Below are 144179 nucleotides of genomic sequence, written 5' to 3' on the forward strand. Positions count from 1 at the left end.
TGACCTATAACCCAGCGCAACATTTTTGAGTGATAACTCTACAAGATAATGCTCAGTGGTTCACATGCATTAATTATTCAAGGCTTACAAGGATTGAACACCAACCCAATTGTAAGTTATTAGTTACTAGCAGAGCCAGTTATCCTGTAAAGGCAGGCCTCTGGTCAGGGCCTACAAGCCCTTCTACTCTGTGACAAGTCTGGGCCATCCCTGTAGAAGACAAGAAGAAATGACTCCCTCAAGGAATGTGAAATCCATTAGCACAGATGTTTTGAAAGTTTCATGAATGTAATAATAAAAGGCAGAATGCAATCTAATATGGCCCTCTCTGTCCAGCAGATAAGGAATAATGATTATTTCTTTAAAAAAGAAAACCTTCAATTTGTGTGTGATACTCTTTAAAAGAACTTAGAAAGAGGAAACTGCAGAGCATATTATAAGACAGGCAGACTCCCAAACATCACAATTACCTGGTGGAAAAGCAGAGCCAAGACTGAGGGGGAAAGTCCAGAAAGTCAGTGGCTGGGATGAACTTAAAAGTTGTATGTGCATCTGGAGATAAAGAGGTCAGAAGGGCTGAGGGAAGATTAGAGCTAATGACCCACAGGACTAGAAATCCTCTAGCAGTAACCCCTAATACAAGACGGGTGGCTGCTACTATCAGGATAGCACAGACATGGAGAATCCAAGAATTAACAACCAGCACTGGAAGACCCTTGAAGGTCAAAACCTTTTCGTGGTTTATTTTGTTTTGCTATAAATCATTTACTTACTACACTGTAGTTTTTATGACAGTATACACTGTATTAATTTATGATCATCACTGGACTGAGAAAGAAAACACAAAGTTTATGTACAAAAAAAAATAAAAATAAAAATAAAAACAAAAAACACCCAAACTGTTTTCTTTTGATAGGTGACTGTGTGGGAAAAATCAATGCCAAGAGTCATTTCTGAAGGGTGGGAATCACTAAATCACTGTATAAACACCACCAGTTTTTAAATGACTTCCAACTCTTATTTGGCAGTTGAAGTGGTCTCCACCAAAAAACTACATTTCATAAATACCTATTTGTTTTTACTTTTAAATTGTTAGTTTTTAAAATTTTTTTAGTTGTAGACAGACACAATACCTTTATTTTATTTATTTTTATGTGGTGCTGAGGATAAAACCCAGTGCCTCCCACATACTAGGGCAACACTCTACCCCTGAGCCACAACCATAGGCCTTTACTTTTAAATTATTTTTAAAAATGGAAAAAAATTAAAAATTGGAAGAATGCAGAACTAGGGAGTTCAGGACCTTGGTGGAAGAGTTTTAAGAATTTGACCCCCTTCAATATTTATTCATCAAAGATTATTTCTTCAAACTAAAAAAACATAATTTGATAATTCAATTGCTACTTTTAATCTCATCTCTGTCATATGCTGCATGGAATTGTACACTAAAATGTGAAGAGTTTTCAAACAAACAAACAAAAAAAGTTCATTTGTACTACATTTGTCCTTTAATGGTTATCTGATTGCAATTATCTTTTTCCAAAAAATATTGCTAGAACTTGCAAAGTTCTAACAGAAATTGGTATGGAGCAGTCAAGCAATGGCAAGTTCAAGAGGGGGGAAAAAAACAGTAAGTCCTGACTTTGAAAAGTATTTACATACATTCCAGAGTATTCCAAACACACAAAGAATAAACTTAGCGAGAAAAGGCATTCCATGCCCAAAATTGTATTTTAAACTGGGATCTGAGTGAAAGAAATACATTATGCTATTGATATATGGAGAGAAACAAAACAAATTGTAGGCCCAAATGGAGTGTTCTTGGAAGATTTGTGAGAGGGGCAAGTATACACCAAGTTGATACTTCGCATAAGGACTTGCTTTGCAATTTGAGCATTTTTGAGCTTGCAATGGAATTTTAAAGCCATCCAGAAACAACAGATGTTTGAACCTAAATGATCTAACTTCTTGATGCCAAAATTAGGGCTCTGAAGAGGAACGTAACTTATGAAGAATAACTTCAGTAACTCTTCTCCAGGCAAACAGTTCAAAGAGATTTATTCTACTGCTTGCTGACCTACCCTTTTATCTGTGCCCATTTATTTACAAAGTGATAAAAATTTCTGTCAAATGGGAATATTAATAAATAAAACCCAAGTCTTTTTTCTAGGTCTGACTTCGATCTCTTCTCCTCTTTGAGCACTCTGTCTCTAAATGAATTATGAATCAGGAGAAGGACCCTTCTGAACATTATTTCCTCAAACTATTACAATACAAATATATATATGTAACAATAACTACTACATACAATATATCACATATGTATATACCTACACAACACAGAATTTTCTAGCTAATTTTATAGTTGAAAATAGCCAAGCCAGACATTGCAAGTAAGCAAACAAAAGCCAACAAATACTAACTCCCACCATCAATAAATAAGCAAATTCTTCTTTGCAAGCTATTTTACTTAAGATTAAATAGGTAACAAATATCTGTCAAATCTCTGCTTTACTTGATTAAAACATGTAAATATAGAATTAAATATTACACCATTTCATTCTAAAACAAGGTTGTTTTTATTAGCTTTCAGATTAACTCCCTCTCATTTATTAAACAAATGAATGTAATTTATACCATCCAATTGCTTTGATCAACTTCCAAAAAAACTACTTATACACCTCATTTACCAAATAAATTTCTCAGCAAAGTAGCAAGATTTATTTGTTTCCAGAATGATGTTAACGTAAAGATGTCTCTTATTTTAGCCATACAAATACAGTAAGATAGCACCTTTGAGGATAAAGTGGCAGTATGGTCACAGTTCTAAAAGGCAGCCAGGAACTCGAGAACTGTAACTGCATTTTAAAAATAGCTTAGCAGCTATGATTATAATTTAGCTCCCCAGCACGTAAGCGTGGTATGAACAGGAAATGGGAGTACATCTTCTGAGCCTGATAAGGGTCTCTAATGTAAGACATATGCTCTGTTGCTTAGCTGCCAAGCTAGGCCTAGCCAGAAAGAAGAAAAGCATATATATTTATCTTTAACCTAAAGATCAAATTTATAAATCTTGGAAGATTTTTTGAATTGCTATCGAGTTAAGTGATGAAGCCGAGAATGTGTGGCACAGATTCAATTGTGAAAAATGTCTTTATTTGAAAAATAAAGATCTGAAGTAACTTCCAAAGGAAAATTCATTAAGTTAGCTATGCATCACAAGCTTTGTTATCTCAGGCAGCTTCGGTAGGGCTGATCTTGTCCTTAGAGATATCACTCCTAATCAAGAGGACTTTCATAACAAAAGAAACTTCATTGTCTATAAAGGTCTAAAGTTGGTCTCACTAAGGATTGTATGTTTAAAAAACATTTTACAATATCAATAATTTTTCATAGTTCTACTTACAACAAGTAGGAATATAACAGAATACCCTTGGATTATGCCTATATTCTAGAAAAGAAATGATAGTTGATATTTTTCTAGATTGGTGTTTTGAGAAAGTAGAAGGAAAAAACAACACAATTCACAATGGTCATGTGACAATATATTAAAGCACGGACAGATCAAATCATACATAATTTTACAGTCCACATTAAAGACAACGAAAAGGAACTGATCTCCTTAGCCTACCATCAAAATACAAATTGGATTTATTATCTTATGATACAGATCATGGTAAGGAAAATTTGAGACATCTGGAAAACAACAAAAAATTAGTTTTGATTACTAGGTTATATTACTTTACAAATAGAAATCTAGGAACATTTTTCTGGTTATTCAGAATAAGAATAAATTTGCTCATTCAACAAATATTTATTGAGTGCTTCTTATGCATGAGGCACTGTAGTAACTACTAGAGATTTAGCAGTGGGAAAGAAAGGGTGCTTACATTCAAGAAGTAGAAATCAGTCAATAAATAAATGAACAAGAATTCTTCCAGGGAAATTAATGCTATGAAGGGGACAAAAGAGTAATGTGTAGAAAAAGACAGAATTGATGGGGACTACTTTAAATAATGTAATCAAGGAAAGCTTTACTTGAGCAGAGACCTGAATAATGAGAAGAAACCTGTCATGGTTTGGATCTTAAATGTCCCATGAAAGATCATGTGTTGAAGTGCAGCATGTTCAGAAGTGGGGCCTTTAGAAGGTGATTGGATCAAGAGGGCTCTGATCTCACCGAAGGATTAACCCATTGATGGATTCATAACTAAATTTAGCATGATATCCTGGAACAGGAAAAGATAATGCATATGAATAATGTGTACACTTTAGTTAATAATAATATATCAATATTGGTTTAATAATTACAGTAAGCACAGCATACTAAGATGCTCATAATAGGGAAATGACACAAGAAGCATGGGAATTCTCTGCACTACCTTCGCTTTCTTTGCAAATATAAAACTGTTCTTAAAAATAAAGGTGATTAATTAAATAAATAAATATAGTATAGCCATATAATGGAATAATTCTATGAAATGCTCAAGAAGGAATAAGGAAGCTCTTTCAGAACTGATAAGGAAAGATATTCAAGATGGTTAAGTAAAAAAAGCAGTTGCATAAGAACTTGTATTTGCCTAAATAAACCCTGCATGTACATACAAGTACCTAATAGCAGTGTAGCAGTGGCCATCTGTCAAGGGAAAAGTGGAGAAAACAGAGTGGATGGAAAAGAGGGTGAGCAGAAACACACACACACACACACACACACACACACACACACACACACATACAAATAGCATGTGAATGAAATATCTATTTACCTGCCTATAGAACTCTATAAATAAGTACTGAGATGGACCCCTGGGTAAACCAAGGACACAGCTGAGAAGGAATTCCCTTCCTCAAATGATCAATTTCTAGCCCTGAATCTCTACAAGTGAATTTTTAAAAAAATATGTAGAAAGTTAAAAGCCAGCAATTTTGAGCCTGCCAACCTGTATGAACTCATCTTTCACAACCAAAACTCTAAATGACTGCCTAAAAGATAATGCTACCCTTCCACAGTATACTCAGGTAGACCTAAATAAAATTTTCTATTCTGAAAAACTCTTGTTGTTCCACTAAAAGAGAAAGACTTTATAGATAGAAGAAAAAAAAGAGAAGTGAATACAGAATGTCAGATCCTTAAAACAGTTTTTGAAATGAAGAACAAGCTATAAGAATTTGTTATTTAAAAAAAAAAAAAGATTAGCAAAGTCAAACTCTGGTCTACCTCCAGTATAATATTCCCTCACTGAATATTTCAATAGTATATATATAAGAGGACAGAATAATTTGAAATCAGAAATTATTATTTTTAAAAGTAGTATATAGTGATTTAAATAATGAGATTTATTTGCCTTTGTTTCAAAGATCAATTAGAAATACAATTTAAATAGAAAGGCTTTCAATTATATGAGATTTACAATGATATTATCTTCAAATCAAGTTCACCTTCCCCAATATTTGGGAGATCCTGATCAACAGTACATATTAGAGTCAATAGTCTGTGTATCTAAATATTTTAAAATTATGAATCAAGCAAAACAAATTGTTAAATATTCACATCCTCCTACCTTGACACCTTCATAGGGACCTGAAAGATCAGGTTTGAATATAAATTTCTCAGCCTCTGTAGTGCTCCATACTAGGGAAAGAGGAAAGAGCTGGCCCCTAGTCCCCAGCCTATGGCCTACCCATCATTGGGAGGAAAGAGGTAGGAAAGAAGCCATGGAGTTGGGAATTCCTCTGTCCTGGTTACTCTGAATGTAGCCTGGTGAGGCTACACAGGCTCTGAGAGGGTACCTCCCCTCAGCAACACAGACCAGACCCCCATTGGGAGAAGCAGACCCAAGAAGGCCAAAGTAAAGGCTTCAGGGCTTCAGGTCAGGGACTTTTCTTCTTCTGCCCTAGGGGTGATACTGCTTCAGATACTTCATGGTGATCAATCACCAAATTCTCTTTTCCAAAAAAAGGAATAGAGAATAAAGCTTTCCCTTGTCTAGGTCTTTTGGAATATTGCTTTGGAACAGAGATTTTTTTATTGAAATGCTGACAAACAGAGACAAATAAAAAATTTTTAGTGATTTGTCTTTTAGCATCATGCAATATTGGGATTTTCTGAAATTCCAGGTCATGTGTAAAATATAGTAAGGTGGTTTTGGTTGATTTTTATTATTGTTTTGTGTAGTGTTTACACAGTATATAATTTAAAAGATAATCTCTAGAGAGAAGAAGTAAAGGAAGAGGAAGAATGGAAAAGGAGATTTATTCATCAGTTAACACTATTCTGAACTGTTTTTTTTTCTTTTATAATGTAGATATATTGTATTTACCATAACACACACACACACACACACACACACACACACACACACACATCAAGATCTCATAATAGTCCCTTAAGCAAATATAAAGGTTAGAACTTGAATTTATTTATTGGGTATAGTCTTTTCATCCCCAGATGAAACACTGCCAACACAACATATTAGGTAATGTGATAAATACAGAAACTCTATTTTTTCTTAATGGCAACATTCACATTTGAAGCAATCTGTCAGTAGCAAACAGCTTTGACTGAGTTGCCTGGTTTAGCAGATGTCTTTGTTAGGAATGTGACAATTATCGCCATTATTTATTTCACTGAATATCAAGTGGTACAGAGGGAAGCCAAGCCTCATCAATAGTGCACATGGTTAATTACATCATGTATCTCCTCAAATGCCTTATTCTTTGTTACTTGCTCTTGAAAGTGTCATAAAAAGACATCTGACTCTGACTTAAAAAGTGAATGCCGTTCAAGGTTAATATCAGTTGTCACAAAAATTATGTAGACTACATAGGAAAAAGAAAATTATTTTTTCCAGACACTTTATTTACTATATAATAATACTAAGAAACATTCACTAAGTGCCTATTCTGTACCAGATAATGAGTAAGTACTCTATGTACATTTTCTCTTCAGTTATTATCAGAAACTTCCCTAATAAGTGCATATTCTTTCACCTGCACTGAGTCTTCTTTTTAACATGCTACTATTTGTTATATTAGCCAATGACCCATTTTTTTTGTTGTTGTTGTTTTGTTTTTTTGGTTACGGGAGATTGAACTCAGGGGCACTCAATCACTGGGCCACATCCCCAGCCTTATTTTGTATTTTATTTAGAGACAGGATCTCACTGAGTTGCTTAGTGCCTCACTTTTGCTGAGGCTGGCTTTGAACTCAAGATCCTCCTGCCTCAGCCTCCAAGTGGCTGGGATTACATGTGTGCACCACCACCTCGGGCCAGTGATTAGTTTTGATATGATGAATATAATAAATTTTTGTCCACTGAATAATTCCTAGTATTAGAAATTTGGGTGGAAACTTACATTACAATGAAGGCCATATTATTGATGAAAAAAATCTTTCTCCCCCCAAATAAATAAAAATCATTCTTAATTTTATGAATTAAATCAAGGCAATCCTTGATATAGAATTCAACATTTCAATAAGGAATAAACACCTATTATGGAAATGTTTCACTTTCATTAGCTAGGGTACAAAAATGAATTACTCTGTCCCTCTCTTCCAAGAATATGTGCTTTAATGGAGAAACATTTGGGTGTCAAGACAGATTGTGGTAAGATTTTTGTTCCATATATCAGCCAAGTTTTTGATAATGTGGGGAGGCTCCTGTTCTGAATTTGTTGATAGGAACAGAGAATTTTGGAGAATGATTTGAATCTGGCTTGAAACATCCCTGACCTGGGGCCCAAATGTTTGAGGACCCTACTTTGGTCTTCCTTGGGTCTTACAAAAACTCATCTGGGAAGAAGACAACTAGACAGAGGCAGTAGTTTAAGAAAAGACAACTAAGTGCAAGGTCTGTTTGGGGGACTTGTCACAGATTAGACTGTAAGAATGGGAAAGGAAGTAAGACTGAAGAGTGAATTCAGATCAAATCATGGAGGACTTTGATTAAATAGAGCTGGATGAAAATCTTTGAGCTGGAAAGCATGACGTGGTCATATCTGATCCTTAGGAAGATGAATCCAGCAGCAGTGTTTAAAAAAGCAACATGTAAGATATTGGTGGAGAAAGATAATTAAGTAAGCCAAAGGATAGCAAAGTGCTTTTTAATATGCAAAATCACTTAACATGTAATTTCACTAACTAAAGGAAAGACAAATGGAAGCAAGGGGAGGAAGGCTATTGCAATAGTCCACACCAAGAGTTAATAGACTTTTGGAGGGAACAGAGCAGATTGCTTTGGAAGATAATGGTGGAAGGATATTTCATTGGATTGATTAGCCAAGATAAAAACCACAGGCGTAAAAAGAGATGCATTGAATTTAGATCAGAGTTTAAGGTGTCTGCAACACATCAGTGTGGGATGTTCAGCATTTAACTAGAAATAAAGGTTTGATTAGGGGAAGACAGATGAGGGCATAAGGTACAGGGCTGGGAGTCATTCCTACAAATGTGATAGGTAGATAAACAGAGCCAGAAGATAGGATGAGATTCCCAAGGGACTGTTGAGAGTTAAAACAAAGAGGACTGAGCAACTAAATCTTCAGAAAGTCCATATTTAAAAGGTTTTTTGTTTGTTGTTTGTTTGTTTGTTTTTCCTTTCAGAGGGGAAGCAGAATCCTGGAAGGAAATCAAACAGAAGCAGTTCACAATGCAGGAGAGCCAGAAGAATGTAATATGAACATCAGTGGAGATAAGAGTTCTAGTAAGGAAAGGATGACCACTGTTGTCAAAATCTAGTGAAAACAGAATTGAAGCCAAAGGTCTAGAAAGTTTTTGGCTTTAGGACTTTCCACCGGCTGATGGTGCTGAGAATCAAGTGGAAGAAGAAACCAAAAAGGATGAAGCTTGTAGAAAAAGGAGACCAGGGATGGAAATTAGAGTTGTGGAATACTCTCCTTAGGGCAGAAGAGCAAAGGGTTGCATATATCAAGGGAGGGACCAAAAGGAAGGATAGCCCAGAAAATATACACGGAGTAGATTAATAGAGCAAAGTCATGAAGGACATGAGAAAGGAAGAGAGAAAAGGATAGATGAAAAACTTTACAAGGAAATAGGAAAATATTTCAAACACTAAGAGTGAAGATAAAGAGAATGGACAAAAAGAAAATTATAAATATTCATATTAAATGACTTCTATCTTCTTATAAAATAGGTGGCAAAAGAGGGTGGAGGTAAGTGTAGAAATTTAATGAGAAGCCAGAGGATTGAAACAATACGCATGATTATTATGAAGATAAATCAATGAAATAGCCAGGTATGTTGGCACACACCTGTAATCCCGGTAACCTGGGAGGCTTAGGCAGGAGGATCACAAGTCCAAGGTCAGCCTCAACAACTTAGTGAGACCCTGTCTCAAAGTAAAATAAAAGGGCTGGAGATGTAGCTCAGTGGTAGAGCGTAATACCACACACACACACACACACACACACAAAGAGTGGATCAGTACGAGGTGAGTCCAGGCAAATTTGATGGAATATGTTCTAGGGCATCCAGTCGGCCTGATTTTGCTACATATTCCAGAAACATTCATCTGCCTAGAAAAGTGAAAAGGAGATACAAATGGATGCTTTAACCAGGGCAGAACAGGGGTGAGAGAACAGGGGTGATAGGAGTTAAGTTGAGTCATTAAGATGCAGATGAGTGCACAGTTGACTAGATCGAATGGTGGTTCCATTTCAAGTTTTCTAAGGAATCTCCATACTGCTTTCCAGAGTGGTTGTGCCAATTTGCAGTCCCATCAGCAATGTATGAGTGTACCTTTTTCCCCACATCCTTGCCAACATTTATTGTTACTTATATTCTTGATAATCATCATTCTGACTAGAATGAGATGGAATCTCAGTGTAGTTTTAATTTGCATTATTCTATTTGCTAGAGATGTTGAACATTTTTCATATATTTTTTGGCCATTTGTGCTTCTTCTGTGTAGTGCCTATTCAGTTCCTTTGCCCATTTATTGATTGGGTTATTTGGGTTTTTTGGTGTTAAGTTTTTTGAGTTCTTTGTATACTAGAGTGATGCAGTCACATCAGTGTTTATAGCAGCTCAATTCACAATAGCCAAGATATGGAACCAAGAGAGGGTGCCCTTCAAAAGATGAATGGACAAAGAAAATGTGGTCTATATACCCAATGGAATATTACTTGGCCATAAAGAAGAATGGAGTTATGGCATTTGCAGGCAAATGAATGGAACTGGAGATATCATGCTAAGTGAAATAAGCCAGCCAGTCCCAAAAAATCAAAGGTCAAATGTTCTCTCTGACATGTGAATGCTAACCCGTAACAAGAGAGGGTAGGGAGGGAAAATACAGAAGTTCATCAGACTAGACAAAGGAGAATGAAGGGGGGGATGGGAATAGGAAAGACAGTAGAATGAATCGGACATAACTTTCCTATGCTCACATATGAATACACAACCAGTGTAACTCCACATCATGTTCAGCCACAAGAATGGTATCAAAATTGTAATGGATTGCACTCCATGTGTATATAATATGTTAAAATACATACTGTAATGTATATCTAAAAACAACAAATAAAAAATAAAAATAAAAAATTAAATGCACTACAAAAAAATAATTATAATATGGTGGATTCTTCTTTAAGTGATGGCTTAGTTAACTTTTAAGATTTTAGTTCCCATTGACAGAGCACAATTTAGCACCTGATGGCCGACCTTGCACTAGGAGTAGAAAATACAAACTGATCACTTTGAAGAAGAAGAGGGGGAAGGAGACAGGGAAGCTAAAACCACTAATTATGAAATATCACTCTATATGGAAATAAATAGTTGAATCAAGTAAATAATACTGATTCCCAAGAATTACTCATATTCATTATAAAATTGCTAATCATTCCCTAATGTTTTGCCGTGGAGTATAAACATTCACACTTACAGACTCTACAGTCAATGAACTCAGAAATGCAGCCTGTCTCATCAACACTCCTTCTGGGTTGTCATAAGACTAGCTTGGTGGTGGCACATTTGGAGCCATTGAATGCAGGAACCACAACAAACTGGGCTTACTGGTCCTTTGTACCCCCGATGGGGACACAGCCACAATTTTCTGAAGTTTGCAAAATAAATAAGTTGTTATTTTTAGAGACAAGTACAGTGACTCTATTATATGCACTCATCAGGAGATTGTGCAGAGTTTGGGATGTTGTAATCATCCAACTCAAAGAGGAATTGTTAGCCAGATGTTGAAAATATATGTAAATAGGCTCTGGGAGTACATGTTATCTCTAAATCTTCCCAAAGAATGTTGACCTAGTCCCAGAGCATCTATTTACACATTCTTTTCAATCTTTAAAGTAAACCGCCCTAGTTTGCATTACTTAGGTTAGTCCAATATAGACAAAATGTTGATAATTGCTAAGCTGGGTGGTGAAGATGAGGGTTTCTTTTTTTGTGTATGTTTGAAATTGTCCACAATAAAAAAATGTAAAAGGTTGGGGGAGGTAAGTCCCTTTATTCTGCTTATATAGCTGGAAGTAGTGAGGCTCCTGTCTTAGTTTTCTCCTTCCTGTTGACACATGCTGTAACCTTTGAGAAGTTGCTTACTCCAGTTCCATTTTCTCTAGAATAAACTTGTGTGAACTGAAACTCAGATATGGATAGGATAATATCATTATTATTCCTCACAGTCCTTCATGCTTCATAAAACTCTTCTATGTACCATCAAATCCTTTACTTCTCTGGAACCTCTGTACTCAGAGGTATTCTCCCAGTCATTCATCGTAAATGAAACCGGTTTCAATCATTCAGGAACCAATATTTATCAGGCCCTAGCATGTGTCATTATTTTAAAATGATTTTATAAATGCCATGGCTACATGTCTTTGTAAGGAAAAATAGCATCCAATAGAAAGCTTATAATCACTCAATAAATTTCTATTAAGCATGTACTATCTGCAAAGCAGATTCCAAGGCTTTGGCATGCTACGAACTTCTGCAGAGAAGCAAGAGTAAGTGAAGAATAGTGAGGTGGCCCTTCTAAGTCAGGGCTTTTAAAATGCTGATTCCCAGGTCCTACCCACAGGAGGGTTTAAGTCTGGGGTGGTGCCAGGAAAGGTTGCAAACCACTGGTCTAAGTCATCAAGTCTGAGGGGCCCAGCAGACTCTAATTTGACTGAAGCTGGCATTGCCTTCAACTTAGAGTGTAGTTGGCAGGTGTAGGCAGGATATGTGAAAGTGCATCCTGGTGCTGGAAAGAATATGAAAATAGGGTTAAGGCTAGAGGAAGGAATCAGCAGGATGTAGGCAATGGGTCAGAACTCAGAGTTTATGGGGTGTAGCTTCAAGGCTGGGCTTTGGTACTAGTGGAATACTAAGCAGGGACCCTGAAAAGATCAATTGTATATTTTGCCCCTTTTGTGTAGAACTGTGCACATTTCTTTACTCGTATAATCTCATTTAATCTTCAAGACAATCTGTGTGACTTGCTGATTTGCCCAATGTCAGTCAGTGTCAGAGCTGTGATTTGAGCTTAAATCCATTCTAACTACGAAGGCCCTGCTCCCTCTGCCTTTCCATAGTGCTTACAAAAATGGGCAAAGCCTTGTTGGACTTATCTAGGTGATAGCTAGCGAGACCATTTAAGTATGAGGAGGCATTTAGCAACTGGCTGTATCCACACTCTATTTACTTGCGGGTAAAATAAGCTCTCAGTGACTCCCGTCAGGGTTCTCATTATTTCCAGCATCATACCCCGGCAACACAGAGAAATTAGAGAGGTTGTCTTTGTGTCCACCACCTCCCAGATTTTACCTGTTTCTTCCCCAATCCCTTAGGATTGTCCTCATGATACTTACTTCCATTCACCTCAAGGAGTAAAAGTTTGATGTTGTGTAAATGAAAGTGTTGTACTTTGGGGAGCCTCTGCCTTTAAACAGAGACCATACGCATAGAGGAATCAAAGTGACATGAAGAGCAGGGGATAGAAAGAATTTGGAAGATACGCTGAATTCCCTGAAATCACACTTGTAGATAGGCTGGAACCCATTCAAAAATCAATTCTATTGCTACCTGAAGAGAAATGATAAGATTTCAGAAGATGGGATGATCAAGAGTTCTGCTGCTTCAAAGATTCTCTTGAAGTACTTTTCCTACCACTGTACAAGCGGATTTGTACAAAGTCCTCATTTATCACAGGGAACAATAAGTGTGTGTACACTTCTCACAAAGGTGGGTCATCAGTGGTCATAATCCATCAAAGCCTCTTTCTTTTGATAACTGAAGTTATAGACCAGACAACGCTTTATTAGTATTCCAAATACCAGGGCAGCCCTACCCTACAATAAACAGAGTATGCATTCGTGGCTCTGGTGGTGCTCCCCAAACCTCACCACCAACATAGTCCAATGACCAATTCTGTGTTCAAGACCACAAAATTTTCAATTTATCAATATCACTTCTGAATTCTACCTTGCCCAGCAAATACTTCTGACTAGTAGCTAGCAAACGTATTTACATATTGTTCAGATTTAGAGGTGGTAGTTTATTTGCTGAGGGAATGTAGTAATGATCTATAAATGATATTCTAAGATAATATCAAGCTAGGTGATAACTTTTTTTTATTATAACGCAAGTTTTTTTTTCTTTTTCTTAAATTTATTATATATAACAATAGAATACATTTTGACACATTGTACACAGTCGGAGTACAACTTCTCCTTCTTCTGACTGAACATGGTGCAGAGTCACACTGTTAGTGTAATATACATGTATATAGGGTAATAATATCCGTCTCTTTTCACCATCCTTTCCATCCCCACACTCCTCCCCTCCCCTCACTCCTCTCTGCACAATGCAAAGTGGATGATAACTTTTTGAATCCTATATACCTAATAGAAGAAAGTAACCTTACAAGGCAGCATGATAAAGCTGATCAAAGACTTGACTTTGTTGCTTATTAATTGTGCAACTTCTGCAAATGGTTTTTCTGAATCTTGCTTTCTGCCATGATCAAACAAGCAAACAAGCAAAAAAAAATATTAATTCTTGCTTTGAGAAGATTTTGTGAGGACTGCTTATAATACATGTGAAGGGGCTCTACAATATTTGTTGAGTGAATTCAGGTAGTCAATGCTTAATGAGGGTGCCTTTGATTATTTAGTCTAGTATACATCACACTTTAGACACCTTTTACTTGTCTACCCTTGCTCTTAAAGGAATAATGTAAAAATTATTGTTTTCATTTTTAATTAACAAAAACAAACACAGCTGTTACAAAAATTCAATTACACTAAGTGGACAAATCAAAAGTGAAAGATTGGACTGGAGTTGTGACTCAGTGGTAGAGCACTTGCCTGGTATGTGTGAGCCCTGGGTTGGATACTTAGCACTTCATATGAATAAATAAAATAAAAGATCCATTGACAACTAAAAAAGTATTAAAAAAAATTTAAAAGTGAAAGATCCCATTACTCAGCCCATACTTTAGGGGTAACCATTCTTAACAGTTTGATATCTATCCTTTCAAATCTTTCTCTAGTATGTACCAATAAATAATTTTAAAACACAAGTTTGGGTTCTACTCAGTATTCTGCAACTCGAGGTTTTCACTTAACATTGTGAACATTTTTTTCAGGTCCAGTATTCCCTTCACATAGTTGAACTCTGTAATTTATGACACAACTCTCCTATTAAGGGACAATTAGGTTATTTCCTAATTTTTGCAGTTTCAACCATTGCTGCTGTGAGCATCCTTGTGTAAACATTCTTTGACATATGTACTAGTTCTTTTTTTCTAGGATGAATATCTAGAAAAGAAATTGCCCAAAGAGTACACATATTAATTAGACTTCACTAACCTGCAGAAAGAATATTATATAATGAATTGTGTCCCTCAAGAATTTATACTTGAATCCCTTAACAACAGTCCCCCAATATTGCATGACTCCAGACTTAAAGATGGGGCCCTCAGAAGCGTGATTAAGCCAAAACATGATCATTATTGTAGGTCTTAATCCAGTCTGACTGGTGTCAGAAAAGCAAATTTGGATGCACAAAGAGAACCAAAGATGCTCAAGCACAGAGAAAAGACTATGAGAGGACACAGTGAGAAGATGCCACCCACAAACAAAGGAGAAAGGCCTAGGGAGAACCTAATACCTTGATCTTGGACTTTTAGCCTCTAGAACTGCAAGAAAATAGATTTTGGTTGTTGAAGTCACTCACTCTGTGCTATTTTGTTATAGCTGCCCTAGCAAACTAAGTTATTCTCAAAGCCTTGGGGGCCCTCTTGTTTTGAGTTAAGGCCCTTGTGGTATGAAGGGAGATGATCTAGTCACTTGCTTCCCCACCTAATCCCTCCCTTCATCGTCCTTACCTTCCTTCCTTGTTACAGTTTATTTAATAAAGTATTTATTAGGAAACTTGGAGACTCTCAAACATCTTTGGGGTTTTGTGAACAATTTATTTTTTTAAAAGAATATTTTTAGTTGTAGATGGACACAATACCTTTATTTTATTCTTTTATTTTTCATGTGGTACTGAGGATTGAACTTAGTACCTCACACATGCTAGGCAAGTGCTCTACCACTGAGCCACAAACCCAGCCCACAGTTTATTTTTTTTGATGTACCTCCCACTGGCATTAGATTACAGGAAGATGTTATTAAGATATTTTCCCATTCAAATATCCTTACCTTTCATTATATGAACTACAAAATTGCAAGAAGAAAATTAAGAAAATCTTTATCACAAAAAGTCTCCCACATTTCTTTCTTTGCTTGATGGGAGTAAATAACTCACTTTTGGTTGATCATTTTAAGTTCATTAAATAAGTCTTTTGATTCACATAATTAACCTAGTGGTTAAGTAAAGTTAATACACCCTTTAAAACTGAACTTTAACACATTTCTTTTCCCTGACCACCTCTCTTCTCTCATTCCTTGAAATCTGATGTTTGTGCTCCTTTGAGAAAGAGGTAGGAAGGAAACTTAAAATTACTTGAGGATCTGCAAGAATCTGTAGCCATCCTCAGTAACCTTCACATATTTGACATTCTTTTGATTTCCTGAAGAAGTGACTCACCCAGAATTATAGCCAGAGTAGCTGGAATAATTGGTCTCAAGGTCTTCTGATATTTTTTTTTTCCTTCAGCAATTCATCTTACTCGTAAAGTGAAAGATTGCTTTGCTGAAAATTATTGCATATTGGTGAAAAAAGGAGAGGGAGAGGAAAAGTAGTACTTGCCAGAGATTGAAAAGAGTTTTACTTTTGTGATTCCTACAGCCGCCTCCGCGCCCCCCCACTTCTCTTTTTAGAGTTACTTAAGTACCATAGGTTTGTGAAGGGTTGTGTTTACTTTTCACTAACAGGTTACTGTATGTTTTAGAAACTGAGTCAGGTCTGCCTCTTATCCAGAACTGGGCAGGAGGAAAAAGGACTACAAGCAGCTGGGTTAAAACAAGAAAAGGCAAGGCAGACTTGTTCCCTTGGCCCACCTCACCAATGGCAGAGGCAGCTAAACTTTTCATTTGACTGCATGGAAATGAGGGAGGAAAAAAAGCAGAGAACAACTACCATTTGAACTCTGGGGGAAATTATTTAGGGAAGATTTTATTGTTTCCTGACTTTCTTCCTTTTTTTTTTCTTTTCCCCTCAATGTTTCTTTTCTTTTTCTTTTTCTTTCTTTTTTTGGAGGTGGGGCGTGGTACTAGGGATTGAACTCAGGAATGTTCAACCACTGAGTCACATTCCCAGCCCTTTTTTATTTTTTGAGACAGTGTCTTGCTAAGTTGCTGAGGCTGGCTTCGAACTTGTGATCCTCTTCCTCAACCTCCAGAGTTGCTGGGATTACAAATGTGTGCTACCACATCATACTTCTCAATGTGTTTCTATGGGTGTGCAATGGAAATTGGGGATAAATTAAGGAGCAAACGTGAAGATATCAAGATAATCTCTCCCTGTTTTGTAATATTCAAGTTCTATTTTTTTGACTTTTTTGATTTTTTATTCAATTTTCTAAGCCACATATGAGTCTAAAATAAATGGAATTATTTCTAATAAATAGGAGTGCCTACAAGGAATTATGCTAGGTTCTACATGAGATGTACAAGTCATTATATAAGGTTCTGCATTAGACAGCTAAGATTTAGTCTGCCTCAGGGTCTGCAGTGTCAGTGAGAGTAACTCATTGTCATGTGTGCTCACAGATTTGGAAAAACAGCTATTTCGTAAGAGAAAACGTTTTAATTGTCTAGTGCTCATTGACAGCAACTAAATGTCACTGACATTTAGCTCAAACCAAAAACTTATTTTGAAATAATGAACAATTAAATAAACACTTTCATTAGAAACAAGGATTTCAGAAGAGTTTATTCACTTGTGTGTCATAAATCATGAAAGGGGAAGTTACACCCATGCCACATGTGAATTACAGAGCTACACAGTAATATCATATCATCTGCAATACAGCTGCTTCATTTAAATTCAGATTCTAACATTTATAGCTTCAATGGTGGGCTGTATACATGATATGAAAAAATCATATTTGAGGACGTTTGAGATTTGGTAGGTAGTTGATTTAGATTTATAAGGTATTTTCTAATTCTGCAACATATTCTAGGAGAACACAAAAATATACCCTTTTGTAATAAGAACTCAAATGAAAAATATCTACAGTTGAACACTAGTGTGTAATGCTATACTGCTGCCATTTTGGATGATAAAGATAATCATTATTTTGATTTTGTAAAATGTTTATCTGTTTATAGTGTTCTACTGGCAGGATGTTATTATTTATTGCCAAATTTCTGGAAGCAAATAAAGGCCACGAGAGTATCAATCAAATACCATAAATAAGACACAGTCATGATTCCTTCCATGGAATGGATCATGTCAGAGGTAACAATCACAAATACCATCATGTGCTCTTTTTATCAGACGCCTAAGTGCCTCCTTAACACTAGATCCAATCAATATCAAATGATTAGAGGTATAGTACAAGAATTTCTGTGTTGCTGGGAGCCTAATAAAGGAGGGAAATAAGAACATACTATTTTTTTCTTAAATTTTTTTAGTCATAGACACAATACCTTTATTATATTTATTTAATTTTTGTGGTGTTGCGGATTGAACCCAGTGCTTCACATGTGCTAGGTGGGTGCTCTACCACTGAGTCACAACCCTAGCTTAAGGACCTACTATTTTAACTATTAGTAAGCATTTGTCCTCCACCAGTCTCCATGGTAAGCCAATGCATTAGCTTCACTTATGGCAAGAATATTAATCTGGTACAGGGATTTTGCTTCCTTTCTGCATTTCCAGTTTTCCTGGGGATGAGTTCTCTGAGGTACACCTTCAGAAAATAGTCACTCACGTAGACCTCGAAAAGGACAATTTGGAGAGGGCTGTTTTCCTACTGCTTGCTTAAATGATAGCCAAGTTCTAAACTACTACATCTACATAAACTTACTTAAGTTCAATTCAATTCACTTTCAGGAAACTCTTATATAGCAGGAGATATTCAATCACTGCCAAAGTCAATATATTAAGTCTGGTTGTTGAAGGCAGCTGGTTTCCCATAGAACCATGTGTCCATACTTCCTATTTCAGTCAGTTCCTGATGCAGTAGTAGGAAACACCAAAGAGAGTTGGCAGCAATGGCCTTTTTCACTTATAATAGACTTTCTTTTATGTACTTTGAATTTTTCTCCAGTATTGTGTTCAGTGGTGTTTCTACTATGTAATCAGATTGGACAGCTCTATAGCAAGGTGCTGATTAGCAAGAAAACTCTGAGGTTTCCCTCTCTTCCTTTAGTCCCAGAGGCAACTGTGCTGCCAGTCTCTTACCAAGGATAGGAGTCCTCAGAGAGAAGTGGGACTGTCATATGCATGAGAATTATTTCCAGGACAGCCTTGGAACTTCAAAACTTCTTGAGACTCCAGTGATAAACTGAGATAAATCTGGCCTTTTGGGGCAGTCTGGATTCAAAAACCCTATTTCTGTGCTGCTTCCTCCCCTACTCCCTATTGGCTGATGGGAAAAAGAAAAACCCCTCCTGAGGTAAAGAATTTAAGAATGGGAGCTATTTGTTCTAATTTCTTTTGTTGTTCGGTTTAAATTTCTGGTCTTCAAGTTGCATGTTTCTCTCATTTTATTTTATTATTATTGCTGTGTCTTTTGTTTTTTCTACTGTGAAGTTTGATCTTTACAAAGATGAAGTATTAAATTTTACTTTTTTCTAATGTTTGTTCATTAATTCTATAAACTTTCAAGTGTCACTTTCCAGTAATCTAAAGATTTTTAATCTATAAAAGGGCATGCCAATATTCATTCCTTTTCATTTGCAGAGCATCATCAATTATTTTAGTTAGATTCTTTGATCTCAACAGAACTTTCCTCTAATATACTATTTAACCATGAATATAACATTAGAATACAGTTTCCAAATACTTTAAAGTTGAACATAAAAATATTTAAACCACACTTTTCCTGATTCTATATTTTGTGTTTCATGAATTTAAGAGATTTTGTGGATGATAGAATAATTCTCTTGCAAAATACCTTTACAACTTTTAATATTTTGGGGCTGAGGTTGGAATTCAGAGTCTAATAACTGCCAAACACATGCTGTATCACTGAGCTTGCATAGTCAAGATATTCTTGTGTAATATCTTGAATTATGAGTTTTCATATGTAAAATTTGACTTGAAAAAAATGCCCCTACATTCCTATAAACTAAGTTATAGTTTTAGCTTTTGTGAATAATTTTTATGTCTTTAATATTCACAAGAAAAAAGTTCTATTTAGTGACTTTTTCTTTTCCATATCATTTTTCAATCCTCTTCCATGGTCCTTCAAATGCAGAATAAAAAGCAGTCAAGGGCTTTTTAGTTACTTGGCTATTATTGTTAACAGAACATATTGCAAATTACTTAACTTACTTCATAAAATACACATTTGAAATCTCAAGCTCCATACCCCACCACCCAACCTATGTCTGCTAATTTTGGGCAAAGTAGAAGAGAGGACAGATTCATTCAATGGAAGGTGCCATCTCATTTCTACTGTCCCGTTTTGAGTCAGTCTTTATGGAGAACCTTCATATAGACGTAATATCATTCACGGGTCCCTCTTCTTGCACTAAAGGTAAAATGTACCTGAAAACAACTTACCCTCTCATTAGACAAACCTCTAACAAATGATAAATAGGATTCAAGACAAAAGAGGAACAAATCTCTTCCACTGAATTCTTAGGTATTAGAAAAATGTGAGTTCGCTAAACCTTGTCTTAGGCCCTTATAATCTTTTAAAACCTTAAATAAAATCAGTTCACTTCTCTGGTGGTTTCTTCAACCTAAAATTGAGAGTAACACCCATTTCACAAAATTATATGGATTTAATTAGATTGTTGTGAAATGACTGGCTATAAAAATTCTCATTTTCATGTTAACTATGATGTTATTACAGGTAGTCTTGGTTCTACCACTCAAGATAGCATGATGGTCCATTCTTATCATAATCATCAAAACAAGAATATTTGTGTAACACTCCATAGCTTACAAAGTACATTTACCTAAAAAATATTTTACTTATGTTTACTAACTCATTAACCCTGAGTTTTGATCTTTGTTTTTAATTGAGTATGATATAAATTTTGGGATTTTGGAGGAAATATTTGAATTAAGAAACATTGAGCTGGCAGGGAATACAACCTGGTTGTGGAATTCATGCTTAGCATATGTGAGGTCCCAGGTTCAATCACCAGAATTCTCTCTCCCATCCAATAATAGAAAATTAAGCAGCTGTGTGCTAGAATTTTGGCAAACTGACATTCACTATTTAACACATCTACATTGAGCACATATGTGCTATTGCAGCAATTATCACTCTTTTGGTCTCAGGATTCCTTTTCATTCTTAAAAATTATAGAGAACTGCAAAGAGCTTTAGGTTTATGTGTAACTATTGATATTTACTGTATTAGAAATTAAAATTTTAAAAATATTATTTACTAACTTATTTTAAAAAGAATTCATTACAATCCACTAAATACATGCCCACATAAATAACATTTTTATGAGAAATAATTGTATCTTCCAAAATTAAAAATTAGCTTGAAAGATGCTGTTGGTCTACCTTTTTTTTTATATTTGCAAATCCTTTTACTCTATGGCTTAATAGAAGACAGCTTTATTGTTTTGTGCTTTTGCATTAAATCTGTTAAATTATATACTTTTTGTAGTTCCTAGAAAATGCTAGTATATGTTCATGAGAGAATGAAAGTTTTTTTTTTTTTTTAAAGTCTGGAATTCCAATTAAATTCACCTTAAAGATCAACAATAAAATATTGACTGTGCGGATCACTGCACATCTCAGAGATCCCCTTCTGCCAGGGTTCCCCCTTCCATACTTTAGCTTCTTTGCTAGTACATAGTATCCTGCTATCACTCAAGAAATAGCTGCTGAATGAAGTAATGAATACCATACCTTGTGCTGGGATTACACAGGTGAACAAGACAAGGGTCCCTGCCCTTAAGGAGTTTAGGCTCCATTGGAAGAGAGGTATTTACAAAACTGTGCTTTTAGTACCACTACAGGAGTAATACAAAGATGCTTTTGGAAATTAGAGGATACCCACCCAATCTTGGGAGATCAAGGAAGACTTCTAGAGAAAATAATGACTAAGCTGACATTTAAAAGCCAGGTGAGGAATGTAAGGATAAAAAGGAGAATGGAGATCCAGATGGAGGTAGCAGCAAAGACCGCTGTAGTTTAGAGACATGAGTCATAGTAGGTTGGCCAGAAATAAGTTACTGTATCATATAAGTTTCCTGAAAAAAGTCTGAAGACATTAAATGGGAGATTAAAATAGATAAAAATTTAGAAAAGACATTCTAGGTATAATGTGAATGAGTTTTACGGAATGGTTAGGACCTGAGGCAGGTAACACTTTGGCCTAACTAGAGTAGTAAAGAAGATGGAGAGAAGTGGAGATTGTAGATAGAGATAGGAAGGCAAATATGATAGATTTTCTGATGGCTGAAGGAAGAGGTTAGAAAGAGGAAGGGACTGAGTATAATAATCTAATTTTTGACTTACATAAGTGTTTTGATGATGATATCAGTTAGAGATTGGAAGCATAAAAGTAGGTGTAAAGAAAATGAGAATTTTAGTTTGGGATATATTATTTTAAGATATTGTGGAACATCCAGGATAGACATTTTGAAGATAATCAAGTATGTATATTTGTAATCAGAAGAGACAAATGAACTAGAAATTAGATTCAGGAGACACTAGCACATATGCTGGCATATTGAACTGAAGGAGAGCACAAAGGGAGAGTACAAAGAGATAAAAACAATTTGACTATGCCATAACTCTGAGGCACATTGACATTGAAGTGACAGGCCAGACAGAGGTACTGGAAGGTAAAATAGAAGCCAGATATCTAGGAGGAAAAGTAGGAAAGCGTAGTTTCACACTTTCAAGGGATGTGAATTCGGGAGGCCAAGGTTATTAGTATCAAGTGCTGCAGAGAGGTCAAGAAAAATAAGAAAAATGGTCCACCTGACAGAATCAGAGGTTTCTGGTGACCTTATTGAGGATTTCAGTTGAGTGGCATGGGTAGAATCCAGAAACTTATTGAATAAATAACCCTTTGAGCAAAGTTCCAGGGAGCACAGGAGAACACAGACTTAATATCATTCACAAAGAGACAGAAATCTATACCTCAGAAGATGGCAGGGGACGTGGGGGATGTACTTTATAGAGCCAAGTGTGGATGCAGGTAGGTTTATGAGTGTGAAGGCAGGAAATTGTTGGAGTTCCTCTTTGATGGTTTATATTTTTTTGTTGAGAATAATGAGGACAAAGGTTTGAATCTAATGGAGAAAATCTGAAGAAGCTGTTGTAGAAAATGGGAAAAGAGCTGAGGAAAGAAGGATTGCTTGGCAAAGTTGAAGGCTTACTTGATGTTGGACACTATACAAATGTAGTGGAAGCAATTTACATGGACTGTCTAGAAGTTCAGTTTTCTTTCTTTCTCTTTTAGACCTATATCTAAATCAAAAGGTTAAGGTCTAGGCTATATTTTTTAAACAAATGTAATCCTGTAGACAGTACAATAAAGAGATTATAAGATCAAATTTTTTTCTCATTCTTTGTACACCCCCACATATAATTTGCATAACACACAAGTACACACATACACATATACATGCACGCATACACTACAAAACCCTGGCTATTTTTTTTTTATTATTAAAAATTTACATATTTTTAATAAAGATCATCAATTTTTGTAACTACCAGATATTATTACGTTTTATTTATTTTAATGTTTAATTTTTCTTAATTGCTGGGGACCAAATCCAAGGCCTCAAGTATGATAGATAAGCACTCTACCACTGACCTACAAGTCCAGGCCCACTTTTATTTTATTTTATTTATTTATTTTTATTGTAAATAAATGGGATACATGTTGTTTCTCTGTACATGGCGTAAAGGCATACCATTTGTATAATCATAAATTTACATAGGGTAATGTTGTTTGATTCATTCTGTTATTTTTTCCCTCCCCCCCAAGCCTCCCACCCCTCTTTTCCCTCTATACAGTCCTTCCTTCCTCCATTCTTGCCCCCCTCCCTAACCCTAACTCTAACCCTAACACTAACCCCTCCCACCCACCATTATGTGTCATCATCCACTTATTAGCGATATCATTCGTCCTTTGGATTTTTGAGATTGGCTTATCTCATTTAGCATGATATTCTCCAATTTCATCCATTTGCCTGCAAATGCCATAATTTTATCATTCTTTATGGCTGAGTAATATTCCATTGTATATCAAAACCCTGGCTATTAAGCCTCCTTATAAAGTTCCATAGGATATCATCATCTTATTATCTGTAATCCTCCATGTAATTTTCATGGAAAACCGTGAAGTTATTGCGTGGGGTGGAGTTTGTATTATCATACATGAGCAAATTTCAGGTGAGCTAGTTATTAATATTTACATTAAAAATGTATCCTTTTCAGAGCACAAAAGACAATTCATTCTCTCATATCCATTATGAGATCTCTCTCAAACAAATCAAGAGAGATGGGGAGCAGGAATAAATATTTTCTTCTTTACCGACTATTATATCAGTAATAGTAGTTGATTTACTTTTATATTTCAAGTCAACTACATGTCAGTAATATTATTATGCATTTATTATGCACTAGGTACATGTCATCAGTCTATTGAACTCTCACAAAAAACTTATTAGATAAATATTATCTCTATTTATAGATAAGGAAACTGGATCACAAAAGGTTAAAGTCAATTGTCTGTGGTCAAATGCCTAATATATGGTGAGCTGGGATTTGAAATCAGGCATTCTGACTTCAGAGATCCATACATTTACCCTTTCCACTACACTATTTTTTCAAAATAGAAAGTTATGAAATTTCCCAAAGTAAAAACGCTCACTTGAAGTTTCAGAAATTTAACACAATGACAGGTTGGCCAGATAAGTTCTAACAGACCAGATGAGCAATTCAGTAAAAATCTAGACTTATGAAACAGCATATATCAAGACACAAGTTGTTTTCTTAGATAAAAATTCCTTCCTTAAAAAAATTTACTTGGAAATATTTCAAGCACACAGAAAAGTATAGAAAATACAATTGAACAACCCAGTACCCTTCACCCAGCTTTAACCACATTTCCTGCAGATTACTTTTAGTAGAAAATAAAACATTAGAGATACAATTGAACCCTTCCTGTTACATTCCCTTCTCTTCCTCTCTGGAAGTAACCATTATTCTGAATTGATATGTATCCTTTCTTCATGTAACTTTTACAGTTTGATTTCAAGTTCTTTATTTTTGAACTTTTGTGGTATACCACATACAACTTTCTGCAACTTGCTCCCCCACCCCAATGTCAAGTTAATGCACTTTATGTTAATACTAGTAGCTTTAGTTTATTGATTTTCATTGTTTAATATTCTGGGTACGTCAGTTTTTCCAACAATGTAACTTATTCATCCATTCTGTTAGTGGACGTTTGTTGTTTCACTAATGTAAACTATGTGGCTATGAAAATTCTTGAGCGTGCTCATGGTAACTTTATATATATCTGTACATAAAATTCCTTAACATGCAGTTGAATAGGAAAGATCACACACGTGCATACTCTTTATAACCAAGAGAGCCAGCAGTTTCAAGAATGGTTCAAAAGACTATGGGTTGTTCTGAGCAAAGTGAGGCTACTTTCAGTAGGAAGCAACTGGGGAAGGTTCCCATATAACAGTGATATTTATCGCTACAGTACAAGATCACAGTTAGCCTTTCATTACTCGTTACCAAATAGTTTCACGTGTGCCCATTCATTTCCTTGACTAGAGCGTGAGCTGTAGTAGAACCGAACCCAGGCACTAACAAGACAAGCCAACATGAGTGTGACCGTGGAGTCTAGAAAGGAGGCTGCTGCAGCCAACCTCTAGGCTGTGCCAGGCCACTAGAAGTGACAGAGGGAAAAGTCGGGGCAATCAGGGCCTAATTTCACTGTGCATCCGGAGAGTCAGGGAAATGAGGATAGACGGAGGCATGGGCACCTGCTTCTAAGTTGTCTCTTAACTTTCACTTACAAAGGCGCTAGGTCTGTACCCAGGAGCCGAGAGGCCCACACCACCCCCGCCCTGAGAGCAGCTTCTCAGTCTGGCTCTTTCAGCGGCGCCTCTGCTTTACGCCAATTCCGTAAGGAGGAACTGAGGCCAACCGGGCGGCTCCCGCAGTTACAAAGTTGACGTGAAATTTCGCGGGGCGGCACTGAAGGCGGCCATCTTTAATCCGGGCAAGACCCCACCCTCCTACCCCACCGACCACTCCCTCAATGTCTCCAGGATTTTCACCGACAAACGTAATGCAGTAAGCCTTAGAGGCACTGTTGAAGAAACATACAAAGAGGCTCGACTATCCACAACCATGGAAGTACCAAATGCGGCCAATTTAAACATGGCGGCTAACCCCGAGTAGCTAAACAGCACGGACGCCAATGAAGTCATACTCGAAATGCAGTGCGGCGACGGGGCTGAGGAGGGAGTAATCTCGCGAGATTGTAGGCAGCCTGGCTCGGCCCGGAAGCCTCCTCTGAGGGGGCGGGGGACGGAGGAGGGAGCGGAGTCAGGCTACAGCCAGTGGAGGAGTCCGCCCGCTGTCGCTTGCGTAAACCGGGTAGAGACGACGGGAAGCTACGCCGCGGAATTGGCGTAGGCGGCTTGGAGAATCGGCGGGCTGCGCTGCGCCGGGGCTGGTCGCGGAGGGGGGAGGGGATGTCGGTCAGTGCGAGATCCGTTGCTGCTGAGGAGAGGAGCGTCAACAGCAGCACCATGGGTGAGTCTCAGCTTCGGGCAGCCGCGGCTCGGGGTTGGTGGCTCCGGATGCTGGGGGCTCTGCTGCCGCTGTGCCGACCTGGGGGAACGCCCTGAGGCGAGGCGGGGGGCAATGGGGAGGGGAGGGAGGTGGGAGCGACGGCGGGCCCGGGGCGCGGCGGCGGCGGGCCCGGGGGGAGGGGAGGTGGCGGCGGTGACAGTTTGAATTGAACGTGTGGAGAGCCCAGGCGGCGGCATTTCCTGTGCAGCGGCGGGCGGGCCCGGGGCGCGGGGAGACGTGAGCCTTGGCCTCCGCGGCCGGAGCAGCCTGAGCGGGGTCGTCCAACCTTGCCTTCCCTCCCTCTGTTCCCTCGCCTTTCCTCAGCCTCCTCCCGGGCCCACCGCTCCCGCGGCCCTGCTTTCTCTAAGTCGCCGGCCGTAGCACCCTGGGCAGAGGTCCTCTCGTGGGGAGTGGGCCTGGCTAGGAGGATGGGGATGTGTGTGCGCACTCGGGCGACGGTGCTGTGTGGGCCGGCCCCGGAGGGCGGCGGCGGGGAGGGAGGAAGAAGGATGCACCAGGCTGAGGCTGCGGTGGAGGCAGCGGCAGCGGCAGCGGCCGCGGCGGCCGCTGCAGCTCCCACAACCGCGTTGTGTACTCCCTTCCCCTTCCCCTTCCCCGTCTCTCGGCGTTGCCTTTGCCGGGGCGCAATCCAGAAGGCCGGTGGATGGCTGGCGAGTATTGAGGACAGAGGATCCGGGACTTGGCTCGAGGTTTGGGCTTAATTTTTAGGAAAAGGGGAAAGAGAATGTCTGGAAGGGCGCCCCCCGGAGGAAGTGGGAAGGGTGGGAAGGGTCCCTGGAAAGGGAGGGAATGTAGATACGGATTGGGGAAGGTTAAGGAAATTAATTTTTGAAAGTAATTTCAGTATTCTTAGTTATTCTCTTAAGAAGCCCTTTCATTTCCTTTCCTCCCCCACATATTGGAAAAAGAACAGGCCATTTCATTCACATTTTCCACTCTTGAGTTCCATTTCATACTGTGTGTAGTATGAAATAAGCAACTGAGATTTTTTTTTTTTTTTAAACTAACACATTTCCATTTGCTAAGTTACATTTTTAGAGTACACTGTTTCAGATCTGGCTTTTTATAGCTGCAGGGAAAGAATCTGATATCTGTCCAGGTGTTTGCTTAGTTACTGAAATGATAACTTATTGCTTAAAATTTTGCAAGGGCATTGCTAAATAGTTCAGCATTAAGAATTATTATTATTTTTTTACTTTGTTTTTGATGAAATGAAGAATAACTTCCTGAGTGCCCTTGAGTATCCAAATGAACAGGTAATCTGGATTCACAAGATTTTGCTTGTTTTACGTGTTTTTGTGTGTACAGGGGATAGGTATAGTCAGGTTTTTCTCCCCATGAAGATTATACACAGCTTGAGAAGAAACTGTTAGGCTTTAAATCTCATGTCTTTAGTGGTGAGATTTATAGAATCCTGATAGATCGAAGGGTGGAAATAAACAATTTCTAAACCAGTTACTGCCTTCTGGATTCCTTATTTCCCTAAACAGCAAGGAGCAAGGGGTACTGCATTGGGTGGGGGTGGGTAACAGGAAGCAGTCTTTCATTCAGCCCAGCTGTTCAGTGGGTGGGACTGAAGGAGATAGGGTTGAATGAAGCGATGAAATAAACGTGGAAGCTGCATAGATGGTTTGCATGATAGCATTGTGTCATTCTAGGATAGGACAAGGTGATGCAGGCAGGTCCTCTTAATGGTTATTAAAAATGTATGTCTTACGCTTACAGAATTGAAGTTAATTTATAACAGCAATTTATTCTGTATTTAAGTTGATGCTAATTTACAGAAAATGTTTTCTTAATATAATTGAACAGTTTTGGTTATTGATTTTGGTTTAGAGATATTTGATATGTAGCTACATGAAAGGTAGTATTGTCAATGGATTTTGTAAATTTGTTATAAAATTGGTTGTTTGGATTTTTACATTTTTCCATAGGAATGATTTGGGGGAACCTCTGAGCTAGTCTGAGATAAGATAGAACTTCTTGTAGAACTTAGGGCAGCTTAAAGGGTTCTGCTGTAACAGCAACAAAGCTTGGGGAGGAAGGAAGGAGGAAGAGTTAGATCTGTGGTTTTTAAGTTCTCAGTAATAGGGAATGATCAGATGAGGGGACCAGTCAGAATGAAGGTAGTGGGAAAGAAGTTTGATTTCAGACATTTGTGATGGTATACGTATTCACATAAACTATATTCTGGTGGTACAGTATTGTTAATTCACTTGATTACCAGCAGGGACCCATATTTCACATTTGACATAATAAGCTAGCTATCTTCAATTTTTTATTAGAAGTCGAACACTTATTTTAACTTTAATCATGTGTTTATGTATTTTACTAAGTTTTGAAATGAAAGTATATTTGCATGTTTTTCTGTGCTAATTTTGAACTGCAGGTTGTTACAGATTTATTGTTGCAGATTTATTGTATGATGGAATCTGGTGTAGAAAAATTGTTTTATGAGTTTCGTTTACTGGATGAGAGCATACTGTTAAATGTAGACAGTTGGATTCTACAGCGTTTCAAAGACTGCAGGTTTTGACCCACTAGTGGATCTTGAAATCAAATTTGTGTATTTCTACTGACACTTTTTTCTTAAGAAAGAAAACAGAAAATATCAGGACATTGTACTTATTATGGGTTTTTTGGAAGGGAGTTGAATTTTTTGTGACTATTATGTATTGTATTAAAATGTAACTTTTTTGTTTCATTTTAAACTAGGTATTGTCAAAAAGTGCAGTATGGACAGGTTAAATCTAAGGACTTTAATCCTTATGGTAGGGATTGGTGGTCTTGGTATGAGGAAGGAAGCCTTTAGTAGATGACTGTTCAGTCCATGTGGTTTTTTCTTATTTTGGATTAATTTACCATGTGTCTAATGTGGTTAGAGAGATGTAGGACCTATTCCTGCTTGAGAGGAGGTCATCCTTCAAAACCAGGCAGAAACAAATGTGGGTTCCAAAAGAAAATAGTAGGATTCAGTGACTATTTACTAGGCTTTGAGGAGAAATGGTCTTTTGTTTTTGTCTTGTCTTGTTCTTTTTCATCATCGTATATCTGGAGACTAAGTTTTGAGCTTGAGCCTGAAGAAAAAGAACCAAAGGAGTATGCTTGGCTCCTTTACAGTGTTGGAGGCCTTAGACCAGACACACAAAAAGTCTTTGTGACTCATATTGGTTTTGTCTAGCTCTTCAGAAGTAGAGATTACATATAGGGGCTTTGAGTTCAAAATCTTAATGATAATGGAACTATACACTATAGTGATTAAGAACATGGACTTTTATGACAGACATGGAGTCATCTTGACCTTGTCAGTTTACTAGATGCATAGTCAGGATAGGTTAGCGTTCATCCTGATTCTTTCCTTTCTCTCATTTCCAATCCATTGTGGACTGATATTGTAAAATGTATTTTTTTAAAAAGGCAAAAAATTTTAAATGATGATGGAATAAGAAAGACAAAATAAAAGCCCCATCTTTTTATTAGGTCCATTAGACATAAAATTATTCTGTTATCAATGCCCACTTTGGGGCCTGAGAATGTAGGGGATGTAGGTCAGTGGTAGAGCACTTGCCTAGCATGACTGATGTCCTCAATTTGTGGTCCTCAGTACCACAAGAAAAAATTTTTTTTTCCATTTCTGTGGTCACAATTTCTCTACTTCTGATATAAACTGGTATGCATTTCCCACACATGTAGTCTACAGACTACACTTTTAATAGCACTGGGTTTGACTATTCTGCAGTAACCAGTATCCTTAGAAATCTCAGTGGGGGGCAACTAAGATGGGGTGTTATCTGCCATGCTGAAGTTTATGTACTGTGTTTTAAGCCAGTGTTTCTTAACTTCAAAAGTACTTTAAAGGATGAGGAGAATAAGGAAGTATACCCTGTAATTGAGAGTATAGCATGAGGCTGCTCCCAATTAGGGCATTTTGAAGTTCTAAAAATCTTTAGTATTTATATGACCTTTGAGTTTTATTCTATATTTATTTGCTTTAGACAGAATGTTAAGATGATACCCCTCCTTCTTCACTAATCCAGAAGTAAAATGGACTCACTCAAAGATAGAATAGTTCATTCTGTTGTTTTGTTTAACTCTGTGGTCATTATCTAGTATTTTGGTAGGTTCATTTGAGGTGAGGCTCCAAGATCAGTTTCTCATTCTTGGTGAGATTGACATTAGGTTTTAATTCTTTATTGGTTGTTGGGTGCTGTCCTATGCATCGTTTACCAGTATCCTTAGCCCCTACCCACTAAGATGCCCCTCTCTTGTGACAATGAAAAAGTGTATGCAGACATTGTGAATGCCCTGTTGGTGGGCAATGAGGTTGCAGAATTATCTTAAGTGAGAACCGCTGTATTAGGTGATGGAGAGCCATTGAAGGATTGTAGGAGATGGGGAAGAAGTCTTTCTTAAAACCAACTTAGTGCATAACTCTTTCTCCTGGAATTCCAATCATTTAATATTCTTAATGTTTTCCAAAACTGAAAATCAGAATCATCTAAATAACTGTTTTTTTTTGTTTTCATTTTTTGTAATTGAATCATCAAGGCAGACTTTTTTGGTAAAATATTATCAGTAATTACTGGACATTCAGCATTATTATGCTAGGTCAGTGTTTTCCAAAGTATAACTAAAGACCCTCACACATAAAGGATCTGTCAGTCATAGCTTTGTGCTAAAAATGCAGATTAACTGGTTTCTACTGCAGACTCACTGATTCCTTCTCTGGGGAGAGGGCCCAGGAATCTGTATATCTAAATGCTTCCCATGTTAAGAAACAATTGAGGTATAGCTTTCATAAAATAAAATATGCATATTATAAATATCTGATTTAATGCACTTTGACATATAGATGCACATCTTGTTACCTATATTCAATCAAGATATAAAACATTTCCACCATCCTGAAGTTTCTTTATGTCCCTTTGTAGTTATTCCCCTATTGTTCCAGGAAACCACCCCCGCCCCTCTTTTTTGTACTGGGGATTGAATCCAGGATGCTTTACCTCAGAGCTACAATACCCAGACCTTTTTATCTTTTGATTTTGAGACAGGGTCTCACTGAGTTGCTGGACCTGGCCTCAAATTTGCAATCCTCCTGCATTGGCCTCCTGAGTTGCTGGGATTACAGCATGAGCCACCACACCCAGCCAGATCTCATTTTTAAATAGCCACAGATTGTAATTATTATTTTTTAAGCAGCTTTATTGAGATATATACATTTATCGAATATATACCTTTGACTCATTTGAAGTGTTTTTTTCCCCTTCTCTAACTTCATTATTACATAAGATTTCACATGTGCCTAAAATGTGAGTAGTTAAAATGATTACTTTGGTACTTTAAAAGGCATAGATTTTATTAGTGTTCCAGAGTTTGATAAACAGTAAACTTGGAATGGGCTCCTAAAGATCTTTGATTCTGATTGACTTTTTCAACAAAATTGAAACCACTTTTCCCTAGTTTTATTTTTCTTTGTAAAATATATTTGAAATATTCCTGGAGGGACAGTTGGAGGTTTTCGTAAACCTTGTTTTTGGGTTTAGGTCAGACACTATGAAATTAAGACAAGTCCATGCCCTCATGGATGTTGGGGTGTTGGTGTTTTCATTTCTGAAATTGCTTCTTATTTATTTAGGTTTTTTTTTTTTTTTTTGAATAGGTAATATAATCACTTGGTTCACAATACAAAAGATTAAAAAGGGATAAAATCAAATCACTTTTCTACTCATATCTTCAAATCACCCAGTTTCATACTCTTCAGGCAATCTATGGTAATAGTTTTTTATATGTTCTTCTAAAGGTTTTGTTTTTGTTTTCTTTTTTTGATGGGGGGTGGGGCATATGAAAATAAAAAATGTATGTTCTTGCCCCTGCCCTTGGTACCATATGACATACATTCTTTCTTACCTAATTTTTTCTCGTTACTGCATCTTGAATTACCTCATATCAGTATTTAAAGCACATTCTTATTTTATACAACTACATAAATCCATTTTATGGTGTTTCAGTTCGATTGTGCTGCTATAACGAAATTCCTCAGACTAGGTAATTTATAAAGGACAGAAATGCATTTCTTATAGTTCTGCAGAGTGGAAAGTTCAAGAATGAGTGCTGGCAGGTTCAGTTATCTGCTGATGGCCAACTCTTTTTCCCTTTGAAGAGACAAATGCCGAGTACTCACATGGCAGAAGGGGTAGGAAGATTGAACAACTTTTTTGTTTCTCTTCTGTAAGGTTATTAATCCATGAATTCTATCACATTGGTGACTAATTTTCAACTTGATTTTTGGGGGACAAACTCACGCCGTAGCAAATGGATAGAATATGATTTATTTGACATGTCCCCTTTTGATAGACTTTCATTTACAGTATTGTGCTATTACAAACCATAACATAAATGGTAATTTAGGACAGTAGAAATAGAGGTATGGTGATAGAAGGCTTAGATTATGGAGTCAAATCTGGATTCACATGTCATCTCCAAAGCTCTACTGAACCTAGGGCAAATAACAGAGATTACTGTTCCTTAGCTTAAAGTGGGAATCATAAGGTTTTTAGAGAATTAAATGAGATTATTCATGGAAAAATCCCTAGAGTGATGACTGGCATATAACAAACACTTAGAAATATTAGTTTGAAAAAATGTGTCATTATATATTTGCAGTTGACTTTTTACTTTTCTGACTCTATGGTAAGTTAAGAACTGTTTTATATCCTTTTGTATCCTCAGGGCTGGCATATACTTATTAATAAAGTTAATCATTTAAAGGTATATAGTATGTACCTTTAAAGAAAAGAAACATTTTAAGATTGAAATGTATTCATTTGTGCTTTGGATTTCTATGTCATAGCAAGTGAATTGTGAGCAGAATTGAAGGGAATTGAAATAAAGTTATTTGTATAACTTTTACATATTCTTTAAAGTTAGACCAAAGTCACTAGTTTCTTATGTAGTACTAAAAAAAGTTTACTTATTTAAAATTTCAGTTGGTACATCTTATAGCAGCAGTTGTTTGTGCTCAAGTTTCTTTGCATGAGTGACATTTCATATCATATATAAATTGTTTTCATATTATAGTGTAGTTCTTTTCTTTTTGAGGATGATTTTGGCATGTACCACCAATTTTAAAGAATACTAAATATTTTGAGTGAGATTATTTGTTTAAGAGGAGGCAAAGGCGGGTGCTGTGGGGCATGCCTGTAATCCCAGTGGCTTTGAGGCAGGAGGATCGCAAGTTGAAAGCCAGCCTCAACAACTTAGTGAGGCCCTAAGCAACTCAGGGAGACACCGTCTCTATATAAAATTTAAAAAGGGCTGGGGTGAGGCTTAGTGATTAAGCAAGCCTAAATTCAATCCCCAGTATTAAAAAAAAAAAAAAAAAGATACACAAATCTTTGTAGCAATCTTATTTTAGTGCTGTTTATCATATTTAAAAAATAACCAGGGTACCACCTCATTTGTTACATGTAGCATTCTGGGATGTAAGTTGATCTGTACAAGAAAAAAAAATCCTTTAGTAACTAATATACTCTCAAACATCAGCATTTTAAAACATTTTTAATGGTAATGTAGAAAGCTTAATAAATACTTTATAATGATTAATTACAAAACATTTTACCAGGAACACGAAAACTCCCTTAAATTATTTCAATCTTACAAGGTTAATTTGTGTTTTTCCTTAATTACATATATTTTTCCATGGTTGTTATTAGTGGTATATTAGTGGTTAGTGGTCCTAAACCCTGGTTGGGCATTTGAAACATTTCCAGTGTGTAACATACTTGGAGGCTCATTAATTTACTAGGTAGGAGGTAAAGCCTAGTAATTTGCATTTTAGGTTTCATAGGTAATTCTGACGAACAGTTAGGATTAAGAACCTTTGTGTATATTATATTACAAGATGATACATGTAAATATAGTCTATAAGCTCTTAATTTTTATATAAAAGCAAGGTATTCAGTTGATATTTAATATAGTTTTGATATATTTATGCAATTTATTTTAAATATGTATATGATATTCCAGTGTTATAATTTTAGTCATTTTTTTCTGTGCATTCATAGTTTCAGTATTTCAGAATAATAAATAGCATTTTTAAGAGTGTATTTAACAAACCTCTTCATCCTTCTCTAGTTATTTTTTAAAGCTTGTTTATTTTTTTGTGGGGGGAGAGGACACTGGTGATTGAACTCAGGAGCACTCAACCACTGAACCACTTCCCCAGCCTATTTTGTATTTTATTTAGAAACGGGGTCTCACTGAGTTGCTTAGTGCCTCACTTTTGCTGAGTTTGGCTTTGAACTCAAGACCCTCCTGGCTCAGCCTCCTGAGCTGCTGGGATTACAGGCGTGTGCCACTGTGCCCAGTTTAAGCTTGTTTTCATTTACATACTGCGTACGTATGAATTGATAGGTATAAACTGATTATCTTCTCTGCTTTCAGTAGAATACACTGACCTTGTTTTTTTATTCATTGTACACAAATGGGGTACAGCTTTCATTTCTCTGGTTGTACACGGAGTCACACCGTTTGTGTAATCATACATGTACGTAGGGTAATGATGTTTGTCTCATTCTATTATCTCTTCTTCCCCTGCCCCCTCCCCACCTCTCATTTTTCTCCTTACAATCCATCCTTCTTCCATTCTTGCCTCTGCCCCCCGTTATGTATCGTCATTCGCTTATCAGAGAAATCACTTTGGCCTTTGGTTTTGGGGATTGGCTTATTTCACTTAGCATGATATTCTCCAGCTCCGTCCATTTACCTGCAAATGCCATAGTATTACTCTTCTTTATGGTTTAATAATACTCCATTGTGTGTATATACCACAGTTTCTTTATCCATTCATCTATTGAAGGTACACTGAACTTTAAATCATTATTAGGAATATTTGGTTTTCTGCGGTGATTTATGATATGGGGTTATTAAAAATACAATTATGAGTTTTGTTTTAAACTATATGTAGTTTTTTTACATTTTTCTACTCTTATAAATGTTCCTGCCTTCCTCTGTTCTTCAAGTTTGCTGTTACAGTCTATTGCTTTCGTTGTTCTCCCCCCCATTTTTTTTTCTTTAATGAGATTCAGCTGTCTGTTAATTGTTGAGCTATATTTGCCTGTCTGGTTCCCAGCTTTATTCTGTATAATCAGTTTGCTTGGTGAAAGGGAAATAAATCTAAGTAGGAATAGTTACTGTTCTATGGATGTATAAAATGATGTAAATCAAAGGACTACCAAAAGAATGTAGGTCATTTTTTGTAGTTTGCAAAGACTGCAGGTAAAGGATAAGGTGTATGGTAGCTTTCTCATTGTTGGGAATGACATTCCCAATGAATGAAATTGAGTACTATAGTTATACTGCACAGAATTAGTCTTGTATTGGATGGAGTGTTTGTAATGGAATGTAAAAGTTGGTCTAATGCAGAACAATTATATGTTACTTTGAGGAGATGATTCAGCTGGAGCCAACAAGATAACTAGAATGATTTAGCTGGCATGTAGAACCCCTCTGCCCCTAATACTTATATTTGTGTTCGAGTTTGGTGGTGTTAGATAATTACATAGTTATAGTCCCTTCTTTTTTGAAGTTTTGGAATAATTTGTAGACTTGCTGAAAAGTTGTAGACCTATCTTATGAAAGTTAAATATTTGGTTAACATAAAGGAAATGCAGAAATAATTCCACAAACATGCAGATATACTACCATGGCATATGGTAGTAGTATATCTCATATACCATTGTCTATATCTCACATATCATTGTATATAAGATAAATGCACCATCTGCATTAGTACTGACCAGGATTAAGGGAAATATCAGGGGAATAGGTATTTTATGCTTGATAAGAGCATCTTTTCCCCTTATTTTTATTGGTTCATTATAATGATACATACTGGTGGGATTTGGTGTCACATATTCATACATGCACACCATGTAACAATATAATTTGGTCAATATCATTTCCTAGTATTTCACCTTTCCCTTCCTTTTCCTCCCTCCTGCTGGTCCCTTTCCTTTCCTTTACCCATCTTCAGTTTTCAAGTGATCTACCCTTCCCCCCAACCCGTCTTTTCCCTTTTCCTCTCTAGCTTCCACATAAAAGAGAAGACATATGAACCTTGACTTTCTGTGTTTGACTTGTTTCCTTTTTCATAATGTTCTTAAGTTCCATCCATTTTCCTGCAAATGACATAATTTCATTCTTTTTTATGGCACGGTAAAATCCATTGTGCGTATATACCACATTTTCTTTATCCATTCATTCATTGGTGGACACCTAGGCTGGTCCATTGTTTGGCTATTGTGAATTATCCTGCTATAAACAAGGATATGTATGCATCCTGTACTATGCTGACTTTAATGATAAGAGCTTCTTTTATTTGAATGTGTGTTGGAAATTTTTTAGTAGGGTTGGGAGGTTACACTGCTTTTTAATTGAAGAAGTGGGTATTCTAAGCATAGTTGGTCACTTGGATTTCATTTAACAAATTAGAATCCAACCAAGATAAACAGGACTTGCATGTAATTTCTTCATTGATCTTATTGCTTCCAGTCTCTTCCTACTTTAATTAATAAATCTTTAAGATTATTATTTCTAAAACTATACTTTATAAAATAATTTACCTCTGGCAGAACTTGAAATATCTTATTTATAGTATGGGCTTCTAGGGTTATGAATATGTATGTGTGTGTGTGTGTGTGTGTGTGTGTGTTTGTATTCTATATATATATGTAGTGTGTGTGTATATATATATATATACTACATGCATATACATGTATATATATATATGTGGTGTGCGTATATATACTACATATACTACATATATATATACACAATACACCCACATACACACTATTTCTTGGGCTATAACACCAAGATTTTAATTCCCTACTTCTAGGCTGGGACCCAGGTATATGTATCAAAAGCTTTTCATATACTTCTGATTACAGCCAAGATTAGGAATTATTTGCAAGATAAAAGTCCAGAGGCTATCATCTATAGCACAACCACTGTAACAACTGTCATTTATTTGTACTTACTGCATGTGAAATGTCAAACCCTTTATGTTATTTCATATATGCCCTACAGTAACCTGGTAGGAATATTGTTCTGCTGTAAGACTCAGAAAGTTTGTATAATTTATCTACCAGAACATATCTCTCAGTTTCAGCAGATACTGAAATCCAGATTTCTTAGTATGCTTAAACTGCCTTATAAATGTCTTATATTTTCTTTAAAGTATTTAGGGAATCATTTTAGGACTTTGTTAATTTGGCCTTCTCTTACTCAAATTGAATAGTATTTAGTATTCTTGCCTCTGCTTATGATGTTCTTGAGGTTCCATCACCTATTAAGGAAGGCCCAGCTAATAATTACCTATTCTGGAAGATTTTCTCCAACTATATGAATCCTTAATGAGTCTTCATTTACTCTGAATTCCCATAAGACTGCTCTTTTAGCAGGTAACAGCATAGGTGTACTATTAATTTTTATGTATTGTCAGTTATTGTTTATATTTAATGTTGCAGTTATTGTCATTGGGGTTGTATTGCAGAATTGTGACAAATGGCATGCCCTTTGTAGCTCCCATAGTCTCTAACTTCAGTATATATAGCGATGATCTTGGATAGAATGTTCTTCTTATAAGGAAATATGTGTTGAAGACCTAGATTATTAGTAAAATTAGAATTCGCTGTTGTGGGATAATCAGATTATTTTGTACTTCAGTACCTTAACAAAGCACATTTCAAATCTTTGGTAAATTTGTAAATACAGAAACTTTTATCATAGTTTATTAAGAATTTAAATAGTAATATAATTTGGTTTGCCACACAATTTTTTAAAAAGCATTTTCCTAGTAATTGTTTTAGTCTGCTAGGGCTGAAATAACAATACCACAGATTGTGTGGCGGAACTTCTCCGGTGGACTGGCAGTTGGTGTCACCTCGTTCTTTCATTAAACAACATTTATTTTCTGACAGTTCTGGACACCGGAAGTCCAAGGTCAGTGTGCCAGTAGGGTTGGTTTTTTTTTTTTTTGCGGTGCTGGGGATTGAACCCAGGGCCTTGTGCTTGCGAGGCAGGCACTCTACCAACTGAGCTATATCCCCAGCCCTAGGGTTGGTTTTTAATCTCTAATGTCTTTTCTCTTCTTATATGAGTCCTATGGGATTAGGACCCCACCCTATGACCTCATTTGACTTTAATTACTTCCTAACAGGCCCTGTCCCTAAATACTGTAGTCACATTAGGGTTAGGGCTTTAACATGAATTTAAGGGGACAATATTCTAGTCCATACCAGTGATTGACTTTCTATTTTTCTGAATGGCATTGTAATAATACAGAAAAGTTGTAGAAAATTTTGAAAGAACAAATAACAATATTTCTGTTTATATTTATTAGGCAGGTAAGGATAAGATGATTAGAAACTATTTTATGAACCATAAGATTTGAAAGTTTGACAAAAAATGATTTTGATGTCTTTAAGAAGTTAGTTAGTGAAATATATATCAGTTACTAGAAATAACTTGAATTTTCTTATGAAATTGGTAGATTGTGGTCAGAATTCTAAAATAAAATGCAGTGCATATATATCATATGTGGGCATAGAGTACAATAGTGACTGATTAGAATGGAATAAAGTCAGTCTTTAAAATTTTTGAGTATTTGGTTAATAAATTTGAGTATGTCTTCTGATATTTTCATGAGATCACAGGATTGGAAGATGCATTTAGTCCTTTAGTCTAGTCATGCACACAGTACTTTAATTCCTCTGCAGTATAACTGCCAAATAGTTGTCTAACCCCAAACTGTCCAATAAGGTGTTTATGAGCATATATGGCTGTTGAGCACTTTAGATTAGGCTAGTCTGAACTGAGATGTGGATCATGGTTGGGATCCACGTATTCCCATTATAATATCTCATTTCATAGAAATTACATTTTGAAATACTTTGGATTTACTGAGATAAAGAAAATGTATTATTACAATTAATTTTACCCACTTTTGCTTTTTTAATGTAACTAAAATATTAAATATTAAAATATTTTAAATTACCTATGTGACTTGCATTATATTTCTAATGGACAGAACTGGTCTAACCTGTATTAGAAATTCACTACCTTCTGAGGAAGCAGATTTCATCTTCGAATAACTGTTAACTTTATTGCTTCTATTTTTAGATGGAGGTGAATGTTTGTACTCAAAGATTCTCATTTGCCTCTTGAGTCCAAAAGTCTAACTTCCCTTTATAATATTAATCATTTTAAGACAACTTGTAAGTCTTTGAGTCTTCCATTCCCTTTAATAATATTTATACGGCAGAGGATTATCTCTCTTCAATGGTTGGTTTACACCCTCCAAACTTTATTTTGCATGAAATCTGCTGGCATCAGTAACTGAATATCTGTGATCTTAAAATTTACAAATCTGAATAGATCTATCTTCTGTCTGGTTCTGCATGCATTATAAGTCTGCTAATCAGGCTTAAAGTTAAATTACCTTTTAAAAAGGGCAACTTAATTTTCTTATTGACTTATGGAGCATACTTTCAACTAAGCTGTCTCTGCCTTTTCCCTCTTCTGCTGCTGTTTTTTTTTTTTTCCTTTTAATTTAGAGGAATTTGTTGATTGAATAGATGAAATATATCCCAATGCCCCTCTTATTTCTGCTGTTCCATCTTTAAGAGTTCTGACTTCCCTCAAACTTCGTCTTTGGGATTCCAGTTTGGAATAAGGTGGGGCCAAAGCATGTGATTTGGATGCCTAAATTTTATTTGGATTCTGAGTGTCTTATGAAGTGTTTGTTAGCTTTCTCAGCTTTTATCATTTGCATGTTTGACACACTTATACCTTCTATGTTTTCATCAAATTATTCAATAATATCTTGGCTTAATCGAGGACATAAAGATCATTGCTTTCTTGTTATTATATATTTCTCCTGAAGTTGGCCTGCAATTAAGCAGCTATTAATTCATCTTACTTTATTAATATTTTAGCCTTTATTTCTCTACTTTGTCTTTGTTCACATCATGATTGAGATCTTGTCGGAATTATTACCTATAATTTCTTACTTGGCAGTCAAATGAACTTGTCAGAAATAAAAATAGAAAACATCAGACTTACCTGTTGAAAAGTAAACCTGTAGTGATTTTTGGTGTACATTACTTCATTTTTTTCTATGTAATTTCTTCAAAAGGGAAATATTTCAGATTTTTTAATAATAACTTGAAAATGTAAAATTAAAGAAAACTGAATGATCTCTAAACAGTAAAATACAACCAGTGTTAAAATTTGGGGGGTTTTTCTTTCAGTCCTTTTATTTTATAGACTTTTAAAAAAGCTGTAATAATATGGCTCGTGATTTCATTTTTCTTGGGGAAATACTTGGGCTAAATCATATGGTAGATATATGTTTATCTTTTTAAGAAATTGCAAAACTTGTTTCCAGTGTACTGGTAACATTTTACATGTCTATCAGCACTGTATGAGAATTGTACTTGCTCTACATACTCACCAACCCTTAGAGTGACCCTTAATTTTATTCATTATAGTAGGTCTGTACAGGTAACTCATTGTGGATTTTCTTAGTGACTAATAATATTGAGCATCTTCTTTGCTTATTTGCCATCCATAGATCATCTTTGGTGGTCTGTGGAAATCTTTGGTCCATTTTTAAATTGGGTTGTTTATCTTACTGAGTTGTAAGAGTTCTTTATATTTTAGATGCTAGTTTGTTGAAATATGCAAATACCTTATTTCTCATTATATTTTTACCTTCTAATTTTAGCATTTGTCAATAATTCTTGCCTGTGGCAATTGTTACTATGTCATTTGTCTTAATAGTTTCTGTTTACATCATGTTACATTTTAAGGGGGTTATGTTGTAAGGAAGAGCTTTTAATTTATTCATTAATTCATCTGTTATTAGTATGGACACATGAATGTTAATTGGTTGCTCTTTCATATTGACTTTTGTTCATCTTTTTAATGTGCCCCCGTCATTTTTTCTGAGTTCTTCCTTATTTTCTGGTTTATCTTGTATTTTTCCTGCTTAAGGCTTGGAATCAGCCATTATCTAAGGTCACTTTTATTTGAGAATAGTATTTACATACTAAATCTGGGCATTAGAAGCATTGCTATGGGAGTATCATGCTTCTACTGTTTTGAGCAGAGTTAGGGAATACATGTATTTATGTACATATGTACATTTTTATGTGTATACAGTTGTGAACCTTGAATTCATAACTGGTATATGAATTCCCATGTGTTATTTTAGGGTTCACTCGAGTGTTTCTGTTTTTCTTATTTGTAACTCCTTTCTCTTCCTTTTAGAAATCTCTTATCACAGTTTACTTACATATTTATAAAATTGTTATACAGCGGGTGCAGTGACCTACGCTAATCCCAGCAATTTGGGAGGCAGAGGTAGGAGGATCTCAAGTTCAAACGCAGCCGCAGCAACTTAGCGAGACCCTGTCTCAAAATTAAAAAGAAAAAAAAGTCACACATAGATAGAGCTTCAGGACTGCTCTTTTTTTTTTTTTTTTTTTTTTTTTGGCGGTACTGGGGATCGAACTCAGGGCCTTGTGCTTGCAAGGCAAGCACTCTACCAGCTGAGCTATCTCCCCAGCCCAGGACTGCTCTTATAAATATATTTACTTATTATAGTTTTTGTGTATACTTTTTTTTTCTTTAGCCTTATGCCATTATAGTCAAAATACTCTTTTTCAAAATTTTCTTTCACTCCCTTCAGTGTCTGTATGTTAATTTGAAATACAGTTAGTGTCATTTATTATTTTTTGTATTCCGTTTTGGGTTCTTCTCACATATTGGTTGATTTCGATTTTTTTGTTGTAGTCAGGATATATGAAACATAGTATGGTGTTATAGTCACCTCTATAAACAGTATATACAGTATACACTTTCTTTTCCCTGCTCTCATTTCCCTTTTCTTTCTACCTCTTTCCACTCTGCCCATAGAGGTTACTAGTTGTATAAGTTTCTGACTTTTTCCTCCTATCTTTTTGGACAAAAAGAAGATATGTGTGAGAAAGGACACATAAAAATTATACTTGTGAGGTAGTATGTTAGACAACACATGCTTGTTCTTATAACACCTGTATTCAGATATAATTTATATATCTTAAAATTCCTTTTACATACACAGTTCTGTGGTTTTAATATATAAAGCGTATGCAACCATTGCCATCATCTGCTTTTAGTACATTTTCATCACTAAAAAGAAATTACTCATTAGTAATCAGTCACTGTACTGATTCACTGTACCTCTTCTCAGCTCCTGGCAATTACTAATCAATTTTTTATTTCTATGGATTTGCCTATCCTGGACATTTAATATAAATGTGATCTTTTTCAAGTGGCTTCTTAAACTTAGCTAATGTTTTTAAGATTATCCATATGTTAGTAGTACTTTATTCTATTTTATTGCTGGATGTTATTCCACTGTATAGATAATATGAAATTTCATTTATCCATTCATCAGTTGGTTGTATGCATTGGGGATTTATTTATTTTTTTGTTTATTTATTTATTTTTGTTATTAGGAAAATTCTGCTGTGAACATTTGAATACAAGTTTTTATGTGGACATATTTCCAATTGTCTTGGATATATACCTAAGAATAGAATTTCTAGACCCTAGAGTAACTTCATTTCAACTTTCTGAGAAACTGCGAACTGTTTCTTAATTACCACCAGCAGTATATGGGAGTTTTAATTTCTCCACATTCTTGTTTACACTTGGGATTGTCTCTTAAATTTTACTTATCCTGTTGGGTATGAGGTGCTTATCATTGTGGTTTTAATTTGCATTTCCCTAATGGCTAATGATGTTAAACATTATCTTTGCAGGAATGTCCATTAAAATTCTTTGCCCAGTTTTTAATCATGTTGTCTTCTTAAGTTGTAAAAAAACTTATGCTATGTTCTGGATATAAATTTGATATCAGATGGTGGTTTGTGAATATTTAATTTCCAATTGTCTTTTCACTTACTTGATGGTGGTCTGTGAAGCATAAATGTTTTTAGTTTGGATGAAATTCAGTTTATCTGCTTTTAAAAAAACACTTGTGCTTTTAATGTTCATATTTAAGAAACTTCATCCAAGATCATGAAGATCTATTCTTGTTTTCTTTTAAGAGTTGAATAATCTTATATCTAACATTTAAATCTTTGGTCCATTTTAATTTTTAAATGTGATGTGAGCTAGGGAATCCTTTCTTTTTATGCAGATATTCATGCATTTTGATAGGCACAGTGTTGAATTTATAAATCAATTTCCCATTTAAAAGTTCATGTCATCTGCAATTAGAGATAGTTTTACTTTTTATATTTACAATCTGGATATCTTTTATTTATCTTGCCAATTGCCTTTTCTTGAACCTCCAAAAAGTGTTGATTAGAAGTGGCATGAGTGAACAACTTTGTCTTGTTCTTGATTTTAGAGTGAAAGCATTCAGTCTTTTACCATTCAGTATATAGTTGTGGGTTTTCTTAGATGCTGTGTGAGTTTGAGGAGTTCCCTTCTGTGCCTCATCTGTTAAGTGTGTTTATCATGAAAGAGTGTTGAATTTTTGTCAAATACACTTTTCTTTTCTCAGAGATGGTCATATGGTTGTTGTGTGTGGTTAGTTTAATTTAGTGTTTTACATTGGTTAATTTTTACATGTTAATCCAGCATATTTATTCTGAGATAAATTCCATTCTGGTCATGGTATAATTCCTTCCATATTGCTGGAATCTGTGGTTAGTATTTTGATGATGGTTTTTGGGTCTGTAAGAACACTGGTTTTGTTGTTTCCTCTTGGGCATTTGATTTTGGTATCAGGGTAAATTTGGTCTCATAAAAGAAATTGGAAATTGTTTCCTCTTCTGTTTCTTGGAGTAGTTTGTGAAGGATTGGGCAATCTTTAAGCATTTGGTAAAATATACCAGTGAAGACATCTGGGTTTGAGTTTGTCTTTGTGGGCAGTTTTATGCTTTTGTTTAGTTTAGTTTTGTTTTGGTTATCTTTGTGTGCATGTGTGAGAGAATTTTTGATGATTAATTTAAGCTTTTATTTGTTATAGGACAATTCCAATTTTCTGAATTGTTTTTTGTTTTTGCAGTGCTGGGGTTGGAACCCAGGGCAGACAGATGTGCTGACACAGAGCTGTATCCCCAACCCATTTGTTGATTGATTGCTTGAGTCAGTTTTGGTAGTTTGTGTCTTTCTAGGAATTTTTATATTTCTTACTAGGTTATCTAATTTGTTGGCATACAATTGTTCATAGGTTGCCTTGTAATATTTTAAAATTTTTCTCTTAAGTTTGGTAGTGATTTTTTCTTTTATTCTTGACTTCAATAGTTTGTCACTTTTTTGGTAAGTCTTGCATAAATTTGTCAAATCTGTTGATGTTTTCAGTGAACCAAATTATAGTTTTGTTGATTTTTTTTTTTCCCCCATTGCTTTTATGTATTTCCTTTATTCCTGATCAGACCTTTATCATCTTCTTATCTTTGTTTGTTTTGGGTTTGATTTGTTCTTTTTCTAGATTCTTGGGAAGAAACAACTGCACATGGTCAGTTGCTTCTCACTTGCTTCTTTCAGGGTTCTCATTTTCTTTGCTTTGTTTTTTGACGGTTTGATAATGAGGCGTGGATCTTATTTTATTTTGCTAGGAGTCTACTAATCTTTTAACAAATTTGGTGGGAAGTTTTCTGCCAATGTTCAATACTTTCTCTCGCTTCAACTCCAGCACATCATTTTTAATAAGTATAAAATATATGTGATCAATCACGAAGTTATTAAAGTGATGGCTTGAGCACAACCAAAAAAATTAGGCTAACTTATTGAAAGACTTAACGCATAGGTGCTAAAAATGTACTGGAATGATGACAGAGTTTGGAGCAGAAAGGAGAATTAACTGTCAGATATCTTTAACCATCAGGAGAAAACAGGAGTATGGTAACTGACAAATTTAAATAGGGAGAGAAAATACTGTTAAACAGATACTTTTAAAAAGCAAGGGTTCTTTCTAAGACACTAGAGTGGTCTACTAGTGTCTCAGCCACCACTGTCCAGTAGAAACATAAGGTGAACCACATATATAACAGTATATGCAGTTATATACTCTAGTAGATACATTAAGAAAGTAAAGGTAAAAAGGTGAAATTAACTAATAAAAGCTCTCATATTTTACTTTACCAAATGTATTCATAATACTATCTTTTCAGCATGTAGTCAATATAAAAAATAATGACTACTTTAACATTATTATTCTGCATTCTTTTTATTTGTAATAAACTTATGAAATCTGATGTATGTGTTAATAATGCCTCATTTGGAACTGGTCACATTTCAAGCCAGGTACAGTAATACCAGTGACTTGGGAGACTAGGCAAGAGGATTGTAAGTTTGAGGTCAACCTGTGCGATTTAGTGAGACTTTGTCTCAAAAAATAAGAAAAACTGGGAATGTAGCTTAAGTGGTGAAGTGCTCCTGGGTTCAGTTCCCAGAAACCCCCCTCCCCCCAAAAAGTATGTGTGTGTGTGTAACTGGTCACATTTCAAGTGCACAACAGGCATATAATATCAGTGGCTAACATAATCAGCACAGATATAGAACATTTTCACAGTTGCCAAAAGATCTATTTGAGAGAGTAGATTGAAATGAATAGAAGGACCCAGTACTGGATGAGGATTATGAGCATAGGCATTCTGTTACATGATTTGCAGAATTAAAAGCACTTACTTGTGGAGCAGTTTGATTTTTGTGGACCAAAAGTTTTAAGTTTTCATTCCCTTTGATTCAGCAAATTACAGTCCCACAAATTTATCATCTTGAGAATATTAAGATTTAAATAAAAGATTATTCAACAAAGCCCTGTTAATGAAAGTAAAAAAATTACAAAATAAGTTCCTTGGACAAGTGAAACAAAAAACATTATAGTACTTCACATGTTAAATGTCATGCAGATATTAAAAGCAAAGGTTTAGAAGAATAGACATGGACAGATAATGGTATACTGAATAGAAAAACTATTTTCAGACAGTTGGCAGAGTCACATCAAAGACATTAAAATAGATCCAGAAAATTCTCTCCACTATTAAAATCAATGAGAAAATGGGCAAGTATGGTCAAAATTAACTTTTTTTAGAACTCTGGAAATTAACCAAAAACTTGTAGCAATTCAGGGAATACTTAAGAAAAAAAGCTGAGTTTTTAGGAGGAAAAAAATTAAATTTTTTTCTTTCAATGTTTAAAACAATGTATCTGTAAGTGTGCATATATATATATATGAATGTAGGTATATACATATAATTATATTTTAAAATCCGAAGGAAGGTGAATTGAACTTAAAAGTTATTTTGGAAAGACCAAATGTTTATCATTGAATTTTAAAGTAATTGATGTAATTCTTGGATCTTTGTAACCTGATTTTTAAAATTGTAATTGCCAAGAGGTGAAATAGAATTCTGGCATATTAAGGCAATTTGGGTTGTATGTTATTATTTCTAACCATTTTGGTTTTTTATTGAACATCTTATTTCTCAAGGATTGGGGGAGTTGAAGGGTTGAGGTAAATTCTTTGAGGATTATTTTTAATTTTCCTGAAATGCTGATATTTATTAGGCTTCCATTATTTTACAGTTCCCTTGCTTAGTTTTTTTGTTTTCATTTTTGTTATTACCAAAAAGCATATTGAGCAGATTTCAAAATATGTTGTGGTATTTTGACTGATGGAAAGATTTGTTAAAACAAATATAATAATCACACCTTTAAATAATGATGACTCATCAGAATTTGATTTTAGATATCAAGTTTTGTTGACTTTATTCTTTGGAATAAGAACATGGCAAAAGAACAAAGAATTCTGGACAAGTTTCAGTATATAAGCATCTTGTTCTTTGAGTAGTTTTAATTTTTAGAAATAAGGTTAAATAAGTTAAATATTGAACTTATTCCTTGTTGTATTTAATTTCTATCAAGTAATGGCATTGTAGCTTTTTCTTTTTTGTTTTTGTTTTGTACCGGGTACTTGACCACTGAGTCACACGCCCAACCCTACTTTGTATTTTATTTAGAGACAGGATCTCACTGAGTTGCTTAGTGCCTCGCTTTTGCTGAGGCTGACTTTGAACTCATGATCCTCCTGCCTCAGCCTTCCAATCCTCTGGGATTACAGGTGTGCACCACTGTGCCCACCTCTAGTTTTTTCTTAAATATGAATTTTCACAGAAATAGGATCTAACTAAAAATTATAAATATATGCTCTTAGAAAAGTTGATTAAGGTTTCTTTTTTTTTGCGGTGCTGGGGATCGAACCCAGGGCCTTGTGCTTGCAAGGCAAGCACTCTACTGACTGAGCTATCTCCCCAGCCCCAAGGTTTCTTTTAACAGAACTGAGCTTTAATATCAAAGAATGCTTTCAAGATCTTAAGGTTTTAGGTAGAAACCTGGGTGAATATACATTTATTTATACTCTCATACTTATAAATACCACAGTTATATCACTCACATCTATAAATAATGTTTCCTTACCCAGAGATTATATTTCACAACTGGCATTGTGAACATTTTGTTTGTTCAGGGAAAGAATCAGTGGGTGGTTAAGTCTTCAGAATTACAGACTGTGGTTATTTTAGCATTTGGGGTAAGGAAAGGTTCTTATGAGATATGAAAAGTTTGTGCCTTAGTCAAGCAATATTGTGATTAGCATAGTCTCTAAATAGTATTTTGGACTATTTGATGGGACACTTTTATGCAAATTCTGGGATAATTTGTTTTACAGCAATAGTCAAACAAATTTGTCTTTGATCTTTGGACTCTTTCTTCAGAAGAAATGTTCTTGAAGATGTGGTCCTCAAATATTTTTGCTTATCAACTGTGTAAATGACACTTTGCTAGTATGATAGAGATGAATATGAGTTCTGTCCATCTGGGATATCAGTCATATGAGGGCACTGTAAAATGTTTTAAATAATTTAATTTTTGAGATAATATAAAATGTTTTAATAATTAGTAAGTGCAAAAAATTGTCTACTCTAAACCAACCTAGTCACTCTTCTTCCTTACTGTGTAACAGTGACTGCATTTCTTAAAAGTTATTAGCAACCTTACTTTCAAAGTTTACTGGTCACATTTTGACTTCTCTGTAGCATTTCAGACAGTTGATCAGCTATCCATCCTTGAAACGGTTTTGGTTTTCCTCATATCTTCTCATTGGCTAATCTTTCACATCCTAACGGTCAATATTTTAGGGTTCCAGGGCTCTGAATTCCCTTCTTTATCTACAATCTCTCTTTGGGAATACAGTCCCTTCCCAGTAGTAATCTGTATTTTCAGCACTAACCAGTCTTGGAATTTCTGCCTACTGGACATATCATATAGCTAATAGGCACCTCAAAAAACATGTTCAAAGTTATTTTTGATTTTGCCTTTTACCATCCAATCTTTTCTTCCACCATTGCTCCTTATTTCCCTAGAAGACGTCACTAGCCATTGAGTTATTCAAGCCAAAAACCTAGGAGTTATCCTTCATTTCTTTTTCCTTCACTAATCACATTCAGTCCATGTGTCAACTTTATCTTCAAAACATTTTGAATCCTTAATCTGCCATTGCTTCCATACCATTTTAGTTCAATATACCTTGCTTTCCTGGACTATTATAGGACCCTCTTTACTAGTTTTCTTATTTCCACTCTTTCTTCACCTTGCACAGAGAACTATCTTTAAAACACTAATCAGGTCACTTGCTTGTGAAAACCCTCCAGTGGCTTCCCAACTGCCTAAAATAATATCCAGACTTCCTACTTTGACTGAGTCCCACATAATCATACCCTGCCTGCCTCCCTGACCTCATTTTCCATCACTCATACCCTTGTCCAGACTTTGCTTTGTTCATATACCTTCTTTTACACTTCAGTTCATATGCCTTCTTTTTACTCCTAGAAATACCAAGTTTATCTCCAATTTAGGGTTCACTCTTTACCTAGAATGCCTTTCCTCCCTTTCGTAATTGAATCTTATATGCAGAAGACTATACCGAGGCTAAAAAAAGTGAATAAGACACAGAGCTATACTCCTGAGATGTTTTTTTTTTAATTGTATACAAATGGGATACATGTTGTTTTTCTATTTGTACATGGAGTCAAGGCATACCATTTGTGTAATCATACATTTACATAGGGCAATGATGTTTGATTTCCTGAGATGTTTTTGTTATGTCCTTTTGTCTGGTAGATTCCTTGAAGGTGCAGACTAAAATACCGTAATTTCTGAAGCGTTTTCAACTTTCTAAGATGGCTTCTTTTTTTCTCCTGCAATTTATGTAATTCATTTAATTTCTGCCTTGATGGAGCTTACATTCTTGTTGGAGGTGGGGTGGAGATAACTAATAAACAAGATGAATAAAATATATATTAGGTGGTGGTAAATTTAAGTGCAAAGCAAGCAGCAAAGTACTGATGAGGAGTGGATTAATTTTAAATAGACTAGACAGGCACATCTCTCTTTGAATTTGACATTTTCATAATAAAGTTAATCTCTTCCAGAGAGAAAAAGCAATGAGTTTTAAAAGTCATGAAGTTAAAGCATCCTAATGTGTTTGAAAAGTAGTTAGGAGTTCAGGGTAACTGGAATAGAAATGAGGATGGAGAATTGTGGGAGACCAGGCCAGATTAACAGTGGAGCTAGATCTTGCAGGGCCTTGTCAGCTGGTGGTTCTCAGCTTTGGCTGTTCAGGTGAACTATCTGAAGAGCTTTAAAAGTACTAATGGGTGGGTCCTGCTCTTAGAGATTGACATAATTGATCTGAATGGAGTATAATCAGGGCATTAGGATTTTATAAAAACTCCCTAGGTGATTTCTAAGATGTACCTAAAATTGAGAATCACTGTAGGTCTTTTGTTAGGAATTTCAATTTTACCTTTGAGGAAGAAGTCATTGGAGGGTTTTGTCATGGGAAAAATAATTTTGTAATTAATTAAGTTTAAAATGATGTTCATTTATTAAATTTAATCAACTATAAAATTTATAAAACAGTAATACCTTAACTGTCTCAAATTGTTGGAAGTTGGTTGTGATGTAGCTCACAGATTTGTATTTGTATAAATGCCTAGAATGCCTAGTTTGTCCAGTGATTTTCTTTTCTTCTGTTTCATAATTGCCTTTCAGTTTTGGTAACCCAAAATTTTTACCCCATCTTGCCATATGTTACTGCTTACCATCTTTAGCTTTTTTCCCTTTCCTATATCCACAGTCTGCATTTCTTCCAATTCTGAACTTGAACTTCACTTTAATGGAATTGAAAATCAGCATTTTACAAGAAGATTTTAGCTAAAACATTTAAGTTTATCTGATCTGGGCTGCCTTAATGCAGTGATTGACAAAAAAAAAAAAAATCTATGAATTTTTTTTTCTTATTGAAAATTAGAAACTGTTGCCTGGATGTCTTCCTGAAACTATACTTCTACATCTTTTCCACCATTTCATGTAAGACTAAGGTGCAGGTAATTGTGCAGGTACATAGTATTTGGCCTTATAAAAACATAAGAGTCATTTGTTTTATATTTCAGCAGGAGAGCCGTTGAAAATGAATTTTAACTCACACCACTTGATGTCCCATAAACACACAAAAAACATTATGATGTGTATAGAGAAGTCTGTCCTCAGTTTATTTGTAATTTACATCTAATTTGTTGAGTTACATGTAAGTAACTTTCATTTTTCTATCTTTTGCTGTGTTCCTATGGATTTGCCACTCCTGTTTGGACTGAATTGTCATTACAATTCTTGGAATTCCTCGTTTACTGTTCCTCTGGGAATTTGTTCTGTTGGAATCTGGAACACTGGAATGATGGAAATGTATTCTTTACAAAGTAGCTGTAAGTATACTACATAATTTATACAGAGACACTTTTTCAGTCTAAGTTAACTTAAATTTAACTTAGAGTTGGATGAAATATGTACTTAGGAAATCTTAAATTGAATACATACTTTAGCTGTACTCATAGTAGGCTTTCAAATATTGACTCTAAAATGCTGTGTTCTGAGCAGTCTCCTAATCATTAGCTTTAAAATTAGCTTTTCAATTTAATCAACTGAGTTGGCTTATCAACATTGGCTTAAAAACTATATCAATTAAAAAAGATTATGATTGGAATATTTAGCTACACACGTGATTCTAGTAAAGAATTTAGATGACTTTGTTAAACACAAATGTGTTGAATTCATCTCCTGAATTTTTTTTTCTTTTAAATACCAATGTATTTGGTTTAAATACCAAACCTTTTAAAAGAAATATGTTTGGTTTAAATACCAAACCTTTTAAAAGAAATGTGTACCTCTAAGAAGTATTTGCCATTATATTGTCATGATGAATAAGATTACCTCTAAAGTAAAATTAGCCAGTAAGATTCTACTCACTCAGGTGGTCTGAGCTATGGACAGTGTTTCTCCCCAATGGGCAAGTTAAAACTCAGACTTATTTATTGTTAACAATTTAGGATTAGATTTTTTAAAATTACTTATTAAACAGTCATAGAGGTCATCAGAGAGTCAAAAACTCATATAGCAAGGAAATTATAATGTACTTAAAAATATGGATAAGTTTGATTTCCTTGAAGATAGAGGTAACAGATCACGTAAAACCTTGAAGTGACATAATTGAACCTGGCATTGTAGCTTGAAAGCTATTGTTTGTTGATTGACCTTGATCTTGAGAGCTTTCAAAGAATTTATGAAAAAATTGCTTTAAACTAAACTTTCTTATTTCATGAATCAGAAAACAGATTTCAAGAAACTCACACCTGTAGTGATTAGTGTAAGTAAAGGTGATAATTATAAAGGGTTCTTAATACATTTTCAGAGGATTTGAATTTTTGTTGGGAAAACTGCTTTGTTATTTTGTTGTTTTAGTTGGTCAGAATCTTATTACTAATTTATTGTCAGTTGAAATCCACTGTGAGGGAGGTTCACTTTTCATTCCCTTGGGGTTTTCGTAATTAGCCATTGTGTTGTCAATCAATTTAAGCTCTGTTAATTTCATTCATTTTGCTGGTAATACTTTTTATTAGTACCAACATAAAAACAGTTGGATTTTCTATGAATAATATTTTGTATAATTAAAAAATATAGATCAGTAAATAAAATTGGAAATGTGTGGTAGAATACTGTTGTTGATACATGAATAACTTGTCTCTTTTTACCTTTCTCAGCAACCGAAGAACCTTGAAGGCTATGTGGGATTTGCCAATCTCCCAAATCAAGTTTACAGAAAATCAGTGAAGAGAGGGTTTGAATTCACACTTATGGTAGTAGGTAAGATATGATTCTGCACTAAAGTGGAGTTTTGGTCTAAGTTAAATTGTTGATTAGCTCTGAATAAAGTTAAGACAATAGCAGCCCAAATAACTATAGTGAATGTATGTTATATTTTATCTATTAATTTATATGATTAGATTTTCAAATTTAATGTAGTGGTATAATGAGATTTATATATCTTATCTGTTGGAAACCAAAAGTTGAGAAATGGTGATCAGTAGAGGTGAAGTAGAACCCAAGAGAGTTTCTCTTCAATTAATAATATAACAAAAGAAAATAGTATCTGGTGCTTACTCATTTCTCTAGGATAAGTTTGTTCTGTGCCTTATCTATTATAATGAAGTCATGTCACGTCAAGTGAGCATTTAACAAACAAATATGTGCTCTAAATTGAGAGGTGGAGTGAAGAATCATAATCCAAATGAATATGCTTAGATGTACATCCATTGAATATGAGCCCTTGAATGAATTAAATATGATGCTCCTTGTTCTGTAAGTCGGTCTCCTTTTTCTTTGGTGTTTTATGTCATGAGCACCTTATTCTGTTTTATGGTCCATTTGGAGATATTAAGGACTATTTGGCTATAGGTTGGTAACATCATTAATACATGTAAAAAAACATATTCTACCTTTTACTATGAGTAAGATTAGTAATTTAAAGTGACAGTTTTATTCTTAAATGACTACATAATATTTTTACCTCATATAGACTAACTTTAGAACCTTGTCAGGAGTATGTTGCAACTTTTTTGTACCTTTTTTTAAGAAAGTAAATAGGAGGGTTGTGGATCAATTATCTTTCACAATAAAATTGATTTGATGTTGGGCTGTTAAGATAGTGTTTATTAGGTTTTGCTAATCATATTTCACTGTATAGTATTTTTATTTTGGTGTTGAATTGAATTTCTTGAATTAGCTATGATATAGTCCTTTATTGAGGGGAAGAATTATTTTACCTGTTTGTCAGTTTGTGGCTGTTTGGAAGTTGTACACATTGTAATAGTACATAGTTAAAACTTGGTTCAAAGTTTGCAAAGCTGATGTTGATAAAGTTGATTAACTTGCCTCACTCTGGTTTGGTAGAAGCGTAGTATACCTAGCTTACAAATTCCTGCTGTGGAGCAGAGCTGGGTCTAGATGCAAGATACATGGACAAAATAAAGAACAAGAGTACCTTTTCTGTAGGTTTATAGCGTCATCATTATGTATGAAGAAACATTGGGTCTTACCTTAGTGGTTATAAATAATGAATTGTTATAGCTCTCTAACGTAGGTCCATTAGGAGAACCAGAACAATAGAATGGTAATAAGTTCTTGAACTTAGTAGAATAATGTGTGGTGATCAAAGCCAGATGATTTAAAATTTCAATGTCATTTTTTCAGATAAAATCTGATAAGTCATTTGATCTTGCTCTTTAGACTAAATGTGCAGTCTTTAAATGTATCTTATCTATAAGTTTTGTGATCATCTCTTCTGGGAAATTCAGTTTCTTTTCTTTTTTTTTTTTTTTTTTTTTTTTACTTGCTGAATCTCATCAGAGGTTAAAGGAAAAGAGGTATCCATGTCCTTACATCCTTACTCTATTCTCCTACTGCACATTGAACTTGTCTTCTTTTGCAGTGCTAGAGATCAAACCCAGCACTATGATAGGCAAGTGCCCTACTACTGAACTACATCCCCAGCTCTTGAGCATTTGTTAATTAGCTATATTTATATAGATGTGTGCAGAGATTAAATCTTTTCATCTACATAATAATAGTTGTGCCTAATATATAGTCAGTCATTTTTTAAGTGTCTTGGTATGTTGATCTGGTTTTCAGACAGACTGAATCTTACAGCATAAATCATGGAAAGCTAAAAGCCAATCTTTGTTTTAGAATTCTTGACTTAAAAACTACAAGCAATTCTTTATAAGCCCTCATTTGTGAGATCTAAATTCAGAACAATTCTGACTCTTAATTCTTAAGACTTAAAACATTGATTATACTCCATGTATGTGTGATATGTCAGAATACATTCTACTGTCATGTATAACTAAAAGGAACAAATAAATAATTAAGACTTAAACATTGTTACAAATTGAGAATCTGTATCAGTGATTTCCTTTTGTACTTTGTTGTAAAACCTTTGTTCAGTAACCTTGCCTCAAACAATATATATTGAGTACTTACTTGAGTACCTTTTATTTTATTTAAGAGGTGTGGTGTGAATTTCCATATTTTCTGTCTTAAAGGAGCATATAATTGGCATGACAAGATAAACTACAGATTAAAAAAATAGGTGACATTTCCAGGAAATGAACACAAGTCAGTAGACTCATACAAAAATTGAAGATCTGTAGAAGTTTAAGACTGTGGGAGAGTTTACCACTGGTTTCAGATTATTAATGCCTTATTGTGAGATATTAGGGCAGAGTTTTGAGAATAGATTTGAAGTCGAGATCAAGCGAGCATTCTAATTTTGAAAATAGTAACCTAGCACAAAATTTATGTGCCAGGCAGTGTTTATTATGGCAATTGATTTATACAGTTCATAAAATAATCTTATGAAGTACCCCATTTTAGAGATGAAGAAACTGAGGTATTAGATCAGGTTACTGTCTTTGGTTGCATTACTAGCAGGTGACAGAAGCAAAATCAGTCTGCTTCTTAGTCTGTTTTCTGCATTTTGAGACAGGATCTTGCTGAACTGCCAGGCTGGTCTCAAACTTGTGATCCTCCTGCCTCTGACTCCTCTCAACCTCTTGAAGTAGCTGAGATTACAGGCAGTGGTGCCTAGTATGTTATATTCTTAACCATCATGCAGAGAGGCTTATTTAGAGATACTGGTTGTAGTGCACAGTGCAGTCAGTAGAGGGCAACCATAATGCCTTGAGCTTATGTGAATTCAACTACACACTTTGTTTTCCCTAAAAAAAGTGGGAAGGGGGAGAGGAAGAAGTGTGGGTATATGTGAAAGTGGGGACAGGATTTAAAAATGAAAACTACAGAACTTAATATGAAGAGTTTTTTTCTGCCATTCACAGGAATGAGTGTCTGCCTAGAGTGTCATGAAGTGGAAGAAGAGAATTCACTATTTTACTAGTCACTGTTAGCTTCCACATACTTTCATAGTATATGAGCATTTCACCTTACTGAATATTAATCTGGTGACAGTATGCCACCACTTTGTGGTGCTTGGGATTGAACCCAGTACCTCAGGCATGCTAGGCAAATGCTCTGCCACTGAACTAATCCACAGGCTAAATCCAGTCACTGTTTATGTGCTCAAAGGAATAGTTACTTATTTTAGTACACGAGAAAACAAGTTGCTAGATTATATTTCATTGTGCTGTATGGATGATAATAGGATTAATTTTCACTTCACTTTGACTTTAGGATATGATCCCTAAGATGTCAACATGCATTTAAAATAAGGCTTTTGTTTTTGTGTGCTTCCTAATTAGATATGAGTATAATTGAGAATAAAATGTTAATTGTAAAAGTTATGATTTTACTAGAATCCTTCAAGGAGGTAGAACTCAGAAGACTACAGGTTGCTTTGTCTCTAAATATTTCAAGAACAGGTGGTATTAAAACTATTAATTTCTTTGAAGATTAAATCCAAAATTTGATTATTTCTATAATCTTGAGGTTTGCAGGATTTCTATGGTAGACACTTTGTTTTTGTTTTAGTTTAATGATATATCATGTTTGACCTATAACAATTATCTTTAGTAGCAGATTGGCATTTCTGTTTTTCAGTGTGAAAAATCTTAGAACATTAGTTTAGCCATTTTCAGAATGCAGGGTTTATCATAAAGTGTTTTTTGTATATGCTTTATTAGAGATAGTTTAGGAGGTAGTCAGTGTTAGTATATACAATGACTGTCTTGGTTTTCATTTTTCTCCATCATACTGTTGATATTTTAAGTGATTTAATAATATCCAGTTATTTGAAAAAGCTGAAGGTAGGGTAAGTCTTGAGGATGTAGGTCAGTGGTAAAACTTGGACTTTAGCATATGAAATGTCCTAGGTTCAACCTTCATCACCTCAAAAAAACCAAACAATAATAACAACAAAAACCCCCCACTCAAACCTGAAAGGCAATATTGACTCATTTTATATGTAGGCTGTTGGGTTGTTAGTGGTATTTTTAAGATATAGTTTGTTGGAATGCTTTAAGTAGTGTTTTAAAAAAATTCTTCCTTGAGATATTTTTATTTTACTTTAAATAATAGAAGTAATTAATGAATAATGACTGCACAGCATTATGAATATACTGAAATTACTCATTTGTCTAGTTGAAAAAATAGTGATTTTTTTCTCACTTAAAAAGTAATTTAACCAAAGAAAAGAAAATTCAGAGGAAAAAACAACTATGTAATTCCATGTATCCACTATTGTAATTTTATGCATTCTTTCCAGGTGTTTGATCAGTTTCATTGCAGAAATTAGGAAATGCAGAAAAGCAAAATGGGAATAAATGTTACCATTTCACCCATCATAACACTTAAGTATAGAAACATGTAATCTTGTTTGTGTGTGTCTGTAATGTTCTATGATTGCCTTTTAAATTTACCAATAAGTTGTGGTCATCTTTCAATGTCAGTTGACCTGACTGTGGGTCAAATTGTGGTTTTTAATATTCATTTTATTTTTTGAAAAATGACTTAAGTAATCTTCGTAGAACTATTTATTACAAACTTGAGTTTTTAAAACATAGATGCTTGTTTTCTCTCTCACTTTGGTTTAGTTCAGTTTTAAGATTGTATGTCTACTGTACTTGGCCATGTTGTCAGGATAGTCATACTTGATAGTTAATAGTAATACCAGAGTAAACATGGTTATAGTTGTGTTTTTGCTTGTATTTGCAGTTATTTCCTTTTGGTTAAAATTTTGGAAGTATGAATTGCTGTTTTTTAAGACCATTTTTTAAAGGAGTTTGATACAAATAAAAATTGCCCTAAAACAGCTTGTACCATTTTACACACTGTTTTTAACACCCACTTCTCTGAATACTGCCAACATTGGATATTATATTCTTCCTTTGACAATTTATTGCCAGAGATGTTGATGTCATTACCATCTATATTTTATTGTTGTTTTTTAAATGTTTATTTATCTTTGATATTACTGCTGCTTTTTTGTTTGTTTGTTTGCTTGTTTGTTTTTGTGCTGCTGCAGAATAAACCCTGGGCACTCTAGCATTGAGCTCTACTCCTAAACCCATTTGCCCTATTTGTAAATGGTATATTTCAGTTTACTTTTAAAAACTGTTTATTTTTAAATGATATGTAGGTACTCTAATGACTATTATAATTTTGTTAGGCATCAACATTTTTTCCATAATTTTTTGTATTACGGAAATTTTATGTTAACTTGATTTTATCATCATCCACTGAGTCTGTCTTAGGGATGTTGTCCTTAATCTTCTTTTGCTTGATTCAAGAGTATTAGTAATTCCACTGTATTTAAATATATAGACTAAAGGTTTAATTTTTTTGTATTTTATTTTATCTATTTTTAGGACAGGGTCTTGATAATGTTGCCTAAGCTAGCCTTGAACTTCTGTGGCTCAAGTGATCTTCCTGCATCTACCTCCCAAGTAGCTGGGACTACAAGTATATGCCTCTGAACCCTGCTTAAGTTTTATTTTGAAATCTTAAATCTGTATGGATTTATTTTGGTGTAATTTGTAATAAAATTTTCATTTTTTTTTTTTTAAATGGCTAAGTAGTCCTCCTAAAACTGTGTGTTACAAGCTTGATTTTTGAAAATGTAGATGCCTGGTTTTCATTTTCTTGTCCTTTATTTAGTTTAGTTCATTGATCTTGCTATGTAAATATTACATTATTACAGTTATAAATTACAGTAATTTTGTTGTGTTATTTGGGAGGTAAAGGTGACTGGAGTTTATGTTTAATTTATGGAGATAGGCAAACAAATAAACAGTAGTAAAATAATTCTAGAATGTTGTATTTTCTAGAAGGAAATAAACATAGTGATACCTACTTTATTGTCAAGGGAAATCTGCCTTTCTGAAAAATGAAGTTTTTTATGATAATGCCTGAATTACATGGAATTTAGGAAATTAAAAATTAAAAAGAATTGAAAGTGACTTACCAATCAGAGATTATCATTAACATTTTGCTATATTGATCCTCCGTATTATTTACTTTTGACAGCTGCATAATATTTTCAGCTGTGGCTATCATATTTTGTCATTTTTTATCATTTGACATTGGACTGATTTGGTTAGCTTGATATCATCATATAGCTGCAGTAAAGATTTTATAGAATGGAAATTTTGGACAACATTTTAATTATAATTTTTATATTTATTTATTTAGTGGTACTGAGGATCAAACTTAGCCTCATGCGTGCTTGGCAAGTTCTACCACCAAGCCATGCCCTCAGCCTTTTAACTGTGATTTTTAATGACTGTGACAAGATATATCATGTTTTTTATTTAGTTTTTTATATCATGTTTTAGATTTAGTTTTCCACCAACATGTATGAAGTTTGTTTTTACCCGTACCTTGCTGTAAATGACATGGTGGTGAAGATCTTTAAACCCACAAGTTTTGGAGCATATATGTTGGGGAACAGAGATCTGTTATTGTTATATTCTCTGAAGTATGTTCACTAAGCATTTGAACATATTGTGGCTCTTGAATATTGGCAGATTAGTTCTTTAAAGTTTTTAATTTTGACTGAATATGAAGTGATTTATTGCATATTCGAAGGTGAGGCTGTTTATCCTGTGGATGCTATAACTGTTTCAGATCATGAATGAAGAATGTAAAGATACACAAAAACATTTTAAACAACTAGAAGAAAAAGTGTACAACTATCTCCATCATAACTCTGATATGATAAGTGATATAAGGAATGTCTAAACCAAATGCTATAGGAGTTTAGAAAAGGTAAACTTAAAAAGCACATGCCACCATCTTAAGTCATTGCTCGTTTATGAGAGAAATAAAGCATGTTTTTTTTTTTTCCAGAAATAAGTATATTCATGTTTTGTTCACTTAATTCTTTATTTCATTTAGTGTCAGTGTCCTAGTCATGGAATAATGTAATTCAGAAAAATACTTGTAAAATAATCTTATAATGAAGTCTGTTTGGTTTTATAACAAGCATTTAGATTAACATATGTAAGAAATAATTTTAATAATATCCTATTTTCAGAAACTTTACAAATGTTATTATTCAGTATGATTTGCAAAATATATATTAGTAAATCTTTGAATTACAATTTTTATGTATTTTTACCTCTCATACATGTTATATCCTAATATGGTATTTGGAAAATAGACAGTTTAAGCTACTCTAATTTTGGAAAACCTGACCACCTTTTTGCAGACTTTGAGAACCCTAAGATAAACTTTATGTGTACTACATCCAAGAGGAAAGATAAGAACACTCATGTTTTTCAGCCCTAGAGAAATTGTTTCTAGAGAAATTGTTCTTTGCATATTGAATCAGTATTGATTGGGTAGGTAGACAGAAATAAAATGATGGCATGTTTGTTGGGTTTAATTAGCTAGACTTTGGGATATAAATGAGAGGTCCACATTGTCTGTCAGTACTTAGTTTAAAATGAAGAGAGGAGGGCACTGAATGGAAAGATGTTAAGACTAAGACAAGATCATGAATGGAGTCATATGATAATCCATCTTATGGAAAAAAATTATTACACAGAAGATTCATTTCATAAATATGTAGTTTTCCTGTTGGCAAGTGTGTCAGTCAGCTTTTGGTCTCCGTGACCAAAATACCTAACAAGAACAATTTAGAGGTGGGAAAGTTTATTTTGGCTCATTGTTTCAGAGGTTTAGTCTATGGTTGGTGAACGCCATTGTCCTGGGTCCAAGGTGAGGCAGGACATCATGGGTAGTGGAGGGAAGCCACTTAGCTTATTGTAGCCAGGAGCAGAGAGGGAGAAGGGTGGGGAAGAGAGAAAAAGGGGCCCCAGGAAAGATGAGCCCTTTCATGGCATGACCCCAGTGACTCACCTTCTCGAACCATATACCCTACCAGGCTACACATTTACTACACAGTTCATTCAAACTAGGATGAACTGATGAGTTTACAGTTACCATAGTCTAATCATTTCACTTCTGACTATTCCTGCATTAACACTGAGCTTTTGGGGGACACCTCATATCCAAGCCATAACAACAAGGAAGAATGATCATTCTTGATCCTTAAATAGGCAGTTTCTAAATCTACGGTACTCCAGAGCATGCAGGTCAAATACCTATTGAGAGTGAAGTGAGTTGATCATTTTACCTCTTCTAACACTTAAGGCGTCTTTCTCTCCACCGTATTTGTATTTTGAGTAGTTTTTGTGTTATGAATAAGGTTTATTCTTTGCCAAAGCAGGAAGTTCTCTATTATTACATTTTTTGGTATGCAGCATAGATTTGTTGGAAAGAGAGTTTTATGCCCTTATATCATTCTTGTTCATTATTGAACTATAGAAACTCAGAATTATTTTAAAGATGGCAAATTTATAATCTACATTCTATGAAAGACCTTTATAGTGGTAAAACTTAATATTATCTTGTTAATTTTACTCAAGCTTTGCTTTTTAAACAATAGGAACACATTTAAAATATAAGTTCCATATATTTACATCTGAGTTTTTTCATTTTATTTTACTATATGGGAGTGAATATTTAAAGCTGTGGTGAAAGTATTGAAGACCATGGACCATATTTTTAGCAAGGAAGGGGAATGCTCAATGGTTTCACTGACTTTCTAAATTTTCTGAAATATAATAGAGATTTTTGTTATGTAATCATTTTCTGAGGAGACATTGAATAAGTCTCAAAGGTATTCTTACCTACCTACCTAAAATATTGAGTGTTACAGATATGAAGTATGTAATTGGGATCATGTGGCATTAATTTTTAATGGTTATGTAATGAAATTTTTGAAGTAATTCTAAGCACAAATCACAAGTACAATACATACGTACATAACTTTTTTTCCCCTGAAATATTTGAGGTAGATGATTATTTATTGCATCTTTTATAATATATTTGCTTTCCTCAAGGATATTCTCCTGTATAATTATACATACAATTAAAATCAGAAAAAAACTAACGTGCTTATGTGTGCGTGTGCACACACGCGCACACACACAGATGTTTACATTACATCTGTATCTGTATGTATTGAAAAAAGGAAGTTCACAATGATATTTCTAATTTTAATCCATCACCAGATGGGTCATTCTAGTTTCATCCTTTCCATATTTGTATTGACTTTTTGATGGTGAGAAACCATTATCCTCTATATGTGTACCAATTTGATCAGTCCTGTGAATATTCAGGAAGGAAAGTGGAAGAGAAAGAGGTAAAATAATTTTGAAGAGTTAAAAAGCCCAGTAATTGACTATATTGTATAGAAATAGAAGGAATAATCTCCTTTTTATTGCTTACAAAATGTAGAAAATTGGTAAAATTATAATTTTGGACAGATGGGAAAAAGACCAGTGGAAATAAAATATCTGGAAAAATTTAACTCAGAAATGGAAGTTATCTGCATATATGTGTAATGTTACAGAGTTACTGTTGATTGTCCTTACATATGTTTTGACAAACTGAATTTAGAGAACTTGAGTATGATTCCCATATTTGCCAACAATTGGAACAAATTGGTTAATATTTAGAAGGAAGAAATTTGAGATTTTGGGACTTGTGGGTTTTTTTGGATTTCTTTTGTTTTTGTTTTTTGGTACTGGGGATTGAACCCAGAGATACTTTTTTTCTGAGCTATATCTATACCCAGTCCTTTTTGTTTTTTATTTTGAGACGTGGTTGCTTGGTTGCTGAGGGTCTCGCTAAATTGGTAGGGCTGTTCTTAAACTTGCACCTCATGCCTCAGCTTCCCATGTCACTGAGACAACAGGTCTGCACCATTGTGCCCTGCTGGGGCTTCTGTTCTTGCACTGTGTAGAACTCTCAAGTAAATAGATAATAAATACAAGTTGTACATATCAAGGAATCAAATGCAAAGTATGATTTGTGACTCCTCCTTAAATCTTTTAGTGATAGAAGACTGCACATTATATATTGTATTACGAGTGGAAATAATTACAGTAGTAACATAAAGGGTGAGATCTTCCATAGTGTGCTTATCATAATTCAGAGAATAGATTTTAATTGAATGATCAGTAATTCAGCTTACATACACTGCTCAACAGTAATTGCTAGAAATTCTGGATCAATTCCAATGATATAAAAATGACAATGGTTAATTCTACCCTCAAAGGAATTTCCAGGGAAGAAACACACCAACTAATTGCAATGTAATAAGTGGTATACATGTGTGTGTATGTATATGAAAGTTATTATTTGGATTTAGTGGTAGTATATCTTACTGGTCTGTTAGGATAGATTAGATTTCCTAAAGTAGTGACTTATTATTGTGTTTAAATTTGAAATATGCAATTTATTTTGGAAATTTTAAAAGAACTCCTTATACTCATGTTTTGGTTTATGTTTACCATGAACATCAGTTCTCTGCATTTAAATGACTTTTAAAACTACCTTATAATACCAAGTACAGCAGCTATGATACTTGAATACCATACTTATTTTAATTTTAAACTTTAGTTCTGCTACAGGTGAGTTGTACGGCCTTGGAATAGATCATTCCTTCTTACGGCAAACTTACCTAGTCTTTTCTAGCCAGGCACTGCACTGTGATGCAATAATGACAACAACAACAATAATGATAATGAAAGAATTGTGGTATAGTGTTCCTTCAGCTCCTGTAAGTATGGTATGATGGTGGAGTGAAGACACTTGTGTAACCAGTGTGCTCTTTGTGATCACCCCTACCTCAAAGAGGACTTAATATGATCATGTATGTGAATGTGTATATACTGTATATAGAACATACCTAGTAAGTCTGTAAATTACATGTTAATTTTACACCTAGATCGTTTATTTTTACATTTTAATGACTTAGTTTTAACATCTAAAATTGGGAATGAGAAAAAGAAAGACCAGGGATACATTGTGTTCTTGTATTCAAAATATGATGTTTTTACCTACCTATTTTTTACAGGTAAGGGTTTGTAGGTTATTTTGGAATATGAGCTTTATAGAATGGTAAAATTGGAAAGACTGGGTCATTGTTCAAACAATTCAATACTGCCCCCTTCTGGTTTGAAAGCCACTCCTTAGCACTCTTTTTTCTTAGTGTAGGAAAAACACACACCTTGCTCAAGAAAAAAAGGATACCTTGTTTCCCCTCTTCTGGATAGCCAAGTAAAAACTTTTTTAAAAATTTTTTCCGAGCACCTTTCCTGACTTCCCTTCATCTACGCCCTCATTTTCCCAGTGGCCTTAAGCTGTTCTCTAGCGTCATAGAGCCTTCCAACTCTATTTCCACAACATCTCTACTTTCTCTTAATTCAGATAATTCAAAAGTAGGCCTAATTCCCCCAAACTGAAATTTAGTGAATGCTGATCGCAACTAGAAGTTAGAGGGAAAGTCTTATTTTTTCCAAGATATGAAAGACTAACAATATTCACAAGAATACTCAATTTTTAAGGAGGAATGTTTATTGAATGAACAACTACAACTTGAGGTAATGGAAGAATTTAGAGTAACATTAAAGGAGAAATAGTATCCAAAAAGTTGATTTCAGCACATTTCAGTTTAGCAAAAGAACTTACAGAAACTTGTTATGAAAGGTAGAAGACCCTAGCCTAAATCAGACAATACTTTAACCACAAAGTGATGATAACCATTTTAAAAAATATTTATTTTAAAATAACTAATCATGAAGAAAATTTTCCAAATAGAGGCAGAATTTTCTGATAATATAAGGAATTAAAAATGTAGCTATCCTTGTGAACCAGGCTATATAAAGAGTACTTTTATCTCTGAATATAGTAAGAAAGAGGTTGCAAGTGAGAAGAGCTGTTGGACTTGGCCAGTGGGGTAATTATTGAGTGTCCGGTTGGAATCTTTGCTGCTAGTTGTGTTGCAGATTTGTTTCTTAGATCTTAGGACTGTTGGTCAATTACTGTAACTCAAATGAACTTAATTTAAGATAATTATGGAGCCAACTCATAGAGAACCTGTTTAGCTTGCATTTGAGGAATAGTATGTATATCAGTCTGCATACTGAAGGCTCTCCTAACGGATTTTAAAGACATGATAGTCTTTTAGCAAATTCCAGATCACATAGGTATGGAATGCCTTGAAAATAATCAGTGTCTTAATTATAATCAGTTCTTGATAGATTAAATCTTTATCAGATAAGCATGTTGAAAAGCAAAACAAAAGAATAACACCTTCCTTGATAACACATCTTTATCCATGGGTGGTATCTTTTCTTCATTTTACAGCTAGATCAAAGGAAGGATAAATCTCTACTTTTTAATTTTGCACACCCATACTGAACTCCTCACCATTTGGCTTCCTCTTTTACTTTAAAGTTGCTTTTTACTAAAGGTTAACAGGTCTTTTTCTTGTACATTAGTCACTTTTTCTTTAACCTGTTACATGGGTGGCATTTTTGACCTTTTTTTTTTTTTTTTCTTCTAAGAATTTCTGGTTAACTGATTGTCTTAAGGCCTACTTTACTAGGATCTATTTCCCCTGGCCATTTTATGTTGCTGTAATTTGGCATATTTCCATGTTTTCTTGTTTGCTAGATTGTCTTAAGTTTATCTGTTTTTTGAATCTTTTGGAATGCCTCATCATAATATATCTGAAAGTACTTGCCTGGATATTCTGGGCTTTAGAGGTTCTGGGGTGTGATGTAGTCATTAATTTTGAAGTAACTCCTTAGCTATTTAATGACACTAATATGAATTCTGGTTAAAAAACTGTAGTTTACCCCACACAGTGGTGTATACCTGTAATCCCAGCTACTTGAGAGACTGAGGCTGGATATCAAGTTCAAAGCCAGCCTCAGCAACTTAGTAAGGCCCTAAACAATTTAGTGAGACTCTGTCTCTAAAAATAAAAAATAGAAAGACTGGGGATGTTGCTCAGTGGTTAAGCACCCCTGGGATTAATCCCTGGTGCCAAAAAGAAAAGATACTTATTAAAAAACAAAACTGTAGTTTGATGCTGTCTCATCTTGATCAGTTAAAATTAACACCTGTATTTTAATAATAGGTAACATTTGAGATATTTTTGTTTTTTATGTTAAACACTGCTAATTAATAAAATAAGTATCTTAATTGAGGTCATATACTTGTATTGTGATTTAGTTAGGATTTTAATTGAACAAAACCCAGGAAAAGTGAGAGAAGAAGGAGTATGAGGAACAAGATAGAAAAGGTGTACAAGGTGGTCACCATTTTCACAAGCACCCCCAGGCCTTAATTGCATCATGACCAGACATCTCAAACTCAAAGGTGCTGTTTTTAAACATTCTTTGCTTTCTTTCCCACACTATTGTTGCAAGATGGTAAAAGTGACATCTGACCACAAACACACTAAAAAGTTGAGATGCGTATTGAACTGGCACTCCCATCTTTCAAAGCCTCATTGAAATGTGCTCTCCTTTCCAGGCTTTTGTCATTTCTCTCAGGTTTTTGAAATTCTGGTGCTCTTGGATTCATGGTTTTGATCAAATTCTGCCTTGTATTATTGTTTGTTTACTAACTTAAATTTCCTACCATACTTAAAATTTTTGAGGGCAAGAACTACTTATTTTGCATTACCTATTCATGTGATAAAAATTTAATGACCACTCAAAAAGTGTCAGATATTCTTCTAGTCCCTGAAAATCTTGAGATTAATAAGACATGGCTGCAAACTGAGGGGATGCTAAGTAAAACAAAAATAAACATGTATCTTTGACTTGAGGACTTTTCAGAATATTTAATTCTATAAATCTTTTTTTGCGGGGAGGGGTACTAGGGATTCAACTCAGGGACACTTAAGCACTGAGTCAGATTTCCAGCCCTTTTTAAAATTTTATTTAGAGACAAGGTCTCACTGAGTTACTTAGGGCCTTGCTAAGTTGCTGAGGCTGGCTTTGAAATTGCGATTCTCCTGCCTCAGACTCCTGAGCCTCTGCAATTATAGTCATGTGCCACCAAGCCTGGCTTGTCCTATAAATCGTGGAGGATCCTAAAGGATCCCAGTCCCAAGAACTTGAAAGAACTTGACCTTAACTCTTACAAGCAAATATTGTAGTTTTCTTCAAAATCTCATATATAAACATTTTATGAATGTTTATTCTTAGGCTAGAAATTTAATATTTTGAATATGGTAGAATATACATGGTTTTCATGGACTAGACCTCAAAGATGAGAAAAACAGGTTGTTTTAACCTGCTTCTTAATGTTAAAGTACATGTGTTATATTACAGATTTTAGTTACTGTTATTTCATAAGGTATTTAACATCTTGTAAGTAATATAATATTTTGTTTTAGCCAGGTCAGAAAAAAATTGATCCAGTTATTTCCCCTTAAAGTCTAACAAAACAAGGTAATGATAATGACTTTGTTGCGCAGTATATGTATATAGGGCATATCAAAGTCAAGATAATGTAAAATATTAATTTGAATCAATAAATATATCATCTAGAATTTTAAAAAATATTATTTATAAAGAAATATAAATTGTTAGTTAGATGTTCTATTATATTTTCTTCAATATTTTTAAACCAGATTATATAATTCCAAACTTTATTATTATTAAATGTTTCTAAATAGTGCAGAGTCTAACTTGATTTGTTTTCACAAATTCTTTAAGTAGTGTCTGAGTTGCTAGAAATGATTGATTATAGTTCTGTTATTTTGTGTTAATGACTGCTTTCCCTTTAGTAAAAACAATGGCCAAGAATTGGGTATAGTTGCAAGTCACTTTGAGAGTATTAGAACAAGACTGCTGCTATATTTTGTCTTATAGAATGTTATATCTTATAGGATGTCTGACATTTTGGTATGGAAGTAAATATTACTTTATAAAATATAAGTAGTAATTAATAAGTGAATGTCCAAACTTGAGCATAGCCTCATTGCTTTCAACATTTTTTTATTTATCTTTTAAGACTAGTATCCTTCAGTGTCATGGTGTTCACCTTACTGTTCCACTCTGTTCTCCTGTCTTTATCCCCTTTTGGAGGTTGTCTACTTAGTTCTGAATCTTAGTCTTAATAATTTGTCCTTTTTTTTTTTCTGTGAGAAAAAATGAAAAGTAATCATATACTTTTCATTATATCTATACTCTTTAAATTAATCTAATAGTCAAGTATATATTGTACTGACCTATGGGTCTAATAAATCACTTCTTTGAACAATTCTGTGATGTTGAAGAGATTCCCTTTATCTGCATTTTATTGGTAAGGATGCTGAGACATTGAAATTGTGGTTTGCTCAAGGTCACAAAATAGGTTAAGGTGGAAGGGGGATAAGAGATTTCAAAGAAACTTTAAGCTCTAATGGACTGCTGTGGCCTTTGCCTCTAGACTTTTCAAAGTTATACAACTACTTTCTTAAAACTAGGCATACTTAAAAAAAAATGGTTGCGATAACTTGGAGTATAAAGTATGTGGTACTGGTGGAAGCGTTGAGAAGACTAGAATGCACTTTATTACACCTTTGGGCTATTCTATTAGACTATTTCTATAATATTCTCAGATACTGTATTAACTGGTATACCAAATAAAAGAACTACTTATTTATTACAAAATAGCTCGTGTTCTTAAAGACTTCCCATGTCAGTGTCACATTTGTCAAGTGATTTGAGTAAGGTGACCTTGCTTATAGGAAATAAACTCCATTTTATCAGTTTTATTTGAATGACATTTTGGTAACCTCTACAATATGATAATAGAATCATTAAAACAATATAGTAGCCCGCTAATCTCATTTGTCTGAGCTTGTGTAGTTTTTTTTTTGTTGTTTTTTTTTTTTTCCTTTTTTCTTTTTCTTCTGGTAGTGCTTTAGAAGAAAGATTGAAACAGTGTTATTCTGGCTGAGTATTATTGTGTTGTGAAAAGTTATTTTCCCTCTTACTCAACCTACTAAAAAGTAGGTTCTAATTTGGGTCCAGTTCAGATGTGGGATTTGATGCTTGGATAGGTAGAGAATACTCAATCTGAAGAGATCAAGAGAGATTAAACTTGGGCTTTCTCTCTCCTACCTCTTTTAAATATTGAATTGATTTGACCTTTACTTTTCCCATTTGAAACTCTTTGTTATTGTGCATAAAAGCAGTGGGCTGTTCTCACTATTAAGACTAAGTAGGAGAGGATAAAGAGAACAAGAAGCGTGTTCTTTAGTCTCTTCAGAGTATGGGCAATATAACCTGGTGGTTTAAGAAATGAACTCTGCCATTCAGGTTGAGATAGAGCTTTACTATTTGACAAATATTTGTCTTTAGTCGGTTATTTAACTCAAGAGTTTTTTTTTTTTTTAATTGATCTGTAAAATTGGGAAAGAACCTGACGTAGAGTTTTGAAATTGATTCTATTGTCTATCCTTGAATTATTTTATGTAACTTTTCCTAATGTTGCTAAGTTTTGTTCATCATTCATGATTCATCTTTGTTGTAACCTCTCTACAAACCCTCTCTAATCCCCTCTTTACGAGTTACTTTTCTGTGTTTTCTACCATTCTAAATATACATAAATATAGAGCTCATGGTATTTTACTTGTCTGTCTTACCTGTAAGTCTGTGGCATAAGTTGGAGGTCTATTCTGTTCATACATTTGATTTCGTGACTGATAAAGAGTAGGTGATTAATAAATATGTACTGAATTGTATTTTATGTAAAGCATTTTCTCATTGCTCTCTGAGGTTATTTTGTATTCACAATTGGGCAGTGTTTTCAATTTTCAATGTGATTATACAGCCTTTGTCATGATAAGTAAAAGAAAAATTATTACTAAAAGAATTCCTCATTGGTCTGTGTTGGACCTTATTTGTGAGTTATTGATTGTAATCTTGTGAATTTTGTTCATTATGAGGGTGTTTGAATATCTAGGAGCAAAAATGGCAGGTTATCCAGTTTTTCCATTACTAAGAAGTTAACTTATTATAACTCTTTCTCTGTAAAGCATATTTTGCAATATGCTTATTGATTATCTTGACTATTCATAAAGTGAAGAATACATGTTCCTTTTAGAAAGTTTTGTAAATAGAAAATGTTGATGTAGGGGAAAAGAAAGCTAGGTTCTTAATTCAACCTGGGGTTCCCTTTTACGTCAGCAGTGAAACATCTCCATTTCTTTAAGAAGTTGTAACAGTAGCCTCCATTCCCCATATTTAATCTTCCTTTGTGCAGAGTTGGGTTCTCTCCTGTACTTTAGGCTCTAATTCCTTGCTCAACCACTCCACCAACCTCTCCATGATTTTCTATGGATCTCCCATGCCACATTCACCATATTCCCTTAGATTGAACTCTTTTTCTTCTTTTTGTTTTTTAGCCAGGCATGGTGGCACACACCTGTAATCCCAGTGACTTGGGGGCTGAGGCAGGAGGATAGCAAGTTCAAAACCAGCCTCAGCAACTTAGTAAGACCCTATCTTAAAATAAAAAATAAAAGTGGACTAGGAATTTGGTTCAGTGGTTAAGCACCACTGGGATCAATCCTTGATACCAAAAAAGAAAGGAAAAGAAAAAAAATTTGTTTTTAGAGCAGTTTTAGGTACACAGCAAAATTGGGAAGAAGATAATAGATTTCTCATATATTCATTTCCCTATACATGCATAGCTGTACCCTCCCCTCACCCACTCACAGTGGTACATTTGTTAAATTGTGAACCTACATTGATACATTGTGATCAACCAAAGACATAATTTACCCTAGGACTCATTCTTAGTATTGTATATTTTGTGGATTTATACAAATATAAATGACATTTTCATCATTGTAATCTCATTTAGAGTATTGTCACTGCCCTAAATATCCTCTGCTCTACCTATTGGTCCCTGCATCACAAACCCAAGTAACTATTGATGATTTTATGGTTTCTCTGGTTTTGCCTTTCGTATGTCATAGAATTGGAGTCACACAGTATATATCATTTTCACATTGGCTTTTGAAATTTAGAATATGCATTTCATGTTATTCCATGTTTTTGCAGTGCTGGGGATTCAGTGCAGGGCTTCATGCATGCTAGGCAAGTGCTGTTCCTCTGAGCCACATCCCCAGCACCCTAAAATAGCTCATTTATTTTTGGTGCTGAAGTTTCCCATTGTCTGGATATGCCAATGTTTGTTTATTCATTCACCAATTAAAAGACATCTTGGTTGCTTCCAAGTTTTGGCAATTATAAATGGAACTACAGTAAACATTCACAGGCCGGTTTTTGTGTGGACATAAGCTTTCTACTCTTTGGGTAAATAACAAAGAGCATGATTGCTGAATTGTATGGTAAGAGTATGTTTTATAAGAATCTGCCAAACTGTCTTCTAAAGTAGCTCTGGTATACATTTCCATCAGCAGTAATTGAAAGTCCTATTATTTTACATCCTTCCTAGCATTTGATATTGTCACCTCTAACTTGGGCCATTTTAATAGGCATATGATAGCTTATTGTTTCATTTTATATTTCCCCTAACAACATATGAAGTGGAGCATCTTTTCATATGCTTATTTGCCTAATGTATGTCTTTGGTAAGGTGTCTGTTAAGGTCTTTGATTCATTTTTAAAGCAGGTTATTTTTCTGTTGTTGAGTTTTAAGACATATATTTTGGATAATAGTCTTTTATCAAATGTTTTCTTTTAGGCTGTGTCTTCTCATTCTCTTGACATTGTCTTTAACTGAGTAGAAGTTTTTTTTTTTTTATTTTAATGAAGTCCAGTTTATCAATGATTTCTTTGATAAATTTTGCCTTTGTGTTACATCTAAAAAGTTATTGTGTGCCAGTGCCGTGCTGTATAGTTTAAGGTCTGGTATTATGATGCCTCCTACTTCACTTTTCTTGCTAAGGATTGCTTTGGCTATTCTGGGTCTCTTATTTTTTCAAATGAATTTCATGATTGCTTTTTCTAGTTCTATGAATAATGTCATTATTGCATTAAATTTGTATGCTTTTGGTAGCATGGCCATTTTGACAGTATTAATTTTGCCTATCCAGGAACATGGGAGGTCTTTCCATCTTCTAAGATCTTCTTCAATTTCTCTTTAGTGTTCTGTAGTTTTCATTGCAGAGGTCTTTTACCTCTTTTGTTAGATTGATTCCTGTGTTTTTTTTTTTGTTTTGTTTTGTTTTGAGACTACTGTAAATGGGGTAGTTTTTAAAATTTCTCTTTCAGTGGATTCATTATTGATGTATAGGAACATGTTTGATTTATAGGTATTGATTTTATACCCTACTACTTTGCTGAATTCATTTATTAGTTCTAGAAGTTTCTCTAAGGAACCAAACAACACTTCACAGAAGAAATACAATCAATCAACAAATATATGAAAAAATATTCATCATCTCTAGCAATCAAAACTACTCTAAGATTTCATCTCACTCCAATCAGAATGGCAATTATCAAGAATACAAGCAACAATAAATGTTGGCGAGGATGTGGGAGAAAAGGTACTCTTATACATTGCTGGTGGGAATGCAAAATGGTGCAACCATTATGGAAAGCAGTATGGAAATTCCTCAGAAAACTTGGAATGGAACCACCATTTGACCCAGCTATCCTACTCCTGGGTTTATACCCAAAGGACTTAAAATCAGCATACAATATTGACACAGCCACATCAGTGTTTATAGCAGCTCAACTCAGAATAACTAAATGAAGGAACCAATTTAGGGGTCTTTCAACAGATGAATGGAAAAAGAAAATGTGATACACACACACACACAAACACAAAATATACTATTACTCAGTTTTAAAGAAGGATGAATTATGGCATTTGCTGGTAAATGGATAGATTAGGAGAATATCATGCTAAGTGAAATAAGCCAAACCCAAAAAACCAAAGTCTGAATGTTTTCTTTAATATTCAGATGCTAATTCACAATAAGGGAGCGGGGTACTAGGGAAGAATAGAATTACTTTACATTAGGTAGAGGGGAGTGAAGGGAGGGGAAGATATGGGGGTATGAAGGATATTAGAGTGCAACAGACATTATTACCCCATGTACATATATGACTGCGTGACCAGTGTGATCCTACAATATGTTCAGTCAGAAAAATGAGAATTAGTACTCCATTTGTGTATGATTTTTCAAAATATATAAATACATTCTACTGTCACACATAACTAATTAGAACAAATTTTTAAAAATTATAAAAAAGTTGTTGCTATACTCAAGATCATCCAGGTTTCTTTTTGTTATCTTTTAGGAGTTTTATAGTTTTCATTTTAAACTTAATAGTATGATCCATTTTTGGTTTTTTGGATTTTTATTTATTTATTTTTTGGTACTGGGGAATTGAACTTAGGGATGCTTAGCCACTGAACCACATCCCTAGCCCTTTTTATATTTTTAAAAATTTGAAGGTACACTGCTGGGGATGCAAATTAGTGCAGCCACTCTGGAAAGCAATGTGGAGATTCCTTAGAAAACTTGGAATGGAACCACCATTTGACCCAGCTATCCTACTCCTTGGCCTATACCCAAAGGTCTTAAAATCAGCATACTGCAATGATGCAGCCACATCAGTGTTCATAACTGCTCAAATATCATGCTAAGGGAGATAAACCAATCCCAAAAAACCAAAGACCGAATGATCTCTCTGATAAGCGGATGATGATACATAATGGGGGGTGAGAGGGAGACAAGAATGGAGGAAGGATGGATTGTATAGAGGAAAGAGGGGTGGGGGAAGGGAAAAATAACAGATTGAGACAAACATCATTACCCTGTGTACATGTATGATTACACAAATGGTATGACTCTACTTCATATACAGAGAAATAAGTTTTACCCCATTTGTTTGCAATGAACCAAAATAAATAAATTTTTAAAAATTTTTGAAACAGGGTCTCACTAAATTGCTTAGGACCTCTCTAAGTTGCTGAGGCTTGTCTTGAACTTGCAATCCTCCCGCCTCAGCCTCCTGAGCGACTGGGATTACAGGTGTGTGCCACCACATCCAGCTCTTTTGGGTAAATTATTACAAAGGTTTGAGGTCTGTGTCTAGGTTCATTTTGTTGTGTATGTATACACAGTTGTTCTAGCACCATTTGTTGTAAATATTATTTTTACTCCATTTTATTTTCTTTGCTCCTTTGTGACAGATCAATTGACTATTTATGTGAGTATATTTCTCTTTATTCTGTTCCACTGCTCCATGGTGTGTTCATTTCATTTGTTTATAGGCATATATGTGTGTGTGTGTGTGTGTGTGTGTATAAAATAATGTACATATATGTGTGTATGTGTATATATCACTATTTGCACAATATTATCACTATATGCACAAACATGCATAATTGAAGTCACTCTTATTTTGAACAAAATATTCTCTTAGATTAGAATAAGAAAAACGAATGTTTTTATTTTATTATACTTACTCCTTCAGTACTTTTCCTTTATGTAGATCCAAATTTTTGACCTATATTTTCTTCTAAAGAAAAGAATTTTTGACATTTCTTGTAAGTATTTATTTGCAACAAATTTCTTCAGTTTTTGTCTTGAGAAAGTCTATTTCTCCTTCACTTTTTTCCTTTTTTTGAATCTAGGGACACTCTACCAATGGACTACATCCCCGGCTTTTTTAATTTTTATTTTGAGACAGGGTCTCACTAAGTTGCCCAGGCTGGGCTTGAACTTGTGATCCTTAATGCCTCAGAGGCATGCACCACCCACCTGACTTCACTTTTGAAGGATAATTTCATAGTGTACAGAATTCTAGGTTAGTTAGTTCTTTGTCTTTCTTCTCCTTTCTCCCTTTCCTTCTCCCTCTCTCTCTCAACACCTTATAATTTTTTTACTCCATTCTCTTACATGGTTTCTGAGAAGTCAGATGTAATTCTTTTTTTGTGCGTGTTATTCTTTAGATAAGTAGTTCCCCCATCCCTGTATTTTTAGTTTTTTTAATTTTCTTTTTAAAAATGATATGCCTTGTTTTAGTCCTTTTGTCATTTATTCTGCTTGGTGTCCCTGAGCTTTCTGCATCTGTGGTTTGGTGTCTGACATATATTTTGGAGATATTCTCAGTGATTATTCCAAATATTTTGTTCCCCTCTTTCTTATATTCTCACTATTAATATTTGTACCTTTTTTATGTCAGTCTGAATAATTTTTTTCATATATAAATAGCTCTTTTGCCCATTTTAAAAATTTCTTTGGTTTTCAGTTTTAGAGGTTTCTGTGGAGATATCCTCAAATTCAAAGATTTATTTTCTCATCTCTGTCTAGTTTACTAAACATTCTTCATTTCTGTTGAAATGTTTTTGATTGCTGGCATTTCTGCTGGCATTTCTTTGTGGCCTTTCTTAGAATTTCCATCTCTGCTATATTACCCATCTGAATATGTAATAAAACAATGTATTATGAAACATAATCAAATTTGATATGGAGGAGGTAAGAAATAGTATAGTAGATGAACATTTTGATTCCGAGACATTTGTTTTTAGATATGTTGTTGGGGAATATGTGTATCTTAGAATTGTAGTAATTGAGTTGTTTTTCTATGAATCTATCATTAATGGTTTACTTTGCCCAAATCAACTTAGAAATAAATAACTTCAAGCATAAATGTGGAGATATTAGAGAAATACCATTTCTACATGAGCACTCTTAAATGGGGTTATGCAATTATCTTTTGCTTGACCAAATGATAACCCTGTGTTATTTGAAGTTTTACTTTGATAGAGATCACCCAGTTAGTGTAGTCATTGTTCATATTGTAAATATGTCTTAAACATTTGAAATATAGAGAATAAGTTGGTAAAATCTAAAGTTAATCGTTACCCTTAAAAATGCGGTTTTTCCACATATAAACTCATACTCGTTTTTAAAAAAACTTCCATAAAACTGTTGAAATAGCTTTTTGATTTTTGAACAAGATAGCTTGTCTCTTGTTTATATGTCCAACCTTAAAGGATACCACATGTGAATTGATTTGGAAGCTTTGGTCCATAATTTCAGTATAAGTAATCCAAGCACTGATAGACATTAATTTAGATATTTGTGTCATCTTCAGTTTCTTTCTTGTTTCACAGTTTTATTGTAGAAGTCTTTATCTCTGGGTAAATTTATTCCTAAGTTTTACCCTTTTGTTAGCTATTATTAAAAGTACCCCCCTCCCCCACTTGATTTCTCTTTTGGGTGATTCATTGTTAGTACTTAGAAATACTTCATCTTTTTAGGTAAAGGCTTCGGGTTTTCTAAATATAAAATCATGTCATCCACAAACAGGCAATAGAAATGATGAGAGTGGGCATCATGTCTTAAGTTCTTAGAGGATGTTTTAAACATTTTGCAGTTGAGTGTGATATTAGCTTTGGGATTGTCATTCTTTCTCTTTAATTCCTTGGAAGAGTTTGAGGAGAATTGATTTTTAATTCTTTAAATTTGGATAGACTTCACCAGTGAAGCCATTTGGTCCAGGACTTTTCTTTATTGGAAGGTTTTTGGTTACTCCTTTAATCTTCCTCCTGTAATTATAAATTTTTTTTTTTTTTTTTTTTTTTTGGTGGGGGGATACCAGGGTTTGAACTCCAAGGAACTTTTACCACTGAGCCACATCCGCAGCCTATTTTTTTTTTTTTTTTTTTCCTTATTCTGAGACAGGGTCTTGCTAACTTGTCAGGACCTCACTAAGTTGCTGAGGCTGACTGAATTTGTGGTCCTTCCTCAGCCTCCTCAACTGCTGAGATTACAGGTGTGTACCACTGTGCCTGGCTTATTATAAATCTTTTCTTTTTCATGAGTCAGGCTTCATGGGTTATATGTTGCTGGGAATTTGTCACTTAGGTTCCCAGTTTGTTGGCATACAGTTGTTCACAGTACTCTATATTAACCTTCCTATTAATGCAAAATTAGGAGCACTAGCCCTACTTTAATTTTTAATTTTGATAATTTGAATCTTTTTCTACTCTTTATCTAGTTGATACTTTTGGATAACTTCTAATTTTTATTAATTTTTTTCCTTTGGTTTTTTTCATCTGTGTCTGCACTAATCTTTTTTTTTTTTAATTTCCCTCTTTTTGATGTTTTTGGGTTTAATTTGCTGTTCTTTTTCTAGTTCCTTGTGGTGTAAAGATAGATTCTTGAATAAGATCGTTTATTTTAATATAATCATTTACCACTATAAGTTTGGGTATGTGTGTATTTTCATTTTCATTTTTCTCATTATGTGTTCTAATTTCTCTTATGATTTCTTCTTTGACCCATTTATTATTTAAGAATGTGTTGGTTAATTTTCAGATATGTATACATTTTCTAGTTTTCATTCTGTTTTTGATTTTTAGTTTCATTTCGTAATGAAATAAAGTAAATTTGATTTTAGTCTTTGGTTTTTGGTTTTAGGTACTGGGGACTGAGCCCAGAGACACTTTACCTTGGCCCTTTTTTTCATTTTTAAATTTTGAGATAGGGTCTTGCAGAGATACTGAGGCTGGCTTTGAACTTGCAACCCTTCTGCCTGAGCCTCCCATGTCACAGGTTTACAGGCATATGCCACTGCTCCCTGCTCTTTTTGGATTTATTAAGACTTGTTTTAATCATTCCTGAAAAACATTCTTTGTGCACTTGAGAAAATTTTGTATTCTGTTGTTGGATTCAGTATTTTATCTATGTCTGTTATACCCAATTGGCTTGTGATATTTAAGTCCTTTGTTTTCTTAATTGTCTTCTGTCTGGTTGTTCTGTTCATTATTGAAATCAGAGTATAGAAGTCTCTATTATTATAAAACTGTCTGTGTTTAGTTCCATCAGGGTTGGCATCACATATTTTGAAGTTGGTGTTTGGTGTATGTAGATTTAGAATTTTGTCTTCTTGAATTGATACTTTTATTTATCAACATACATAAAGTCCTTTGACTATCACAACAGTTTTTGAGTTAAGTCTATTTTGTCTGATGGTAGCCTTGTCTTTAACTCTTTTGGTTACTGTTTGCTTGGAATATCTTTTTCACCCTCTACTTTCGACCCATTTGTGTCCTTAGATCTGAAGTGAGTCTGATAGATAGTATGTACTTGGATATCTTATAGCAGTTTTGTCCCTCATTTCCTCCATTACTGTGCTAGGCAGTCCTCTCCTGATTGACTGGGCATGACTGGGCATGCTCTGAGGCTAAGGATCAGCTCAAGGTGAAAACTAAAGTTCTTAGGACTTTTCTGAACATGAATTTTGCCTAAACCTGTGTGTGTCTTTTTAAATGGATCCTGTATACATGCCTGCTTTTGAATGTCATAATTTCCGAAAGACTCACCATTTCTTCTGTGTCTCTAGATGGTCTGTTGTAGCTCTTTACCATAGGCTGTGATCCTAGGCGGCAGACTTGTGGTCTCCTTGCCATTTTCATAAATGGTGCATATCACTTCTTCCACCTGAGATCCAAATTAGGCAAGACAGGGACCAGTCCTTGTAGACCTAAAATAGATTAAAATGTTAGAACAAAGGTCCGCTCTCTTTCCTTCTCTTTGAAGAGAAGAAATTCGTAACTAGGCTTTTGTGACCCAGACGAACCCATGGAACGAATGGAACAAGAACGCAGAAAAATGCCAGGCTATCTTTACCTATAACTTTTCTCAACTGGGCATTGTTATTGTTCCTATAGGTCTTTCACTGTTTTCTACCACTCTTGTAAGGTCAGTTCAACTGATTTTTTTTTTTTTTTTTTTTAATGTTTCTCTGAGGGATAAGAACTTGGAGCTTCTTTATTTGCCATTTTGCTGTTACCCTTGAATGTTTTCTAATTTTACAAAAATAATATAATATTATTGAAGGAAATTTAGAACACTTGAAATGTAGAAAGCTTAAAATAACTTCCTCTTCCCCCACACACTTCTACCACACCAGAGTAGCCACTCTTTACATTTAAATATATTGCCTTTACGACTTTTTTCTTCATCTATACTTTCCCTTTGTTCTGCTTTCTCAGTATTAATTTTTTAATACAGTGCTTTTATTATAACTTCCCAAAATATTTTTATAAGTACTAAAAATTGTTTGCATTTCTAAATATTTTAGATATTTTTTATTTTTGATTATCATCAAATACTTAGATTTTATTTTAGTCTTCTTTATTCAAGTCAAGAAAGAAGCACACATGGATAACCTATGAATTTTCCTGTGACTTAGACATTTTTACATTTAGGAAAAAGTAGCATCTCCCTCAGTCATAGGAGAGCAGGCCTAGACCACCTAAAAAGTGTGTATGTGTGAGAGAGAGAGAGAGAGAGAGAGAGAGAGACAGGGAATTGAGCCCAGAGGTCCTCTACTATTCAGCCACACCCCCAAACTATTTTTTTAGTTTTAGAAGAAGGTTGTGCTAAGTTCCAAAACTGGCCTCAAACTTGTGATCCTCCTGCCACGGAATTACAGGTGTGTACCACTGCACTCAGCAGGATCTTACCTTTTTTGAGAGCTAATATAAAAAGAATTCAGCCTATACATATAAATATTGTTTAGCCCCAAATTATTATAAATGAATTACTAACAAGAAACACTTTAACCCTGTATTACATTATCGTATTATGGTTTACAGTTTATTTTCAGATTACATGATGTATGTTTTGTAGTTATATTTTGGGTAAAGATGGACTTTGTGCTTGGTGCTGTTTATTAGACTAGACATGGAAGGTCAAATAAAAGTATGTGGTCAAATTAGAAATCATGCCCTCTTTTCTATTGCTTCTGTTTCCTACCTCAGACAAAAGTGCTGTAAAGAGTAATTACCTAAGTTTTTTGGATTCTAGCTCATGGAGGAGAGATATTCTTATACTTAAGTTGATTAGTATATGGGTAGATAAATTAGAAAATATTTTTTGTCATTTTAAGTTTTATACTGAGGTGCATTGTGATTAATTTTTCTTTGTATCAGCAATTTTCTGCTTTCAGAGCTACATTATTTCTTTGGGTATTCATTATTTTCTGTAATAAAGATTTATATTTTCTATTTTATTTCACTGAAACAGCAATATATAATCCAACTAGGATTTTTTTAATAATGGTCGATTTTGGTCCCTAGGAGTACATTACTGCTTAAATTTCTGTCATAGTATTTTGATACATTACTTTTTAATACAAATTATTTTTGTTCTATTGGTACATTATAATTATACATAATTGTGGGATTTGCTATGCCATATATGTACAATACAGTAAAAGACAAATGGTGAAATCACAAAACAGTTATAAAAGAAAATAGTAATCTCATTTGATCAATAACAAACTGAGGACGAAAAACTTATTCTAATAGGTAGGCTTTGTAATATATTTTCTAATGTTATTTGTTTTTTTTCCATCAAGAACTACTTGCATGAAACAAGTTTGATTGTAGTATTCATTGAATAAAGTGGTTGAGTTTGACAGACTTCTCCCCTGTTTCTTTTAGGTGAATCTGGACTGGGAAAATCAACATTAATCAACTCATTATTCCTCACAGATTTGTATTCTCCAGAGTATCCAGGTCCTTCCCATAGAATAAAAAAGACTGTTCAGGTATTTATGTTGTTATTATTAATTAATGATAAGCTGGAATATTGTTAACACAAGAGAGAACTCATGCTGTACCTTTTATTTGCCTAGAGGTAGGATGCAAATTTCACCTTAGTATACAGTGATAAACATGACTCTCATAAAATTAAAAACAAAATCTCTATAAAGTACAGCTAATCTAAGGAATTGTCTTGATTGGGACCTTCCAGAATTGTCCTGAGGACTCGTAGAGATGACACCATGACTCTCAGTAAATGATAACCTTAGAATTGTTCTATCTAGTATGGAAGCCCCTTATCACATGGGACTAGGTTTAAATCAATTAAAATTAAATAAAATTTAAAATGTAGTTTCTCAACTGAAACAGACACATTTGAAGTGCTCAATAGCTACATACACATGGCTGCCATTTGGGGCAGCACATATATAGAGTATTTCCACCATTGCAGGAAGTTCTGTTGGACAGTGTAAAGAAAACATGATTTAAAGGAAAGTATTTAAATAACAGTACTGTACTGAATTTAAAGGACCATATTATAATAATTCCATATGATTTAAAGAAAAGTATTTAAATATCAATTCTATACTGAATTTAAGGGACTATATGATAATAATTCCATATGATAGTTGAATGGCAATAGCAATTATTATGTAAGATTCCCAAGCTATGTGTGGTTTAATTTAGTGATTGTCAGTATTATATGTGTCCAGATAACCTACTTAAATTAGTTCCTATTCTAGAAGGTCTTAAGTAGAATTGAGTTTCTGCATTTCTAACAGGATTTCAGGTGATGCTGGTAGTGCTGGGTGGTGGATCATACTTGATATTATTTAGCAAAGCAGAGAGTCTAGGATCTAGATTTCTGTTTTTCAGCACAGTAGCCTCTTGACCTTTTGAAATGAGAGAGTTCAAATTGAAATGTTCTGCAAGTATAAAAATACTCCCTGGTTTTGAACACTTGTAAAATACCTCATTGATAATTTTTGTATTGATTATTTGGTTCATTGATAATATTTTGGAAACATTGGGTTCAACACATTTATTTGTTTCTTATTTTAACGTAGCCACTAAAAATTTAAAATTATTTGGCTCACATTGTATTTTTATTTGGTAATATTGTTTAACCTGTTAAAAAAATTGTTGGTGAACTGATACAGAACATGATCAGGAGAGGAAGGAAGTGAACAGTTTCTGAAGCAGGCTTTTGAGGCTGTAAGACTTAGAACTGGGTTTGGAAAAGTTGTAGTGATTATTTCATTGTCCAAATGGAAAGACAGTCTTCATAATGTGGACAAAAACTCACATATTTTAAACTATGATGCAGTTTAGTAATTAGAGCCCTAGGAAGTAATTTTCCTTTATTAAGTTTTCTCTATGTCTCAGGTTTTTTTGTTTTTGTTTTTGTTTTTCTTTTGGTAACCTTTATAGCCTTTATAGTGCTTGATTTGAAATTACCTGCATTAATGTTCTCTAAAAGTTTGATCCCACATGGCTTATTTTGTGATCAATATTGGAAATTTTAATCCTAAGCAAGAAGATGAACTTAACTTTCTTAATTTTGGTATTTAAATTCAAGATCAGCAAACTTTGAGTTCTTGTTATTGTTCTAACCTCTGCATATCTTAATAGTAAAACTTAACATTTAGTTATTATTATTTTCCAGAAGCTATTCAAAGCACTTTAGATGCATTAATTTATTTGATTCTTAACAAAATTTTTTTGTAGTAGGTAGTAGTGTTATCCTCAGCTTACAAATGAAGAAATTGAGGTACAGAGGTGGTGATATGCCTGAGATCATGTAGTTAGTGAGTGGCAGAGATACAATTCAAATCCAAATAGTCAGGTGCAGTCTATATTCTGTCAAACTGTATGTAGTATGTATCTAAACCATAGATACTTAATGAATGTTAGCTGAATGGGTTAACCAGTTCTTAATAAGTAGAATAATTTTTCATTACTATTTCTCCTCCCTATGGGTATTGTTTAATCTTATAAATTACCACTTATGTTGTTTTGGTTTATTTGGGATTTTCCTTTTAAATTTTGACATAGTGACATAGTTTTCCCAACAAGGCAGTTAAGACTTTGCTCAAAGGCAAAAGGATTTGATCAGCGAAGTCATCTCTTCATCATAGATACATTATTCATATAGGTAATTAAAAGAACATAAAGCCAGGCATGGTGGTGTACCTCTGTAATCCCAGCTGCTAGGGAGACTAAGGCGGGAGGATCACAAGTTCTAAAATAGGTGGGACCTTTTTTTTAATCTCAATTGGTACACATGAGGTTAAGTGTTATTTTTAAGGTTTGAATTTGCAAGCTGGACTTAGGGGGAGGTATTGACTTCCCTTTAGGTACTAGATGTGAAATTTTAGTAAGTTGCTGGGTAGATGATGGAAATTATTGAACTCATGAAAGCTTTGAACTTTATATGCTTTATATTCCTTTTTTAAAAGTAAAAGCAATAAAAGTATCTTTCAAAGCTCTGTTGATTAACCTATGCAGTAACCTTTGCTGGTATCTGAGCATGTATTATCTCAAGATAGCACATAGAAATCTAGTTTGATGTGTACAACAAAATATTTATTCAAATAATGAAATATTGCTTGTAATATAATCATAAGTGTGCTTATTCTATCATGGCCCACATATTGCCAGAAGTCTATTAAATGGGGTACATATGAAATTGTCATCACAGATTCTCTACATTGTGTGATTATGAATATGTTTTTCCTTTTTATCTTACTCAGTTTTATAGTGGGCATTCTTTTTTAATTGGAAAATATTGCCTTTTAGGGATACAAATTTTAAGCATAGAGTTTTATGAATTTTCATATATGTATACATATTAAGATACATTTGTAGCATCCCAGAAGGTTTCCATGAGTTTCCCTTTCAGTATTGTACTCCCCAAGATAGATACTTTGCTAACTTCTGTCTCCATAGATTAATTTTGACTGTTTTGAACTCATGTAGACTCTTGGAGCTGGTTTCTTTACCAAAGATTATGTCTGTGTTATTTATTTATGTTGGTTATAGTTGTAAGGTTTTTTTCATTATTCTATAAAAATTTTTTTGTAGGAATATATCACAGCATATCTCTTCTTATTTATTTTTATTTTATTTCATTTTAATTTTTTGTGGTCCAGGAGATTAAACCCAGGTGCCTTCTACCACTGAGCTAAATCCCCAGGCTGTTTGTTTGCTTGTTTGTTTGTTAATTTAAATTTTTTGAGACTAGGTCTTACTAAAGTGCTCAAGCTGACCTGTAATTTGTAATCCTACTGTTTGGCCTCACAAGTTGCTGGGATTAGAGGTGTGTACCACTGCACATGACTTTTCTTCTGTTTTAGATAGGCATGTGCATTTTCAGGTTTTTACCAATGGGAACATTCTTGTTTATGTCTTTGGTGAACATAGCACATGCATATGCATAACAATATAAAGGTGTTTCATTGTGTCAATATGTTTCTTTCATTGTTAATGAGATTGAACCAGCATATCTATTCATTAACTGCTTGGGTTTCATTGAATTGCTCTGGTTGTTTTAATATTTGCTATCTTTTTCTTACTGATTTATAGGAATTTCTTATCTAAATAGTAATTGCTTACATTTTGGGCATTGTGTGTATCTTCTCCCAGCCTAACTACTGTTCTAGAAGATGTGACATGCTTGAAAAATATATCATCTAAACTCAGTTTGCTTTCCTTTAAGAAACTCTCCAAAATGTCCTCTTCTATTGTGAATATATTTCTGACTTCCCTGTCTTGAGGACAAAGGAGTATTGGGGGTTGAAATATCCCTAGCAAAAGTTTAAGGAAGAGGTTTGTTTACCACTGTCATATCTTCCTTCTTTATCAGAAATATGACCTATGATATCTGAGAATCAGAATGATCCTGACTAGAATCCTAGAGAAGTGTCCTTTCCAAAGTGAATCCTGGAGGTATTCCTTTCTATAATGGGAGCAAGTTGAAGACCAGCTATACTCTTAAGCATGACATATACTAGACTGGAATCATTCAGAAGACCTAGGAAATAGAACGTAATTATCTTTTACAGTTGACTGTCTCTTTATCAGCCTAGTAGTTTAGCAGATAATCTGCCCTTGGAAGCCAATAAATTCTTTCAGCAGGGAAGCATGATCACTAGAAATATTAGACCAATAAAAACATACAATCTTGAGTTTCAGAAGGCAAATATTTTCAATTTTCCTGACCTGATACTTTCTGGAACTTCCATCTCTCAAAAACAAAACAAAAAACAAGAAAAAAAAAATCCTCTCCTGCAATGTGCCCGAACAGGGAATGAAATTTTCATGAAGACCATGATCTCATATTCACCTCTCTGAGGATTATCTATTTATAAGAGACTTGTATCTTAAGAGAAATTTGTTCACGTTCATAGTCTTGGAAGACGGTCAAGTATTACACTGAACAGAGAGCTAATTCTGAGACTCCTGTTTTATCAGTAGTTCTATTTTAACTATTAATTATGAAGCTCTCTGAGATTAATTCATAACCTCCCATCTTGAACCTAAGGCCCCTGAGATGTGCATTTCCAGATGTGAGCTGACATCTCAAAACACCAGTGTGCATCACATTCACCTGGAAGGCTTATTAAACAGATTCCTGATTCCTTCCCCAAAGTTTACTATATAGTAAGTTGAAGGCAACTTCCCCCAAATTTACATTTATTAATTTGCTACTGCTAGCCTAGGTACCACACTTTGAGAATCCTTGTTATGTAGTATTCCCGGCCTACTGCAAACTGGTTTTGTCCTATGTGGGAAAGGATAAGAGGGAAGTGTTTTTTCTTACTTCTTTCGGAATATTTCAAATTGGATGAAAAAGTGCCATGTTCCTTATTTGGGTTTATATATTTTTTTCCAGTAGATGATTAAAATGAAGTGATAGAAAAAAATCGGTCAACTGAGCACCACTTTGTATTCTAATCTCTTATCTAGATCCCTAGATTGACAAAATGTTTAAGAAAAACATCACATATATTGTATGTGTGATAAAAAAATTTTATCTCACAACTTTGTTGTATTTGAAAATCATATCTTAATTTAGTGAAAGAATTGTCAACTGTCTTTTTTTGGGAAAAACTTTTGTTCAAGATTAAGTCTATTTTAATCTTCCCTTAATGCATTCTACCAAGAGAATTAATGGGGCTAGGAATATAGCTCAGTGATAAAGTGCTTGTCTAGCATGTGCAAGGCCCTAGGTTCAATTTCCAGCACCACCAAAAAATTAAAAAAAAAAAAAAATTGTTTTGTGAAACTACAGTGTTAAGGTTATTTATTGAGTTCTTAGTTGGCAACTTTATGTTGGTCCACTTTAAAACCTTTTATTGGTCTATGAAGTCCTGTAATCATTACTTTAGATTAAGTTGGTACAAAATTTGTGGAGGTGAGAAAAGGTAAAAGCAGTGTATTCTAGTCGTAGAAAAACATGCTTTATAGTTACTTTGAAAAATTTACAGAACCCAGTCAGGAAACTCTCCTGTAGTTATAAGCCCAGTTTAATTTTTTGAACCAATCAAGACATTTGAATGCTTTCATCTCAGGCTTTATGGTTACATTAATGATGGACACAGTTCCTAAAGTTCTCAATTAAAAAACAGATAATCAATTATGATTTAGTGGGAATGGATGCTACTGTCACGTACTAAAGAGATGACCTTGGCAAGGTGGATATTAGTGAAGTGGGAAAGGAATGGAGAAAATGAGGCACTGGATTGAAAAGTGTGTGGTAAGTGAAGTGGTGAAGATAAGTAGAAAAGGATAAAAGGGAATAACTGGAAGTATGTGCAAAGGTTTGAGAGAGTGGTTTGGTTATTTCCAAAAGACTCAAGAATAGTTATGTTCAGTATCTGAGAGATGAGATGTTGAATATGTATGGGAAATAGTGTAAATAGTCATCAAGATGATTCCAAAATGGGAAATTATCAGATCCCCAGCAGACTGAGAAATTAGCTTTATGAAAAAACAAATCTCTCACTGAACTGTAGGGAGGGTTCAGTGCTGATTCAAACAGATTTGGAATTCTCTGTCTTTAAAAGGGGGTGAGGTATTTTGACCAGCATAATTGGCAGACATGGTAGAGGACTTTGGGAAGGCCATATTGGAAAATGAGAGACATGAGACTAAGAAACATATAAAAGGACTATTAGATGGCAGAGATAGTCCCATTGAGGTTGACAGTCATGAATTTTATGGTACGGGAACAGAAGGGTGAGTAGATAAACTAATCCAGACAGGGATCTGAACTGGAAGGGAAAGAAAGGTTCTGGAAAGTTGAGGTTGCTAATAGAAAATGAAAGTGATGTGATTTGAGGTCTCAGAGTAAGGAGACAGAAACAGTGGGTAGTGGTTGAGAGTAGAAGGCAGAATTAGAATCTTTGGATCAACTTTCTTTTGTATAAATTAAAATAGTTGTGGGTCTTGATGAGAAAGAAGTAGTAGGTATAACTATTATACTGAGTCATTTCTACTTTTTTATGGTATTTGAAGAAGCATTTAAGATAATATTTGTCTTTTGAGCTATTAAATAATCATTCCTGTATTTGATCTCAGTGAAATACATTGACTGTTCAAGTCTTTTCTGAACTTTGGTCGTAATGCCATTTACTGAGCAGGCAAGAAGTGAGCTCCTGGCAAAATTTTAAACTTCTCACTAAGATTTTATGCATTTAATTAAATAACAATTTTAATTTATTCTAATAATGGTTTATAAACATTAGAAAGTTTTAGTGTACTTAGCAGTCTTTTGGTTATGAAATGGTATAATAAACGTTGAAAGTATGTTTTCCTCTCTTTGATTAAAAACTAAACAGTATTAGAAAAAGGGGAGAACCTTAGATTTCTGGAACCTAGGAAGCCAGAAGAAATCTCAGTAACTTAATATATAATGGACTTTAGTTTTATTTACTCTTTAGGGAGAAACCATTGAAAATGTCCTTGCTTCATTCCTTTGGTATTAAATTATGCATTTAATCTTAGAATTCTGAGTGATGCCATAAAATATGCTTATGTGACTGACCTGCTTAAAGAAAGTGCATGGGAAAGTGGCCATTTGGAATAGATTTGTTAAGAAAAGTTTGAAATTCCTGGACTTGAACTAATTTGTTTTCCATGGATCCCATGAGGATACTTGAAAAACCAGATGATAGGATACAGTTGGTTCCTGTGAATGGCACTTGTTTACAGTTTAGTTTTTTGGACTTCTTCCATATGTTGCTGACTTTGTATTTGACCATGTATGGATACACAGAATTTGATAGGCCAAAGAAGAAAAGAACCTTTATAAACACACTCTTTAAAGAACATACAGTATTCATTTTTCTTATCAAGTCGATAAATAATTAGGTTGAACTGATTTCTTTCTTTCCTCTTTTTTTTTTTTTTTTTTTTTGTGGCGGGGGTGGTCGGGGTGGGCTGTGTTGGAGATCAACCCCATGGTCTCATGCATGCTAAGCAAGTGCTTTTCCACTGCTCTCCATCCCTAGTCCCTGTTTTGTTTTTGTTTGAAAGTAAGAAAAATCTTAAAATTAGCCTGGTACAGTGGCACACATCTGTAAAGCCAGCCTCAGCAACTTTGCAAGACTCTGTCTCAAAATAAAAAAGGGCTGGGGATGTATCTCAAAAGCACCCCTGAGTTAAATCTCCAGTACCACCAAAAAAGAAAAAAATAAAACTTAAGCTGTTGTATTAAGGTGTGTAATAAACATATAGCATTTGGACTCTGTTTATTAATAAGGAAAACAAATGATTTCAAGTAAAACTGAGAGAATATTCATGTAGAATAAATATGTTTTACATCAAGTAAAAAGACAGTGTGATTATTTTTATGCATTTTTGCTGACAATTATTAAAAATGTTTTTATGAAGGATCTGGGATCTCCTTCTAAGCCAGGAGAGAGAGAACATCATTTAAAAATTTGTTTTGATACTGATGAATATTATAACATATATTGATGTTTGCTTTTTAAACCTGCAAATAAATTGATACTTATTAATATTTAATATTCAGATTGCCAGTTTTCTAGATTAATATCCTTATATTTGAGATGCTCAAAATTTTTACTTGATAGCTTATACCAAAATCAAGGTAGTTTGAAGATCTTTGATCTGAAGGATAAGACCTTGACTTCTTAATTGTATGAAAGATAGGAAGCTCCTCGATAGACATGCATGTCTAAATCTTAGGGAGTGTTTTTTTTTTCTTTTTCTTTTCAAGATTTAACAATCTATTTTCTTAATAATAAACTTCTTTTATAGAAAAGCTCTTGATTGCTATAAATTTGCATTGTCCACTTTGGTATCACTAGCCACATATGAATTTTGAATTAATTAAAATAATATGCAAATAAACATGTGGCTCTTCAGTTGCATTAGTCACCATTTCAGGGACTGAGTAGCTACCGGACCAAGTGGTTACACTATTGGGCAGAGCAGATACAGAACAATTCCACCATCTCTGTACTATTGGGTATAGTTGCTGCAGTGTTCTTGCTCAGCAGTCTTAATCTCAGCTTCTCAGTCTCTTTATATGCAAGAGCAGGTATCTAAAAAATGCAAAAGGGAAATAGAATAATTGTTTCCATACTCTAATGGTATATCAAACTTTTTCTACCCAGAAATTAATCACTTTTCCTTTCCAAACCTTGTTAGTCAACATAATGAAGTTGCTTTTCTCCTAGTTATGATCACATTTTCTCCTTTAGTTGGGTGGCCTTCATTTATGCCATTTGATTGCATTTAACACTCAAGAATTAAGTATAGGTGATGACCATGATTGTGAGCACTGTAGTCTCTGACCTAACTGGAAAGTCAGCCTGTGATTCACTGTGGAAAACTGACTAAATGGTTAGCATTTTACTTCGGTGTAGAATGTTAACCTTTAAGTTCTTCGGGTGTTATACAGTTGATATGATTTCAGCTAAAGGTTCCTTTGAGATTGCTGTTTAGGTAAAATATCATTTTATCTTTGGGGCTTAAAAACTTGTTAATCTGATTGCATACCACTCCAAACTTCCCATATTCTGCAGGTTGAACATCCTTTTGGATGTGTCTGGGGGTCTTTAGCAAATGGACATTCCACTAGTGACAGTTCACTTTAGGGCATGACGCTATTCAAAACTTGAGTCTGGAAAGTTCTCATGGGTTTAACAGATCAAACTATGAAGAACGCAAGCTTCAGATCCAGCTTTCTCCATGTTTGCCTTAGTTCAAATAACTTGGTTTTTAGAGAATAGCTTTAAGTGACTTAGACACTGATAAAAGCTATTTTGTTCACACTCATCTCTGTTTTGTTTTATGCTTAGCCCTATTTAAATCTAGAATTTAATGGAGACTAGTAAAAAAATGTGTGGGTCATGTGAATATGAAAAAAATAATATGAGGAAAAGAGGAAAATAAACTATTACTGTGTAACTTTGTTATATTCCTAACATTTCAAAATTTATTAGTTGCTTACAAATTGGTATGACTGTGTAGTTTATAAATGTCTATGCACTATATTAATTAAAAAACCATAGGATGTGTTGGCAGGTTGACTAATATTATTGGCATTTTTAACCACAGTTGCTATTTGTGGAAGAAATTGTTTGTTATGTTAATAAAAAAAAGTTGGTTTAAAAAAAAAAAAGAATTAAGTATAATTATTGTCTCAAGTTAGCCTGTCAGCATGCCTGGAGCTTCGGGCCCTAATGAACATTTGTTATTTAGTGGAATTACTCCCTTTTTCTGCTTGAATCAAGTGTCTGCTTTATCTCAGGCTCCAAAAAATGGATAGTTTGCATTTAGCAGTAAAATATGCCCCGGATGAATGATGCATACCTTCTAGTACAGAGTTTGGGATTACAGAAAACAAATTGTGCCAAGAACCATTGTTGTGTAAGTTTAAAACCCTCAATCAAGTAGAACATGCTTGAAAATTAGAAAGGTAGCTGAAGATTTTAATTAGTAGAGTTTCAGTCTTATCAGAATACATTTTCATTACCTGGACCTTTGTTGATTGTGTTGTCCAGATTATGGAGTATATAAGTAGGCTGAAAAAAATTTGGGGAATGGCAATAAGTTTGCTTGAGTAATTAGTTTGGACCAAACTATATGGAGAATAGTCCAGGAAGACATTTATTATAAATGGTAGATTAGAGGTGCTTGTCTGGTTAGTCACATCTGAACTTGATAAATTACCAAATTATTCAAACAAATTATTTGTATTGTTTTTGCATTGGGTCATATAGTATTATATGACTTTAGTGGGTTTTACTATTTCATTAGTTCCTCTTTCCTTTTTTATACCAAGTATGAGCCTTAAACCCAGTATGAGTTACCAAGAGAATGGTATTCTATTTACATACCTGCTTTTCTTTCAAGTAATGAGGACTCCAATGGCTGCAATGATTGATTCTAAAGAAAATGTGGGACTGGGTAGATTTAATTTGTACATAATTTCCAAATTGGTTTGGAAAAATGTGTCCCTATTTATACCCCTTGTAAGAAATCCCTGGTATAATGCATGATACTAACATCTGCACCAATGACCCTTACAGGTGGAACAATCCAAAGTTTTAATCAAAGAAGGTGGTGTTCAGTTGCTGCTCACAATAGTTGATACCCCAGGATTTGGAGATGCAGTGGATAATAGTAATTGGTAAGATGTGTTTGTCCTCAGTGCTTTCTAGGGCTTTTGAGAGACCAGTGTGGGTAGACTTCTTTTGCTTATCATTTTAAAACTTATGTTAGCAAGGAGCATTGAACTTAAGTGATACGACTTGGATTTATATGCCAGCGTTGCCACAAACACTGACTACTTTGAACAAATTTTCTTTTCTATTCAATGGAGTTTCTACCTGTCATATAATTATGTTAACACAAATCTTAAGCAGAACAAACAGGTAGATACAAGAATTCTCATTATAATAAATGTCATCTTTCCCTTTACTATAATTTATAATTGTTTATATAAGTTATTTTCTGTAACATCCTAATTTGCCTAATTTTTAGACCATTCGTTTTTTCATGTTATAAATAAATTAACTCATGAAGTTCTAGTATGAGGTAGTTAACTTAGTATTTTTTTGTTTTGTTTTGTTTTTAACCCTCAGATTGAACCCAGGGGCATTTAACCACTGAGCCACATCCCCAGCCCTTATGTAAAATTTTATTTAGAGTCAGGATCTCACTAAGTTGCTCAGGGTCTTGCCAAGTTGCTAAGGCTGGCTTTGAACTTGTGATCCTCCTGCCTCAGCCTCCTGAGCCACAGGCATTACAGGCATGCGCCACTGAGCCTAGCTCTCTTAGTGTTTTATAAACAAGATTTTTTGTTTGTTTGAGTTTCACAGTGTTTTTGAGGTAATTTTCTCTCAACTCTTAAAACACCCAAATAAGCTTATCCTGATGTTTTTATATTTGAAAATTAAAATTGTCTATAATTGTTTTCATATTGGAAAGTGTCTTAGCATTTATGTAGTTATCAATTCAAATAATTTACTAATAATAACTAGTTCTTCATACTTACTTTTCTTCATTTTAAAAGTTTTGAAATAATGAATGTTATTTATTCAACAAAATTTTTACCTGTTTCTGAATAGTAGAATAATTTGTTATCCTTCTACTGGTAGATTGGTTTTTACCTAATTAAAAATATTGATTATTATCACTTTTTTATTCATTTATGGAATTGCAACTTGATTGTTCTGTTTATCTGCATTCTACAGCTGGCAGCCTGTTATTGACTACATTGATAGTAAATTTGAGGATTACCTAAATGCAGAATCTCGAGTGAACAGACGTCAAATGCCTGATAACAGAGTGCAGTGTTGTTTATACTTCGTTGCTCCTTCAGGACATGGGTCAGTACTTTGATTCTTTTGATGCATTTGTTGCTGTTGTTCACTGTTTGTCACCTTTATGTTCATATTTTTAAATCCTACTCTAGAGATAAGGATTCTGAACATGTAACTATACCATTAATAAAGCACCAGAATCCTTGTAGAAATGACTTCAACAAACTTTTTTAAGTCCTAATTAAACTAACAATCATGTTACCCCTTAGTTCCTCATGTGTAAGAATTTTACCTGCTTCCATGGACAGTGGCAGGGTTTTCCCCATGGTTTGAGGTCTGAATGTGACCGGTTCCATGTTTATTTTGACTATACTTTGTCACTAACTGAACTACCAAATAGGCAGGAATAACAATAACAATTGGGTTTTGACATATTCTAAGAAACTCCAAAGACGTTATTTATTGTAGTTTGGTAATAAATCATAAAAATGTAATTAAAAAAAAAAAAAAAAGCTAAGTGCCACTGTTCTCTAGTGCCATTTCTTCAGTTAGTACATTTGGCTTTTGTTTCTCCTTAGCTATCAAAGTTGCGTTATTTTGGTTTCATACCATTAATACTTTTTATTTGTTAGGAGTTAAGACCACGTGTCTAGATGTACATCTAATTTGATTCTGCTTGTTAGTAGTTAGCCTGTCAACTGTTTGCCCCTTTTTTTCCTTGGTACTTTTCTGTCATTTTGAGTAAATATGTGTGTCATCATCAACTGGGCATGTTTTTAATTACTCTTCAATTTTTTCTTTGGGTCAGTAAGTCAGAATAATTCAGTCACCTAATGATAACTCCATCACCTCCCCACCCAAAAGAACTAGACTATTAAGTAGTATGACATTTTCCTCTAATACTCAAATTATAGTAGTGTAAAGCAGTTTACTTTAAGCTACCTTTCTCTTCTATTTTTGGCTTCTCTCTCCATCTTTTTTCTATTTAGTGTGATGCCCATTTTCTTTCTTGGTAGAGCAGGGAACCTTAATTATATAGTTAACAGTTTTGCACTAACTGGTTAGAGAGGTGAAAATATTCCTTTTAATATTTGCATTGTTCTCAGAAGTTTATATATTTGAATCATTTAAATGACTCATCTAGTTAAACGGTTCAGAAAAAGTAATCCTAAAAAATGGTATTCTATATAAAGCCTTTTATGAGTACTTGGATATCTACTTCTTGAATATAATTTTTTTTAAATCATCCTAGTTTAATTGTTAGGACTTATTTCTGGAAGTCAGCTGAATGAAATTTTAATCTTCTGTTAAGTCAGTAGAAATTAGTCAGCTCATAACCAGATTGATTATTTTAGATCTTTTGGACTCTCTCCAAGTGTTAGTATTTCTCATGAAATTGCATTCCTCTCATTCCCCCTGGGGAAATGTATTTCTTAAAGTTGCATGGGAAATATGAAGGTTTTTCTCCCCCCCCTTTTTTTTTAAGAAAAAAAAATTATAATTGAAATGATGTGTAGAGGCTTTGAGCGATTGCTTGTCACAAGAATGGGAGTTCAAAAATTTTATTTCCTATATGCAAAAATATGCTTTTGAACAGTTTCTCAGCTTAACTATTTTTAGAAATGGAACAAAGTTTTACCCATTATGTGATACTGTAATTAAGTAAAAGAATATGACATTGATTTTATGTAGAGTTCCAAATACCCTGCTCACTCAAGACTGAAAATCCATGCATTTTAGTAAATGAATCAAGACTCTTCTATCTTGTTTGGGTAGTTCCTTGATTTCCTTTTTAGAAGAACTCCTTTTTGAAAAAGTAGTAAATTGGTCCAGTAATATATTTATTTCATTGCCTTCTACCTCATTCTGCCAAGTGGATTGAGGATACAGGACTAGTTTATTATTTCAGTTATTATTCAGTTTTTTATTCACTATTAGATAGCTGCTATTAAAATTATAAACCAACTCAGAACTTGAATTTTAAAATGGTGTTTTATTCTTTTAATACTTCACCATTTTGTAAAAAAAAATTGTATATATACACATATAATTCAGTGCGCTTTATACAGGGTTTTTTCTCCCTTAGAAACATACACATACTTTATAGTGTATGTGTGTAGTATTTGTCATTTGTTCTGTAATCATTGTTTTTGCTATATATATGCTTTGAGATTAAATAATCTTTTCTCTCTAATGGGGGTTTATCTTTTAAAAATTTCACAGAGGACTTTCTGTTGGTTACAAACAAGGTTTGAAAGCTAAATTTGTTGTTGAACAGATAAACCTGTACAAAATTAAAGGGTCAGAGGAAAAATTTTGACCAGTATGTGTATAGTCAACATGTGAACTAAATGTTTTCTGCTGTTGTCATTTTGTAAGCTTGTGAAATATGTATACTAATTTAAAAAGACAGAAGAGTTTTATTAAGACTTTCATGAGGTTTTGTCTTTTACCCTAAAGGAAAAACTGATTTAAATGTTCCTTGGCCCTTGTTTTATACTTAGAAAATTGACTTCCCTGATTCCCTGTCATGATTATTTTTTAAGTACCTTTCTCTTTAAAAGTTGGGATATTATATTAAATACTCAATTTGTCCTGTTTGGTTTTAAATATAAAATCTAGTTAACTTGTATTTTGACTTCAATTTTTTTCTTAAATGTTCTTAAGAGTAATTAAAAAATTAACTGAATTCTGCTTTTAACACTGGTTTTTATAAGCCTATCATATGATAGCTTAATAAAGCAGGGATGATTTAAATTTTTCATGGGTATAAATTGAAAGTGTACTGTAAATCTTTAGAAATCTGAGACTGACTAGGCCACAACTTTATATTTAATGATAGATGTAATGATTTTTGATAATAAGCAAATTTTAATTTTAATATTTTTACAAAGATGGATAGGTTTTTTTTTTTTCCTGTCAGTACTAATGAGGTAAATACACTCTTATAAATAGTGTAGTGTTATTCCACCTGTACTCTTTTCCATGGTATTTCCTATTGTCTGAATACCAGTAACAATTCCAAGGAATTTAAGATGAGGAGATTGGCAGTAGGAAGCAACCATCTTAAATTTTCATATTTGTATCTTTTCTTCTTCCCCTCTGTTTTTGTGCTGGTCAGCCTCACTACCACAATGAGCTATAGTAGTCTTTAAAGTATAAAGAAGTATGTATCAATCTCTGGACTCCAGTCTTCCCAATTTTAACTATATGTTTATTTATTTAAAAATAATAGTCAATGTAATTAAGTCAATGTTAGTCAATGGAACAACAGACCTTTATTCTACTTTTTCTTACTGCTTCATCGAAATTAAGGAATATTACTTTAGAATGGTATTGCAGACTATTTTTACTATCTTCACTTACTCTTTTGGAACATTAATATTTAGTTCTAAATAGACTGTAGATGTAAGAACTTTCTTTGGTTTTCACTTGTAGTTCCTAAACAACATACAGAAAATCATAGTAGTTTACTTTTTTTGTCCATAAATAATTGGGCACCAGTGTCCAACATTGTGCTGCATGCTGAGGATACAGATGAATGAGAGAAAACCCTTACTCCAGATGATCTTTTAGTGAGAAGATGGGCAAAACAAATACATAGGCAGGCAATTAATATGCAGTTCATTAAATGTTATGGCCACTTAGAAAAATGTGTAGTCTTAGAGAAGGATTCCCAGAGAAATTAACCAGATTCAAAAGGAAGAATAGGAATTAGACCTAATAGGAGGAAGATGAGATTGGGAGATGTTCCAGGTAAAGGTAGTAGCCTGTGAATAGCGGTTCAGTTATGGTACTTTCAAGGAATTGTGAGAAATTAATAAAGACTGGCACATTGGAAGTGGGAGATGGCAAAAGATAGGTCAAGAATGCTGAGAAATGAGTCCAACTGGAGGATCTTTGTCTTCACTAGCCATGTAAGCCACACAACCTAAAGAATCTGTCCTTTAGTAAGGCTTTTGGTCAAATAATGACTGATGACTGTAGTGTAGATGGTTTATAGGGAAATCAAAAAGGCTCATGTAGTTATCCATGTCAGAGGTCTTGGTGGCCTAAACTAAAGTAATGGAAATGGAGGTGTGTGCACTTGTGTATTGGTTTTCCCCTGCATCAGATCTTGGTGAATCTTCAAAAGTGAGGATTAGACGAGAGGAATCCTAGATTTCAGGCTTGAGTAATTAGATAAATTCACTGAGCTGGGAAGCATACAAGAGGAGGAAATATTGAGACTCAGGTTCTTTTAGTTTTTGCATCACTGGGATGAATATACCTGACAAAAACATTGTAGAGGAGGACAAGCTTATTTTGGCTCACAGTTTTAGAGGTTCAGTCTATGTTAGCCAAGTCCATAACTCTGGGCCCAAGGTGAGACAGAACATCATAGTGAAAGGGTGTGGTGGAGTAAAGCAGCTCAGGACAAGATAGCCAGTAAGGAAAGAGATATCTCCACTGACCAGGAACAAAATATAAACTCCAGGGTCATGCTCTCAGTGACCTACCTTTTCCAACAACAATCTCCCTACCAATAGTTACTATCTGTTTAATCCATATCAGTGAATTAATCCACTGATTAGATCATGATTCTTCTGATTATTTCACCTCTGAACATTCTGGCATTTTCTCATGTGAACTTTTGGGGGCTACCTCATCTAAACTACAGCATTCAACTCTCATAATCACCTCTAAACATTCTTTTTTTTTTTTTTTTTTTTAGTTGTAGGTGGACACAGTACCTTTATTTTATTTTTATGTAGTGTTGAGGATGAAACCTAGTGCCTCAAGAGCTGTGCTAGCAAGCACTGTACCACTGAGCCACAACCCCAACCCTTTGCCTCTAAACATTCTTGCGTTGTCTCATACGTGAGAGTTTGGAGTGGAGGATACCTTGTATCTAAACCGTAACATACAGCTTTTGATTTTAGGGACCCTATGGGATATTCCATATTAACCATTGGGTAAACAAATCTGGACTTGGGTGAGATCTAGATTGTGTATAAAGTTTGGGAGTTGTTGGTCTATAGAGGATAATCAAAATCTATTGTAATGATGATAATCATACAGAATATAGAGTATAAAAAGAAGGCCAGGTAGAGAATTCTGAGGAATGTACTTCTTTAAGGGGCTAGCTTACAAAGAGAATCCTAAGAAGTACATTAAAGGATCATAGAAGAGCTTATGAGGCAGTGATATTAGATGTACACAATGGGCAATTTGTGATGGTAAGCACCACATGGAAATATTTGTGACTTGAAAAGTATAGTGGCAAAGTAGTGGCAGCAGCCAGATTATAATGGAAGAAGGAATTTTGAAGTTTCTCTTGAGTATCTTGTCTGAGAAGATTGTGAAATTTAATACATAGCTGATTCTAAGAAATTCTACTAGGAGCCTTTCTGGTTTTTTCAATTCTTTATTAGGGCCAAACCCTTATGAACCGGGTGTTCAAGGGCAGGAATCAAAAAGCCTTCTTAGTCACTCCAGTGTTTCTTGATTGAAGTCCTGTTCTACCTAACTGTTGGCTGGCCTAATACCTCATCAGAGTGTTTCTGATAAGTAAGTCAAGCAGTTAATTGTATTTATTGGTCATTGGGAATGTGAAGAATCTGTTTCCCCAAATTGATCAGTTCATATTAAATACTATGTATTTCAGGCTTAAACCATTGGATATTGAGTTTATGAAGCGTTTGCATGAAAAAGTGAATATCATCCCACTTATTGCCAAAGCAGACACACTCACACCGGAAGAATGCCAACAGTTTAAAAAACAGGTGAGCAAAATAAGTTAATTCCTGGGTTTCTCCTGTCATTCATGTAATTTGCAGTTTTTACTATTTTTTCATATAATTTGTTGCAACACATTTCTTTTTGGGATTTATAGTATTGTCAAATTGTATTAAAAATAACTCCTGAAAATAATATTCTGCCTTAGTTTTCTTCTCAAAATTCTTACCCATTATCATAGTACCCTGATGCTTTGTCAATTTTTAAATAAGACTTTTTAATTAAATGATTTTAATAACCCTATCACCACTCCTCTCCACACCTTATAGAATTATTTTAGAATGAACTGCTACAAGTAGGATTGCTTATTGAAAATAGCTGATTATATATATGGCCTTTTCACCCTGTCTCTGCATTTTGTATAGTGTTTTCCCAATAAAACAACCAAATTCCTGTAATGAGTATATTTGTTTCCCTTAACGTTATCAACATTACTGTCATTTTTGTTTTAAAAACCTTTTGGAATTAAGTAGTACCTGATCATTCTTTAGCTTTTAATTTTACTTTCCAGAAAGACTGAACATTTTTTAAGGCAGATTTGTTCATTTTTAAATTTCTTTCATGAACTTCCTGTTCAAAATGTTTGTACTTTTGAAGAATAAATAGTACTAAGTATTTCCTGTATGTATTTTTATGGATTCTTTTAATTTTGGCTGTTTAGTTCTCTCTCTTTTTTTGGTTAAACCTAGGGGCATTTAACTACTGAGGCACATCCCCAACCCTTTTTATTTTTTTAATTTGAGACAGGGTCTCACAAAGTTGTTCAGGGCCTTGCTAAATTGCTCAGTCTGACTTTGAACTTGCAATCCTTCTGCCTCAGCCTCCTGATCCACTGGGATTATAGGTGTGTGCCACCATGCCCTGCTACTTCTCTCTCATTTTCACTGTGTAATTTCTTTCGCTCCTTTTTTCTTAATTTTTATTGCACTTTATGGAAGATATATCTTTTTCTCATATATTAGAGATATATATCTTCCATAGTTTAAACTTTTATCTAAACTCATACCCAGTTATGTCAATAATTTTAAGTTAAATAATGATACATTTCCTCATTTTGTTGTGTTGATTTGTTATACATGACATTTTATGAAATGTAGGGTCAATTTCTGGAACTATCTCCCATTCTAGTAGTTATGTTTTCTGTTTTAGGCCTGTGTTTTATTTTTTAAACCACAGCAACTTTGTGTTATATTTAAAAAATAGATTTTACAGTTAATTATCTCCTGTTTAATAGTTCTCTTTGTTAAAAAAATACTGTTCTTCATTTTTTCAATGTAAATTTTAGAATACCTTGAAACCGGTTACAGAAAAACCTGTTGAAATTTGCCTTGAAGTTGTGTTAAATTTTGAAAATGTCTTGTTTATTGTTTTTACATAATACATAATATTTTCATTAGGAATATGTTTCTCTGTTTTGCATCATTCCTGTTTTTGTTCTATAGTGTGGTGTGAGTTTCAAATACTCATCAAATGTAATACATTTCCCCCTCTATCTTGCATTGTATGTGTCTCCATTGGGATTTGTAAGGAGAGCTTAGAGATAAAAAAGACAAATGATGATCTCTACTTCTAAATTTTTCACATTTTAGTAGTTGCAAACAGTTCCCTTTTTCTTTTCTTTTTTTCATATTTTTCTTTTTGGAACTGGGAATTAAACTACAACCTTACACATGCGAATAAGTGTGTGCTTTACCCCTGAGATGTACTCCTAACCCCAGTTATCTTTTTTGTATGTTTTGAATAATGTTCCTATCCAGGAGTCCCTATGAAAATCATCTAGAGAACTTTTTCAAATGAGTTGTTGGGGCTTATCCCTCCCAGTTCCTGTAAATGAAGGTAGGGTTTTAGTATTTATTTTGAAAATGCTCACTCAGTTCATTTTAATATATAAGGTCTATTCAAGAACCACTGCTCTTAGAGCTTAATACTGTTGCTTCTTTTTGTTTGCTAGTCCTGTATTTATCATCTCTTCAATTATTCTACTGTTTTTTTTCTATGCAGGACATACCCCAGTAGTAAAAGATGTGTGGTTCCCCCCGCCCCACCCCAGCCAATTTTTAGTTCTCTTTATTTCTATCTAGTATAGTAACCTTGTAACTCATTTTATTTATTGTCTCCTTGCTGTTGAGAACACCTTGCCTTGAGAGTAGCACCAAAATATAAGTGTAAGCAAGGAAGTGAGTTCTAGGTACATTAGCTCTTTGTTTGTTGCAAGTTCAGATAGGGTAAGTAGTTGAAAATTATTTGGATGTCTATACTCCATTTGGAATTTGGAGTGATTTCAGACAGGATAATTTAATTCAGTCTTAGTCACTACTAATGTTGTCTTCTTTGATTTTTTGCATTCTTATTAACTCTTGAGCTTCTTAATTTCTAGGGCATATTTTCTTCCTGTGTGTTGTCCTGTCTTGTATATGTTGCTCTTTGATTTGTGTGTATACACTTACACATGCAAGGATATTTACCTATCAGAGTATATTTTTTTCTCCTGGGGCCAGTGTTATTCTTAGTTTCATTTATCCTGGCCACATAATATAAAATTTTTAGGTGAGTTTAACTTCTGTTGATTCTGCTGAATAAGACAGTTGGTGAGTTATATCTAGAATAAGAATCTCAGTCATTATAAATAAATGACCTAAGGCCATTATGGTAGAAAACAACTGGTGAAATCCTTTCCTGGAATCTTGTAATTTTGGAACTCATCATTTTGTAGCCAAGTGACTTTAACATTTTTGAAGAAATTGGATTTTGGTTTTTGTATGTCAACTTTATAGTTGAAAGAAGAAAAATAGAACTTTGGAGGCTAAAGCAGGAGGATTGCAAGATCAAGGCCAGCCTTAGCAAGTTAGTGAGACTGACTCAAAAACTAAAAAGGTCTGGGGAGATGTGGCTCAGTGGTAAGGTGCCTCTGGGTTCAGTCCCCAGTACCAGAAAAACAGACTAGCATACTATTGTAAAAATTTTAAATTACAGTTTTACATCTTTGAAAAACAGTAAAGGGCCAGAGGCTGTGGTCTCATGTAAAATCCAAGAAATATTTAATAAAAATAGGGCCAACATACTAATTATGTATGGAGCTCTTTTGCTAACTACTTCTTCCATTTTAGATAATGAAAGAAATTCAAGAACATAAAATTAAAATATATGAATTTCCAGAAACAGATGATGAAGAAGAAAATAAGCTGGTTAAAAAGATAAAGGTAGATTCATTAATATATACATGTGCATATATACATATACATTTATATACATGTGTGTGAAAATATTTGGGAAAGACCCAAAATATCAATGTTTTAAGGAATTGGTTTATAAAATAAGATTGTTTAATGTCGAATTCAGCTTTGCAGGTTAGCTGTTACATGTAATGAGACATTGCTTAAAATAGGTGAATAGCACATTCCTTTCTTAAATGGTTTTCAGTTAACTGGTTTCATATTATATAATTTTTCCCCTTAAGAAATGAGTGATGAGAAGGGAGAGGATTTTTTCTGTTATTGATTGATTGATTGTAGTGGATCTAATCCAAGGCCTCTGTTATGCTAGGCAAGCTCTGTACCATGGAGTTATATCCTTAGCCCAACCATTCTATTATGTTTTAGTTTGTAAGGGCCAGACAAAATGTATTTTGTTGGTCCTTTTATAAAAACCAACCCAAAAATCCACACCAACAAATTTTCTGTATTTTAATTTATTGTTTTCTAAGTACCCTGGACCTAAAAATGGTATACCAAATAATGGCAATATATAAGCAAATAACCCAGTTATCTTTGAATTAATGAAATATTTTTATCTGACCAATGAAGAATTTTTGAGGTTTTATAAAATAGCTACTTGCGTTTCTGGAAGCAAACAAGAATTTTGGAAGTTTTATACTCTGAGTTAATGTGGGTAAACACAAATCAAGTTTCTTGGATATGAAATTTTGAAGTTAGAGTTTAGCAAATAAAATATTTCTTGTTTCTAGTATTGTATTGTTAGTGTTGGTTTATGATAGGGCAGATAAAATTAATCACAAGCTTCATTTTTTTCCCCCTAAATGCCAATATATTGTTTACCCATTTCCCCCCAGTATGGAATGATGTTTAGCAAATAATTTGATAACATCTACCTTAGTATTTTTAAATTTTCAGAAAAAAGATACAGTTGTATTCACTGATTACCTTAGTGGTAATATCCTATATGGCACTTTACTAAGTATTTATTGATGGCCTACAAAAGTGTTGAATTATATCAATTTCCATGTTAATTTGTTAACTAATGTGATTTTATTCTTGGATTTGTGAGGACTAACAGATGTATTTGAACAAGAATACTTTATTTTATAGGACCGTTTACCTCTTGCTGTGGTAGGTAGTAATACTATCATTGAAGTTAATGGCAAAAGGGTCAGAGGAAGGCAGTATCCTTGGGGTGTGGCTGAAGGTAAGGTTTTCTTCAGTGAATGACTTTTGTAAGATCTCATAAATGTGATAAAAATTTGTATTTATATTTAGTATAATACATGTACTGCATTGAAACAATCTAGATTTTCAAGGATCGTTCTGATTTCATTTAACTTTAGTCTCATTTTCCTCATAAGTACATTCTGTATTTCAAACCTTATGTCTTACTAAGGGAAGTATATTAAATTCTAACATTGTAATACTTTAGAAGTCATTTGTCATCTTCACCTCATCATTAAGTCAATTTCTTTTTTCTTGTTTGAAAACATTCTTATAATTTAGAACTTCTTTACTCAGGGCCAAAAGATTGCTTCTAAGAGTTTTAATGAAATCTCTGAAATAAAACAATTTGGAAAGAAGATCCATCACTTTTATTTGAGTCTCAGATGGGTCATGAACCTTGAAGAATGATTGAAAATATTTATAAACTCAGTCCTTAAAGCAGAAATCACTTTTTTTTTTGACATCACATCTTTACAGAAAAATTTTATTTTAAGAGATCCTTTGTTTTAGTTTTGTAAAGGGTTTTAAATGCCAATAAAATGTTATAGAAGCAAACCTTAAGAATACCTATTAGCAATACAAGTGTTTCCTCAAATTTATGTTTGTAATATCGGTTTGATCTAATACTTAGTACTCTGTATTATAATAAACTAGTATCATGATTATTTTATCTCTTTATTGGCATTACTTTGAAGAATTCTGTGAATTTTAGGATATCATTCTAGATTATTGTCCATTCTAGATATCCCACCAGTGACCCTGTCCTTTGTTCCCATCTCTCTGTTGGACCCAGGGAACCTTTAGTTACTGTCCTGAGACTTTAGAACTTATGTTTATGTATGCCTTAGAAATATACACTAGAGAAATTATATCTTTGGTTTGCAGTCTTTCCCCCACTTCCAAGTAGCATTCCTATCACACACACACACACACACACACACACACACACATTTTTAAAATAAAGAATTTTAAAGTTCTTGGCTCATCTTTTTATTCTGTTTACCTATGAAGGAAGTTTTATTTTTATTTTTTAATTTTTTTTTTTTTTTTAGAAATTATGAGCTTTCTTTATCTTTTTTTGATGTTGTTGTTGTTGTTGTTATTATAGATGGACAAAATGCCTTTATATTATTTATTTACTTTTTTATGTAGTACTGAGGATTGAACCCAGGGCCTCACACAAGCTAGGCAAGCACTCTACCACTGAACCACAAATTCAGCCTCTGAAGGAAGTTTTTATGAAGTGACTCTCCCCTTATCCAGACTACTAACTTTTAAAAATATATTTGGTTACAGAATAAATATATTCTTGACCAGTGAGAAAATACATACTTTTTCCTTTTAAATTTTTAGAATTGTTTGTTTCAACAGGGCTCATTTATTAGGTTTACTTGTCTATCACTGAGGATTCAACTACAGAAAAGTAATATTTTTTGTGCAATTATTTGTCATTCCTTTGAGTACTACGTTAGAGTTGTACCTTAATGAAAAATTGATCTAACCAGTTATATATATTCTTTCATTGTTTTTACTCTGAAGTTCCTGTGAAATTTCCTTTGGAAAGATTGGGTTTAGTGGAAATAATATATGTGGTCTTTTTTTTTTTTTTTTTTTTTTTTACAGTTGAAAATGGTGAACATTGTGATTTTACAATTCTAAGAAATATGTTGATAAGGTAAGTTCAAACAGTGTTGAAAGTAGCAAGTTTTTTTTTTTTCAGTAAAGTTAGAATTGTACAGATTACTTTTTGCTTCTATAAATGTGGCTAATTTAAATTGGTATTTTCATTTTAGTGATGAAGTAAGTACTTCATGGAGACACCTTAGATTCTTCCTCCAAGGTGTTAAAGTCATTAGCAAAAATACAAAATAAGTTGTGTGACTAAGTATACAACAGAAAATCAGTTTGTTTATCAACATACATTGGGTTGAGGTTAAAACTGAAAATAGGTATGAGGACTGGAATAGACAGGAAAACTGTACTTTGTATGTTAAAAGGTGCAGAGTTTAGTAGCTGGTGAGTGGATCGGTTTTCGTACAGTAACACTGTGAACAAAACCAGTCTTCCTACCTGGTGAGAAAACAGCCCTAAATTGTGCATTTCAGTCCTGCTGAAAGAAAAGCAAACCTAGGATATTGAGGTTATCCTGATTAGAGACCCAGGGACTTGAATTAGAAAAGCAGCAGCTGGAGGGTTGGGGACATAGCTTAGTGTTAAAGTGCTGACTTAGCATGCATGATACACTGGGTTCAATCCCTAGACTACCCCACCCCACCTCCAACAAACAAACAAACAAACAAACAAACAAAACAGCAGCAGCAGAGAGGAAAAAATAGTTGAATAGTGCTACAAACATTAGTAAGAAACAGAAAAGGGCACAGAATGAAATGCAGTGTTGTCTTGAGACACACTGCTTCCTCTCCCTACCTGACCCCTCTTACCAGTTCTCCCTTTCATCTTGCTTTTCCAGGCTCTCACATCAGACTTCCTTCAACCACAATTATGTCCCTCATAATTAAATGGAAATAAAGACCACCCACTTTCCCATTGTATAGGACTCTTGAGCTATTTACAGATAGTAATATACACATGGGCAATAATTAGAAATCATGGAATAATAAAAGGTCTAGTCTTAACAAGTGAGGAGTAAATTTTAAGAGGTCTGTTAGCTCAAGAAGTACATTAGGAAAAAAGTAAACGAGAGAAATTTTGAAATCAAAGAAATTGGCATGTAATTGGTATTTCTTCAAAGGAGAACATGACCATTTGTTTCTGGTAGAAAGTAGAGGATAAGATTGATTAAACCTTTGGGATTGCTAGGCCTCACATTATGAGAGGGTATCCTCAGAATTTTCATAATATAATATAGTGCTTCAATTCTGTTACAGGCAGTTCTCTTTCTCTTCCATTCTTAAGATATGACTTTAAAAGAGGTAATAATGCAATCTCTCATGGCAGCCTATGTGAAGGAAGTGTTTAATAAATATTCATTGCCATTACTTTTCCTCTGGTTTTTAAATCTGTGGTGCTTGACAGTGGTACTCTATAAATTTTTCTTAAATATTTGAAAATATATAATCAACAATTATCTTCCCTTACCAAGGGAAGGCTAATTTTACTGATCCAGAAGCTACTTAGTTTTGTTTTGCTCAGGATCTCCCAACTAGCAAGTGCTCTACCACTGAGCTACACCCTCCAGCCCAGAAACTACTTTGAATGTTTACAGCCTGGTAGCTGGTGAGGGGAACTCCCTAGTTTAAAAATATTATAGTGCTCTATAATAAATTGACCATGTCTATAGGAATATTTAATCAATGAAGCAGCAAGACAGTATGCATGTATGAAAATATATAAAAATATCTGAGATTATACGCTATCAGAAAGATGTGTATTTTGTAGCTCATATCTTCCAAACAAAAACACCAAGTGAATAGATACTCAAAGGAAAGGAATATCAATACTAATATTGCAGATGTCTATAAACCCCAAGTAATTTAAATCTTGCAGACCAAAGAGGCACAGTGATTGCTTCTAAGAAAGATTCAACGTCAAAGAAGTGTCATTTTACAAATTAAGAGAACTGGTTGCTGCAGGCAAATCAAGGAAAACGAGAGGAAGAAAATGTACCAAATATTTTAGGGTGTGGGAATGGGTGGTACAGAAATAACAGCAAGAAGGAAAAACAAAAGAGAAGAACACTTTGATATCAGCAATGGAAAATGGAAAAGACATTCCTGAAAGTAGGGAAAACTGTATAGCTAATTATCAAATTATTTTAAGAATGGAGGATTGAGTTGAATCTTAAAAGGATAAAGTGAAACATGATTAAATAGAAATAAAGACTTTTATATCTGGTAAAAGTTAAGGGCTCAGTTCAGTGATAGAGCACCTGCCTAGCACATGCAAGGCCCTGGATTCAATCCTGGTATTCCTCCCACCAAAAAACAAGTCAGAATTATGCAGTCATATAAAAGATTATCTTAGTAAAAAGGAAAATCTTTTATTACCTAAAATGATAAATGACACACAAGTTGCTTAACAATGAGTTCCCCTATTTTTATTTTATACATCTATATTTCAAGTATTTTGTATTTCAGTACTCTAAGTACTTTTCCTCAAATGCTTTAAAGATTTTTCAGTGATACACTGACATGTGATGTATAATAATGAAAATTATAAAATATTCTTTGGTTGCCATAGCTTTTTTTATTCTCTGTTTAGAGAAACTGGTAACAGTAATTTATCCCAAAAGTCAACATTATTTATATTTTAGCTTCATTCTTTAGTTGTCAGGTGTTTTTGAAGTTACTATTATTTACCTATAGTAAGGACACGAAAGAAATAGCATGTTTTTGGTAAAAGGGGTTTTATACTATAGTTGAAGAGGTAAGATAGTATTGCCTATGACTTATATTGGTCCCCAGAAGATGTAACAACCAAGTACAAAATTGTCATGAGTTGAAGTGCCTTAACTTCAAGGCCAGGAAGAAGACTTCCAAGAGAAAGTGGAACTCTTTGAAGAAGAGACAAATTAGCATGAGTTTCACCTACCAATATGCCAGGAATTGAGAGCTCTCTGACTTGACTGGAGGGCAGTGGAACTTTAAATGTAACTGTCATGGCTAAAGAGAGGATGAATTATCAAGGGACAGAGTATTGAGATTAGACTGTGGAAAACCCACTTAGGGCTAGGGTGAGTACACTAAGTACCTTATGGAAATGTCAAAGTAGGAGATGATTCAGAATAATTAAATGTTACATTCTGAGAGTATTTCAAAAAGTTGGGTAGTAGGGCTGGAGATATAGCTCAGTTGGTAGAGTGCCTGCCTCGCAAGCACAAGGCCCTGGATTCAATCCCCAGCACCACAAAAAAAAAAAAAAAAAAAAAAAAGTTGGGTAGTGAAGTGATCAGTCATGTTCTCTGGATAAAAGGAAATATGAAAATAGCATAGCTTTAGATTTATCTTCCAAAAGAGAAATGTGGTAAAATATTAAGGATGGAAGATGGCAGGTGCAAGAAATTCAAAGGGTTGATGAGAAAAGAAAAGATGGAATGATACAGTACTGCCATATCACATATATGGAAGAGCACTGTGTTGCTAAATAATATCAGTAGATCCGCTTCAGAGTATCTTCAGTGAACTCTAATCTTTAAAGAATGATGAAATCATCTCATATAAATTGTATAGTTTATCTCCTACGTATTGATTTTATATATGATACAAATACAGCAAGCAAAAATTCATTTAACCAAAATAGCTCATCACTGGAGAGTTTGAATAAACAGAAATTTTACTCTAAATTGATTCCTCAGTTTGAAAACAACTTGATATGTGATCTGAAGTGTTCCTATATATTAATCTATCAAAAACTCAAGTAGTATTGCCTTAGTAATAATTGCTTAAAGAAAAGCAATTTATGTAAGGTTTTGGGCTTTAGTAATGGCTAATCTTTCCCTTCTTTATAAATTTAAATATATACCGTTAAGGTGAATACTCATTTCATCCTTCAGAAACTGGATTTGTGACTCTTAAAATTTCATTTGGAATCTAAATTTCTGTTGGTTAAGTTGGTGTATCTTATCTTGGTCTGCTTTAAGTATAAATAAAGATAGATGAAAACCATCTTCATTAAGAATAATCTTTTGCTCTAAGTATGAAATTTTTGTCTTGGTAAAATTTTGAATTTGCATTAATAAAAGCAAACTCTTCCTATTTGTTTATGATAGAACACACATGCAGGACTTGAAAGATGTCACTAATAATGTACACTATGAGAACTACAGAAGCAGAAAACTGGCAGCTGTGACTTATAATGGAGTTGATAACAACAAGAATAAAGGGCAGCTTACGAAGTAAGTATATATGCTTTTTCCTCCACAGAAGGTATTCCTTATATCATAAATAATCATATTGTTTCATTTTCATCAGATTTCTTCTTAGTACTCATTAGAAAATTTGGATAGAGTTTCCTGTGCATAACAACAGAAAATTTTTTAAGTTTTTTTTTGATAGTTTTATATATTGCTTTTTAATTGTTGGAGGAATTTTTTTTAAATTTTGTTTCTTAATCGTGTTTCTCTTCTGTTCATTTGCCATCATCTTAATAATCCATGTACCACGCATTTAATAGAATTCCAGTTAGAAATTAAACATCTTTTAGCAGATAAGGTTTTTGAGGAAAGAGAATAGTTATCATTAAGATCACTTTACTTTTAAGGTAAATACTCCTTTTTTTTGTTTTTCTGCCATTACTTCAGATCTATTATGGCATTCAAAATTTAATGTCGTCCCCAAATGTGGTAGTGCACGCCTGTGATCCCAGAGCCTCAGGAGGCTAAGGCAGGAGGATCTCAAGTTCAAAGCCAGCTTCAGCAATGTTGAGGCACTAAGCAACTCAGTGCGAGTTGCTAAATAAAATACAAAATAGGGCTGGGGATGTGGCTCCGTGGTCAAGTGCCCCTGAGTTCAATCCCCAGTTTCCCCCCAAAAAAGAAGAAAAAATTCATATTTTGGTTTAGAATATAAGCTGAATTATTTAAAAAATGTTAGGCATTGGATGGTAAGGTGGATTAATTTATCATTTAATTTCTGAGACAGTTTTAGGTAAACAGTGTGCTGAACTGTGGAATAAAAGTAAAAATATATTTGTTTTGCATATCTGAAAATTGGTCCTTGAACAATTGTTCTGGAAGGACTTAAGAATGAGAACTTGTGGTTAAACGCTGAAAGGTAGCTGAGCTTCTCTAGTCAAATACTAGCTTGTCTAAAGCTCTCTAGAGACTCAAGAAAGACATACTGTCTTGATATCTAGCCAGGTATTACCTGTATCTAACAAAGATTTTTGGTACTTTTTAAATCCTCAGGGAGAGTGCATCTTACGCATTCCTGTATGGGGGTAGTGGGGGGTGGTAGGTGGTTGGAAGCCACAGAAAGGGAGACCTCCCCTATCAAACACATTCAACAAGGGGTTGTAAAGAAAAGGGGGGTGGGGAGGAGAAGAGTGCCATATCCAGATTGCAGAGCTCCTTAAAGAAAGGAAATGAACCCCATTAAGGAGAGCTATCCTTTTTTTTCTAATCTGCTTTTTAGAGTTTTATCTTCTGCTTTCTTCCTTTATCTTTCTTGTACCTTTTACTTAAAAATCATGATTTATTGGTGACACTTTTTCTGAACTCTTGTCTATCATGGGCACTAATTAAGACAGCTGATAACACTCCAAGTTTGGGGGCACATCCTGTTATTTCTTTCCTGCTTGTCAGTTATTTCTCTGTTTTCTATAGCCTTCTTCACATCTGGTCTTCGGATAACTTTACAAGTAACCGAGTTCCTAAAAATGAATAAAAATATAGGTTCCAAAACTAATCCTCAGAACTCTTCATGAAAAGGTTTTCAATTATAGAAGTTTCCCCCTAAAATTAAATTTATTCAATTATGTCCTTCACTCTGTTTAAATGTTTTTTTATAAAAATATAATTATAATAGTTGGGGTTTTATTTTGTTTATGATTGGTTTTAATGCTTTCATTTGGCAAAATAAAATATTGACAAATATTGTTTCCCAAAATTTTTGGAAATTTTTGTTCGTCTCAGTTAAAATGAAATTCCTTTGGAAAATTTTATGAGCAAACTACAATGTGTCAAATACATAGTGTCTAATTAACCATTGGAGCAAAAGTATTAAATGGTACAAGCTTAATGTATTCTTCAGGAAGACCACACACATAATTTGAATGAAATATGGATCATGAAATATAAGCCCGGTAGAACTTCGCTGAGTCAGCTTCATGTGGCCCTTGCTGTGATTCTGTTACTGGTCACCCAAAGGGTGAATTGTCTGGTGGTTTTAAAGAATTCTAACCCTGTTAAAGAGAACCCTGAAAGGAACTAAATTATATCTTTGGGAATTTAATTTGATATTCAGGTTACACGATAGCCTTTTTCTTTTCCTTTTATGAGACTTTTTCATTTCTTTGGGTTGCTATTAATTTCTTTGACAAGTTTGGGTTCATAAGCTTTTAGTGTATCTGTGGGGTAGAGGAATTTCCCATTAAAAAACAGACAGGCAGTAATAAAACTTAAATGATTTTTACAGTTATCAGATAGTTTTAGTTGGTGAAAAAGAAATAATACTAAGTGTGATGACAAAAAATGATCCTTTTTTTCTACATTTTCTACATTATAAGCATAATTTTTGTATTACAGTTTAAAAATATTTTAATAAAGATGACTGGAAGTAGAATACTAATATAAAACATTGAAGAATTTAAAAATTTAATTTAGATATGCATGAACTTTTCTCATAATATTTGAATAGCAGTTCATGTGATCAGAGATCAAGTATTTTTACAAGGCTGAAGAAATATCTCATACATCAACTATTTAGATTTCTTTGAAAAGTACACATATTTAATAGGTTTGGAACTTTGGACAGTCTGTCAGAAGATAATTGCATAGCATAATTTCATAATGATGTGGGAATAGTTGTTAACAATAGAATTTGGGGAATAAATTTTAACAGATTTTATCATGAGATTTTAACTTAGGGCATATACCTTACTTAATTCTCAAAGCTATACATTTGCCTTTATTTGCTGCTTTTTGTGTTGTTTTAAATCTCTCCATTTTTTATTCTTTTAGGTATGATGCAGTTGGAAGGCATGTAAAGGATTATTTATTTTTCCAAAGATATAAGCAGTTTTACTGTGTAGATTCTTAATATTTAAAATATGAATTCAAAAGTAGATTTCAAAGTGTCATTAAATGTTTCTGTGTAGTTTCATATTTTTCCTCAATAGTTATGTAAATAATAATTGAGGTGACAAAAGGTTTACTCTTTGTAAACTGGTAGCCTTTAATATGTATGGATTACTGTAAATTCTTTATGTGAATTGCCTGTTTCTTTCCAGTTAAGTAAAATTAGTATTTTATAGATAGGTTATTATAAGTAGGAATATGTATTTAACATTAAAATAATTATGATTCTCTCAAGTCCTAATTAATTTATTTACAATATTGAAATATTTGTTTTTGAATCATGGCTATATTGTTAGATAATCTAAGTTGCTTAAGTATACATATTCAATTATTTAAAGACTGTCAATTCAAGAATAGTTACTAGATTATTCTATAGAGTCTAACAAGGATTTTTTTGGGAGGGTTGGGGGAAGTGGAGTTAGAAACACTTTGAAAAGCTAACAAAAGCTTTGGGTCCTCTAATCAGAAAAATGAACTCAAGCACACATCTTTTGGGATGCTGCTTCAGGGCAGTCACCGACTCTCTGCCCAAGAGATCTGAGATCCCTGTGTTTTAAAAACACCTGCCATTAGCTGGGTGTAGAGGTACACCCCTATATTCCCAGTGACTAGGGAGACTGAGGCAGGAGGGTTGCAAGTTGTACAACTTAATGAGACTCTGTCTCAAATTTTTAAAAAAGAGCATTGGGCTGTAGCTCAGGCAAAGTACCCCTGGGTTCAATCCCCAGTACCATAAAAAATAAAAAAATAGTTTAAAAATACCTGCCATTAGTATGAGAAATATTAAGAAGGATTTTTTTTTTCCTTGTGGTGGTACTGAAAATTGAATCCAGTGAGCACTCTACCACTGAACTATATTCCCAGCCTTTATTTTATTATTGTTTAACATTTTGAGAAAGGGTCCGCACTAATTTGCCCAGGCTGATCTAAAACTTTTCAGTCCTCCTGCCTTAGCTTCCCAAGTAGCTGGGATTATAGGTAAGCACCACCACACCTGGCTCTCATCATCTTTTAATGAAATAATGATATTACCCTTGAAAATTTCCTTCAACAAAATTTCCTGCTTTATAAATGCAGGCTTTTGTTCTAAGTTAGTATGTGTGGTTTAGTTCATTTTCATAACTTCTGCTTAGTTTAATTGATAACATACACTACAGGTCTGCAGATAGAAGTAAGTTTTCTTTTGGAAAGAAATATCCTTGAGTTAAATAACATTCTAGTTTACACTTTATAAACAAATCATCTTGATCACAGCAGTACATCTTTGTTCTCCCTTTTTGCTAAGAAATATTGGTAATAGCTGATATTCTGTCCTGTTTACTTATTTAGTATATAGAGTATTGCTCCTCCTTGATAGGAAAGAAGAGTGCTGTGGATGGTCAGAAATATTCAACCTAATGAGAGAAGTCACCATAAGAGTGTGTCACAACAAGGTTAAGGTGTTTAGCTTTTTAAATTATGGGGAAATTAAAAAAAAAAACAAAAAAAAACACTTGAGATAAAATCACCCATTTAAGATGTGTAACTCAGTGGTCAAAGCCTGTTTTCAGAGAAGGGTTTGCCTTCTTTCAATGTGCTTCAGTGTATTCGATAATTTTCAGATAGCCTCAAAACAACAGAGCCCACTTTTCACTCTCCCCTGGATATTTTGGCATTCTCTTATATGTTTAAATGTGCTAGCTTTAAAATAAAACTTACCTGTAAATATTTTCATTATGTGAAAAATGGTAACCTAATTATGCAGAGAGATTTGAGCTCATGAACTTTAATGTCCAAGTTAAACTAAAATAAGCTTTTTTATTTAACTGTGCTTAATGCCTATTTTCTGGCATTTCAAAAATGAATTTTAAAATATTTGGTCATTATTTCATGCACATGTGTATGTGTTTAAGGCACTGAACATGTTAAAGACTTAAAACACTGAAATATTTGAATGAAGTAGAATGAAATTTCAAAAATCATTAAAATTGTAAGAGGCCTAGAAATATTCTGCATACCTGAACAGTATTCTAGGTATTGACTGGTAGTGTTTTGGGGTTTTTTTTTGTTTTGTTTTTTTTTAAGCATTATCAGTTCAGTTATCAGATAGTTTGAATTTTTGTAGTAAAATGTAATTGTGATGCAGTAGTTATTGCAGAGATTATAATACCTGAAATTTTAGTGGAACTAAAAATATACTTCATGTATTAACTCAGTTTCTTTTTTCACAATTTCAATTTTTCTTTAAAGAAAATGCAAAATTAATTTTTTTCTATTTTTCCATTTTGTGAATGTATTTGGAGAATGTTTCCTTTCTGTTTTCCTTCTACAGTTCATTTTGTGTATCATTACAGTTGATGTTAACAAAGAGCCATCTCATAGTTGCTTTGGTTATTTTAGGTCTTATAATAATTATTAACTAGTGATTGAAGTTTATATGTGACTCCTCACAGAAGGAAGTTTTAGGTTAAAATTTTAAAGTTTCTAAGGATCTTATAACCCATTTGTACATAAAAGAATCCATGTTGTGTGTCACTTAAAATGTTGTAAGTCAAATATTTCAAAAATTATTTTGGTACATATAAATAATAATGGTGTCTGTAGAATTTCATGTGTGTCCTTAGTTCTTTCAGACTTTGGTATTACAATTTTCATTTACAAATGTTTAATGATTATTTTTAATGTTCATGACAGGAGCCCTCTGGCACAAATGGAAGAAGAAAGGAGGGAGCATGTAGCCAAGATGAAGAAGATGGAAATGGAGATGGAGCAGGTGTTTGAGATGAAGGTCAAAGAAAAAGTTCAAAAACTGAAGGACTCTGAAGCTGAGGTAATTTGTCTAATATTCCATCTCTTACAGACATAGTATTCTTTTTAAAATAATAATATAAACTATCTGCTTGCATTTTTTTTTTCAAAATTAATTTCATGCACTAGTGTAATAAAATGGAGAAATCAAAAAGTGTTACGTTTATTATAAAATAATATATACTCAATATGTAAGGACTTGGACACAGTATGCTAGGTGGGAGACCTAATATAAAGTAGTCAGAATACTTATAATGAATTATTAAGAGTTATAATGAGCAATGAAAAACTTTTTTGATTTACGAAAAACAAAATATAAGCCATTCTACATAAGCAATATTTAAAAACTGAAGATCAGAGTTATGAATTGATGTAAAATTAAAAACTAATTAGAATAATAATTGAATAAATTTATATGTGATGAGAAATACCTTAATTGAACTAAGGGCATGCCTGAATAAAATGGACAATGGCAAGGGAGAAAATGAGGGAATATTATTCTTGTGAACAAGTTGGACCTTATTTATAATATATATCAAATTAATTCCTAATACTGGGGTACAGTGGTGCCAAAGTATCAGGGCACAATGGTGCTATCTTAAAATCATCGTGATGTTGAGACTTACATGTAGTTTCTATTAATTAAAAAGAAAAAAAATTGGAGAAATTTCCTTTATTAAAGTGACAAGAAAAGATGGAGAAAGATATATATATTTAAGGTATGAATCCCTTGAATAGTTTTGATAGATGTCTGAGAACAGTCAAAGAAAACTCATAGCCCAGAATAAGTGATTTCAGTATTAGGTTTGCTCAATATAAATTAGTTATTATAGTAAAAATTATAAAATAATAATTGTCTTTAAACATATAGAATGACAATAACAAATATTTTTAAAACAATCTCTAGTGATAAAATTTAGCAAGATCCCTTTTCTGTGTCTTCATCAATAATGTTTTTATCTAAATATATTAAAAAGATGTTCAGAGCTCTTCCTTATATCCTTAGAGTTGATCTTATTGCTTTTGTAATTATTGAATAATACACTGAAACCTTTTTTGACTAAAGATATAACCAAAAGCACTCTAATCCATTGATAGAGTGCATAGCATCAATATCCAATAACTTTGAGGAAAGTTTTTATTCTACATTTCTCATACATTACTAAACTTTTCTTGTAATTTCTTATAAAAATCTTCACTATTATCATATTTGTTGTGAGTTTAATTCAGTAGGCATATAGAAGAATTCCTCTTGGTTTAAAACTACTGAGCCTGTAGGAAAGCATCCCTGTTACCTGCCATTAAATGCTAGTAGTAGTGACCTCCTAATCATTAAGCCAACCAAAATGTGCAGGCATATACCCTTACTTAAGAATTAATTAAGAATCTCTCTTCTTATTATTATAATATGAATAATTAAAATAATCAAGAGGATATTTTGGAGTCTTTTGCTCTTTATTTATCAGCATGTCATTTAAGTATACCTTTTGAGTCTGTACCTCCTCACTAATGGCATAATATGAAAATCCATATCCAAAGGAGGGGGAAAAGTAATAATAATCAACTGGTTTATCTCCATAATGAGAGTTCATCAAAAAATCTAGATACAGTTCAACTTAATTTGATGTAGACATAGTTTAGGAACTGTTCCTAAGTATTATAAAACAGGCAATTGTGGAACAGTAGCCAAAGACTCCTTCAGGAATTTTCATAATTACTCTGAATAGCAAGAGAAGTTTTGAGAAATTATTTTTTGAAAGATGGAATCTTAGTATTGAAAGGGACCTGTGAAGAGATCTGAGCCAAGTTTCCCCCTATACTCTAAGCCTATCTAATTAAGTGTGCTCATTCCTCTTGTTTTGTTAAACTCTCCACCCCAGGATGTGCTTACCAACATAACTGTGGTAATAAGTTTGAAAAGCATCATGACATATAAATATGTATATAAACATATAGATTTTTTTAAAAGTAAGAAACCCTTTTAGCCTTGCTTAATACAGTTTATCCTCAGATTCTTTCTGCTGGAAATATTTGTGGGCATAGTCACTTACACCTAGCAGTACAGTGTGTCAGGTGCAGTACACCTCTTGTGTATTATGTTATTTAATCCACATTATAGCCCTACAAGGTAGGTATTACTGTTCATCTGCCTCTCATAGATCAGAGGAAGGATAATTAAATTGGTCAGTGCTACATAGTCATAAGCCAGTATTTGAACCCACTTAACGCTTAAATTTCCTATTAATCACAAGACAGGTCCATAATCCTGTTTTCCACAATTTCAAAAGCATAAAGGCTATGAAAAATGCAGTGTGAACTATAAGTTTTTATCCTGCTTATTGTGAATATTTTCACATTTTACAGCAAAAAACAAGGTATTCGATTACAGTTGTTACCCAGATAGCCCAGGAGGTGTTTTTAAACATTACATACCTTCTCCTAAGTAGTTATTGCCTCCTTAATATGTGAAAAATTCTCAATGTCAATACACATTTGACCCAAGGGGTTTCTTGAGAGTAAGGGATTTTTATTTACATGCAGTTGACACAAAATATAATTACTTATTTGTATGTAAATGTAAGTTTACGAGTAATGAATGTCTGTGAGCCTATTGCGCAGCTTAAGAAATACAGCCATATCAGCTCATTTAAAGTCTTTCCCTTGTTGTGGCCCTCTCTTTCCTAATACTAGAAGTAACTAGTATACAGCATCAGTTGTATGTGCATGATTCCCTGGTATTTAAAAATAACTGGAAGCATGTTCTTATGTTCCTATTTTCTTACTAACTTGCCATCCTCAGGAAGATTTTACCTCAGAATTGACTCATCTTTGCTTAAATGTATCTTAGGTGATTTTCTTTTCTAGGAATTACTTGAAGTGTTTGCAGTATAATAAATACGAAGTTTTTGTGGATTTGTAAAATAAGAAAAATTGTGTGCAGAATTATCCAAATTCAAGACGTTAACTCACCAATAAGTATTTAATAGAACATAATTTTTGGACAACTGAAGATTTTGAATAATCCTTGGGCATTTGGTATAGTAGGATTTAATCTAAACTTTTTTTGTTTGTTTATTGACTATTCAGAATAGATTGACTAGTTTCTTAGTGAAATTATTATTTACCTAATGATTCCTTAGACTTAAGCTTTTTGGCTGTGAAGGTAGTTTGCATGAATGTTTCCCCATCTCTCAGTCAGCAGTCTTTATTTACAGCATTGATTCTTAGTGTAGTATGGATTATCTGCATTAGAATCACTGGAGCTTATTTATAACTTGTATTTATGGACCCAGAGGTTCTAATTCAGTATATCTATATGAGTTCAGGTTTCTGTTTTCTTAAAAAGCACCCCAGATGATTCCTATGAAGACCAGTGTTTGAGAACCACTCCTTTACAAGAATTAGGGGACATTACCCATTACTGGGATCTTGGGGCTCTTAGGTCCTTAATTAACTTCTTTCTTTCCCCCTGTCTCAGCTTTCTGAACTTGGAATTAGGAGACTTAGGTTCAAGTCCTGGTATTGTCACTTTCTGGCTAGTGATCTTGAGCAAGTCACTTAAATTCTGCAACTATTTCCTCATCTGTACAGTGGAAGCAATGATGTTTTTCCTGCTCAGCCTCCAACATATTTGTGACTAAAGAAAAATGAGATAATAAGATAATAATTGTCCATTATAAAGTACTACACAACTGTAAGTTTGTTGCTTTTTTTTTTTTTTCTGTCTCCCAAGATTATTTTCTTGGGTCACTGGTACTTTGGGTGGCAGGTCCTACAGGAGGAATCCTCAGCAGTGCTTTTCAGGTGGCACTCTGAATTTATAGCAATATGTCTCAGTGTTCATACTCTTAACATTAGGACGCCTGGATGGAACATTTTTCTGCCTCTGATTTCTTAAACAGTTTTTATTATATATCATACTGTGGTTTAGCTGCAGCGACGCCATGAGCAAATGAAAAAGAATTTGGAAGCCCAGCATAAAGAATTAGAGGAAAAACGTCGTCAGTTTGAGGAGGAGAAAGCAAACTGGGAAGCTCAACAACGTATTTTAGAACAACAGAACTCTTCAAGGTAACTCATATCAAATTCTTAAGAAATATGTGTACTAATGTTTTAAATAATTATTTCCCTATTTAAAAAACATTAGAATACTATGTTAGAAGTTCTCACCCACTATAATGCATCCTCACACACAGTTGTTTTCATGGGGTTTTTTATATGGATGGATTCATTAGTGTACTATAACAGTATTTTTCCAGTACATTTTCCATAACTTACTCTATAATTTATAATTACAATTTAACAGCACAATAATGTTCTCTCCAGTTTACTCATCTTCATTGATTTCTTACCTCCCTCCCCCCAGTTGTTGGACATAATGGTTATTTTCAGGTTTTGGTATACATAGAGAACAGTGCTACTACAAAGGTGTTTATACATTTAGGGGTATTTTAATTGTATTAAATGGTTTCTTTAAGATAAACTGCTTAAGATATGATGATGTATATCTGATTTCTACTGCAGTTAATCTGTTCCTCCTCAATTTTAGTATATATTAACTTTTTGCTCAAAGATGATGAAAAATATATTTGGAAAAGCAAAGGTACTTCATAATGCAAATAGCAGTAGAAGAAAAGGGCACCACCCTTAGCCGAAGTTTTTCAAAGTATGCTACTTCATTTGGGAAGAACTGTTCTCAATATTAAAATTATTAAGATGGCTTTGCTATATTTTAATGCTTATCCTGAAATTTTGTTTAATATTTGGTTGAAAGTACTAATATAGAGTAGCATTGTCTTCATAGTTTACATCTTACAATTTTTTTTAATGGAAAAAGTAGTGTTTGAAAATCTAACATATGTAATTGGTTAGCAATTGCTACCATATGTTGTCTTTCATATTTATAACATGGTCACTCATCTCAGTTGTTTTCTTCTAATCACTCAGGACCTTGGAAAAGAACAAGAAGAAAGGGAAGATCTTTTAAACTTTCTTTTGACCACCAGTTATGTATTAGTTGCCAATATGCCAGCTTGGACATCAGTGTTTGTTGGATCCGTTTGACCAATTTGCACCAGTTTTATCCATAATGATGGATTTAACAGCATGACAAAAATTATTTTTTTGTTGTTGTTCTTGATGGAGATTAAGATGCCTTGAATTGTCTAGGGTGTTGTGTACTTAGTAACAGCTCTAAGTACCTTTCTACATTTTCTTTTCCTTTTTTTTAATTTTTATTAAAAAGACGTCTTCAATTTAATGCAAGAGAACATTTTACTATTGTACAATCATGTTCTGGTGGTTTGATTGTTTACAGGATATTCCAAAATAAAAGGACTCTTGAAGGTTTTCATCGAGGATAAATTGCCATAATATGATGCAAACTATGCTTCTCTATGATAATTATAATACAAAGGTTCCATTCAATGCAGCCTATACAATAATGTAATTTAGTCTAACACAGTTGACCCTATTTTTTGACACTTCCATTGTTTAAAAATACACATGGAAAAAAAACCTATATGCTTACAGTGCACCTAGAGCTTTTTTATAACAACCTCTTTTTTGTTTGTTTTGGATTCTTTAAATATATATTATTCTCATTTAGTGCCCTCTTTAGTCAGAATTTCATTACTGCTTCATTTTTGTAATAACATTTAATTTAGTTATTTTCCATATATTGGCCCTGCTAAAATAGAATATAGCATCTTTCATATGGTAGGAACCAACAAGGAAACTTTCCTTTAACTCCCTTTTTACATTTTATGGTAAGTAGCAGGGGGAAAATGCATTTATAGATCATTTCTAGGCAAATTGTGAAGCTAACGACCAACCTGTTTCTACCTATATGCAGTCTCTTTATTTTATTAGAAATGGGCATCATGGCCTATTAAAGAGAAAAAAGTCACCATTCTGCATTTAGCTGTATCCATATATTGCATTTCTGTATTTTTTTGTTGTATTGTAAAAAATTCACATAATAAACAATGTTGTGATGTAATAGAGTGCAGAGTCTTAAATATTCTAAAGTTGATATACAAGTAGACTACGTTTGGTAAGAAACTTTTCAACTTGAATTTGCCTCCATCACAGCAACATCTCTAATGTTGCTTGTCTTGTTTAGAATGCATATGAGCTGACTTTCTGATTTAAGACTTATAACATGTCTGACTCATTACTATGTTTATTTCTCTCAGTAATTTCTAATCCATTTGGATTAGGCATACTCAAGTTTCTGGAAACTGGGCCCCCCACCACCCCCACCACCACTAAGGTCAAAATGTTTTACCATGTTTACTTTTTTGAATTAAGCAGAAGTAAGTGATCATTCTAATTAGCCACTATTTTTAATTCAGAGGCTGAAGTATTTAAATAAATCAGTATGCTGGAAAGATACTTATTGCTTTTCAGAGATATTTAGATCTGAATTTTAAACATATTACAAAAATTACTCATAGAATCTTAACTTTACATAAATACTACCTCCCCAGGGCCGTTTTTTGAAGTAGATCTCATGAGGCATTAAAACCATGATTTAAACATTTACCCTTATTTGATGGCTATGACTAGTTAAAAATTGCTTTGGAAGTTTTGTTAATTCTAAAATGTCATCTGTGTGACTTTTTGAAAAATAAATCTCAGTGGGATTATATGCTTACTAAATGTGCTTAAGAGTATGCTATGCATGTCTTATGCAAGGCAGAACTGTGATTTTCTTCCCCTATACGTACCCCGAAGTGTGGCTGTTAACAATTCCAAGACCAGAATCAGATGTTCAGGAAAAATTACAATAGCAAGATTTGTTTGTTTGTTTGTTTGTTTGAATTTTTTTTTTGTTGGTTTGGTTCTTGTGTTTAGAGGTTGGGTTTACCACTCCTAGCCACAAAGGTTTAGTTTTAGGGAATTATGAATAACCTAACGAAGTTGGAGAATGCAAGTGAAGTTACATAGACTGCCTGTCTAACTGGTGAAGTACTGCTGCCTCGGGAATATAGTTGCCATTTAAAAATTCTATTTATTATGATATATTGTTCAATCACCTTTATTCTAACACCCTAATGAAACTTTTTTGTCTTTTATCCAGGTCATGCCCAGAGTTTTACCTGAGCTGATGTAAGGGCTCTCTGTAGTTTTATTGGGCCTTTGATTGTTGACTCCAGAATTTTCAAGCATATTGAGGGCTATTTTCACTATACAGTGTAAGGATTTCAGTGATTTTCTTTCCGCTAATCAACTGGGGTTGACCAAATATAGGCACTGATCCCACTGAATTGCTGGAAACCTTGTGGTAGGGTTATACTGCCACCTACTGGAATGGTATCTGTTTTCCATTCAGGTTTACATTTAACAGGTTACATCAATAATTAATTTGACATTGTTTATTTTGTGTGTGTTTTCCTCTTGGATTCATTAGCTGGATGTCACACCAGCTGCACACTTGCTGCACCTTTCATACATTGTAACCTTTTAGACAAACAACTAGGAATAAAGTCAGGTGAGAAAAGGAAAGAAGAAAAGAAGGCACAACTGCCAGAGTGCAACAGGAGCAGTGTTGACTCAGACAGTTGCCTGGATATCCACACTGTCTACAAACCTGACCCTTTTTATTAAAATATTTTTGAGATTCTATCTATAATTACATGTATTAATTTTAAAAATACATAAATGTACTCTGCTACCATGAACATTATGAAATAGTTCTAAGCATGAAATTAAAAGGTTAATTAACTCTTCCCAGACTTCAATGGATTATTAGTAGTCTCCACCTTGGGGGTCATTGTTCTCAGTAGTATGTGGATGGTTAATATTCAGTTATTGCTGAATCCCTAAGGAAAGTCCTAATGAAGACTGCTGTGAGATCCTACTTGATTTGAAAGGAAAATTTGGCACCAATAAACTGAAGTTATTTCTAATAAATAGCTTGCAGGTGTAAGCAGAAGTTCCTATACTTCGTTCATGATTTTTCCCCTGACCATTTCATCATAACTAACCATAACTACTGTTCTAGACAGTAAGTGAAGCAGTATGCACACATTATCTTTAGTCCTTAATAGGGAATCCTATAGATATGGTTGGGGGGTGTTTGGTGACTTAACCAATAAACAGTAATGTGCAGTTTTTGAGTTTGAACTGGTTCTGGTGACAACAAGGCCTCTGTGCTTCAGTCTTATGATGTACTTCCACACTTGTGAAGTATGAGGTTCTACAGTTGTTAGCACAGCAGATGCTCACTGGTTAGCGTGGTCAGCCTGAAGTAAAAAACACCGAGTTCAAATCTCAACTCTGAATTGGGCTTGTTACTCTTTCTGGATATTCTTTTCCTTGGCAAATAAGAGTTCATGCCTCTTGCTGATTTAAGGTAATGATTACATTGTGACTGCTTACTCGAACACGTCCAGACCTTTGAAGATAGTCCGTCCTTGAATGAATGACCAAAAAGTCTGGTTTCTTCCCAGTTTTTGGTGATGGTTCGTTTTCAGTAAGGGCGCATGGTGCTGCGATATTACCAGTCCTGCTTCTTTGTACACAGAGATAGCCTTTTGGAGTTAATAAATGAACCATGTTTCAACACTAGGGCACTTTGTGGAAATAAGGCAACTGGTCACGAAAGGAAAGGTGTTAGCAATGGGAGTTAGAAAATATGCCATTTAGGATTGGGGGTTTGGCTCATACAAGGGCCAAACTCTGCCCTTAATCCTTGTGGGGAAAAAATGTCATTGTTTGCAGGTATTGCTAAGACAGTTTGTCAGTCATTGCTGATTAAAACATTGCTGCTTATGAAGAAGGAAATTTGATTCCCTGTAATTTGGGATTAATCCATAGAATGTTCAAGTGTCAGCCATTTTCAGCAGAAAATAGTGGTCAACAATTTCCTGTGTTCTTTAGAAGCCTTTCAAAGCTTCATGGGAAGAATGAAGGCTATTCTTGGCCTGAACATTTGCCCTGTAGGGTGCTGAACCCAGCCAGACAGCCTTGTATTAGCTAAGGAAGGTCAAGTGAAAGGAGACCTTGTTCTGCTCCCAGCTCTCAAAGGGTAGCCTGAAACACTACTGGTCACACAGAACCTCTGTTTTAGAATCAGCATTTGTGGACTGGTAGGCTCTAATGCCCCTCCGGCTTCCTGAAATCCTTTGTGGTGGTGAAAGCCAGTAGTTGACCCTTTGAGAGCAGAGGTATGTGGCAACTGCACAGGATGGGGAGCTAGCTGAGGTAGCTTCTTTCTCTTCATAGTGGACCCTGCTTAGCTCCCTAACTAAGCAGAAGTGTCTTCACCTTGGACATTTACAAGTAAAAAGCAGGGCACACAGTCCCGATGGTTGAGTGTCTGACTTTCAACTATGAGCTAGTAACTCAGTTGCTCTGACAAAGAATATTTTTTCTCATTTAAATCTTTTGCCCCTGTTTTGAATAATCCAGTGACTTAAGCAACTTGGCAAGTGGTAGGTGAAGTGATGGATACTCTGGCATGGCCCCTGTGTTAATATGAGCTCCCCCCCCCCGCCCTGCTTTTCACAAATCAAGGAATATATTTTGGTTGGGAATAGCGGGAACTGCCCATTTTTCTCTCCCAGAAATAAATCTAGTGTGACTACAGATCTAAATTGTGTTTTACTTAAAAACAACTAATGATGTAATCAACATTTCAGGAACACATTTCTTTCATTGAGACACAAAAATGAAATCCTTTACCCTGGAATTTGCTGGGCAGAGGTTCCTGGAATTCAAATTGGCATTTTCTCACCTGAACCTCTACCTTCTTGGTGCCAAATTAGACTCCATCCCTCAGAAGAAACAGAGTGAGGTCACTGGTGAGAATTCACCTTTTGGGACCTTGGTTTGGGTTGGATTAGCCTGGTTACAGCTCATACTAAAGAGGAGATGGTCTTTCCTAACTCCAGGAACTAACTCATCCTACTGAATGTAAGTATTTTAGACAATATTCAAACTGAGAAGGACTCCTAAATATCAAGGGAGAGAAAACTCACTTGGAAATCTGAGGGGAGGGAGCAAATAAAAAAAATACAGCAACAAATGTTTGTGAAGTACCTGCTATGAGCCAAGTAAACTTAAAAATTCCATGACATGGCCATCTGAACCTCTTTGTAAGCAAGCAGGCTAAAATTCTGTATAATTATGTAACATTAGTTATCCATTGTGGCATAGCTAATACCTCAATCCTGGCAACAACAACATTTAAACTATAATAAAACCATAATATTTGTTATTTCAGTTTCTGCATGTCAGGAATTAAGCAGATTAGCAGGTTCTGACTAAAGATGTTGACCCAGGCCATAGCCAACTTGAATAAGGTGGAGGATCTGCTTCCAGGAGGTTCTCTAATGACACCGGCAAGCTGACATTAAGAGGACTCAGTCCCTTGCCAGGTAGACTTTCCCTGAGGGCTCCTTGAGTATCCTTGTGTCTTGGTGGTTAGCTTTTCTTCCAAAGCAAGTGAGCCAAGAGAGTAAGGCACAAGCTGTAATGTCTTCTACTACCCAGCTTTGAAAGTCATACAATATAATTTCCCAGTGTGCTCTTGGCTTTTGCTGCTCAGTCCTGTTCAGTGTGGGAGGGGGCTGTACAAGAGCTCCAGTACTAGAGGGTTTTAACCACAACATTGTATCCATTTTCTGGCTAATAGACAGTTTCATAGTTTCACACATAACGTGCAGTGTACACACCTTGGTCAAATAATGCAAGAGTTTCTGTAGGCTTGTGTATCAGCCTGTAGAAAAGTTCTCAAATCATGGCTCTTGACAAGTTTTCTGGGATGCATCATGCAGAATGTTTAATCCCCTGTCCCGTCCACACTTAAATCAGATGTCCTCATAGTACAAACCCTCAGGTCTTGGTTAACCCCAGGCTTACAACCAGACAAGAGAACTTGGTCTTCCCTCTGCCATAGTACTTGACAAACCCCAGGAAAGAACTGTGACAGTCCCAGTATGGAGGGTGGCACGGACATGGTCACTAAGAAACACATGAGACGGCACCTTTCCCCTACCCTGCTAACTTGTCTACCCCTAGAGATTGTGGATAAAAGATTTCAGTTCTGCAGCCAATCTGAGCCTTTGAATCGATTTGACTTACACCTCAAATAGAAGCTCTGGGCCTAACAGGTAGGCAATCCTGGGGCTTTGCCTGTGTTGGCTTGTGACCTGTGCCCCCTTCTTCCCACACTCAGGCAGCCCTTGAACCTGAGCCCTCATAAGACCATTCATCTCCTTCCCTTCTCACTACTCAACTTGGGTGTAGATTTACACTGGCCCCTGATCCACAGGCCATGTGTGGACTCTAAGACCCCCACTCCAGGGTTGGCTTCCAATGTCCAAGAACTTTTTTCTTCTTTTGACTTTCAATTTTGGCATAATTTTAGACTTAAATATTGCCAAAAGTACTTTTCTTCTGAACTATTTTTGAATTAGTACACTACATTCCTTCAAATGAAATTTAAGGAGTGTTTTATCTACAGTCCTTGATCCTGGGTCCCTTGTAGGTTGACGCTAGAGTCTAGGGTCCAGGCTCACAGCTCACTTCTTTCACCATCAAGTGGAACATCCCCATTATTTTCATTTATTTGTTCATTCATTCCTTCATTCCGTTGAACCTTCTCTGAGTATTGGGGCCATCGCAGTGTCATAGGGAAGGCATGGGTTGCATGTGCCGGCTCTGCTCTGTCAGATGCTCCTACCCCGGCTAGGAACCCGCGACCTCTGAGAGAAACAGGCATGAAACATTTTGGGGGGACAAAGGGCTGGGTCACCGTCAGCAGAAAATCGGGTGTGCTCAACATCCCAGTAAAGATCCAACCTTTAAGGCTCTAGTCCCTACGTCCAAGACGGCGCTGGCCCTCGGACTGGGCCCCAGGTACCCTCCGCAGGCGCTAAAATTTGCGCTTGCCTGCTCCCGGTGGCTCCGAGGATAGGGAGAAACCAAGGTGGCCTCAGGCGGGCGCGCCCCTCTGCGACCCCTGGCGGTTGCTGCCTGCGCAAGGTCCCTCCCGCGCCTCCCAGGCTCCTTTTCTCTTGGGCCTTGGGTTTCTTGAGGACCCTGCGGGCTGGGATCTTATTCCCTCAGAGTCGCTGCCCTTCTTCTCATGGGCTGCCATTCCAGCGTCATGCAGGCAGTGACCATGGGGATAGGAGGTGGCAGCATGCGCATGCCTCCTACACCACCCAGATTTTACTTCATTTCAAACATACTTCAGGACATACTGCAGGACCTTAAACATACATATATATATATATGTATGTTATTTATTTTAGAAAGAGGTTTAGGAATGTTATAAAAGAAAACGAGACTCAGAACATATGACCAAGCGTAAGGAAAACTAAGTTTTGATTCCTCAAAAGGTTAGACGTAGAATTTTCATATGACCCAGAAATTCCACCCCCAGGCTGCGTCCACAAGAAGTCAAGGCAGGACTAGAACAGAGACTTCGCCCACGTGTTCACAGCAGCACCATTCACCACAGCCAAAGGGCAGGAGCAGTCCATCTGCCCATCAAAGGATGAGTAGATAAACAAAATATGGTATAGCCATACAATAGAGTATTATTGAGCCTTTAAAAAATAATGAGGGTCCAGCCCCATGCAGTGGTGCATGCCTTTTATGCCCGTGACCAGGGAGGCTGAAGCAGAAGAATCCCAAGTTCACCAGCAACTTAACAGACCCTGTCTCAAAATAAAAAATGAAAACAAAACAAAATAACAACAAAAAGGGCAGAAAGTAAAGCACCCTTGAGTTCAATTCCCAGTATATATATATATGGAGAGAGAGAGAGAGAGAGAGAGAGAGAGAGAGAGAGAGAGAGAGAGAGGGTCCATATATGTTGCAATATGCATGAACCTTGAAAACATTATCCTAAAAGTGAAAGAAGTCAGACACAAAAAGACAAATACTGTATGAATCCACAAATGAAATATATAGAGTAGGGCTGGGTTTGTAACTCAGTGGTAGCATTCATTGCTTAGCACATGTGAGGCACTGGGTTCAAGCATCAGCACCACATAAAAATAAATGAATAAAATAGAGGTATTGTGTCCATCTACAATTAAAAAATATTTTTTTAAAAAAGAAATATGTAAAGTAGGCAAATTTATAGGGACAGAGTAGATTTGAGGTTACCAGGAGTAGAGGTAGGGAATTATTGCTTAGGCAGAAACTGTTTGGAAGGATGGAAACATCGAGAGGAAGAAGTGAGGACTGTACTTCATATGAAGTAACACTAAGTTTACTCTCTGCTTCCCGTTCTATCTCTGAGGTCAAGGGCAATTGAAAGGTTTCATTGTAAGCTTGCAAACAGAAGATGGGGTGGAGCTGATGACAAACCCAACCAGCTCATAGTGGGCAGCCTCCCCTGCACAACCCTCAGATACCTGACCTGGACCAGGCTGTGCATCAAAGCACCTTTCACACTTCCCTCCCTTCCTAACCCCGTGCACATCTCCTGATGTGTTGCCCTATGTTGCTTAAGTTTCCAAAAATTTAGAATGGAAAAAGATTAAATTTTGAGATTAAAAAAAGATAAAGATATTGTTACAGAAGATCAACTGCATGCGACTGGCCCATCTTTTCTCTCCACCTTTTCACTCCATGGGGGGCTGAGAAGGGCCAGGAAGAGCACAAGGTGGAAGCCTCCAGTTGACTGTGGAAAGGGGAGCAGGGCAGCCAGAGCAGGCTGTGGAAGTGCTCAGGAAGGGTGGGACCAGTGTGGAGGGAAGGGGAGGGAGGCAGATCGCTGTAGTGGCTCCCATTTAGAGCAGTGGTTCAAGATAAGAGGTAGGGGCATCAGTTCCCTGGTGACTCTGAAGGAGGAAGCACTAGCTAGCCCCTTCTCAGACCCTGTCCTTGGTGGATAGAGGACCTCTCTGGGACAAGACAATCTCAGCTGGGGTTTGACAGACACTTGTGGACAGACCTGGAGTTGTGACCACACACACTGGGCCCTCACCAGGGTTATTCTGGCTCTAAAAGCCTGTTGGCATCATGTGGCAGGTGGTCTGGTTATGGGGATGGGAGGGTGTTCCCTATCTGCTTCTTCCCATGATGGCGGGTGTGAGTGAAGAGCAAAGAAGGAGGTGAAGTGTGGACCCAGCTCCTTGGAATATATCCACATGGGCACCAGGGGGCAGTGCTGCCCCAGCGTCAGTCCCTTCACACAGCCCTCCTGGCTTCAGTAGCTGCCAGATCCTTGGGTTCCTGGACCCATACTAATGTTTTTGGATTTTAAGAAGTTAGAAATTTTGAGAGCCATGACCTTGGTGCAGATCCATGAAGTAGCAGGTGGAAAAATCTGGTCCGGGGAAGAAAAATGAGACCAGGTTCTGTTCTACTGTCTGATGAAAAACAAACTTTTCATCTACTCCTTGCCTCAGTTTCTCCACCTGTCGGACTAAAACACCTCTTCCCACCTACTGCTCAAACGTCTCTTGTGCAAAAAGCAACAACCCATATGAAATGATTTCCCTATGTTAGAGGCAGCTGTCCAAGTCACTAAGTCCCTACGGTGAAAAAACAAGACAGTTAGGGCAGAACTTTGAAGAGCTAGCTGTCCATTGGAATCATTTGCCATAGATGGGAACATATGGTGGCAGTGAGATGTTTCCTGCTTCCACCAGTTAACCAGGCGGAGGACACTTCAGCCGCCTCTGGGAGTTTCTTTTGGGAGCACATGGGGTCAGCAGTGGGGGGCGGCTTGTAGCTATCTTCTGTGGGATGTTCGATTCCAGAGCCTTCCCTTTACCAAGAAGTTCTATGATAACCCACTCTCTGAAAGTAAGATGAGAGGAGACTCATTTCTGGTGACTGAACTCCTTGTCAAACTTTTCTGAAAGCACAAGGAGGCCAGCACAGAATAAGACAACCACAGGATGAATTCCCCAAGCTTTGGCAGAACCAGGTTTTGAATATATCCAGGCATGGGGGACGGGGAATGGTGCAAGCAGAAGGTGCTGGAATAACCCAGTGAGGCCAAGCTTGCTTTACTGAGTCATCCTTAGTTTTAGCCAGAAAAAGGTTTTGCAGACAGAATTCAACTTTCTAAAAGGCATGAGGTTATGTAAAGTTCTCTTCAACCCAGAGTGTTTACATAAACCTCAATTGTAAGCCACAGGTAGGTGGCAGTTTTGACTCTACTACTTGACCCTGAGCAAGTTCCTTAACTTTTTTTTTTTTTTAAGTCTCATGTTCATGAGTTGGAGAATGGAAACTGTTATCTCTATCCCACAGCATTATTGCGATAATAAAATGTGAGCGTATCTAGTTATCTACCTAGCAGAGCATCCAGATACAGTACATGCTCAATAAACATCAGTGTCACAGGATGTTGAGTGACATTGAGAAGTAAAAAAAAAAAAAAAAAAAATCTTTTTAGGTCTTAAAATCCAAAACACTAACAGGGGCCCAGGAACCCACAGCTTCTGCAGTTTCTGAAGCCAGGGATGCTGTGCTGTGTAAGTTGTTCTGTTCATCCTCTTGGAAGGGGAAAGAGTGGACTCATGGCTTATTAAGAAAGAATGAGAGGTATTTCCCTCTCCCAGGAAGAGAGGCAGGTTTACTGTTCTCAAGGTCTCTGGTTTATGTTTCTTTGCTTTGTTTTTGTGGTAGTGGGGACTGAACTCAGGGCTTCATGCATATTGGGCAAGCACTCCACCACTGAGCCCCTGTGCTCAAGGTCATCACCCAATCCTGTCCCCCCATGACAGAAAAGAAACACAGGTGCCTTTGTGGTTTTAAGATGGATGCCCCATCATGGTACAAGGAGGCAGAATGAATGCGCTGTGTTTTGGAGACTGGAAAAGGGACCACAGCCTCTGTCTCCCAGAGTCAGGGACCAAGCAGAGAGCTGAGCGAATCTGGCAAGGTAAGAGAATAAGATGGCTGCTGTCCCGTGGGGCCGTGGAGGCCTGGGCAGCCCTGGTTGGAGGGAGTGAGTGCCCCTGGAGCTCCCTTCTTGGCAGAGGGAGGCCTGCTGTGGGGGTGGGGATGTGGGGAGCAACCCCAGGTCTGAACACCTGGGGGACTTCTTCGGGGCTCTGGAACCCCAACCATGACCCAAGGATTTTGTAGGATCCAAAGGAGGAATCTTCTAGCACCTGATTTAAATACCTATCAGCTTCATGACCGGGAGCTGGAACCAGTTCACAATAAATCAGAGGGGATAAAAATTGACATTCTCTGTACCCTGAGGAGACGAATTCCCTGTGAGTGACATGCAGAGATAACATGGATAACGTCTGCTCAGGTCTTGGGATCACCACAAGTCAGCACCAGCTGAAGTGTCTTTTCCTCCTGTGGTTTTGGTTTCCTTGATAGGAAACGGGTCGAGGCATGAGGAGTGACGAACCATGTCCACACTCAGCCACCAGTGACTCGGCCACCAGTGAGGAAGAGAACGAGGGCACAATACACGTGCATACACAAGGAAGCCTGAGGACACATCTCTGACACACCGGGGAGGGAGAAGAGCGTGATGACACATGAGAGTCCATGAGCAGAGAAGCAAGAGAGTGCTACTTGTCCTGGCGGTGATGACAGTGTCCCAAGGTTGAGGGCAGCTCTCTGCAGAGGTGGCTCACGGGGGTGAGAGAATGATGAACTGTAACCATGGAGGGTCCTATCCGGGTGCCCTCAAACCCAGAAGCAATGCCACCAGACTTCAGGAAGTCATTGGGTTCACAGAGATTTCTGCACCTGTGCCTGCCCGGCCTTCATTCCAAGTGTCCCGAGTTGATGCCTCCAGAGCCCAGTACCTGGTAGGTGCCTTTGGTTGGGTCCACACCAACTCACCTGGCACTTTCTCAAGTTCCCCAAACCATGAACAGCCTGTGTCTGACGGGAATTGCCTCATGACTTCTTTCGAGATGGACATTAAATGTAAAGATTCTCCTTAAATGTTGACTCCTGACACACCCCATTAGGAGAACTCTTTTTCTGTGGCCCCGGCCTTATCAGGCTTTGTGGGTTTTTACAGAAGAACCTGAACTGAGGGCTACACTCTAGACTGTCCTGGTCACATCTGGTTGCTGACCCTTAAGTGCTGGAGTTTGTCAGTGGATTGTCCTTGTTGGAGAGCTGGGGTGTATAACTGTAGTTCTGGTCAACAGTGCTGGTGACACACAGCCTTCTCCAAAGAAATACGTTAGGAACTCAGGGTCTGTGACTGTGGCTCAATGGTAGAGCACTTGCCTAGCATGCATGAGGCCCTGGGTTCAGTCCTCAGCACCACATAAAAATAAATAAAATAAAGTTATTGTTCATCTACAACTAACAATTTTTTTTTTTTTGGGTGCTGGGGGTTGAACCCAGGGCCTTGTGCTTGCAAGGCAAGCACTCTACCGACTGAGCTATCTCCCCAGCCCTCAAAAATTTTTTTTAAATTTTTTTTAAAAAAAGAAAGAAAAGAAAAAGAACTTAGTGCTGAGTTCTCCACAGTGCTTCCAGTGTCTTTCTGGGAAGTAGTTAAGTTGGTTACGATATAACCAGACAATGTAACATTTTGCACCTATGAAAGTATTCTTATTGACGTGGAAACATGCTAATGTCACATCTATTTAACTAACATTTAGGGAGTGTCTCTGCACAGAACACAAACTGATTGGAGAGACAAGCAAAAGCACAAACACGCCACATAAAGAAACTACTGGAAAGAAATCTGGCAGGACAAACTGTTTTCTATCCCAGAGCTGATTGGTTTGCTTTTCATACCTCAAGAGCCAGAGGAGATCAGCCCAGGATGGTGCAGAGGGAGAGCCTCATTCCTGGCAAACCACAGGTTGATTGGCCATCAGTGATTGGAGAGGTGATAGTTCCCCGGCCAGGCTGTGGGCAAGGGTTATGTCTCCCCACCTTCTAATGCCCCTGGCCTCGAGGTCATCTGCAACAGCTTCTGAACCCTCCTCTATGGATTAAAAAGCACCAGAAAAAACAGACATTTGAATATTTAAACAAGTCCAAGAAATCCAGGCAGCCAGTGGGATCCTCATTTTCGTCCCATAGAAGGGACCATCTGCTCCTCATGGGTGGAAAGGCAGTTGGAAGCTCTGTGGCAGTGTGTCATCCCCGGTGGCCATGCAACACTAAGCAGGGTTGGGGTCAGCCTCACCCACAAACCCTCCAGAACACCCCCACCCCATGAGGCTATGAATTTTTTAAAAAGACATCCATAAAGTCTCTTAATCTTGAAAAGGGCTTGACTGAATAATGAGTTTCCAAGAATAGAGTTGTAAATTACCTGTATAGTATGAGTTCAATTATATTTATAGCTAAACATCTAAATACTCACCTAGAAAAAATTCATAAGGAAATGGACTAGCATATTAAACACTTTCCCTTCCTCTGTGTGATGACTTTAAGAGAAGTTAAATTGTTTCCTTAAAAAATAGTTTTAATGAGGTATACTTGACATTGAACTTTGTTTTCTTTTTTTTCCCCTATATTTTTTTGACTTTGTTTTAAGCAAACCAAATTTGAACATTAGGATTTACTTTTTAAAATTAGGATTGACCAGATGTGCTGTTTCACATCTGTAATCCCAGCTACTCAGGAGGGAAGCTCGCTTGAGCACACAGGTTTGTGACAAGCCTGGGCTACACAGTGAGACCCCATCCAAATAAAATAAAATAAAATAATATAAAATAAAATGACAAAATAACATAAAAACCAATGACATGAAATAACATAAAAAGTAAAATAAAATAACAATATAACATAACATAGCACAAAATAAAATAAAAATTAGGGGTATAGAAAATAAGATAAAATGCAAGCTGATTGAAAAGGAAAAAGTAAAACTATCTCTATATGAAGATAACATTATCTTGTGTATAGAAAATCCTAAGGAATCCACTAAAGAACTATTAGAACAAATAAATTAGTTCATTAAGGTGCAGATTACAAACACAATATGCAAAAATAAATTAAATTTCTATATATTCATAATGAAAAATTTAAAAATTTAATTAAGAAAAGCAATTCCCATTTATACTATAATAAAAAGAACAAACTACTTGGAAATAAATTTCATAAAAGAAGTGTAAAACTTATCCTCTGTGAACTATAAAACATTGCTGATAAATGTTAGACGATTTGAACGAATAGATATCCCATATTCGTGGATCAGAAGACTAAATGTTAAGGTAGAAATCCTTCCCAAATTGGTCTATAAATTTAACACAATCCTTGGAAGGTCCCTACCTGGCTTCTTTGCAAAAATGAGCAAGCTAGTACTAATATTCACATAAAAACTCAAGGAACCCAGAATAACTAAAACAGTTTTTCCCATTGGAAAGGAAGAATGAAGTTGATTTTAAAACCTACAATCTGTAGTAACCAAGATAGTTTGATACTGGATATAAAGACAGACATACAGAATAGATCTGAGAATCGAGAATTAAGCCCTTACATTTATAGTCAGTTGATTTTCAACAGTGTCAAAACAATTCAATGAGGAGAAATAGTCTTTTCAACAAATGATGCTTGGACAACTGGATATCCACATGCAAAAGAACTAACTCAGACTCCTATTTAACTCAAAATGGATCAAAGACCTAAATGTAAGAGACAAAACTAGAAGACTCTTGGAAGAAATCAGAGGGGTAAGTCTTCATGACTTTGGCTTTGGCAATGGTTTCTGAGATATAACATCAACAACATGAACAACAATAGGAAAAATAATCATCAAAATTAAAATTTTTGTGCTTCAAAGTGCACTACATGATAAATGACAAAGTGAAAAGTCATTATACAGAATGGGAAAAAATACTGCAAATCATATATCTGATAAGAAACCTGAATGTAAAATACATGTAACTCAATAATAAGATAAAGAACCTAATTAAAATTTTTAAAATGGACAAAAGGTGTCAGACATTTGTCCAAAGAGGCTATTCAAATATACAAATGCATGACAAGATGCTTAGCACCACTAACCATGAGGGAAATGCAAATCAAAACCATGAGATGTCATTTCATACCTGCTATGATAGTTTTGAAAAAAGTCACATAATAACAGGTGTGAAGATATGCAGAAAGCATACATTGCTGGTAGAAATTTAAAATGGTGCATCCACTTTGGAAAATAGTCTGACAGTTCCTCCAAAAGATAAAGATACAGTTTGACCCAACAATTCCACTTGTTAAGCTATAAATCTGGGCTCATTAAAATTTTAACAAGTTTGTTTGAGCATTCAGTGATTCATGAATTGGCATGAAGTTCAGCAAGAGGGCATAAGAAGAAACTTTAAGAAGGTGTTTAAGGAAGCAAGACAAAGAAAAAAGTTGATTGATTAAAATGGAAAGTCCCTAGTTGGAGGTTACTTGGAGCTTTCTGATTGGCAAAGTCTTTAGTTAGAGGTTCATTGGTGGTTTCTGATTGGTGGAACTCAAGTTTTGCTTTGCTGTTTACATTGCGTTAGGTTTGGGTTTGCTTATGAAGGAACCCAAGTTACTGGAAATGTTTCAGCCTAAGGCCTCCCAATTAATTGTTTTAACACATTCCTAGGTATACACCCAAGAAAATGGAAAGCATGTGTCCACAGAAAAACTTGCCCATGAATATTCATATCAGCACTATTTATAATAGCCCAAAAGTAGAAGGAACACAACGTTCATTAAGTGATAGATAAACAAAATATAATATATTCATACAGTGGAATGTTATTTGTCACAAAAAGGGACAAAGTACTGATACATGCTACAACATAGAAGAACCTTGAAAACACTGCTAAATGAAACAAATCATTTGCAAAAGACCACAGAGGGCATGACTCCATTTATATAAACTGTCCACGACAGGCAAATCTATAAGGATGGGAAAAGGATTAGTGATTATCTAGGATTGGGAGGGGGTAGGGACACTGGGAAGTGGTAGCTGAAGGGTGCAGGGTACCTTTTGGGGGTGATAAAAAAGTTCAAAGTTTGATTGTAGTGGTGGCCACATTACTGTGAATATACCTAAAACCACTGACTTGCACATTTCTGAGTATATGGCATGTGAGTATCTTGACAAAGCTGTTTACAAAAAATGGGGGAGCTAATAATTTTAAAATTATTCATAGTGGAATGCCCTTAATTTCAAATTTAATAGATGCATTTAAATATACGGTTCAATTCCTACATATTTTAGGCATGAATTGTTCCAAGAAGTGTGGATACATGTGTGGACCAATTTTGCTCATGTGCTGTCTGGAACACCTGTGCAAAAGATGTCAATTCTTTAATTCATTCGACCCCTTTGTCTGAAAATGAAACAAAAGGTGTAGTCACCTACTCCTTCAAAAATGCCATCTCCCCGGCAGAGTGCCACATTCCCTGTGAAAAGAAAAGAATGTCAGTCAGGTGTCTGTCAAAAATAAATTTATAGGGGCTGGGAAGATAGCTCAGACGGTAGAGTGCCTGCCTTGCAAGCACAAGGCCCTGGGTTCAATCCCCAGCACCCCCCCAAAAAAAAAATATATATATATTTACAGAGATCTTTTCTATACAGCTCCTCAAGTTGGAGTCATGTTTTTGAAGCTCTCTTTTCTGCCAAGCCTTGAGCAGGGCACGGGGGCCTGGCTGAACTCAGGACCAGTAAGAGTGGGCTCAGAGTCCCACTCCTGGTGACAGGTGAAGTCACACAAAGGATCTGGCTTGAGGATTTCCTGAAAATTCTTTCCATTTCTGCACTGCTTTCGGTCTCTCCTGAGACACTGACTAGAAGTTGTCAAGTTGGATACTTTTATAAGAAAGATGAGCCCCAGGGCCAGGCCTGCCAACACAGCACAACAAACCTGTGACCCAGGAGGGTTTGTAAGGAAGAAATAAGTCAGATATTTCAAATAACAGTCGGAGACCGCAGGGGGCAAGGAGACAGGCCATTCAGGCTCCGAAGTATTCACTGTGCACTGGCTTATCAGCACATCCACCCTGGAACACAGGACTCACCTGGAGGTAGTTTTACGTTTCTTCTTTCAGAATTACGTTTTAGAGAGGAGAGGAAATTTTGAACCTCATATTGATCTGAATCAGACTCAGGCAGCTGTGACAAGTGTGCCACAAAGACATGCTTTCTGTCCCCACTGGGATTCAGGAAACCTGGATTTGTAACCACCCCCCTGCCCCTTCCTACCACCACCATTTCCCAGCAACCAGACTCACTCAGCTTTCTCTCTATAAAACAAAGACAATCCTACCTGCCCAGCCATCCTCACAGATTTGGGGAGGTCATAGATACGGAAGTGCTTTGTGAGTGTCACTTATAGGTTTGGGCTGACCTTGGAGAAATTACTTAATTCTTGCTACTACACTTACAGCAGGTGTATAAACCCCGTGGTCATTTTTGTCATCATCATTCCTTGCCTGAGAATAAAGAAAATGTATATTTGGAGCAGAGGATGGGAAAGGAAAGTTTGTAGAGAAGGAGGAAAAAGCACCAGGGGTGCCTGGGGAGTTAGAGGGAAAGGGCCTTTCTGGAGCGCAGGGCTGGGGAAACAGTTAAAGTCAGCAGGAGCGGGACAGGGAATGCCTCTCAGAGCAGGAACAAGACCTTTGATCTCAGTCCTGAGCGTATCAGGCTCTGGAACGTTTTCAGCGCTGGCCAAAACGACTGGCGCCCTCGCTGGTGATCGCGGAAGCAGCGGAGGTTCTCGGCAGGGGGCGCGGGCCAGGGTACAGCCGGGCGGCGCTGGGTCTGCTGGCTTTGCTGAGGACTCTCGTCGTTAGCCCCAGGGGTCATTGGCTCCCTAGCCATGGCGCCAGCTAGATTCAGGCTCCCATTTGTTTATCGGTGGCCCCACCTCCTGGAGAGGCCTGACCCTGCTTGGCCATGAGGTCCTCAGGCGTGGTCTCATGTCCTATATATTTATTTTTTAAAAAACCAATAGATGATTATTATTGTGGAAATTTTGTAAAATTATCCAAATCACAAAGAAGAAAATAAAAACAGTAATTCCATGTTGTCCTAATTACTGCCTTTTTACATCTAAGTTTAAAAGTAGTTTTGCAATATATATTTTTCATTCAACAATAGATCATGAACATTTTCTCAACTCATAAATATCCTGGTTCAATCTATTCCTAAGGATCACTCTGTAACCTCTCACGTAGGTTAAATGAATTAGTACATGTATAATTCTTAAAACAGTGAGTAGCTCATGGTAGATCACCCAGTACATCTTAGCAATTATTATAATGTGGATGTATATGAACTATATGTATAATTTAATCAGCATTTTCTCATTGGACATGAAGAAGGTTTTTACTAGTACAAATAATGTTCCATTGTGCACCTTGTGAACAAATGTGTCTTCACATCTTATTTCCTCAGGATATATTCCTAGCAGTAGAGCAGCTGGATTATGAGCTATGTAGCTTTTCTAAGTACCAGAAGAGGTTCCTAAGTACCTTTATCCATTCAGACAGACTTTAGGCTATAAAAAAACTTTTTTTTTTCTCTTCCAATGAGGCTGCATTTGGAGATGGCCTCTCCCCTGAGGGTGAGGAGTTCTGTAGCTGACAGAAATATTAGTGTCCCATTTTATGACAGCATCTGGAAGGTATGATGACCCCAACGGCCTAAAGCAAAGCTCAGACCAGCTGTCACATACCTAGTTATGAGATTTTAGGAAAGGTACCCAACTTCTTTGCATCTCAATTTCCTGACCTGTAAAATGGTCTTAACACCTAAACCCCTTATGTTAATGAGGGGTTTAAATAAGAATTCTAAATCTCCTCCTGTGGAGTTCGGCTCCAAATAAGGGCTCATACATGGCAGTTACCATTAATAGAATTAGTGTAGCTGGTGTTAGCAATTGGTCTAGCAGCAATAGCAGTACCTGCAAGAACTAAAGAGCCTGACAGTCCTTAGGGCTGCCTCCTCTCTGGCCCTTTCCAAGGGGAGATAATATTGGTGTGCAGAAGGCCGGGTCCTTCCCCTCAAGCAATCTGGAACAGAATAGAAAGCTTTGCCTTCCTTCCATTTCTTGCACTTGCCAAATTGGGAGACATCCCGAACGTCATAGGCTTAACCTCCCCCAACAGTCAAGGGGGTGCCAGAGACCCAAGCCCTGGCTGCCTAAGGCAGTCCTCATTCTCCAGAAGCCACCAACCCAGCCTAAGCACCATTCAGAAGTTGGCCTGATCCTCTCAGAGTTGGCCTGACCTACCGGAAGTGAGCCTAACAAGCCGGAAGTAGACTTGATCCCGCTGGATGGAACTGAGGCTTTGCTGGTATGGTTGGATTGAGAAGGACTCAATATCCTATTCAGGGGTCCTCTTTTCTGTCAGATGCAGTGCAATTACTTACCTATTTTTTAAAAATATGTGTTTTTCATACAAATGTTATTCATGTTAGCATATAATGAGTTTGTTGTTATATTTCAATGAATTAATACATTTTTCCATATCACTTTTAACTCACTATGGTAAACAGAGGTAGCCTTAACTCACACAAAATCTCTTTGGGGTCCTCTAGTATTTTAGGGTATTAATGGATACTGAAGTTTAAGAACCACTGTTCTGATACATAAACATGACACATTTCTCAGTTTATTTAGATCTTTAGGAGTTTCAGTGAAGTTTTATAATAGTCATCATTCAAATCTTGCACATCTTTCATTTGACTTATTGCTGAGTGTTTTAAAATATTTTTATGCTATTATAAGTGCCATACTTAAAGTTACAATGAAAACTTGTAGGTATGTAGAAATATAATTTTTCTGTTTTGTGTCTAGTAACTTTGCTAAATGCTCTTATTAATTTTTATAAATGTGCTTTGAGGTTTCCTTTTTTAGATAAGCAAACTAGAAATAGAAGGAAAATTTCCTTTTTGGATGTCTAACCTCCAAGACTACAAGTAAATACATATGTGTTGTGTTGTTCTAAGTCACTAAATTTTTGTGATGATTTGTAATAGTAGCAATGGAATATTAATATAGGCGTGTGCTACAGATTATTCTGTAAAGTTCTGTTTTTCCCTTTATAATTATGAGAAGATACTTCAAGATTTCTTTTCTTACTTTTACTCACTAAATTTAGCATCCATTAATAGTTGTTGCCTGAACAATTAATATGACTATGGCATCTGCCTCATGGTGATTTCCGATTTCTATCATTCCTTCTATCTTTATTAATTGGAATGCTACTGCAGTATCTTAGACTTAGTTTTTAAAAATATATTGCCACAATACTCTTGCTCTAGGTAAAAATTAATTGAAGTGATCCTTCAATAACATCAAGTATCCAGTCGGTGTTCAAATTTCCTGCAAGGTTGTTTTAATAAGGTTTTCCTTTTTTCTTCATTTAATTGTACCTTGGGCCTCACAGATGTTAGACAGGTGCTTTATTTACCACTGAGCCACACCCCCAGCCCTGTAGGTGTTTTAAAGTGCAGGTCTGTTTGAAAGAGGCACTAAACAGAGTTAATACACAACATTCGATTGTTATGTCTCTTAGATCCTTTAATCAATAGTTTTCCTCTTTCTTTCCATTTAATTTTTCCTTTTTTAGTCAGGGGGTACTTTCTCTTGTTCTTTATCTGTTGAAGAATCATGTTCTCCAGAACTTTCCACATTCTGGATTTCCTGATGGCACCCCATGCTAGTGTTTAACTTGTTTCTGGTTCCTTTATATTTCCTATAATCTGGTAATTAACTTTAGGAATTCGGTAAGATTCCAGTTGAATTTTGGGCAAAAACTCTTCATAAATAGCATTGAGTGCTCCCAGTTGTGTACACCAGTTGCACAAAATTGTTGCTCTTTTGGTTAAGTTTGACCAGGATTCAAGTGCTTCAGCGTGATCCTATATTATAAAAAAATTTCCATCAACTTTTGCCAAATGATTTCCATAGCCATTGGCACTCACAAAACATTTTTCAACGTACTTATTTTATTTATTTGTTTCTTTATATTTTTAGGGAAAGAGTGTATCTATCAGAGAATAGTCAGAAAATGAACAGAGACTTAAATGAATATGCGATTATTCATTTACTTTTCTCACTTAAGAATGTTAGAGGTAGGCATGTTATCTCTAGTCTAGAAATGATGCAGGAGCTTAATGATGTCATCAATGTGGGCTCCATCTTTCATGCTTGTTGCTTTATAGTCACAAAATGGTGGCACAGTTCCTGAGATCACATACTCATCCAAGCCAGGAAGAGAGATGAAGAGGTGGTCCCAGTTATTTCTGTTCTTTAACTAATAATGTAAAAGTTTTTCCTGAAGTCACTCATAGCTACAAGATAGACTGTGAAAGTGAGTTTTGAGATTTTTCTAACCTTTATACAGGAAGATAACAAAGGAGAAGGGGCTTGGGAATGAATGTTGGGTCAGTTGAATAATGTCACAACACTGGAGTCACTGGATAAAGACTCCTGAACACTAACCTAAGTATTATGGTTTAGATGTGGTGTCCCCCAAAAGCTCACATGTGAGACAATGCAAGAAGGTTTGGAGGAGAAATGATTGGAGTATAGCCTCAATCTAATTGGTGGCTTGCTCTCTGTTGAGATTAACTGAGTGGTAACTGGAGGCAGTTGGGTTGTGACTGGAGGAGGTGGGAATTGGGTATGTGGCTATGGGGTATATATATTTGTATCTGGTGAGTGGAGACTTTCTCTGCTTCTGATCACCATGTGAGCTGCTTCCCTTTGCCACACTCTTCAGCCATAATGTTTTGCCTCACCTCAAGCCTTGAGGAATGGAGCTGGCCTTCTATGGACTAAGACCTTTAAAACTGTGAGCCCTCAAATAAACTTTTCCTCTTCTACAATTGTGCTGGTTGGGTCTTTTAGTCACAGCAGTAAAAAAAACTGACTAAAACACAAAGAGCCATGGACTTTCTTCTGCAGGATCTGAGGAACATCAAAGTTTTTGGTCCAGGGACTAGCAAGCCCCAGTCAGGACTGTTGGGACTGGATCCAGCAGGGGTGAAATGTGCACTGAGCCATGGGCCTGGAGGGAGGGGCCAAGTCAAGAGGAGAAGGGAGCTTTTCAGAGGGGATGAGTTAGAGCAGATTTTTGCCTTATGAATATTAAAAACATTTATTTTCATTTTTTTTTTGTGAAAAGTAGAAATGACAAGCAGTAAAGTCCAGAATTTCTGTTTTGTTTTTATTTTACAGTCCCTAATCAATTAAGAGTAGCATGTGCACACAGTGTGAATATAATTAATATTACTGAACATGGTTAAGAGAGTAGATTTTATATTATATGTACTTTGCCAAAATTAAAAACAATTTTTATATTGAGGGACAAAACCCAGCATGGAATTCATAGCTAACTAAAGGGTCAGGGTGCCAGGAAAGAATACAAGAAGGATAATATCTGACAGGGATCATGCTTAGCTCCCTTTGGGGACAATAGCAAATGATGGAGGAGGGGCATAGAAATATTGTATTGCCCTTGCAGTCACAGGAGGTGGATTTAAAACATACTTCTGAATTTAGTCTGTGAGTTTGAACTAATTGTGGTGACTTTTAAAAGATTCAGTAACTTTTTCTGCAAAATTGGGATCAAAGTACTGGCCCTGCCTACTGCATAGGGAGGATGTAAGGGATCAACCAGAAAGTGAAATCAGATGAAAAACTGACTTTTCCCAGACAGTAAACTTCACAGTCCTACTACACTCAAGCAATCCAAGTCGCTGCTAGGTTAAGCTCCTGCTCTTAACTTGAAAACACTAGGTTTCAGTTCTGGTCCAACCAGTGTGGTGGGATTCCATCCCAAGGTCTGGGTCATTGAATATCAAACCATGCAGAAGAGGGGCTCATGGAAGGAAACAGCATCTGTCTGGCACATTTATTTTCCCTCCCACTTCAGGTACAATCATCCTTTGGTATCCGTGGAGGATGCCCTCCCCCCCTTCAAAGGACACTAAAATGCTTGGATCTCCAGTTCTAATTGAGATCAAATACTACTAAAGTGGGATAGTGTTTGCACATAACCCAGGTGCATTCTCCCATACACTTTAAATCATCTTCATTCCTAATATTAGGTATTATACATAAATGCTAAGTATATAGTTTTCATAATGCATTGCTTAAAGAATAATGGTGAGAAAAAGTCTATACATGTTCAGTACAGATGCTATCTTTTTTTCAAATTATTTTGGAAATTTTTGAGCACAGTTGTTTGAATCTATAGATAAGGAGTCTACAGAAATGGAGGGCTGACTGTACTTGGGAAGGCAGTCTGAATGTTCCAGAAGTTCACACACTCTGTCTAAGCCATGTTGGAAGTAGCATTCTGTACTACAGGTGGCAAATTGATATTTAAAGGCTTTGCATTTCTTTTAAGTCTTATAGACTTGCATAAAATAGACTGCCTAAGACTTTCTTTCTTGAACTGCAAAAATTAGCTGAGTTTAAAGTTTGGAAACATTTCAATTCTTTTATTCTTTTTACTGACCTGCATATTTATCATCTTGTGATTTAGTTGTTGTTATTCTTGCTTTAAAGTTTCACATTGTATCTCTTCAATTAAAATGTAAGCTCTGAGGAGCAGAAATCATACCAAAAAAAGGTCTCACAATGTAAACATTAAATTAATGTAACATTTGGAAGTATGGTGGCGAACACCTGTAATCCCTATAATCCTAGTGGCTTGGGAGGCTGAGGCAGCAGGATAGCAAGTTCAAAGCCAGCCTCAGCAAAAGTGGGGCTCTAAGCAATTCAGTGAGACCCTGTCTCTACATAAAATACAAAATAGGGTTGTGGCTATGGCTCAGTGGTCAAGTGCCCCTGAGTTCAATCCCTGGTACACCACCCCACCCCCCAAAAAACATAGTGTGTCTATTTTGGATGTGGAGTTTAAGAACAAAAGTTTCCTGACTCCTGGGTCTGATATCAACAATGACTGCTTAGTGCGTGCCAAGTGTCTTACAGGGATCTTGATGCTACACAGGATGGATGGCTCTTGGTTATAGCAGCTGGTCATTCTGTCTATGGGTGATTATTTACTGCCCTTTTCTCAGACAGTTCTCTAGGTTGACATATCTAACAAAGTAGTGGAAGTAAGAAAAGATGGGAAATCATATAGACATTACAGGTACTATTTTCAACAAAGGTTAAATGAGATTGAAATCACTATATTCAATGTCAATTATTTGTATCATTCAGATTGCCATGATGGCAGAAACTGCTGAGTTAGCTCCAGGATCTGATGTTGGCAATCCAGAAGAAGGATGTTCCTCACAGTGTGCACCAAGGATGGCTAATGGTCCACGTGAATGATCCAGGAGTTAGTTGGTTACAGTATTAATGATTATGCCTTAGTTTTGCTTTGGGCTTAAATAATGGTTCTCTCCTCGTTGCTTGACTGAGCATGGCCAGTCCTCCAACACCCAGTGTACACCCAGGTCTGTTCTGGGGGTTCCCAGGCCTGCTTCTACACTGCCCGTGGTTCCTAGAAGGCTTAAAGACCCTGGATCCATATTCTGCCTTGAGATATCTGGTCTAGGGCCTAGGTATGGCAACCAATTTGGGCTTTCTGTGTTTAATGAACTGAATCTTTAGTTCTTCCAGCTCTGTAGATGGTGAGGGGTGATGAGGTTTTCTCTATCAACCCTGGCTTTATGGGTGCCCTAGAGGCTCAGCTAAGTTTCTACCTGCCACACCAGCCAGTGAAAGAGGTCTGACATATGCTGCATTTATAAGAGAGCAGAATCATCCCAGCAGTGCCTTGTGACAAACTGTGTCACAAACTGTGACAGCAGCTCTGTGCTGGAAAGATGAGGTGTTTTTCGATTCACATAGTTGCTATGATTTGGATAAGGTTTGAGTGTGCCCCCAAAGGGTTCATGTGTTGAAATTTAACCTCCATGGTGAGGTATTAAGAGAGTGGAAACTTACTTAGACTGTGGTGTTTGGAGGTGGAGCTTTTGGGAGGTGATTGGTATTAAACAAGATCATCAAGGTGGAGCCTCATGATTGAAACCCATTGCTTTATGAGAGGGAGACACAAGAAGACACACATGTGCAGGTTCTCTGTGTCTTGCCAAGTGGTGTCCTACATGTTTCAGGACTCTGCCAGCAAGAAGGCCATCACCAGATGTGGCTCCTTGACCTTGGACCTCCAAAACCATGTGTGAAAATAAACCTCTTTTCTCTGTAAAGTTACCCAACATCAGGTATTTTATTATAACGATGCAAAACTGACTAATACAACCATATAACCTGATATCGATTGAAGTCTTAGTACCTCTTGAGAATTAGATAAGTTTAATTAAAACCTTTTCCCACAGATTGCAAACATCCAAAGACTTGGCAAGATTTCTTTAAATTGCTGTTTGTTTGCTTTTTCATGATCAACTCTCCTCCTAATTAGTTTCTTTGCCAAGTTTTTGTTCTCTCTGCATC

At 35.2% G+C, this 144179-nt stretch overlaps 1 protein-coding gene across 3 annotated transcripts; it reads left to right on the plus strand.

Annotated features, from left to right (window-relative positions):
• The first annotated feature begins 26093 nt into the window (after nucleotides 1–26093).
• Nucleotides 26094–119845, plus strand: Septin7 (septin 7). Of its 3 annotated transcripts, none has more exons than XM_047560316.1 (14): nucleotides 26094–26338; nucleotides 51284–51288; nucleotides 52621–52723; nucleotides 80177–80283; nucleotides 90844–90944; nucleotides 92011–92145; nucleotides 97727–97844; nucleotides 100965–101057; nucleotides 102183–102279; nucleotides 103926–103977; nucleotides 108031–108156; nucleotides 113731–113866; nucleotides 117776–117915; nucleotides 118792–119845. In XM_047560316.1, exons 1-14 carry the CDS (start codon nucleotides 26278–26280, stop codon nucleotides 118829–118831), a joined length of 1314 nt encoding a protein of 437 aa, XP_047416272.1. In that variant the 5' UTR covers nucleotides 26094–26277; the 3' UTR covers nucleotides 118832–119845. The 3 variants fall into 3 exon arrangements, with proteins under 3 accessions (XP_047416272.1, XP_047416270.1, XP_047416271.1); XM_047560314.1 differs by lacking the exon at nucleotides 51284–51288 and adding an exon at nucleotides 27955–27956 and having other exon boundaries at nucleotides 26178–26338; XM_047560315.1 differs by lacking the exons at nucleotides 26094–26338; nucleotides 51284–51288 and adding exons at nucleotides 27071–27087; nucleotides 27955–27956.
• Nucleotides 119846–144179: the final 24334 nt, after the last annotated feature.

The sequence above is a fragment of the Sciurus carolinensis genome, chromosome 8 (assembly GCF_902686445.1).
Source record: "Sciurus carolinensis chromosome 8, mSciCar1.2, whole genome shotgun sequence".
NCBI classification, from domain to species: domain Eukaryota; kingdom Metazoa; phylum Chordata; class Mammalia; order Rodentia; family Sciuridae; genus Sciurus; species Sciurus carolinensis.

Coding starts and splice junctions, on each gene's coding strand:
- Septin7 (XM_047560316.1), top strand. CDS start 26,278: ATGTCGGTCAGTGCGAGATCCGTTGCTGCTGAGGAGAGGAGCGTCAAC. Junction 92,146..97,726: donor GTTGCTCCTTCAGGACATGG/GTCAGTACTTTG, acceptor TATGTATTTCAG/GCTTAAACCATTGGATATTG. Junction 103,978..108,030: donor CTAAGAAATATGTTGATAAG/GTAAGTTCAAAC, acceptor TGTTTATGATAG/AACACACATGCAGGACTTGA.